A 139,291-nucleotide genomic window follows, 5' to 3' on the forward strand; every position below is an offset into this window, starting at 1 on the left:
AAGACCATCTGAGATAGTCTGGGACAGATCCAAGCTTTCAGCATAAAGGCTTACTGCCAAGCTTGAGAGTGCCTGTGGATGACAAGGTGTTCTAACAAAACAGTCCCAACCTAAACAGAGCTTTTTAAAACACTATGTACTCATTACTGGATTTGGGGTATAAAACCAGCCCCAAAACCAGTGTGAGCTCAAAGCCAGTTCAGAGCTCATCTTCTGTCATCTAGTCAACCAACAAAACCAGTTCTTTAGTAGAGAAACCCAAGTGGATGCACCTGCTTTATCACCTTCCCCCCAAGACCATCTCTTATATTTTCATCAGGTTTATTACCCTGTGGTTACCTGAACTATTTTGATCTCATTTCCTGTGGTTAGTTCTGGTGATGGGAGTGTGGAGTTCATTGCTCTTCAGCTACCCTCTGTAGCCTGTTCCTGAGATTTTTCCTTCACATACCTTTTGGCCTGATTTTAGCAGAAACATCAGACTGAGAGCTTCAGCTGCCCATTTCTAATATATCCTGTGTACAATAGGAAAGAGCACTTTTGGTCTGTGTTGTACAAGGTGGCCACACAGCTTCAGGAGCCAAGCTTCTCTTCAGATGCAAGATAACATGCATAAGTAACAGGAGAGTTTTGCTATTGGCAAATAAGGTCATTCAATACATTTCTTGTAGTGAGGCAAACCCAGGATACTATGATCCTGGCCTCAGAGGGCTCCCAGGTGGTGACACTTGCCTTTCCTCTTAAGGAAGGTCTCCACAGAGCATCCGCCTCACAATAGCACACGTACCCAGACAGGGGTTCCACCTACTGCTGATTCCACAGAGATTATCATCTCCCTCTAGCAAGATTTGAGCAGTCTGGAAGGAAAATCTTAAGTAGAACATTTAAAACACTGAAATAAATGGGACTGCTCAAAGCACTGTACTGCTCAGAAGGTGTCAGGAGCTAAATTATTCCAGAAGCACTGAACCATATGCTGTCAGAAGCCATCCAGCACTGGCAGAGAGAAGATGGACAAAGCAGCCTGGTAGATCCCTTCTTTCCATCCTAGCATCTATAATTTCTCTGTTAACGACTTGTAATTGTGTCCTACATGTCAGGATACATTTTGATTCCTTGCTTGATAAAGCACTAAGGCCAGTAAGATCATTCAATTAACTACATAGTCCAATACCTCCCCAGCGCCAAAACCTCCCATCCTAAATCGGCCAGGATTGTCTTTCCGTACCTCTGCAAGGGCCCAAGGGGGAAGGGAGCAGAGCAGCGAGAAACATTCATTCCTCTCATTTAAAAATGTAAAACACATTCAAGACTGCGTGTAATAGTGTTGTAAATCTTATTTCCATAAAGTACCTCCAGGGCTAATTCATGAGACATTAATCATATTCCAGCTTCTCCCAGCTGTTAACTCATCTGCAGGGTTTTTAATAAAAGATTTTGTGTGCATTTTCAAGAGGCAAAATCATGCCAACAAGGGCTGGTCTACTTGGAGCAGCGACTTCCCTGGTCTGGAACAAAGGCCAATTTAGAAGCTCCCAAGCCCCTGCCCAGCAGGTTTCACTCCCCAACTGAGCCCTCCCCAGCTCCAACCGGGGTTACCTCACCCTCCATTCAATGACGCCCTATGGTGATGAGGTTTGGCTAAGGGACAGGCAGTAATATATTTCCAGGTCACTTCCTTCAAGTGCAATCTGATTTATTCCCAGCCAGTTCATTGGCATTGTTCAGTGGCAGAACCCTTAATTATTCGTTTAAATCTCATTTAAAATTCCAAGCACTGCTTCCCTCCTCACTTCAGCCTCCCTCTAGCCTCCTAGAATTATAATCTGATTTGTAGATAAACACACTGTTTCCTTTTATCTCACCTGTCTGAGAGTTCTTCTTTCCAGGAAAGGCCTCATTTCATCTTTGTGTCATGTTGGGGAAGCTCTCAGGGACATGGGCTCTGCTGTCTTGGGGACCAGGGAACACCATTGTCCCCAGTTGAGGAATGCCACAGCACATCCAGAGAGATGGGATACACCTCTTTAAAATGCTGCACATACAAATCTCCCTTGGCAAGACAGCAGGTGACTCTAAGTTGCTGCAGCAGGATGACCAAGCATTGGTGTGCTGCATTACAATGTCTGTTCAAAGTCTTCCTCCACTAACATCCACCCCAGCCCACTGCCCCACCTGCATCTGCTCACTCATCCCATGGGCCTCACCAAGCCCTTTTCTCATTTTGCTCCTTGCAAAAGCAACCTCTCAGACTGACAGGCTTGAACATCCCCATTCAACCTGCATGTTTTCCCTCCAGGTGAGCCTGTGATAGCAGGGGAGAGACATGGCCTCATATTACCAGGTAGATAGCAGGTCTGCCTTCAGCCCCTTCTTTCTCAAGCTCCTTTTCCATATGCAAAGCCATATTTGGGAGGATTGCATTGTCTAACTCCATCCTCTAAATCAGCTTGCTGGCTAATCCTGTTTTAAGTGTACTTCACATTCAAGAAAACGTCACTGTGGTTGCAGAAGCCTCTTTCTTGCTCCATTTAATTACACAGAATAATGTTAAAACCAGCCTCAAACTACAGGAGCCCAGTTGCCAAAGGGAAAGTGGCAGAGGCTTCCCAAAACCAGTTTCCTCTCCACTGTGAAGGCCATAAAAATTAAAAGTCAGAAGCCACCTGCATTCATCTAAAAGTGAGAAATCTGGGCATTTTCCCAATATCAGGACAGGTAGTTTGCAGTAGCAGCACTCACCCAAGGTAGTATTCCCACCTGATAACTCAATTTTTTGAGTTACTTAACTACTTAAAAAAAAAAGCAGACATTTTTAAAATGAAAAATGTCACTTCACACTGAAGTGTCCAGGTGTTTAGATCTGTTGTTTTCCAAGGGAAGTATTTCAACTTTTTCTTTCCTTTTCTCAGCTGAAGTTAAACAAATTTGCCTCAATTCTTCAAGCTGTGTCTTTAGAAAAAGGAATTACTGGTGTTACAAAATCTAGGAAAATGTTTCTTTCTTTGAAAAAAAGGACATGGGTAATAGCCAAATTAATGATAGATGGGACTGCATTAGATTTAAACAGAGCCACAGTGAGGGCAGTGACATATGTTAGTTTTTACTGGAGGAGAAAAGGTGTAGAAGTTTAAGAGTAGTTGTTGATAGGCAAATAAATCCTCCATATTTCAGCTTGTGCAGCTTTCTCTGTAGTTTTTTCCTTAAAGACCAGCTTCAACCTCATACTCTTAAAATAAGCAGTTGTGGTGTCAGTACCCTCCAATGATCCCAGATGTGGAATGGGACTAGCAGCTATTCCCAGCTTCCCTCACATCTGCTTTGCCAACTTGAAGGACTCCAATGGCTAGTTTAAGGCTAACACGAGGCCTTCAGCTGGTCACAAAATCCTGACATCTCCCAGCACTGGGTGAACTGTCAGCCAGCTGCAACACAAGTGGCGCAAAGGCAATCAACACCTGGACAGGCCACTGAACCAAGACATGGTACTGGCACATGTTGCAAAGCTGCACCCAGGCTGGCTACTGCTGTACAGCAGAGGCAAGCAACCAGAATTTGCACAATGAGCAAACAAACCAGGGGATGTCTAACCTCACCAGTAAGTCATTCAAGTGTGTGTGCGAACAACGTAAAAAAATACCTGAGCAAATCTGAGTCAAAATGCTGACTGCTGCTCCATTTTGGGTAAGAAGAGACAGTCCATGCTCCAAACCTTTTGTCTACTGACATCTACAAAGCTTATCTCCCCAAGGTCAGCACTGGCACAAATAAATACCCCTGGGACTGCACCCTTGTTTCCTTCTCTGTCTGCCCCTATTTCCTCAGAAGAGCTGGCACCGTCTCTCTCTTCCCTTCTCTTTATCTGTGCTTCTTCCTTTCTGAGAGCCTTCCTTCAGAGGTGACAGTCCAATACTGTAGCTATTCCAGATATGCCACTCTCCAAAGAAAGAGGAACATTTTTCTGTGATTAGGAGCCTCTCTCCTACTAATCCACTGCCCACCGTGCTGCAGGCCTCAGTCTTCCCTCCTGATGCATCTCAGCTTAATCTTTAACACCATAAAACAGTGTTCCATTCCAGGAATACCTCATTACAGGCAGAAAAATTCAAGAGCATGCTAATCTAGCATCCTGACCGTATCACAGCTAAAATATGGTCTTGTAAGTGATACAGCCAGGAAAACAAACAAACAAACAACAAAAAAAACACAACAAAACCAACACACATCCCCCCACGCCATGATTCCTTTTCTCACCTTTATTTTGCTTTCATTCCTAAAAGATGATGGTTTTGTTCTAGTATTTCTGTAGGTTCTCCACTTTTTCCACTGTCCCACACAGCTTTTACTGTGAGAAAACAGACTCTCCACATCATTACCAGACAACCTTATTCACGCTCTCAATTTTTTTTTCTGCATTTCACCTTGAAAAGTACTATTCATATCACTGCTGTTACCTGTGTATTGCTTTTGAATAGGAAAAAAGCCAATACCAAGTGCTGTTAAACCTATGTGGTATCAGCAGTTATCTTCACATTTTCCACTGCATGGAGTGTCTGTACTTCTCTTTTCCCAGCCACCACTGAAGAACCAACCCTCCCTCCAAAAATTCCCAGCCTATCAGACATTTGGCAGCTAGCAATAATTATTCTGGAGTCCCATGGCTGCAGCTGAGCAGAACCACCATGAGTTCTGTAAGCAGCTTAATTTGGTCATCTTGGATAATCTATCTGCTTTCTTACTGTTATATAGTTTAGATTGATTTTACTATTATTTTCAGCTCCACAGGAAAGAAAATTGGTAAATAACTTTTTTTTTTCCCTAAAATTGTGACAATTATTAACTGCCAACAGACCATCAGACAATCAAACTGCCACCAGCAGAGATCACTCTGTAGGAGGGTAAAGACCACAGGCTCCATAGGCACTCTCAGACCAGGCTCAGGCAGAGTTAGTAGTCAGTGAACACAGCAAAAATCAGCCAGGCCCTCCACTTCTGGCCCCACACAACCACAGACATCCCTTTTTCCTATGTGAAAAGAGACATTATAGACCCATAAGGCTGCTGCATGTCCTTGCACCTCTGGAAAGGTGCAGGCACACAAGACATACCTCTGAGCCTGACCTTCCCCTACAGAGCTCAAAACCTGCCTGATCAAATCCTGTAGCCAGGCATGCAGCAAGCTGCCTGACAACTGCTCCACTTGCAGTTCACCTGTTGGTACTGCCCTGCATCCCCTTACTAACACATCCCTGAGCACCATGGGGGAAAATTAAAACCACCCACAGCTCTAAGCTCCAGACCTAAGATATATCCAAAGCGAGCTTCTATGTTCCCCAAGCCACTCCTTTGCCTTTTCTTTTCTGATTTTTCTTGCTGCTCCTCTTCCTAACCACCTACATAATAACGCAAGAAAATCTTTAGCAGCAGCTCCACATCTTCAGACCCCTGTCTTCACAGCAGACCACCCTGCTTCACACAGCCCCTAGCCAGTAATACAACACAGCGCACCCCAATGCTTACCTAAAAGTTTACATCAAAAAACTACTTTCTACTCCACCACCACCTCAACCCTCCTCCTAAAGCAGCCTTCTCCTGCTGGGCTTTGCCCTTTTTAGCTCTAACTCAGTACAGCTGTAGCAGGCAGGGCTGACTGAGCCGGGATTGTGAACAGGGCAGCTCTGTTGTATGTGAACACCAGTTCTTCTGAGAGGAGGTACTCACTCATGGAGGGTGGGCGATCAAATACCACCTCATTTTCTCCTCCAAATTTAAGATTTCAGGAAAACAGGGAGAAATATACCACCTGTTTAAAAAGCATTGTTCATTTAGCAGTGGGGCTTGATCCTCCTCTGCAAAGTATCTGCAGGTATCATAAACAAGCTCCTACCACTGCTTGCTCCCAGGTTTAAAAACATTTGGGGACTCAGACATAGATCTCTGAGCAAGATCCTCCTCCTTACAGTTCCTAATTCATGACATATCAAAGCTATCTATCTGCCACCTCCGATCCTTAAGAAGCAATCCATCCTCCATTTCACTCCAGCCAATCTGGCCATTTCATGGCTCAGAACAACACATATCACTTAGTGTTGCAATCTGCAACACAGCTGCACGAAGGACAGCACTCTTCATTTCCCAGAAGATTATATTAAGTCTTTAACCAGGCCAAATACTTTAAATAAACACTTGAAGACATGTTAACATTCTGGGAAAGCATCAACACAGATGGATTGATAGATGCAGTAGATTAGTTTGGGTACAATGTGATCCAACATGATCATATATTTCACTTGGGATACTGTGTTCAGCTCTGGGTCTCCCAACATAAGAATGACATAGACCTGTTGGAGAGAGTCCAGAGGCGTCCACAAGGATGATCAGGGGCTGGAACACCTCTCCTGTGAGGACAGGCTGAGAGAGTTGGGGTTTTCAGCCTGGAGAAGAGAAGGCTCTGAAGAGACCTTACAGCATCCTTCTAAGTACTTAAAGGGGGCTACAGGCAAGATGAGGAGGGACTCTTTATCAGGGAGTGTAGTGATAGGACAAGCAGTAATGGTTTTAAACTGAAAGAGGGTACGTTTAGATTAAATATAAGGAATAAATTCTTCCCTGTGAGGGTGGTGAGATACTGGCACAGGGTGCCCAGAGAAGTGACAGCTACCCCCTCCCTGAAAGTGTTCAAGGCCAGGTTGGACAGGGCTTTGAGCAACCTGGGCTAGTGGAAGGTTTTGGGGGATGGAACTAGGCATGGGATTGGAACTAGATGATCTTTAAGGTCTCTTTCAACCTAAACCATTCTATGATTCTATGATACTCAAGTGATTCAAGCAAGGGAACCACATGCAATGCACTGCTTAAAGAAAAATAATATTTTCTTGTCAAGAGCATCAAGATGTTATGACACTAACTCTCACACTGCATACACTTCCCATACAAATATGCCTCGCTATCATCCATGACAACGTGGCTGCAAGTCCCTCAGTGTTTCTCTAAGTGAGCATAGAGGCATACATAGGGCAAATTTTGTTCCAACACGCCTTGGATTACTCCAGGGGAGACTCTAGTGGAGCATTTCCAGTGCAGCCAGTGCAGGACTGACAGCACAACCAGTTTTGTCCATGGAGAGATTTGGAGATCAGGCAGGGAGAAGAAACAGCAAATACCGTGATTTAATTTTATGCTTAGGCAGGACTTCACATCTCTTTCTCAGCTCCACATAATAGGCTACCCTTTTCCTAAATATTTATTTGAAAACAGTTCCTGAGTTTATCCTGGGAGCTGGAAAGAGAAACTCTGAGGTTTGTGTATCTAGAAAAGCTGCCTGTGCTACACCAGCCCAGCTCTCTCTGAAGGTAGCATCTGTCTCCCCAGGCAGGCTTTTGAAGAGCTGTCATACCATGAAGCCTAACATCCAGCTCATGTGCCTTGTTCTGGGATGCCAGCCTTTCACCCTTCATACTCGGTTTCATTTTGCTGTCAGAACAAGGAAAGCCACTGCAAAAATGGCAGCAGTTGCAGTTACTAGGGTCTGGGATGGTGTAACCTCCATGCCAAGGTGACAGTGCCAATGGCATGGTGGCAGCCAAGTGACCACTGATGACCTTAGTCTGTTTCTTCGTGGCATAAGGGTCATGTCCTGGCTAAGGACTGACTGAAGGCAGACACTGACACCTCAATTTACCTCCTTCCCAGACATTTCATCAAGCCTTCCTCTTATTGAGTGGTTCCTGGAGTGTTTTGTGGGGAAGGGTGGGACTTGCTTCACCCAAATGCCCGTGTGGCTTTGCCCAGCTGGAGCACTGTCAGCATCCTTGCTCTTCCCTTGATACCATGTATTTTTTGTAGCACTTATCTTTCTTGAGAAAATGACTAATATACATGATGATCAGACAGTCTGATAAAGGAAAAATTACACATATTACAACAGAAAGGGAAATGAAAGATTTTTTTCAGGCCTCTGTGTGCACTAATAGGCTTTAGTTGCCTGGACCAGACTCATCTGGGTCCCCCACCCATCACCGATGGGTCTAAGAGCTCTACTCAAGCTTTGACAGTTTCTAGTTTTATCTTCAACTACTCCTGACTAAACTGCTTCATGGGCAAGATCTTCCCTTGCCTGATGGTGACCATGGGTTCACCAGAACCTCGTACTGTCACCACTCTGCCTTGTTCAATGTGGTGAGGTTTCACCCTGGCTGGTGAGGGTACTGCTGGCACTGTGGTCACCCTCTGCCCCCAGCTTGGGTTTCATTTTCTTGGCTTTCCTTTCCTTCTAGATTTCATGGGTAGACAAGATGGGAAAGGGAGGATGGAAGGAGAAAACCTTGTCCCCATGCTCAGACTGTCACTGGATAAACAGCAAAGCTCAGCCAGGATGTGATGTTTGCAGCAGGCAAATCTAGAAATTAAAGAAATAAGTCACCTGGTAGGTGGGGAATACGATGAACCACACTTTCTACTATCCTGTGCGTAGCCCTTTTACTGACCTTGAAAAGATGGAGGGAATAAGACTACACAGCTCATATGCTTGATTGTGAGCGTATGATTAGTTTGTGGAAAGATACATTTCCAGAATACAGCTCAGATCTGGTGAAAGCTTCTGGCAAACTCCTACCGCTTTCAATAGCATGCATGTAGAAATCCAAGAACACCAGGCACTCTGTTGATGTAATTTGATGGATTTGTCAAACACATTTTTGCAATTTTTCCATGTTTTTATGTGGTGCAGAATCACGAGCTTTTCCTGCCTTTGATACAGCTTAAATGACTTGAATTGCTTATAATGGAAAGCTGACCTTTTGCATGCTGGTGCTGTACCACATCGTGTTGAGGCAGGGAGTTTGGAGGCAGCATGTGCCAAGGTTAGGAAGAGAGCAGCATTTTGCCACGGTGGGACTGTACTATGTGTATGAGTCTTGACTTGGGAAAGTGGGAGGCGAGATGTACTGATGGTATTGCTGGCTTTGGGAGGGTGGGAGCATGTCCCTGGGATCAGCAGAGATCCCTTGCACTGGGTTTGCAGGGTGGCACCAAGAAAAGTGTTCCCACCCCTTGGCAGATGGTACGGGGCCCATGCAAAGCACAGCAGGGAGGAAAGGTCTCCTGGGTGATGGGGGCAGGCCATGGCAAGGAGATGGCTGCCTGCGCACTGTAAGGGATAAATGTGCCTTGCTCTGCCAGGTGGTGTGGCCTCAGAGTCTGAAGAGAGCGTAAGTGTCCCAGAAGATATGGGGAAAGAAGTGTCAGATCTTGCTAATTGTACCGTGTGCAAGAGAAGGGAGAGCAGCCATGCTCTGCAAGATATAAATGCTCCTGCGAAGTCAGATGCATGTTGGGTCGGGAGATGTATTTGCAGTTCCATAGGTGAGGTGCTGGTCCCCTGGGTCCATTAGGTAGGGCCCTTCACAGCCCAGCCCTGTCCCTAGCCCTCTCCATCCCTGCTGGCAAGGGTCGCCCCGCACAGAGCAGGTCCTCAGCATAACTTGGGGTCAGATCTCTCTTGCAGGGGATTCCTTCCACTTTCTGCCTCTTCCTTTGGAGCATGCAAGGTCTCCCTGGTTACTGCTATATTTGAAGACTTGGTTGAAGAAACTCACTTTCTCAGACATCCTTCACAAGAGTCCCTCTTGGAGAAATTTAAACTTTTTTTTCCTTAAGTAAGGCTTTGGCTGACAGCAGCTGCTCCACTGTCAGAGATGACGAGTGGAGTGTGGAGCTGAACATGAAGGAGGAGCAGAAGGAACAGTAATGGAGGGCAGCAGCATTGCAGTGGCTTGTTAGTTTTGGCATCAGCCAAACTGGAAACAGGGACATGTGGGAAGCAAGGTCAGGGGAAAGTGAACAGCAGAGAAGCTGCTGAACATCTCAGCCAAGACTTCATACTGTTGCTCAGCACTAGGGCCACTGGTGCTGTTGTGAGGATATTTCAAGCTGTTATTAGTTCTTGATTCTTGCAAGCCTGACTGCAGCAATGGATACAGGGTGGGAGCAGGATTTCTCCAAGACATGAGTCAGAGCCTTTGACAGCTGCCTTCAGAAGTTGTTGGTGGGTGGTGCTGGGGTCCCCCATTCTTGTGACTGAGGTCAAAGCCTGATTGAGCTCCTTTATGGGTCATAACTAAGACCATCTATATTGTACTGCATCTTTTGTCCTCACAGATTTAACAAGGATGTATAGGCTGATGGGGCATGAAATTATGGTCTCAGCCAAGCCTACAGTCCATTTGGACAAAACAATGCTCTGCCTTCTTGTCAGCGAACAAATATGGAATCCATACTCACCACACAAGCAGACCCTGTGAACTACAGAGAGATGTTGCCTGTGTTCACATGGACAGGAACTGTTAACTGGGGACAGAGAGTGGCACTCAGGAAGACAGAATAGCATTGTGCTGGAGACTCCTTCCCCATCACATACACACCCTCCTGGTTGGTCCCAGTCAGAGACCATCTGTGGCCTTGCTAATGCTCAGTGGAAAGCAGAAGAGGTGGAGGAGTCGTGGATGCTCCCTGGATGGCAGCACAGGCGTTGGGGGCTGTAGGAGCTCATACATGCTTGTTTCCAAGACTAACCCTGACTCTTGGACTCAGTGCAAAGAGCCTCAGACATCAGGTACATTAACAAGTAGGCTTTAATGGTCCTCAGCAGGCAACCTTGGCCCTGCCAGGCTTCCCACAGCACAGTTGGGAAGATCAAAGCTGTCATGTGCAAGTGCCAACCTGACTGATGGTGACACAGGGGAAAAAATACGATTAAGCAGGAGGGAGAAGGCTCTACCCAGGTCTTCCCTGACAGCGGTGGGAGTTTGGAGAGCAGCTGGTGTTGATCTGATGTCCTGTCCTGGATTGGGAAGGACGAGGAGCAGGTAGGGGAAAAACTGGTCCCCAGCCCAGTTTCACACAGTGCTATGTGGGAGTAACTCAGCTCCTGGCACTGCAGTTTTCAGCCCTTCCCTCTGCTCTGAGTGCCTGGGGACAGTCTCTCCTCCTCCCCCAGGACCCCTGTAATTTGTAGTGGCACCGTAGTGCACACTGGGCTCGGGTCTTTTCAAACCCCTCACCAGGGGTTTGACTTTGTAACAGAGACTTATAATGAATTAATTATGCACTATTAGCATCCATTATTCATTCCTATTATGTGTACATACATGTGTGATGCTGAATAATAAGAGAATTATGCCAAACAATTAAATGGCCCTCCACTGAGGAACAGACTTGAGAGGAGGGAGTGTATCACGAACAGAGGGGGTTTAGTGAGGACTGACATCAAACTAGATGGAGGAAGGAGGCAAACAGACCATGCATTAGGAAGGCCAGGGCAGAAGGCAAGAAACTGGAAGAGACCTATGAATTACAGGTGGTTGAACAGACTATTTTCATGCAAGTGTTTGAACCTAAAGCAATCAGAGGAAATTTGGGTCAACTGTTAAGGCAAAACAAAATAGGACCATAAAGATCATTAAAGTCAAGCCTAAGTGGTTACTTCAAAAGGAAGAGAAAAATTTCTTTTATTGTCTAGTTTGGTTTTTAATGTTAGGCTAAACAAATTTTGCATCAGTTTTGAAATTTTAAAAAAGACCATTTCAAAACGTCTCTGTCCGATGGCAAAACTAAAATGCATCAACATGTCCTCCATGCTTTTGGCTGAAACTGTTTGTGGAATTTGACCCAAATTTGCACACAGGTTGGGTCTACCTCAAAAAGTAAATTTTTCAGCAATTTGTCATGTTTGTATTGATTATTCATGGCATGGTGGGGAGGGGAGAGGAAGGAATCACTCAGTGCTTGTAAGAGAAAAGCAGATCAACCAGCATGGCTCAGAGTTGCAGTTTGTGTGCAGAACACCAGAGCTGCAGCAAAGCCAGGGAGGGAAAGTTCAGGTTTTCAGAATCCATCTCAACTGATGAAGGTAATTACAAGTGCACATTCTGGATTTCTTCTTCCGGGAATTCTCTTCTTTAATAAACGCATTCTAACAAATTGATCACAGCCTCTCTGGTACTCAGCACATATCAAAGCCATTTTTAAGACTGAAGAGAACAATTTGGGTGAAAAATAGGAACCAGTGCCAGATTTTGTGGAGACCTAAATCTACCTCAGCTGTAAGACAATTGAATTAACTTGCTCTCTTCACATGCCCACTACTTAATATGTTCATGGACATCTGCTTCTGGGCTTTGGTCAGAGCTGAAATCAGAATCCAAAAGCCTTGGGAGAAGCAGGGACCAGCGGTACTCACCCATGGTGTTCCCTGTAGGCTGCACACAAGCTGGGGAGCCCCCGGCAAGCTCAGATGATTAACACACTGCAGTCACCTACCCAATGCAGCTTGGGGATATCTTGTCTCTGTACTGTTCTGGGCTGACTTCCATAGGCTGAGCCCAGCAGGACAAAGACATTCATGTAAACTTTCTGGAGGGGTTTGGGTAGGCAATGGCTTGGTTGGGTCTAGATTACTTCTCCTGATCCTTTCCAGTTCTTTTTTCCATATTCTCAGTGAAGTGTTTGTACCAGCATAATTCTAACAAAATAACTAGACAAAGAGTAACTTTTCACATTAGTATCCAACAGGCTGAAGACCTTGTTTCCTAAACCAATATAATTAAACCAGCTCCAAAAAGAAAATCAACAACTGCCTAGGTGAGCTTTAAACCTAGGCTTCTAAGTGCATTTCATTAGACCTATGCAAATGCTGTGAGGATGCCCTAATTTCCTATTGCAATTTAGTCTGAGCCCATGAGGAAAACATTTAACATCTCTGACTCCAAAATAAGCATTTCTTAACCCAAACCAAGAGCACCCAGACTGGCATTGTTCACATGAATCAGCTACCAGTTCAGATAACTGGTGCAGGCAGAACCTGAGCTATGTGGAGATGGTTAACTACCCACACAGAGAGCAATGACCCATTCAGCTGTTTCATGTGGCTCATGTTCTTGCAGAAGTCCAGGTTGTCAGCTGTTTACAGGAAGCAGAAATACAGGGATAGGGCTTATCCTGGACTGTTTTCCTGCTGTCCAGTTTAAACAGCACCTAATCTGACATGGGCTTCCATTTCTGCTCTGTAAGTAAAGCTGGAGGGTGAGAAAATGATTTGCTTTCCTCAAGGAGGCTGGGAAGGAGCAGCTGAGGTTTACATTAAGATTAACACATCTTGAGGGAGAGAGAGATCCAAGGTTCAGAATGGGGCATTTCTCTGCTGTGACTATAGCTGGGTTTTATCATAGTCAGGTCCTGTGGGGAGTTACAACTCACTTTTCCCCAAGATGCAGGAGCTTTTATACAGCTGCTGAAATTCCCAGAGTGATGAGGGCTGAATCAGAGATCCCCATCCTCCCTTTTCTGTTCCTTGTGCTCTCTCAAACCTTCATCTCTCATATACCCTTTTCTACTTAGGAGAGGCTTTGTCTGCACAGAAGAAGTTGCATCAGTTTTACGTAACGTGGAGTTGAAGCCAAGACAGGCACCTGCACAAACCCTCTTCTTGGCACCCTTTGTGCAAGCTTTCAGTGCCAAAAGCACCTCCTGCTTCTCAACGACAGCGTTGCCAGTCTCAGGGCTTCATAGCCAGCCCCAAGAAAGGTAATGGCCACTCTGTATCTCTCCTTTGCACTCCTACCTCCCTTGGTCAGACAGGCTCAGGTACTGTCCAGCCCCATTTCCTTTCAGGCTCAGGAGAAGGGTACCAGGAGCATCCCCCAGTGTCCTCTAAAACAATGCCACTGGCTTTGCAAGGGGCCGTGCAAGCTCCCATCACGGCCACACCTGTGACACTATGTTAACAGCTAGAGAGGGATGTGGAGAGCAAAGGCAAAAGCCGGCCGCCAGCACCACGTGCCTGTTGCTGGCAGGATCTCAGCACCGCAGGCAGATGCCCACAGAGCAGGGGCCTGGGGAGCAGCGTGCACCCAGCAGCTGGCGGTGGCTTACCAGCAAGATGCTTCTTGGGGCACCCCACTGAGAGACCAGGCCTTTGTGAGAACAGCAGCAGCATTCTGCAGGCCTGGGACTGCAGAAACGAGCTGCTGGCAGGCTGCTCGTGCCCAAAGGGACTTTGCAAAGAGCTGGGTGGGTGGCTGACAGCCTGGGAAAGGAGCCATTCAAAAGCAGAGGGAAATAATTTTTCCACTTCAGGTGTGGTTTTGGTGTTTCATATGCATGTTTTCAGCCTAAATGAGGATGAAAACTTCAGATGGAAAAATGAGTTCTAAAATTGACTAAATAAGCACATTTGAGCTGCTGAAACATTGTCCTTCTAATTTTTGTGTTTCATTTCCCTGTTGATATTTTAAATGCCATCTATTTTGAGCTATGAGTGGATATAAATTTATGGAAAAAAAGATTGACCTTTTTGTTTAGAGCATGTTTATATGGGGTTTTTTTGAAATATTTTGTAAATTTATAATTTATTGGGACCTTTCGTCTCCCACATATACTTTTGGCTTTACAGAATCATTCTTCAATTACTAAAAAAGAAAAGATTTCATCACAACACTCACAACCCCTCTCTGGCTTCCTTCAAGGACTACGTAAGGCAAGGCCATGACTACATTCATACACTCAAGGGACCCTATATCTAGACTCCCAGAGGAAATTAAAAAGTTGGAGGCCTGTGAATGAGGCTCATCCTCAGTTAGTTCAAAAGCGCTTGGTGAGGTAAGGTTAAATTCCAGCTTCATAATAAAAAGTGAAGGAGGGAAGACATAATTTGCTCTGTGGGTTTTACCCAGTGGCAGGGATCAAAGGTAAAAGCAAAGCCATGAATGGGTTAAAAGCAAAGCTCCCAAATCCAGGAAAGCCCAGATTTGGCTTAGAATAACAAAGGAGAAAGCTGCTGGAAGACCAGCCAACACATTTGCTCCAGGGAACCAGTCTACTTTTTCCTTATTGCCCACCTGAAGCTACACAAGAAGCATTAGGGCAGCACCAAGAAACCATGAAACAAACCCAAAACATTCTTGGTGTTGCATAAATGTGAAGGAGATAGACTGCCTTGCTCCAAAAGGCTTGCAGCTGCACATCACCCACTCTGCAGTGGCCACTGCTGTGCTGGGCTGCCCTCTTGGGAACACTGCATCCCCCCCGAACATGGTGGCAGTCATCTCCCACTCCTTGTGGGGACAGCAGGAGCAGGGCAGGCACCACGAGCTGGGCCACAATGGTGTTTGGGGAGAAAAGGCCTTTTCTGCTTTGCACAACAGTGCCCAGCCTTAGCGCTTGGTGCCTGCAGCAAGCTGGGGGACTGGGAGCTTTTTGCTGTGTATCTCTAGAGATGCTGTATGGCCATTGCTCTGGTGCCTTTCCTCGCTATTTTCCTCATGCCCTCTTCTCATACTCCCTCCTCTGTGTCCTTGCCACCACCTTGCTACCAGTCCTCCCCTGCCCACCAGCACCCCTTACCTCCCCAGCACCAAGGGATGGGGCTCAGCAGATTGAGGAGGAACACTTTCCAGAGAAACTCCACGAGACATGCATGGCTCACACCTCTGGTGAGGGTGAGCATGCAGGACACTCAGCTATGCCATTTGCCCTCTGTCCTTGCTGAACTTTTCATTTTTGGCTGGGGAGAGTGGTCAGGGGGGAATTTCATTTTGCTGCTTTAAACATGTGCAGGCTCATCTGCAATGAGAACATTGCTGTGGTCATTAAAAGCAAACAGATCACGCTGACTCCCAGCACCAACACCACCACAGAGGGAGGAGGTGAGAGCAAGCTGCCCTCCAGAGAGACTATGACTTTCCTGAGGTGGGGACAACTGACATTTTTGAACCGAGGTGAAGACACTCTCCAGACCAGCCTCCAAATAAGGAGCCCAACCATTCCCTGGAGAATGTGGGAAAGGCCAAACCATCTATCCCCAGGACATAAATAATCAGTGCAAGATCCTCAACTGGAATAAAAGCATATTATTCCCTTGGCTTCCCATTACCAGTACTGTTTCATCAGTTTTTCACAAGCCAAAGCCACACTGACCCTGGAGCTGGTGGGCTCTTCTGCACCCAGAGCTTGGCTCACAACCTCATGGCTTATCCTCTCAGAGGATATGTTATGTCTGAGGTAAAACAAGGTTGAACTGTGGTACGGTAAGGCCCCAGATTATCAGTGTGTTAGCAAAAAAGCACCCGCATCATGCAAGATCAAGCAAGAAAGGTCAAATCTATTACATCAACTTCTATTTTGGCTGAAAATATATTCGTTTTTAGCATTGAAAAAAAGTTTCTCCTGAGGTTAGTATTTTTGTGGCATTTATGGGAAAGGCAGACCACCGCTGTCTTGCTTTTCAGGAATATTTTTGGATTTGTTAAGGCTCCGGGGGTGTCCAAAGCTAAAAATACTATTTGGGTTTTGGCTGCCAAAAATAAATCAAAACCAAATCCCCGAACAGAATCACATTAGGAGTGATTTAAAGGTTAATTTAAAGAGTCCCTACAAGATGGATTATTAAGTTTGTGTTAGGTCAGCCTGGCCTGGATCTTGGTACGGGTCTGGAAAGGTGCAAATCTCTCTCCTCTCTGCAGGTATGCTCCCTTGCCCTGGTGCCCACCAGATCTGAGAGCCATCCATCACTGGGCTAGAGCAGCAGTGATAGCAAATAATAAAATAACTGTCAAAAATTTTGGTGCCCCACAGGTCCTGAAGCTGCTGCTCCCCCAGGGCGCCTGTCAGCACTGGCATTTGAGAGCGAGATGAGCACATGGAGAGGGAGCTGGGGGTAGGGAGGGAAGAGACACAACAGTGCAGATGAGCCACAGAAGCCATGGTGGGACATCACAAGTTCCCCCGAACAATCTGGTACACTCAGAGAAACTCATTATGATGAATTCCAAGTCCTGATTTTACATCTTTTAAACTATCATAGTAAGGAAAAAGGTTAGACTATTTTTTGTTTGTTTGTTCATTTTCTTAAGTGTCATCTCGGATTAGAGCTGACACCAGAAGGATAAGCACTGAATCCTGGGCTAAATATTTCATTTCCACAGATGCTGACATCAAGTTGGTTAAAAGAAACTCGTTTGCACTGTTTCTCTCTTTTTTTTTTTTTTTTTTTTTTTTTTCCTGTGTTTGCAGGCTTTTGCTTGATTTAATTATTTTTTTTTTACACAACCTTCTGCTAAATTTAGGGGTGGACAAGGGAAAAAACAATTGAACTCAAAAAAATCGACTTGAAACTGGAACGAGGCACATTACAAGAAAAAAGAAAAAAGCTGAAGAAGTAAAACCACATTAACTTCGCCTTTCTTACAATTTTCATGTGCTCAGCTGATCTGCCTCATGCAAAGTTCAAGGAAGGTTTTGTCCTAATTCATGGCAAAGAGGAGATTTTTCTCAGGGATCACCAGAGATGGGGTTCAAATTTAGGCAGAAGGGACTGCAGCCATGGCCAGGTAGGCCTTTCAGATTGCTGTTTCCCATGCCATGACAGGCATCACTGATGTCAGGGAACCCACCTGGGACACACTTGGCTTTAACAATCCCAAGATGTGCTCTTCTGTGGCACTGCGCCTCAGACACACAGGTAACATTGCTTCTGGCACAGTCAGCAAAGGGCGGCTAAAGAAAGAAACGATACTGAGGAGCCACAGCTTCCTTTTCTTATATTTCAGAGAATCACTACAAAACTTCACAAGGGAAATTATGTTTATGCTTCAATGCAGTGAGCAAAAGCATCCCATTTCCCTCCTTTGCCATTCAGGCTAAATTCACTTCTCCCTGACACTGGTATCTTTAGAATACATACACTGTACTTATTCTGGGTTTCCACAATGGCATCTGGGAGCAGAACATGAGCTTTATTTATTTATTAAGGCTATATGGGTTTGAGATTCGTTGTTGCAGGAGGAAACTTCCTTAAAATTTTTTATGCTCAGTTGTGGAGGATTCAGTGCTACATCCAGAGGAACAGAGCCAATTAGCAGAGACAGGGCTGCAGCTGTCTGCACATTGCAATCCTCCTGTGCTTCTGCTGATAGCACCAGCTTCCAGGAGATCTGACCAGGGTCTTTCCTGGCTGAGGAGCCTTTGACGTCGGCACTGATGCCAAGGCAAGGGAGACACAGATGGATTAAAATAGCACAGCTATTATCAGTTTCACTCAAAATTCTGGCTCAATTTAAATTAATTTATGAGGAGAACAAGAAAAGTGACTTTTTCTTTGACTGGCTGTTCTCCCTCCTGGCTCCAGAAGCATCTCCAGTGTCAGGAACAGTAGAGTCCAAGGCCTCACAAAAGAGGCACCATTTGTCTCCTTGGGATAATCCCAAATTATTTCCAAATACAACCAAGTGCTGGTGGCTCAAGCTGCCTGTCCCACTGGACAGCAGGGAGATACAAGAGGCCAACCCCATCCTACTTCCCCAATTACTTTCGAGGTAAGGAACCAGCCCAAACAAGGAGAAGCCCCGTGGATCTGCTGTGGTCAGAAGATATTCTCGGAGCCAGAAAGCGGAGTTCCAGTTTCCCCTTCATTTTGGGGCAACACACACACAGGTCATGCACGCACACCAGAGCCCGCCCAGGGGAGCCTCACGCACACAGCCATCCCCTGCCGCAGCTGACGCTCAGCTCAGGATTTGGGGTGGTGAGCTCCTCTATCTCATGTGTGAGGCAAGCTCTGCCTGTGGGGAGACAGGGAGAAGCATGGGCAACGGAGGAGCACAAACCATCATAGACAACAGCCTGTGGGTTCACAGTACCGCCGCTCTAACAGCTACATGCTTCCTCAATTGCCTCCCTCTCTTCTCTCCCTCCACAACTCTGTTTCTGCCCTGCTCAACCTCCAGATCAGAAGATATTTTCCTTTCCCTTTTCTCCTTTTCCAGTGGTAATTCTTGCTGAATTAATGAAAAAATGATAAACGTTTCACACACAGATGTCCATCTCCAGAGACCACTGGAGAGAGAGCAGGAGCGACATCACTGGGTACTCTGTGACAGAGCCCCCCAGACCCGTCCTCCCCTTCCCCGGGGCCGCTCTGCTGATGTGCTTCACTGGGCATGAGAAGGGCTTGTTAGGAACAGAGGACCCCCCCAGGCCCTGGCCATGGCACAGGCAACACAGCCCCAGTACAACCCTCGCTCACTCTCCTCTGCAGGTCTCTGAGGAGGTATTCATGTCCTCTCAACCTTTTCAGAGCCACCCCTAGTTTCCAGATGGAGATGGACAGTTCCTGCTCAGCCACCCCAGCCCCGCAGCACAGACAGCCTGCCCAGGGAAGGGGAATTTAAGATGGAGAGCTTGGATTTTTATTTAACTTGTTGAGCACTGCAGCTACCTCCCAGTAAGGAGACACCAAGCATGTGAAGTGCTTGCTCGCTCTAGAGCCTCTCATGAAGTTTGTAGAGGACTGCTGTAACCCTCCTCTGAGGAGGGGCTCTCTATGACTGTTTGCCCTCCCGAGTAGCTGGTGGAGCAGCCTGCGACTCACTGCATCCCTGGCTCTTGCTCTGCCAGTCCTCGCTGTGCTCTGCAAACCCCTTGTCTCTGATATGATGGTTATCAGAGCTCTTGCTAGCTCTGCTCCCTGCTGTGCTGGAGTCATCTTGTTGGATTTCAGGTGTACTCTGGGCCTCAGCGCTCCATCAAAAAGGAGGGGGAAACATATCACCATGTCAAGGGGCTGTGACGGGCACATGCAGAAGGCTACCAAGGAACATTCAGCTGCCTAGGAGATTAATTCATCAGACAGCAGTGATTTTGTCCAGCTCCCCATGAATGCTGGCCACAGATCTCTGCAAAGCAGAGCTAACAATGGAAATTTTGTGTGGGAATAGTTGCATTTGCCCATAATGGCACTCGACACTATTCTTTTTGTGATGCCAGTGCCTCAATGCCCCTGAATCCTGACCCCACCACAGAGCTGGTCCCTGCTGGGTGCTTAAGTGTGACCCAAAGTAGAGCTGGCATCAGGAGCAGAAGTGCACTGGTTGGACTTGTGGACTGTCCCTGTCACCAACTGTAGTGACACTACGTTCAAGACTTCCCCTGACACCACTTGTACAAGAAGTAGTCTTGTACAAGAGGATGGGGGTTGCAGTCAGTTCATCACACATCATTTCTACTGCTCATTCCTCCTCAGGGGAGGGCTCCTCACACTCTTCCCCTGCTCCAGAATGGGGTCCATCTCATGAGAGACAGTCCTCCACAAACTTCTCTGACATGAGTCCTTTTCATGGGCTGCAGCTTTCCGTGAGCCGACCTGTCATGGGTCCCTCCCACGTGTTGCAATACTCCCAGCGCCAAACTACAACAGCGGGGGCTTCTCACAGAGTAGAGACCTGGCCTTCATAATCACCTGCCCTGGTATGGGGTCCTCTACAGGCTGCAGGTCAGCATCTGCTCCACTGGTGACCTTCATGAGTGGTAGGAGAACAGTCTGCCCTCTCACCAGGGGCTGCAGGGGAGTCTCTGCTCCAGCACACCTCTCCCTCTGCCACTGCTCTCCTCCTCCTTTCTTCCACTGACCTTGGTGTTTTCAGAGGTGTCTCCCTCACAACTCCAACTCCTCATCCCAGGTTCCCCTTCTTAAACACATTCTCACAGAGGTGCAGCCACCATTCCTAATTGCCTTGGCCCTGGCCAGAGGTGGGTCTGACTTGGAGCCGGGGGAGCTTGGAGAAGATTCTCACAGGCGCCACTGCTGTAGCCTCCTCCCTCACTACCAAAAAACCTGCCACACACACAGACCCAACACACCATCTCATTCAATTAAATCCTAGAGCTGTTGGATGAAAGCTTAAAAGTAACCAGGGGAGAGAAAAGCAGGATTATTGCATCCCTTTGGAAAAATTTGTTCCCTGTGCAGGGAAAGCCCTGTGCTTTCTTCCCTCCCCAGCTTTAGAGGAATTGCCCACACAGTTTTGATTTGGTATTTCCCACCTCTCTCCCTCATTTAAAATCCTTGGGCTTGCCACACCTTCTGCACTGGAAACAAAGCCTTAAAATAAATTAGAGGAGAAAAGGAAAAGAAAGAACACTGATCCCCCAATTAGCATGGAGCACTTAAGCAGTCAGATCTTTGCATTTGAATTGTAATCACTCCAAACACAGAAAGCTGAAGCAACAAACCTCACAGCTAATTCAGCTGATTAAGTCACTCCCCACCCCAGCACTTCTGTATGTTTCTGGTTTAATTTCTTGGCCTCTGGGCACAGCCCACTGACAAAGGCAGTGCTTTATTTTTTCTGTCCTCCACCCAAATCCATTTGCTTCACTGAATCCTATTTCAGAGTCAGGTCTGCACACCCAAGCTCTTTCCCCTGGTCTGGACCATGCCCTTGGGTTCTGTGGTGGCAGGGTCATGCCCAGCACTGAAGGCTGGTGGGGTGGGGTAAGGAGCAGGTACAAGCAAGACAAGAGCCAACACAGAGTTGACAACAGCCCAGAATAACTCAGGTGGGAAGGGAGCTCTGCAGATCTCTGGTCTAACCCCTGACTAAAGCAGGACCACCTTTGAAGTTAACTTACATCCTCAGGTTTGTCCAGTCACATAACGAGTATCTCCAAGTACAGAGAATCCACAGCCTACCTGGGCCTGTGTTTTGATGACTGACTTCCCTATGATTTTTTTTTCCTTTTATCTAATAGAATTTCCTCTGTTGTAATTCTGCCTCTCATCCTATTACTGTGAAAATTAATTAGGACCAAGTTAAATCAGAAAGGAAAGGGAGTACACAGACCCAAAAAGAGCTCTCAATCCTCTGTGAAAAGCAGAGTGCACAGCACAGCCTCAGCTTTGAGCACAGCAGACACAAACCAAGCTGCAAATTCAGACTTCCTGGTAATTTAGCTCCAAATCAAGATGTGCGTAGCTACATACACCAATAGTTCTGACTCTCAAGAAGCAGCTTCTCCCTAGTCTTCCCCAAAAGGGGCTCCTTTTTCCACTATTCAGGATAGATAATGTTGGATCTTCTGAGATGGTCAGTCCACTCTTCCCACCCACTACACAACACAGTGTCACCAGTTGCCTCTTTAACCACAGGGACTCTATCTGAACCTGATGTGCTCTCCTTCCAGCCACAGACACATAAGGTAAAATCAGAACGGAGAGCAAAACTGATGGTGTTTGTCACCAGTTGAGTCAACAGCACCAAAGCAACACTGTGTATGAAAGAACGTTCAGCAGGGGATAGCATATATACAGGGCAGTGCAGAAGGGGATATGTGAAAAGGAACCCAAGACTAGAGCTGCACACAGTGGGTCAGACTCTTTGCATTATTGTCCCTGCATCAGGCCCTAAAGATGCCAGGGGACATCACATATCAGAGCAGGATCAAAGTTTGAACCTTTAATTGTGAGACTTGCAGTTCTTTTTGAAGGTCCTGACTGAGAAAGCTGGGACAGACATCAAGAAGAAAAAGAATTAAGAAAACTGTGTGAGATTAATACAGAACCGTGTAACACAATATTAAAGAAGACAGTAGATAAGTAGATTGGAGGTGTAAATCTGATGTGACATTACATGGGAAACTCCCTTTGAAGTGGAATCTGAAGGGCAGAATGACTGGGACCCCACTGCTTCATGACAAGTTGTTGTTCTGGGGGTAACCATGGGTTTACTCAGAAGGAGCTGGTTTTTGAAGGACCCAGAGGCCTGAAGGTTTGCATGACCTTTCTGGTCCCCATTATTCCTTTTGCTTCAGCACAGGAGCCAGAATGAAATGTCAAGTTGGTCTTTTGAGTTTGAAAGCAATGAGGTGCTGCAACTGTTGCACAGAGCTCACAGAAGGGTTTTCTTTGTTTATTGTTGCTTTGTAAATTAGTTCTTTTAATCAAAGTGTTCTTTACCTAAGAGCAATTCTTGGAAGCAAAAGTGTAAGTAGATGTGAGGGCTCATCTCTCCTCTAGCTCACATCCCTCTCAGGTCCTGCAGCTGAGTACGGAGCGGGTAGTGCACCAACGAACAAGAGAGAAGCAGATTGCTGGTTATCACCACTCCATAGGACAAGGGATGCACTGCGCCACTTCAGCTCTGCCACTTCCGATTCAGTGTTCAATCACACTCAGGATTAGGTCTTGCATAGCCAAACATGCAGTGCAAAGACATCCCTTTTCTCTAGAAGGGATGGCTTGGACTCTTTATTGTTTAGTATGTTGTGTTCAAGACTATTAAAGCCCAAAACTATAGACAATGCTGAACTTTCATTTCCTCCTGTAAGTAGGGCTGTGCTCACACAAACATACTATTTTTTGTTAGTCAAAGTAAAAAAGCAATTCTCACAGAAGGGTGGAGGATGAAGTGTGTATGGCTTTACACTGAATCAGACATTTCATACAGAAGGCTTAATTCTTTTTTTAGCCCCAGAGGAAGAAAAGAAATGAAGAAACTAAGTAGTCTCACAGAACTGGGGCAGGAAGAAAAATCCTGATCCCAATGTAGGCTCAGCAGTTACAGTCAGGATGTGGGCAGACTCAGCTCCCTCCTCTGCCCACAGGGGTGTGAAGCAGCAGGTCCCGTATCTCCGTATCTCTCGGGTGAGGAGGGCATACCAGGCTGCTCCACCCCTCCCATTTTACATGAATAACAAAATGTTCACTGTCACAGGAGGTAGAGGCCATGGACTGCATCCCCAGAGCATGGTCTCCAGCAGCAGGTGGAAAGAGTGCTTGATCTTGAGCCTAAGAAAAGATTGGGAAATGGTAGGACGCAGGCAAGCTCACTACCTGCTCTGCTATTCCATTACCTGCCTTTAAGGCCTTTTATGGTTGTGTGTTCAGGGAAAATCCTCACCTGTGGGAATATCGTGAGATTGCCCAATGCACCACATGGAAAGGTCCTGACCAAAGGAGCTTGGTGACCAAGGAGAAAAGTATCTGCATACCTCCCCCCTCCTCCGTGGAGTGAGGGACTTGGAAGGGTAAATCCCAAGATACTCAGGAAAAGACCATATTTACTGCCCATATTTCTCACTCCACAGACCAGCAAGTCATGCAGGCTTCCACCATGCACACTACGAGGTAACAATATCCAGGAGACAACTTCTCAAGCTTTTCTGCAAAGGTCTCCAAAAAGAGAGGTACTTTGTGTGCAAAGAACTGAGGAACAACTCAGACACATGGCAATATTGATCCCTCATCCCCCAATTAGACAGGAGGACAGGTCTCCCTTGTGAGCACGGCTGGGGCAAGGAAATCAGGCATCCTTTGGCAATCAAAGGGAGCCTGCTCTGTTTAATTTAGTCTCTCTCAGTCACCTTGTTCCCTCTTGCTACATACTTACAGAAAGAAATAATTTAATTAATCAGCCTTAAAGGAGAAATACAAACCTCATGTAGGTAATGGATTTTAACACTAGCTGTGATTCTAGGGACAGAAACACATATCAATTACTGGAGCTCACCATTCATTCATCTACATTATCAAATGCATTCGCCTGCTGTTCCAGGCCCTGACCACCCAGGTGCAATGCCTGCAGGAGTTACACATGGCATTTAACAACATCCACTGCCTTCACATTTTCCAACACTTCATGAGCAAAAAGACAACAGTTCTCAACAGTTTCAATATCAAGAAACACCCTGTGCAAATCTGAATTCTGAAGTACTGGACACCATGGAGGACAATTAACACACCCCAAGAAGTCCCTTACACACTTCAAGATCTCCTTAGAGAACTTCTGAGACTCTATCCCTTCTCCTAGAGCTCAGGACTTTTTGCATCCCAGCCTCAGAAGGCAGGGCTTTCATAAGATGTGTTTTAGTTGTCTCAGATTTTACCTTTTTAAATTGAGGAGTTGTCCCAGCAGTCCTGTTACCAAATACTACTAGATCTTCTGTGACCATGGGAAACAGCAACAACAGAGCTATTCCGTGAATTGTGACAAGGGCAATCACAGTCCCACGGTATCGAAGGAGAACAGGGCTGGCAATGAGATCAGTTGACAGCCCCATAGTTGGGAAACAAATGTGAGGTAAAGAGAAAAATCAAACCCCACCACCAAGCTGGGACAAAGCTGAGGACAGATCCACCAACAGCATAGCTCACACCAGGACTAGAGCCCAGGTTAGGCTGTTCAGGCTAATTAAAGCCTGTTAGTGCAGGCAGGGCCCTGACACAGGGTAGCAAACAGCATGACTCAGGTGTGCATCCCTTGCAGGTACCTGGTTTGCTTTAGCAGGCTCTCCTGCCAGCCCCCAGCACACAGCCTGCTGTGAAAGGAGGCCCTGCACATTCTGCAGCTCACTGGGGTAGCGCAGCAGCTTCGAATACCTGCCAAGGACAGAGAGAAAAGCTACCCTTCTTACTTGCTCTTTTTGGCTGTAATGTCCCCTATGGTGGGAATGAAGGTGTGTGTTGGTAAAAAGCAGAGCACAATAATGAGTTGCATGGCTTAGAACCTACAGCTGAAATGGGGAGATGTAGGGGTAGGTTCACAAGAAGCTTCCACACCCCAGAGACACAAAAGAGAGCAAAGGCAAATTTCCATGGGCAAACTTGGTGTGTGTGTGAGTACGCCACGATATTGTGAAATTCACAGCACATTAAACAAAACAAAGCTATTCAATCTGCAAAGGGATTCTGTCCTCTGTGACCTGGTTAGCTTCACTGGTACAGCCGCAGTCTTACTCCTCATTTCTTTCATTTCCAAGTATGACTGATAATTATACATGTCCTTCTTTGTTTCATTCATACTCCCAGGAGCCTTTCTCCTCTCTCATTTTTATTTCTGCTCTGTGTCTTGCCTTTCTACAATGAATCCTGGCTCTTCCATTTGCCTTCTGGCTGAAACACTTAACCAGCTGAGGTTTCCCCCTCCTAAGATTTTCCTCTCCTCCTGGAAAGCTTACAGAAGTGCTGAGTGTGCATTCTCTGTCCCTCCCAGGAAGATGTGTGGAGCAGGTAGGGTTGCTGTCCTGGGACTGTGGGGTACTCTTAGGTTAATTTGTGAAATTAACTTCAGACTCAGCAGCTGCTGCGACTGCGAGTACTTCATGGGGGAAGGAAAATGCTGATGGTAACAGCTGCCTCTATGATTTATGAGCCATATAGGAACATCTAGCAAGCTCCAGAGAGCTGCATATGGAAGGGGATTTTCCTGAGAATAACCTTCTTTAAGAAAAGGCACTAGGCACACATTTAAGGGGAAATTGCCAAAGACTCCCTCAGCAGTGAGCAGTTTCATCTTACTTTTGCCTGTCTACACATCAACCTGCTCCCTGCCATAAGGAATGATGACAGTGTGGTGATCTGATGACACTTTTAGGGAAAGGATCCTCTTTGTGAAACACTGTCCACTCACCTCTAAAGTCTGTGAAGAAGATGGTTTTTACTATCCGAATACCTCAACACGACTTTGTCTGGGAACTTTGAGCAGTGGCAAGTAAGTCAATATGCATGCAAGTATGTAGAATGATGAGAAGCTGGATGAAACATCCTCTTCTGTCTTATCCTTCTTGATACGCTTATGTGCGCAACCTTTTCATACAATTAGGGTGACCCAAGTTGCGCAACAGCTTCTGCCAATGCAGCACTCACATTGTCATAATAGGTTGTAGGAGTTTCTCCATAAGTTGCACAGCAGATACCTTGTCCTGCCTCCAAGGACAATGCAATGCTTTCCCCTACTGCAGCTGGACAATTCTACCAGTAAATAATGTCAGCTGATTGGGATGACAGTCCTATCTCCTCTTTCTGAGCCATCACTGGAGGGGTAGCAAGCTCTTCTCTGCATCAGGAATCCTTGTAAATGCCCCATCAAGATCACAAATGCTCTCTGACCACTGTGCTCCAGCGGTTAGGGTACTGCACCAGGGCAGATGGAGACCTGAACTGTACATTTCTGTTTTTCTTGTTTATAACATTCTTAGGTCCTCCCTCTTGCTCTGCTTAAATACCTCCTGGGGCACTATGTGCTCCTGTAGTGTGAATCATCATTGTTCTTTTATAACATGAAGCCAGGTGGAAACGTTAGCCAACAAAAATGTAAAAATGAGCAGTCATGTACTTCTATGCCACCCTTGCTTCCACTGCAAAAATTATGGGGGTTTTATTTGTCCAGCAAAGCTGATCAGAAGCATTGCTGCTAGAGAGTCCAAGATGAGAAAGTTAAATTCTTCTGGGGGAGTAGGGGGGTGGGTGGTGGGTGAGGAGTGTACACATATATGTGTGCTGCAAGGGAAGGGAGCTCAAGAGATTTTGGACTGGGTACAGAAATACTGTTAGACACAAATATTCAATCATCATTAGTTATTTGCTTATTCGCTTCTACAAAATCTTGATTTTGACTTGAAATTTAGTACCTGATTAATAATTATTTAATGGCAGATTTATTTAATTTTTCTTCTGATAACAGGCTCCAGCAGTCACATTTATGAAAGCTTGTCTCCATGACAGAAACTTACTTTTTGTTTTTAAATGCAAACACAACCCTGGATGTATTCCCATGAATCGAAGAACATGTTGTTGTTTTTTTGAAGAAGGACTTAGAAGTAGGCTCATGATTAATTCACCAAATTAAATTAAACCACTTGGCAACTCTGATTTAAAGTTGGCTCATTTTCACCCATCTGACTTCAAAATGGCAGAATGGATTTTGCTCAAACTTTAGGTATAAAAAAAAAAAAAAAGAGCTTGCTTTTGGGAAAATGAATAGAAACTACAAATAGACATATGAAATAATAATAGTATTTGTGTATCCTCCTTGGTCATCCAATGTTAAGCAGAAGAAACAGCTTGCCAGCAGCTCTGCCTGCAGGTGCATGGCAGGGGAGGGATGACTTTGTCAGATGACAGTGATGTCCAGGTGCAGAACCAAGCAGTGGCTCCTGCTCCAGAAAGAGTGTGACTGGTGGTGCTCAGCAGAGTGCTGACTTTCCACCCCTCTGCTAAAAAGAGGCTCCATCTATACCTGCAGCACCCTCCTTTAAACTCAGTGTTTTAACTAACTGGGCAGCAGCTTCTATTGTGATCTTCACAACTCCCTGAGGAGGGTGCATCTCCGCATAGCAACTGAAAGATGAATCCAGTTGAAAATGTGCTCATCATTCACCAATAAACCCACAGAGTGAAAGAATATACAGTGTGAGGACGTGGGTGGGTGAGGATGGATCTACCCTGTGGGACTGGGTACATGGTAGATGGGCCATCTCAAAACAGTATCGCTGTGAGCTCTGTAACATGTCACCAAAATGTTGGCTTTTTCTACATGAGGAAAGTTCTTTCCTGAGAGTTTGTACAGCAGAGATTTTAGACATGGAGCAAGAAGAACACAGCCTTGTATCTGACATATCTGTTGACACTGCTTCTTATCTCAATGACTTATATTTTCTAATTGGTCTTGCATGTTTACCTACTAAAGCTGAACTCCTCTGCTGTCACATGAGTGCAAGTACAGGGGAAAGGGAAGGGTTGATCTTTTTTTGCATATAGTGGATACAGGCTGAAGTCAAACTCTTCCTTGACACAGTATAATGAGCTTTAGGAAGCTCTTTTAAATCCTGATTTAGGACCTGACCTGTAAATATACAACATAAATGGAAGTGATATTAAACACAGAGGCTACAGAGGTGAATTTTCAGTTCTAAAACTGAGATGATCATACAAATCCACTGTCCATAACAGCTGGCATAAATCACATTTTTAACCAGGAAGTTCTCTGGAGACTATTTTTCCAGCTACAGACCTTGCTATCATAATTTGAGCCTTCATTACTGACAGGCCAGACTCTTGCACTGTGCTTAGTATGATGTCAAAATTTACATGATGCTTGTCAGCAATATCTATTGCTGGGTTGTTTGAAACCAAGCACGCTAGCTATCTGGTGGTTTGTAAGAAACAGGTTTTACAGTTCATTTTTTTTGGCCAAGTAGCCAAACACCTCAAACCTACCTGTTTTGGAGGTAATAGATCCTCAGTTTCATGAAGAAGAAGCCTTCATCCCTTCAGCAGACATGTCCTGGAATGCTGAGTTACTTTTGCCTTGTGTTTGCAGCAGCCTGCCCAAACAGACGCTGCAGTCGTGGAAAAGCTCTGGCTTCGTGCTTAGCCCTTTCTGTGTAAGGAATGGAGTGACAGAGCTGGCTGTTGGAAGGGAATGCGGGCTATCTCCAGGCTGTTTGTGACTGAACAGCTCTGGGGGAAAAAGTCCATGAGCAGGAATCAAGGTTGAATCCTCTGGCTGATAGTGCATTTCCCACAGGCTGGTGAGAACACATGGAACAGTTAATATTTAAACTGTTGACACAGTGCCCGATTTAGACAGCTGCTTCAGCATCACCCTCATTTGGAGAAGTGTATTGTCTGGGGGAAAGCTGCATGATCTAAACAGTGAGCACAAAATGTCTAGGCTCCCTCAAACCACGTGTTTGGGCTGTAGCTGAGTCGGCTCAGTTACTTTTACTCTCCAGTCAGTGACTTACAAGGGCTTTTCAGCACAGGGTCTGTTAGATGAGACTTCACAAGACAACTAGCTGGAAGATGTTTGTTGTTAGTTTGGTTTTTTTTTTTCCTTAAAAAATCTGAATTTTTTCAAAAACTGTGAAAAAAAAGTGAAATCATAGTGAGTCAAATGAAATGCTTTTCAGCTGCCTTGAAATAAAATACTTTATTTCATTTAAGTTTTAATATTCATTTTGCTCTCTATTTTTCTGAATTTCTCTCCTGCCTCTGCCTGCCTTAAATTAGTCAATGAAAATTGTGTTGATACAGGTCAAAACATAATTTATTCTTGGACACAAAATTCTTCAAAGATATATCAACAAAAAATGAAGCCTTTTTGACACTGAAGATTTCACATGCATTAAAGACATTAGTTTGAAATTTCCAAAACAACTCTTTTTTTTTTAGAATCTCTGTTCTTTTTCAGATTTAAGAGGCTATGTGTTCACTTTAATGCATGATAGATGGCAGAGCAATGCACTAAACTCTGCCTTCTTGTTACCTTCCAAACTTTTGGAGGTTGATCTGCAGTGGTACTTCCTGCAAATAGTTAGGAGGGAGTGTATTGATATTCTTGCACACTGCTATACAAACTGCTCTCAAGGAGTTTTTCTTCTTTACAACAGTGATAAAATTTCCAGAACAAACCAATCTGAACATGCTATTAATGTTTTTACAAACTATGCATATCACTTTGGATATTACTACTGTGTAACTTAAATGCCCAAGCCACTGAAAATTCAGAGGGCTTTTGAAAATGTGGACCTCTATCTTTATTTGGATATTCAATAAGTTTACTAGCACCATTAATGATAACAATATCCTTGCTGTTATTAACAAAAAAATCTTTTCAGTATCCCCTAAAAGAGGTGGGCAGGTATTGAATTTAATGGGGTGTTTGTTGCTGCAAACAGTGTAGATTTACTGTATCTGGGTTTCCAGGGTGTTTGGGTATATAGTGGTGCTGCTTACTAAGGATATGGATTAATACAGCAAAATTGCTGAAATGATAATCTAGACAAAATATTCTTCATAAGAGGACAGAGGGTAGCAACCTTGGGCACATGTGAACCCTGAAGATTGTCTATGGATGTGAAGCAGTTATTAGCGTCTTGTCCCAAACTATGACTGGGACAAATCATTAAAGCTTTTTCCCCATTGCAGTATGAGATCTTGCCGTGGAAACTCAGGGGACAATAGATTAAACAGAAGAGAACAGGAAGGTAAGGTGAGGGCTAAAATATCACTTTAAATTAAATTAGATGGCAAGATGAGGAGTTTTTCCAGCAGCTAAACATAAACACAGTTATCTCTTTAATAAAATGAAGGCAGGAGGAACAAGAGCACCACAGAAGCTCTCTGGAGTGGCAGGTTAGCAGGAACTGTAACTCACCATCACAGCTTGAAAAGATTTCTGTTGTCTTGCTCTCCTCTGCTCTATTCTCTCATTATTTGAGCATAGACGTAGCAGACACTATCCACTTGCTAATTCTCTGCTAAATCTACTAAATAATTGGGTCTTACTGTTTCTTTTCAGGGGCAAAGCCTGTTTAGTTTTCAGCTATGATTTTGGTGAGGCTGAGACCCCCAAGAGTCTGGACATCTAAGAGTGAGGACTGGACATCTAGCTCACATGTTAGATCTCAAAAAGCTTCAGCTTTAAGCAAATCTGGGGTCAGTGGGAAGGAAGTCCAAGAGGAAAGGGCAGCAATTTTCCCATTTTCCTGCCTGACCGTGGGGGAGACATCATCTCTCTGCTTCAGGGATGCAAGGATGGTCCTGTCTGTGGCAAGCAAATGTCCGGCATCTCACCAGTGTCCCTGCACTACTCACTTTTCCTGCACTTTTAATCCTTAGATGTATGCTTACTGCGTAAATCCACAGAGGTGTGGAGCAGACCAAACTGTGAAGAACACAGCCTGGATGGAGCATGGACACCCAGTGCTGCTGCAGCAAAGAACTTTGGGGTGATAATATCACTTTGCACCACAAGAAAGTGGGGATTCAAAGCTGGATCCCTCCTTTTACCTGTGGTCACAGCAGACTATGCATCCCACCTCCGTAACAGCATCCGCCCATGTCCCCACAGCCCCTCGCTGAATGATGCTGACATGCTGCAGCACCCCAGCTGCTCGACACTCATCCACTCTGCAATGGCTGTCCAGACAGCCTTATCTGAACATCCACAAAACTCCTAGATGACCTCAGAAGGCCAAGACTTTCAAACTTTTAAGAAGAAATTCGGGAGCTTAAGACTCAGTCTATTAACATGAAATACCTCAGTGTGTTACTCTAAGTGCATCATTTCTGAGAATGGTCCTGTTTAATCCACTTCTGGTTAGCATGGTAAAGTGTAGAAGTGCTCGAGTACTTTATTTGCTTGTGGAAATAGGACTCAAGAGCCTTTGAAAACGTAATCTCTGATCTTTGTTCCTCAAAGTTAGGGTAAGTGACTCACCTTACAGTGGAAAAATAAGACTGAGGATTTATTCTAATTTTCCCCTCTGCTATAGGCAGTGTCACAGAGTTTGTGTGTATCCCAGGTCTTGGTTAAACCCAGCAGAACACTTGGACATGCAGAAAACTTTGCTTAAGTCTTAGCAAAGTCCTTTGGACACAATTTTCAAATGGCACCACTATAGTTACGTTTAAAATTAAGGACAAGTTTGAGTCCTCTGGAAGGTAATGTTAATTTGCTTTTCAGAGACCAGTAATACAGATTTGGCCTAGAGACAGTGCCTTGAAAATGGAAACCTGTAAGAACATTCAAACGAGCAGAGAAAAAGTTGACTGTTTCTCCTTTACAGGCTGTATTTTATAAGTTGCTTTTGTTCTGGGTAGGAAAAAAAAAGCAAACCCAAAAGCCCAAGAAAGATTCCTAACCAATTAATAATTAACAGCGTTCAAGTACATTTATGTCCATGTACAGCATTTGTTAAAAAAGAAATATTTTTGTGTTTTAACACCTTTTTTCAAAGAAAAAAAAAGAAAAAATAAAAGAGAATAAATTAATGTACACATTACATTGTTTTGGCACTGGTATGGACCATTTTTAAAAACATTTGTTGTTGGTATTTATAATGGTTTGTACAAAACTGTAAACTATTTTCAAGTTTGTTTTTACTTTTGTTCATCATCACCTTTCAAAAACTGTCACTGCAGAAACAAAAATACCCCAAACAAAACCCCCCCAAAAAATCAAGACAACTCTCCTTGCCCCTTCCCTCCCTTCCCCTGCCCATTCTCCCTAAAAGAAGATGAAGGAGACAGTTTTTGAAAGCACCCAGCAGTAATTGGTGAGCTCACCCTTCCTGGGAGCCTCCTGTGGCACCAGGCGTGGGCTCTGGAACCTCTCCGACTGACACAGGACGGCTCTGAGAGCAGAAAGTGCCACCCACCAATCACACCTTCCCACCTCTAGAGTAGACAAAGATGGCTCTTTAAGTAATTTTATTTTATTTCTTTGTTGTTTATCCCTTTTTTTTCTTTTTCCCCCTTTTTTTTTTTTACAAAAATTTCTACATCTAAATCACTTTGCTAGAAACATTATTTTTCTTTCCTTTTTTTTTTTTTTTTTTACATTAGTTAAAGCAGAATCTGCTTTTGTGAAAAAAGACAAGGACCGAGGTCTTATTTCATGCAGAAAATGCAAATTAAAGATCATAAAAATGGGTGGTTTGTTCTGTTGGGGTTTTTTGTTTGTTTTTTTTCGTTTTTTTTTTTTTTTTTTTTTTTTTTTTTTTTTTTTGTAACGCTGTACAGGATGCAACGCAGCCACTCAGAGTATGTTAAGATGGTTCACAGCAGTCCCTTTGAGAGTATACATTGACATTGATCTCCCTGTCCTGTTGTCATTGTTGTTCAGTTACTTGTTTGACTGAATTTCAGGCCACATGAGATGTCCCCAGTTAGAGAAGACGTTGCTGCTTCTTCATCATTGAGAGGAAGATAGATGGGTGCAGTTTGAGAGGGTGATACATTGGCATAAATGGTCTAGATTTTCCTTGGAAGGATGCCCTGGCCTTAGACGTCTAATCTTGTTTGCTTTCATACCTCTTGTCATAACATCCCTGTAGTGAGCACATCATGAGAGGGCATTTGTCCTTCAGAAACAGGATTCTCTTCTGAAAGGGGATGTGATTTCACACAAAGACACAATATTATGACATGCCAGACAATGGAAAGAAAAAATACCACAGACCGGACAATGGTCCTGCCACCAGGGTCATTTGTACTTGTCAGCGGATGGGATGTTTCTGGGTAACTCCTGAGGCTTTCCTTTATTCTCGGTTTTTCCATTTTCTTCTCCAGCACCAAGCTATTAATCTTTTAATATATTAGAAACTCTTCTCTACTGAACCTTTCTAGGAGTTTGCTTACTAAGAAACTTCCCTTTTGGCCTACCAAGTACATTGGTTCCAACCCAGTGAGGCTGTCAGATCCAGGCATGATTTTAAGCAGATGCACAGTCGTCAGGTCTGCGCCTGTGCTCAGACTTGAGCAAGGGATGGGGCTTTGCTGGACTGGACACTGTGTAGGTTTAATCCCACTGTGTTTCTCTGCTTTGACCATCCCCTTCTTTCTCAGAGCAATTGAAATGGGACAAGGAAAGGTTGGGGCAACCTCGCCTCCCTTGCTAACCTTTTTCTTCATCATCACATAGCCTTGGCAGGGGATGAAACTCAGGGATTTCTGCCCATTTGCTGCCTGTGAGACTCTCTTCTCTCTGACTCCAAATTCATGGGGCACAAGGCTGATGAGATCTCTAATAACAGCTGAGAAGATGCACTAGAAAAAGATATATTCCTGTTCAAAACACCCCTGATGGGTCTCCAGATGTCCCTGAGACAGGTAGCACAGCTGTCCCCAGAACGTCAGGTCCTGTGGGCCACTGTTTCTGGAGAAACAAGTTTAAGCATCACCAGCTATGCCAGCGCCATCTCTCTCACAAGGTGTGCCTCCTCTTTGGCCTCCCACCTGACATGTCATAATATTGTACAACAGCCACTGCTGCACTGAGGAGTTACCTGGTTGCCTCCTGCACTCACCACCGAGACTGTCTGATCTTGCTGGGAACGGCCATTGCCTCCACAAGGCTTGGTGCTGCAGCAGCACAGGCTCCATGGCCCCGGGCACAGCCAGGGGATGGTGATGAGAAAGAAGAGACCAACCAAATGCACTGTCCCCTACGGGTAAAGATAAAGAAGACTTGTTCAAGAACTGAGCGAGGTTGAGCAAGTCTGTCCCAGTGTGGGGCAGTCCATCTGTCAGCAAAGAGGCAGTGCCAGTTCCTTTCTCTGCAGAGAAGAGTTGAGATCAGCCAGAGAGAAATGCCTCTGCTAACCTGAGACAGGGTGTTCCTGATGCTGAAAAACAGGCCACTGCCCCTTGTCTGAGTCCTCAAGAGGCACTGGCATCACAACAAAGGCAATCACATTTTCCTTCCCTGCTGGGCTGGCTCCTCCCAGCCTGTTGGTCCCCAAGCCCTCCCCACCAGACTCAGCAGTGTCAGGGCTAGATGGGAGCCACATGAAGGCATACCCAGTGAAGCACACTGTGGTCAAAGATGCCCAGAGGAGTGGAAAAGTGAGAGAAAAGATCTTTGACCCTCCTGCCTGAACACTCTGTCCACTGGATGCCCAGCCAGGTCCCCAAATAAGACCTGTACCCAGCATCTAACTGAGTATGGCAATTAACCCTGAAGCTGCTCCATATCATTCAGCTGGCATAGCACTGAGAACTGGGAGACATTAGCTTTTACAGAAGGCAAACCAATACTTTTTTACTGTTTAAAACACATACTGGAGGAGAAATTACCATCCTCTTAAAAAAAAAAAAGTGTTACTCACCACTGTGCTATCTCATTCTTTCTGGGGGAAAAGTCTACCAGTATAAATGCCAAGATCAGCCTGTGGAAATGATAAAACGTGCATCTCTGTATCATAAATGGGTCTACCACCTCTCATCTCCCCACTTTGTCATACAGATACTGAATACTACTCTGTAAATGATTTCTGCCTGTGTCACTGGCAAGTTCTGGCTATCTAAGATGGGAGCAGGGAGCCCGCAGCATGGAGCTGAGAATGAGAGGTTTAGGGTGGTTTGGGTCCAGTCTCTAGGGGGGGATTATGACAGCATAAGCTTCTTGGAGCAAGGGACTACATTTATTCCAGGATTTGCTAGTCTAGAGCACAATGGGGTGCAGGAGCTCATACTCACAGAACTCCTCTTTGGTTTGTCTCTGCAAAAGACCTGTCCTTGCTTACCCAGCAGTCCTGCTTGGCTTGCTTATCAGCAGAAATGGCTGAGTCAGGGATGTGTGGTTGCACCATACTGATGCACTCTAGCTGGAGTGGCAGCTGCAGTGGAGAGAAGCCTTACTGCTGAAGAATGGTCTTTCCTAAGAAGACTAAGACTTCCCTCTGGTCTGCCTTCCATGTAAAGTTCTTTTCTGTTTAGTCTCTCTGCAGTAACACAAACAAATCAACATTCATTGGCCCAGCTGTAGAAAGAAGCCACACTTGTGGCCCATGGAGGCAAGACTGTCTGCTTCTCCAAAGCACTATATATAAGATAAGACAGACAGGCAATTTCTCATAATGCCTTTTACTCTTGACATTCCTCCCCATTCAGAGAAAAATCAATAGTAACACAGAGGGTTACCCATATGTCTCAGACTCACTACCATCATCATCCCTAGCTTTCCCCATCACTCATCTCTGCTAACTGGAAGCTGCATGGAAACGAGGTGTCCCTCAGTCTAAATTCAATCAGTGCCCTACACTTGAGCCCACTCATTTGTACTTCTGTACTTCTGCTGAAGAATTTGTCTCTGCAAGGCCAGTGGCCACTAAAACAGATAACTAAGCTTAACACAAGGTCCCTGCTTTGTTTGCACTCTATTCCAAACCCATCATTCACAAACAGCCATGAACCCACAGGCAAGGTTCTACTGAATTGCAAAGGGTCTTAAGATAACTCTTTTCACATGGAGGGATTTCTTTTTACCTCTTCTGAGCAGCCGAGTATTTCCTAGCACTTGTCACCCTAGACTAAGTCACATGGCGGAAAGCAGCAGCAGCAACAAAATCTTCTCAGAGAAAGTTCAGGCTCCTACTGCCTTCACTGCATCTGCATTACTTCATTTATGCAAGTGATAGCTGATATCATCCTCACCCCATTCACTACCTCCCAAGATACAGTAAGGCATAGTGCAGGTTGGGTCTCCAGGAAGAGAATATGTGCACAACCGATTAGAGTCTAATACACAGCCTCCTCCCATTGGCCTCAGAGATGGTGGGATCAAACACCGTAAAGTTATTTACATACCATCACTTCCACCTCTACTGCCCACCTCTCCTTTACTGCGCTTGGAGGTGAATCAGTGAGCCAGCCCTAAGGTCACCATCCTGGCGGCGGGCTGTGCCTCCAACCTCTGTGGGAAAAGTCTGGGGAAATGCGTTATAGTATCAGCCTATAGGACAGTGCTTCTTTATTACACTTGTCACCTTTCAGCTGTTCTTTACTTCTGAATGTACAGAACCATTTTTATTTGGTTTACATCAAGACATTAGAAATCAAACATTTTTTTTTTCCAAAAAAAAGAACAAAACCAAACAAAAAACCAAATGAAAAATAAAACCCAAGCCCCAACACTATATACATCTCCTCCCCAGTCGCCACTCCCTTCCCTCCCTCCCTCCCACCCTTCCTCCCTCCCTCCCAGCATCTGTGTTAGGTCCTGCTTCCAACACATAGTTTTCACATTTCTCACCCAACCCATGCCCCCAACCCAATTTCCATGTCTACTGTAAAGACATCCCACCCTGCTTGGTAAGTCCAGTCTCATCTCCAAGAAAGCATTTGGTAACACAAATGGTGTTTCTTGCCCAGTTGGCTCTGATCTCTGACACCAGGGTAGAGCTCAGCTGTTGCCCCAGCTTGGCACAGCAGTCTCTCCCCTGAGCATCCCAGCCTAGCTCCTGCAACATTGTCCAGATGCAAATGATTGTCCCTGCCTAAAGGGACTGAGCTCATACTGATGGCAGTGCACCAGGAGTCTCCCTCTATTTTCTCCATTCCTGACCTCACCATCTCCCAGAGACCGGGATCTCTGCTTGCTGGGGACTGCTGCCATGGCTGGGTTTCCTTGAGTGCTGCCTGCAGCTGCACCCAGCCTGTCTGACTCAGTGGAGGTCCCCAGTTTTCAGTGCTCTAGTCCCTTCAAACCTACTGTATTGCACATATACTTTCACTACTCCTCTTCTATTTGCTCTGCTTCTGAAGTGACAGCGCTCTCTCACCAACAACCTTTTCCTTATCCCATCCTCTCCATTAGGATTTCAGTAACCACCTTCCCTAAAGTCACCATCCTTTGGTCTGCAGCTCCAGATGCTTCTCTTCTGCCTGATAACAGCTCAGAGATTTAAAACCCTTTCTCCTCCCCACAAGAAAGAAAACAAAACCAACTCCCTCCACCATCCCTTATCTCCTTCTGCCAGAGCCTTTGGAGCAGATCTGGTCAAATGGACTGGCCGGATCATTTCCCCGCATGGCTCTGTTTCTGGGAAGTGGATGTGCTGTCCATTGGACAGAGGAAGTGCCAAGCCTTGGCAGGTTCCCTACTTATTTGCAAGACATAAGCTGCTGGCGTGGTGTCAGATGTGCATGCAAGAAAGCTGGATGCCAGTTAAGACCTACAGTCCTGTTTGTTTCATGCACTGTGAACTTATCCTATATACACTACGGGCTGATTTATGCTTGAAGACATGAATATAAATGTATACATTTTCCTTTTCCCTTAGTAACCAAAGCTTTACTTTCACCCATGGAATAGCAGGGATTTGCTATCAGGGCTTTTATTTTCCTCTTTTTCTCATTCTCTTTTCAGTTCTTAATACTCAAGGTGAAGGGGAGGATGGAAGGGGGACAGGGAGGATTACAGTCCCAAGGTCCTAGTTCCTAAAGGTCCCTGAGTGACAGCACTATACAGTATCAGAAAATGAAGCGATAGAGTTGCATTGGCCATGTATATCCTGAGAGAGATTTCATTTCTATTTCTCCTCTTCCTTCTTCTCCTCCACATACCTACCTTAGGCTGTTATGCACGGGAAAGGTGCAAAACGTTCTCCCCCAGCCCAGCTCCCTCAGGCATCCTGGAATATTCCTCATGCTCATGTTACAGAATTTGCTAAAAAACACAACCCAGCAAGCTGCAATCCTGCCCCAAGCTGCAAACAAACCAAGCTCCAAGCAGAATTGCCTCCTGCACCACTGCAGTGGAAGTCAGAAGAAATTGCACTTTGGAGCTCCACTCACACTCACTCCTCTCCCTTTCCCCACTGCTCTCCCTTTCTGAAGAAAAGGTGGACACAACAGCAGGCACACAAGCTGCAGTGTGGAAATCCCCTCCTCCTTTCCAATAACACAAGCTTTCTACCCACTACATGAGAGGTTCATGCCTTGACTCTCGTCATGCTTGTGATGGCTTGAAACCTCTGAGCCTTGAGTATGATTAAAACGACTTTTTTTCTCCATCTCCTTTCTGGACTGCTGGACCTCAAAACGAGACGTGGGTTTGTTGCCTTTCTTAGGGGTGGACACAGACAGCTACAGGATGGGGGTGCAGGGGAAATGGAGGTGCCACCTCAGTTCTGGAGGAGGGCATTTCTAAAGGTCTTCAGCATTCTTCCCTTATGCCTGTGTGGGAACAAATTTTCTATTACTCATCCAATTCACAGGACACTCAATTGTTCTCTAGCATTCTGCCCCATCACCAGAAATTATAAGGCAGTTCCTGAACTGTGAGAAGTCCTGACCGCACATTCTTTGGCAAAGATTATTGTGTAGGACCAAATAGTTCAGATGTCTGGATATACTAAGACTTACTCGATGAAGTAAAACTGACCTAGTAATACCAGGTCAGAAACATTCAGAGAGAAACTAGGATGACTCCTGACAAGAAAGAGAACCCAGCCAACAGAGAACCAAGGCAATGTCAAAGGAGTCTGGCTCCTGGTCCCAGCAGGTGAAGAAATCAGCTGAGCAGTGCATTTTCCCTGGAAAGATTTTGGATTGTTGCTATGAAATTCTCATCTCAATCTCCAATTGAAGCCTCAAATATTAAACACAGCCCTCCCGTGCCTGTTCTCCAGCTGATGGAAGCCCTGGGCTGTACCTGCAGGGCACTGGATGGGGTCACTCAGGATCTCACTCTGCGTGGGGCTCAGCGCCCAAGCCGCAAAGAGTATAGGTCGGTTTTGCATCATCTGTGTGCTGCTGCCCTTGTTGGTCTTTGGGACCAGCCAAGAGAGCTCTCAGGTGCCTAACTCCTACCATACATTCGTCAGGCTTTTATTACAGCTATCAAATTACTGGAGCTCTTGAGTCATGTCCTCAGCTTCATAATTTCTTACCACATGGACATTTATTTTCCCTCCAATTCTAATAGGCTTCTTATAACTACTTCTTTTTTTCCCTCCTGCAATTCTGACCACCTTTTACACTGCAATCACAAATATAAAGGGTAAGTGTTTAGGTATTTTACTTAATTATCAATCAGCTGGTTAGACTCCCCTTAAAAACTGAACCTGCTGATAGGCAGGCTCCATCTGGGAACTGCAGTCATGTGACATGCATATACCCACCTACATTATATTGCTGATGTCATAAAACACAACTTTATGACTTCCATTAAAACATTTAAAAATCATTACTAAATAGAATCCCACTAGAAAGTGTAACTTTCGCCACTGGCCAAGCTTTAACTTCCTGCATATCAGGTAGACAAAACCACCCAATCCAGCCCTGGCCCTATCAATCCAGCTCCATTCACTCTTCAGACTCTTATTCCTATATAGATCCATCTAGACCGCAAACTGTAATAATATTGGAAAAACCCATTTTCAACAATGTCACTCCTGAATGTGGAAACCAGAAAGAGACTGTTCTGCAGGGCAGCTGGGAATCTAAGTCTGATTTAACAATTGTGCTAAAACCTTGGTGAGTCCAGGGAGGCCTGGACCGAATGTGTGAATGCATGAACAAGAGTGAGGGAGACAGAGATTGGGGGTGATTGAGAAGAATGGATACTCTACTTTTATGCTTAGGATTCTGTTAGTAGAGAATGCATAAGACACATTACTGATACAAAAATAACAATACTTATTACTCTGATGAGCCCTGATCCTGCTTCATCCAAGTCAAGGCAAATCTTTCCATGACTTCAGTGTTACTAGATCAGATCTATAGTGATTCACATTTTTATAGCACTGTACAGACATAAATAGTGAATGAAAAGATGTGCATTAGATGCATCTGTCATCTGAAAAGCAGGAGTTTCCCTGGTCTCAGAGGATCACTCTGCTCTCCCAAGTAATGGGAATCAAGGAAAAACGAAGAGAATGCTAACAGGAAAATAAAGGGATTATTGGATTCAAGGCAGTGTGTGTGTGTGTCTGGCATGTAAAAACCTCCATCAGGTAAGAGCAGGCTTCTCGTTACTCCAGGAATGGCAGAATGACCCTAGGGTTAAAGTTTTGCACTTGTGAATTTATTATTTTCATGGCTTTTATTAATATTATAAGGGAGATTATCAATCATCAGTGATTGCCAAAGTGGCCAATAATTCAGTGATTTTCCTGAAAGTCACTGGCTCCCTTGGAAAGAGTTGACCTTGCTGCCCAAGGCCAGGTTCCCCTTCTGTACCTTTATGAGTGCCTGTGGATGGAAGCTGCTACAGACTTAGGGGCTTCCACATGCACTGACAAGCTCAGCATTTTCATTGCAAACTTCACCCTGCCCAGTCTTTGAAGACCATCGTCTTCCAGCAGGATGGTGCTCCATGGAATTCTACTGCATTCTTAGTCATATCTTCTGCAAGAAGGGACACAGGGTACTTTTCTTTACACTCTGCATATATTAACAGACATAAAGCAAGGCCTGACAGAAGCAGTACAGGTCAGAGGGTGCCAGCCCACCATTTGCTTCTGAACTTCTTAGGAAAGGCATAGCTATCATTTCTGGATTTTTTTTTTGTCCTGAAATACAACAAAGTTAAATGACATCCACCCTTTCCTGTACCTTGCTGTAGGCTATGGTCACTCAGTGGGATGGAGAGTGAAGTCCCTTGTCTGGCACAAGGAACAGGTAGAGGGGGGAGAAGGGTTGAGTTTTCAGAATCCTGCAACTACTTTTCTCCCCAAACTCAGTAAGAAAGATGCAGGGTAGGAATGATTAGGAACAACCCCTCCTTTCAGGACTGAATCAGCTTAGTCTACTAGAGATCAGATGCCAGCAGTGAGCAGCAGCACTGTCCCATTGCTGATCCCCTAAGCCCTCTCTTTCCTCAGCAAGCATATATTTGCACAATCTACCTACCCAGCAATGTCTCTGTAATGCAAGCTGAGACTCCAACCTCCAACCTCACAAAGTTGCGATGAGCAAACCAAACCCCGCTATTCCCTCCAAAACACTGCCGGTTAAATGTCATCTGTGTTCTCTTTCTACAAAAGACATTACAAAACCCCCCTCCCGAGCTCCCCTCCCCAGAAAACATGCTTGCACACACTCACATCCGTATCTACATACATGCACACATTCACACACACAGATGCATCGCGCACACACACATACACATTCATACAGGAAAAACAGCTTGCAAACTCCTGAAGGTGGAAAAAGGCAACTTGCAAATGTGCCTTTGATTTTGATAAGCTCCCTCCTTCCCCCCTCCCATAACCCCACATTGCCCCTTCCCTCCCAAATAATTGCTTTGTCCTCCCCCCTTCCCAGCTCTTCCAAAATAAATATTATTTTTATTTGTTAGTTTAAAAGATTCTTTTAGGCTTGTAAGCAAGAGAAAGGGAGAAAAAGAAAAGAGAAATCTCATAGCATGAGAATGAAACCCCACCATCTCATGAATCCATGATAGAATAAACATGAAAGTGTTAAGAACAGTGACAGAAGAAAGATTAAAAAAATATAATAATACTGAGAAGAGAAAGATGAAATTCAGTAGTGAAATGAAAGTGAGGATAGCACAATAGTGAGCACAGCCAAAGATAACCTATCACCCCCACCAGTTTTTGACTCAATTTCTTTAAATCTCCCGCCCCCCCCTTTTTTTGAAGTTTTCTTGATTTTTTTGTGTTTTTTTTTTTGTTGTTGTTTTTTTCCTGTAAGTTTTCCTTTTTTTTTTTCTTTCTGTTTTTGGTGGGTTTTTTGTTTGTTTATGTTTTTGGTTTTTTTTTACAATGGTTTAAGTCCTTCAACAGGAAACCAAAATCAAGACAAACACATCCCTCCCTGAAATCAAACCCCCTCCCGTATAACCTTCTCTCCCTTACCCGGCCCCACACTCCATGGTTCTACATGTGCTGAAAAGAGAAGAGTAAGCTTAGAATAAATCTAATGAATCAACGGAATAAATGATAATGATAGTAAAGAGTAAAACCCAAACCCAAAAGACCACAACACTCCTGTGTTGTCATTGTCTGAGTGTCTGTCCCTATCTCTCTTGGAGGCTGCAGGCATCAATTTACATAGTACAACCAGTAAACAAGGTTGAAGAATCCAAAGGTGATTGGAAAAATGATTCGTGACCACTTGTCAATGGTGCTGACGTCTGTCAGGTCTGGGATTTTGAGCTTCAGCTTAGATGACCGCCGGCGGAGACGGCAGTTGGCACGGTTGCGGGCTGCGGCATGGTGGGTCAGCGGGACATGGCGGTCCAGGGTTGGGTGGTGACCAAATCCATCCCGAGAGGCCAGCTGCTTGCGGAACTGGATTCCTGAGCCTTCAAAGGACATGACAGAGTTTCGAGAGTCGCCAACGCTGCTCATCATGTCCGTGGCCAGCAGCTCGTTGTTCATCTCCAGAGTGCTGAGGAGGATGTTACCATAAGGGTCAACCTAAAACAGGGAAGACAGAGAGAAAGGTAGTGGGGATGTCCTGTGCACAACACGCACAGTGCCACACTATCAGGGATTATTTTGAACTGTTTTCTGTGTAACAATATGACTGTTTGGGTCATTTGTGAACTCTGAACCTGGATTTCTGCATTTGAAAGTGTTGTCCACTGATGCTGGAGTTGAAGGACTAGCCACATGTGCTTGAAGCAAATTTTTGAGTGGGTTATTGTGATTCTGCTAACACAGTTGGACCAAAAGCCACAGGGATACTTTTGGATGCACCTGCCCTGTGTAAGAGGATGGTAATGGTAAGACTGGCTTAAGGATGATGACAAAATGATGAAGGAGAAAAAAACCCCAGTAATCACCACAGAGGGGAACTGGAGTTCATCTCTCGTGATGAGGAGAAGGGCGGCTCCACAGCTCACCCAGGACTGAGTGAACAGTGGAGTCTGAATTCTCCTGCCACAATGAAAGAAGGGGACAAACCTGCTCTCTCACCCTCTTCTCCTCATAACGGTGGCGCTCATTGTTGGCCTTGCTAATCCGTTCACTCTGTTTCTTTTGCTGCCGGGGGCCTCTTCCAAAGAATATGTAGTTGACAAAAGCATACTCCAGGAGCGCCAGGAACACAAAGACGAAGCAGCCCATGAGATAAACATCAATAGCCTTGACGTAAGGGATCTTGGGGAGAGTCTCCCGTAGATGAGTGTTGATGGTAGTCATTGTAAGCACCGTGGTGACCCCTGTAAGGAGAGGGTAGGTGCTCTGTTACCAAGGTGGGATGGTTTCCTGAAATGCCACTCTCAGCCTCCCCACCCTTCCTCCCAGATGGACAACTTCAAGAGGGATGGGAGCAGTGCAGCTGGGAAGAAAATTGCCATTATTCTAGGCCCAGCTGCCCAGTACAAATTGCTGCAGAAAATAAACCAGCTGCCAACAGTGGGAAAAAACGTCAAAGCTGAGTATCATCAGGCTGATGGGGATCAACAACCTCTGGACCTTGGTTCTTGAAGTCCTCCCTGATCCTTCTTCCTTCCCTCAGTGTAGTAGGAAACATTCAGTTTTGCTCTCAGTCTCTCAACCTCTTCTCCTCCCTTTTTTTCCACTTCATGAACTCATCAGGCTTCCCTGTGCACTAATAGATACTTTAATATCCTTGACATGAATTTACAGTCTGCTCTGTCTTTCCAATGCCATGAATAGGAGAAAGAGTGAAGAGATTCATGCAAACCTCGTATCCTGGGCTGCATCAAGAGACATGTGGCCAGCAGGTCGAGAGACATGATTCTCCCCCTCTACTCTACTTTAGTCTTGTGAGACCCTACCTGGAGTACTGTGTCCAGCTCTGGGGCCCTCTATATAAGGAGGACATGGGCCTGCCGAGCTGGTCCAGAGGAGGCCACAGGGATGATCAGGGGGCTGGAGCACCTCCCCTGGAGGACAGGCTGAGAGAGTTGGGGTTGTTCAGCCTGGAGAAGAGAAGGCTCTGGGGAGACCTTATAGTGTCCTTCCAGTACTTAAAGGGGACTAGGGGAAAGCTGGGGAGGGACTCTTTATCAGGGAGTGTATGGATAGGATGAAGGGTAATGGTTTTAAACTGAAAGAGGGAAGATTTAGATTAGATACAAGGAAGAAATTCTTCACTGTGAGGATGGTGAGACAGTGGAAGAAGTTGTCCAGAGAAGCAGTGGCTGCCCCCTCCCTGGAAGGGTTCAAGGCCAGGTTGGATGGGAATTTGAGCAACCTGGTCTAGTGGAAGGTGTCCCTGCCCATGGCAGGGGGTTGGAACTAGGTCATCTTTAAGGTCCCTTCCAACCCAAACCGTTCTCTGATTCTATGATTCCCTCTTCATGGTGTTCTCTTTTTTTTTTTTGCCTGCCTCTGGCTTCTGTCTACATCTTTGACCCCATCAATTCCCACCTTCTTCTCACCAGTTTACCACTCACTACTTCAACTGTCACCTCCCATGGTTCTCACACTCTCCTTTTTAGTCCTACTCTTATTTCCCGCATCTGAAACAAACATTTCTTGGTCTCACTGAACACTTTTTTCCCCATCTACTCAGTCTCCAAGAGCACAATGATTACTCTTACAGCTTCAGTCCTCTTCTTCAGTTTCTTCTCAGACTCTTCCCTCCTCTGTACTGTCAGAGTAGCCTCACTGATCTGTCTCTTTAGCAGTCTTTAGCCAGCTTCAAAAAGATGGCAATGAGTCTTCACGCTTCCTTTGGGGGCAGTAACTTCTTCTTCAACCTAGTCTTCTTTTCCTGTTTCTCTAGCTCTGCTGTCCTGTTTTTCTTACTACCTTGCTAATCATCTTTTCTTCTAATGTCCCTCCTCCTCATCTCTCTGTTGGTAGCCCTCTTAGTCTCCATGATCTGGATTTGCTCTTCTGGTTTCAGCCCTACCTCTACAATGATGGCTCTCAAACCTCGCTGTGCATCCTGGACCTCTGTTTCTCCTGTTTCCCCTTCACCCTCATCATGACTTTAGTGTCACTCCTCATAAAAGACTTAAAGAAATAAGTCTTCAGTTCATAAAAAAGTAAACAGAAGGGAGATATATTTATATACATACAATATATTATATTGTCTATATTTAGACAATAGTCTAAATATCTAGAAATCTAGGGAAAAGAAAGGGGAAATAGAATGATCTCCATGTCTCCATTAAGAACTGGACAGATTGCAATGGAGACTTAGGACAGAGGCAAATAAGAGCTTTTTGACTGTACGAGCAGGTAAATCTGGAGATAAGGTGCCCAGAGGAGTCTGTGGAGTCTCCTTCTTTGGAGCTTTTTAAGGACAAGTTAGATAGAGAGCTGTCAGGAGTAGTTTAAGGAGACCTGTTCCAGTTTAGATGCACAATGTTTTCCTTCTGTCTTCTCCTTTGAATCCAGATGTCAGCAGAAATTCAACAGTTGTGTATCTCATGTCCACCCTTCTGCTTGTACTTTCGCTATGACAGCAATGTCTGCCATGGTCTCTTTTTCTTCCTTCACTGATTATACTCTTGCCAATGCAACTTACCTTTTTAATTGATTATGTTCTTCTTGTTTTAGCCCTGTCTCCCTACTCCAGTCTCTCCAAGCAAGTACAGCCAAATCATCTATTTTATATACAAACCACACCTCCACTGAGTCTTCTCAAACTCCATCTTCTCCTAGAGCTAATTTAAGCCTCCAAAATTTTCTGTAAGACCCAGCCTCTACCTGTGCTCCATTGCCTCTGAGCCTTTTGCCACTCACAGATGAAATCTTTCTCCTTCATCAGCTCTCCTATTTCCTCTGAACTTTCTATCATGTTGCACAGCCCCATTCTTATATGCCAGCCATCCCCCCTTTCTCCTGTTCCTTCTTCAAAATCCTCATCTGCAATCCACCCCCACTTCCCTTCTGCTGCTTAAAAGACCTCATTTTTTATCTCTTATAGGAAAACATTCCTATTTAGGGAAGCATATGCTTAAGAAGAATTTGGACTTTAACTACTGTCCCACATTTGCCATGGTTATGAAGGTCTTCCGCTACAAAAAATGTCTGTATGGGGCCTAAACTATCATGAAAATGTGTAATGCCACTTCCTTTATTTTTTTAATCTTTTAGGCATTCACTCACCATTCTTACTACTCTTTGGCCACTCACCCTCAGCATTTGTCATCCAACTAACTGGCCCTGGCACACCTGTTGAGCATGAGGTGCCCAGATTTTTCCACTTAAGAAAACAAGTACAAACCAGAGTGAAAGAACTAGTGGGCTCATGACACATCAGAGTCTCACATGTCTAAGAAGCTGTGATCATTTATGATTTTGTTATAGCGTTTAAACTTGCACCCACAGAAATTTATGGTAGAACTTTTACTGATTCAAATAATACAGACTCAAGCTTGGAAAGTACTGATACTTCTAAACAAAAGAAGTAGCTCTTCTGGATGAAAATTTGAAGTTTGCTCTCAGAAAAAAATGTCCTTCATTTGGGATGACAAGTTTGACTGACCTATGTGGCTTGTTTAGCTGCTACCTCATAAGGAGGTATTTTTTTCTTACAGTTGTCCTAGCTGATGTCCCTCAAAAAACCACTTTATTCAACATATAATGAAAAAGTACATACCCAGTGCCACTCGTGCAGCAGAAGCATCATAATTGATCCAGAAGGAGACCCAGGACAGGATGGTTATGAGAATAGATGGCATGTAAGTCTGCAGGATGAAGTAACCAATGTTCCTCTTAATCCGGAAACTCAAGGATAAGCGCAGATATGAACCTGTCAATGAGATATTAAAAGGACATGTATCTTGAGAGGAGGGCAAGGCTGTATTTATGGTAAGAGCTTAGGTTAGGAACTGAAATTTTATTTGGAAAATGTCCTCAAGAGGCAGGGATAATAAGAAATCTCTTTTTTAATTAATTTAGTTTTGCAGACTTAGTTTTTGGAAGGGGGCTCTTCAGAGTCTGCTCAGTTGGCTCAGAATGTTAAGAAGAAAGGTAACTCTACATAAGTTACATTATTATATCAGACATCATGGGAGAATGTTCTGTGCCGAAATTGCTATTATAGTAAGTGTCAATTTGAAACAGGCTTACACAGGAGACTTTAACCCTATATCTGGATGCAATGAGATGATTTTCTAATGTTTCATGTACTAGCTTTTCCTCCAAACAGCAATGAAGATCTGAATTGTAATTTTCCCATGTTGTTCTAAAAATGGGTTATGGTCAGACTGGGCAAATTCATATACAAATAAAGTACTGTTAGTTAATCTGTTGGTCTTTTTTTTTTTTTTTTTTTAACAAGTTGTTGCAACTTTCTCCCAATCTTTCAACAAACCTAATGGAGATAGTGACAAAAATAAGTACTTTTACAGTCCTTCCACTGGAGCAGGGTCATTTTAACAGGGACAAAGCAAGGCCTCTCTCACTGCTGTGAAACAAATTCCAAGTCATTCCTCCTTCCCACCTCCATTCCTTAGGCAACACAGCAGCCTGAAACATGAGTGTAATCTTGAGTTGTCAGCTAAAGTAACAAGAGAGCAACAGTCTTTAATGATGAAGGAGGTAGACTGGGAAAAAGGAGGTTATGTTCTTTCACCATTATGTGCCATTTGCATAGCTTGAACAAAATATTTCACATGTCTTTTTTTGAAGGTCTTACCTATTTAGACTGCAAGCTTCTTTTGGAGAAATACTGCCTGTTGTGGGCCTCTAGATTACCATTGCATTGTGACCCTGCTCCCAGTGTGCCCCTGAGGCACTATTGTAACAACATCACCATCTGCCACCACTGCTGATAGACTCAGGCTGTGATTTCATGGCATTTCAAAAATTGTCCTATTTAACAAGTGTGTGGCACGCTGTTTTGGCAGTGAACTCCATGTCAGATCAAAGTGAAGACAGCAACCAAAATCCAAACCCCTCCAACTTTGCATCTGGCAGTATCTGAATCATCCAAGGTATTCTCTCCACTTCTTTTTGTTGCTGTGTACAGATGGGTTTGCATCATTTCATAGACTGCTTGCTTTTCAACTGACATATTCTTCTGCTTACTATTGCACCTACATTAGCTTTGAGAGCCGATTGCAAACCACATCAAAATAAGGCAAAGGCTGAGAACCTTCTAAAGAGTTTCTGATTTGAGCTCAGCTGGTGTTTTGACTAAGAAATGAAAACAACTGCAGCAAAAAAAAAAAATGATCCCATAAGTCTCTGAAGAGAAGCAGAAAAAAAAAAAAAGTCAAACTTGGTGGGCACAGAAGATGCCTCTTTTCCAAAGGAACAGGACCCTAAGTTGAAGCCTAGATCCTAAGTTAGTGTCTCAGCATCTGAATCAGAAGAACAACCACATTGACGTTGATCAGCAGAAGGTTTGCACATTCCATCGCATCCTTTCAACAGAGACTCACCGGTGGTGAAGACCACTTCCCTGCTGACCAGCCTCTGCTCGATAATGGTGAACTGGGGCAGTTCTAGCACCTCCATCCCTGTGACAGCAGAATCATTTCCTTGCCAGAAGAAGACAATGTCATCAACCGTGTAACCATCTGCAGCGATGAAGAAGCACAGAGAGATAACTAAGCTGACAAGCTGGAGCAGATGACACCCCCATTTTCATTAAGGTGATCTGGAAGACGATCCAAAGGAAAGCCCACACCATCAGGCAGCAAGCATAGCCCCTCCCTGCTGACGTACTTTTCTTCTTCAGCTTAACTTGGCAATACAGTCCCCGGGAGAAGAAGAAAATATTGGTCAGAACTCCCACTTCTGGCTAGAATTCAGGAGAAAAAGGTGAGAAGTGACCCACCAAACCTTGACTTGCACTACATAATCTCTATGGCTGACACGACAGGGACTTGTGCATCAGAAGCCTCCATCAAATACACCAAACACACATTTTACTTTTTAAAAACTGCCTCCTTTTACCAGAAGGGGGAGACCACACAATACATTCTGGTGAGGACCAGGTAAACAGAGCATCTAAGTATTAAAAATTGTCAGAAAGATTTACAACAGCAGTTGAAAAGAAATTTGAACATCAGAGCATCATCCTCTTCTCAGTGCTCTCAGCCAAAATTTGGAGCCAGGAAGCAGACAGTCTCTGAGATCAGGGGCTGCTTCTACCAAGTGCTGGATGAAAAGAGCAGTAATGGGAGAAGAGAGGAAGGGGAGCCAGGCTGCTAACAAATACTCATCCCTTACATTTCAGGGTAATGGATTTGTTAACTCAGCCAAGGGTACAGCCTCTTACTTTAACCCCAGACCATACATGCCAGACAGGGCTGCACGGACTGGAAATGCTGAGGAGCCCAAAGCCACCGTCCCAGGAGAAAGACTCCCCAGACGCTCTGGACTCATGGGAAATGAGGCCCAGGGGGCAGAATCATGCACCTCCCCTCCCATCAGTGTCATATTCACAGCCCTGCCCGTGGCCCTTCTGGGCCAGGAATCATCTCCACCTGAGAATGAATGCCACTTGTGTCAAGCTGGGTTTTGAAGCACTGTGGCTGTTGCTGCACAAGGGGTGGTCTCTTATTCTATGTAAAGTGCAGAGCTGCATGAGAGCACCTCCATGTGCAGAGAAGCAGTAAGATATGTACAGACTTTGATATGGCATGGTGCAAGGCTTCCTTTAGAGCATGAACTTCACCTATGCCCACAGACAGCTTTTATTCACAACCTGCACTGCAGCACAACAGCCTGCCTTATCCACAAGCCCTTGCAGCAGAAAAGCAGTTGGCTAGCAATACCCAGCAAGGCTAACATCCACCAAGGAGAGCTGCCATCAAAACCAGAACCAGTGTATTAGTGGGATCAGGGGAAAGAAGAGCTGTTGAATGTACCATGGAGGAGAAATTCTTCTACGGAGCCTTAGAGGTGAAGGGTTACTCCAGATCAGAGCTGAACCTTTGAGGATGGTGTCATCCTGCAGCTCCTTAGAGGACAAAGAGCTGAGCAACCTGGTCTGATCTCATAGCTGACCCTGCTTTGAGCTGTGGGCTGGACTAGAGACACCCTAAGGTCTCTTTTCAAACTGAATTATTTGATGACTGTGTAGTCTCCAAGCCCACATCCTGCACTCTCAGTCATTACTGTGCTTATTCATGGGTGCTAAAAAATAATAACAATCTTCCAAATGCCATGCCAGATCTGCTTCTGATGTAAGTCAGCTAAGCCAGGGCTCCACCTCCTCCCCCCATGGATGCTCCTGCTCCCATGGCAGTGGGTGGTAAAGCACCCACATCCACTAGCCCACGGAGATCCAGGACCCTTAGGTTATCATCTCATTGGCTGCAGACACTGCAATGTCACACTGCTGCACTGCCTTGAGTACCCCAGCTTTGTGCACAGGAACTGGTGTTTGCATCTGGCTGCAACATCTCTCCCGGAGAGCTGAGACCTAGTGTGGAAAACAGCAAGAAACGCCCAAGTCCCCTACTACTCCTGGTGCTTGATTCCAGTGGCTCAAATACTCTTTCAGCTAAAAACGTTGTATGTGATTTGACATTTGAATTTACCTGGCTCAGATTTTCAGACTCTGGTGGTTGTTCTGAATTTTTTTAGGAGGTTATCAAGCCCTTTCACCCAGCTTTCCCCCTCTGCAGAAGTGCACCCAGACTACAAACATGTCGCCTCTCCACCTCCGTTGCAGTAAACAAACCAGATTGAGCTATTGAGGTTTCTCACTGCAAAACATCTGCTCTAGCCCTTGAACCACTTTTTAACATCTTTTCCCAACTTCCATTCTGAATTTTGGAAACCAAATATAGACAGAGTCCCTTTTCTGGTTTCACCAGTGACATATTCAGAGACCAATCGATTCCCTGCTCTGACTCACAGCTCCCCTGGTTTATATAATCAAAGCTCGCTCCAGGCCTTTTTGTCAGAGCCCTGCTACGAAACCTCCATCAGTGGTGCTTGGGGCTGCCATCCCTCCGTCGTGTCCCCCGGTCAATACCCGTGTGGGTACGAGTCCCTCAGTCTGGCAGCCTGGCCTGCGCTCCCACACCCAGGCACAGACCTCTGCATTTAGCTGTATTCAAATGCATTCTGGATGTATTCAAATTGGGAGGTATTCAAATGTGCAGCAAGCAAGCCACGCAGACTGCTATCTTCATCATCCACAAATTTAACAGCAGTGACTTCAAATTTACTTCCTGATCAGCAATGAAAATGTCAAATTACTGTAACTAATTTTAGGAGATCTCTCAGTTAACCAGCTCTATTCCATTTATTCTATGACCCGGTGGTATTGGGTACGAATTTCTGTATTTTTTATTTATTATGGCATTATGCAATACGAAATCAAACATGTTTTTCAGGAAGCCATTTTTAAAAGTGATTCTAAAGGGAACTGTTGTTCAGCCTAAAAATAAACACTTCACTTTGATTTCTCACTTTAAATGGAAAACCAAATTTCCATTTTACTTTTTAAAAGTAAAAGAACTTTCACAAAGACAAGTAATTTCAACCTGAAATATCATAAAGTATTGATACAATGCCTTAAAACATCAGATTAACAGCCTGTTTGCTTCCTGCCTCATCAGGTTTTTGTTGAATTCTGGCACACAGCTAGTCAAGGGTATATGCAGTAAGGGCTTTTTTTTGGGATGGAGGGATGGAATCAGCAGACAGTGCCAGCACTGGTTTATCTCCTGCAGGTAAGTGCCTTGAGCTGCTCTGGGAAAGGAGACTCCAGCTGCCTGCTGCTGCTTTACAAAGCCAGCACCCCTGCACCACAAATGGGCTATACTGGTACTTTATTTTGTTTTTTGTTTTTTGTTTTTTTTTTTATATACTTTGATTTTTAAGTCTGCCATAAAAGGACTATTATTCCAGAGTTGTGTGGACTTGGAAGCAAACAAAATGGAGCCCTGCAGATTTCAAATGTGCAAGTGTGTAAAAGACAAAAGCTCTGAGGATGTAAACGATTGAATCTCTTCATCTCTGCGTGGATCTTAGAAATATTGTAAGGAAACGTAGCTTCAACTAACAAATTGGCTTGACATATCCCATTAAGAACAAAATCGCAACATGGGGAACTGTGGGTAATTCTCTGCCTTCTGTTTTCTTGGTTGTACCGTAAACTATTCTCGAAATGCTAAGGAGTGCCAGAAATGACATGTCATTAGTGCCTCCAGCAGGACCTAATTTACATCCCATTACCCACCACGTTAAGCGCTGCGATGGCTGCGCATCCCGAGCCACCCGAGTGGTGAGCGGGAAGGGGGCTCCCAGGCGCAGGCAGGGCTGGTAGGGCGGCACAGCGCCTTCCGACTATGGATGCTGTGGGACCTCTTTTATGAAAAAAGCAATTCTCTGATAATCACCACTGAAGCTGCATCATCATTACTGTGAGATCTGCTGCTCTGGACCGCTCCTGTGGGGATACTGCGGTGCATTTTTATGAGGGAGAGCTGGACCTCCTCCGCCAGCGCGGCCAGGAGAGGCTTTCCATAGGAGTCAAGGGAAGATCCAGGCAGGAGTGGACTGTGGGAGGGCTCAGGTCTTACCTCCCACACAGAGTGGGATCAACCACGAGCGAGGGCACGCTCCCAGGGCTTTCTTAGGGCTAAGGGAGGCTTCCACCACCCTCATGAGAGTGATTTGAATGCCCAGCCTGCTGCTAGAGCTCCATTTTTCTGGGTATTTTACCCATGAGATCCCCTCAGGATGGAATTTGGATGAGGGAGCCTGGTCCTGCCCAAGGGACATCCTCCAGGAGGGGTGGCCTGTAACACCCCTGGGAGGAATCCCATGAGTGGGAAGCTGTGACTGGGAAGGCACAAGGCATACGCACAGCTCTCAATCTCCAGTGTGCAGTTCTGCTGGTCCAGGGGATACCTCCGCAGGTCCATCATGCAAGCAGCCGTGGTGGTGATCCTGAAAGGGGAAGGGAAAAAAAAAAAAAAAATCAGTTGTGTGTTTTTCTTGGGGAAGAAAAAAAAAAAAAAAAAAAAAAAAAGAGAGAAAAAAAAGAGGAGAAATGAAAGGCAGACGTGAAAGCCAGGCAGCATTTGGGGCCACTGTTTCCCTGGAAACCAGGGAGATCCATAGTGAGAGGTGTGCGGGGCGGGGGGCTGGATGCAGCTCACCCTCAACTGCACGGCTTAAACTCTTCGTGACTCACGTCAGCAAGGCACTATCTCTATTAACAGGGTGGGGAGGGATTTGTGTTTCTCCTCTGTCTCTCCCTTGAGAAAGACAAAGAAACTGGGAGCAGGCAGAGCTACGGACAGAGGGGGAAGAGGAGAAGCATGTCAGTTTGTAAGAGGGAGACAGCTGACACGCGTCTGTAAAACAGAAGACGTATTGATTAAATTGCCCAGCAATGACATATGGAGAAGAATAGCTGACCACATTATCACCCCTTTTCCCTCCTGAGTTGCCTCAATGACCCTACTTGGAGCCCTTCACTTACCCATACCCCCTCCATTGCACACACTTTGGCACTGCCAAGTCCAAAAGCTTGGACCCCACTGACAGGGCCACCCCATTCCTGCGGGCTCGTGGCTCTGATAACAGAGTCACTCTTGTGTAATTGATGGCATGATCAAGGTTCATGAAAGACATCGGGTGGGTGGGGGAGTTGTGTAGCCCTCCAAAAAATAAACATGGGGAGAGAATGACTTTGGTGGGTATCAGAGCACAGGGAGGGTGCGGAGCCTCACGGTGCCCACAGTGGGGTTTGCATGAGGGTGCAAGGAGAGTTTGTGTGTGTTACCTGTTGTACATGAAGGAGCATCACTCCCTGGGATGGGGAATTGGGGGGTAGGATAGATGAGAGAAAAGGGCATAAAAGACAGACAAAGCAAATCAACAGCTAACTCACCAGCCACACTGCCCTGGAGTTAACAGGCTGCCCCTATTTATCAAATGTACTGATCCCCTCACCCTTTAATGCAGTTTTCTTTCTGTGCAATGTATGTGTGCAGAGTACTGAAGAGTGGGGAGAGATTGGTGCATTCCTCCTCTCTTTATTTCAATTAACCATCTGGAAGACATTAATCAAGCTACATATTTTTTACTATGTAGGCATAACCAGTGAACTGTTAACAAGAAAGCTTTATCTTCTGAGCCTGTGGCCTGGGAGAGAGAAAAGAGAGGAAAAAAAGAAAAGAAAGAAAGCAGAGAGGATGAGATGGTGAACCAGCAAAAAAGAAGGAAAAAAAAAATAAAAAGAAAAACATCAATGATAGAAAAAGAGACCAGAAAGGGGGAGAGAATGGGTGAAGCTGGACAGAAAATTTGAAAGAGGGGGGAGAAGACAGTGGAGCAAGCACCTGAGGGAGAGGGTTGCCCCAGCAGGAGTATCAGGGCGGGGGCTGTAGCAGGGCAGGCGAGCAGCCCGCAGAGCTGCTGGCTCTTTAAGAAATCTCGTGTGCTAAATTTATCTCTCTGCTGTCTGTGAAGACTGTTTGTAGGAGATGAAGCCTTGAGGAGAGCCTTTGCCACTGCCTGCCGTGCTATAAATAGATCCGAAGAGACAGAGGGAATTTATATATATCCTCACTGGGTCTAGATACAACACTGCAACTGTCCTCTCTCTGAACAGGGGGCCCAAGTGAGCTCTTAACCCTTTTATCTGTAATGCGGTTGGGGTGGAGAAGAAAGCTCAGAGGGGGAGAAGGATAACAGGACAGGAGCCACTTAAAAATTGCCACCATGTCTTTGGGATTGCATGTATTGCTTTTATAGCCTCCCAGTTTGGCATCTCTAGGAGGGCTGCTGGAAACACAATACTGCTCCCACCTCAATCCTCCTGGACCAGGGTAGCTGAGCACCGGAGGCTGGGTTGGAGGAGCAGATCTGAGGCACACCTGGGGGGAGCTGCACTTTTCCAGGAAAGCCCAAAGTGGCAGGTGCAGAGTCCATCCTGGCCAGGCGCTGAGACCAGAGAGTCATGCATGGGTATGACTCACCTCCCTATGCTGCACACCGCATATACGGTATATATTATATGGCACCCATGGAAAATATCAGTTACAAATGCATTTTCCTGTTTTCCCTAAAGTGAGAGATGCAAAAAAATGTATTAAATGCATTGTTTCCACCCCATTTGTGGGACCCTGTGAGCTAAAACCTTTCCACAGTGTCCATCCCAAAATTGCAGCCTGGCTGGCTAACTTGGCCACACAAAGGACATTCAGGGGAAGCCTTTTCTGGTTCAAGAGGGACCCTCTCACCTCTCAACAGGATTTGCTTATCACCTGCAGTGCTGGTTGGAAATGCAGAGCACGACACAGTGAGCTATGGCTACCACACTCCATGCACCAAATCCTGCTCACACTAACAGCTGGCGTAAATCCAGAGCCACTCCAATGATTTTTGCAAGATCACACCAATTTATATCATCTGAGATTTACATCAGGGCAGGATTTAGCCCTGTTGATTCAAAAAAAAAATAAAAAAAAAAAAAAAAAAAAGTAAAAAACCAAACCAAACCAAAAGACAAAAACAAAAACAAAAACATAAAAAAGAGAACCTCATGACAGGTAGGACAGAAAGGAGAAAAATAAGATTAAGAAGGTATCTGTCCTCAAAAGCCAGATAATTTCTCTTTCCCTCCAATTAAAGGGCAGGTGTATCCACAACATATAGTTCAGTGCTCTCCAGAGATACACTATTCAGCTGCAGGTCCCAAACTCCTCGTGATCTGCCCATGTAACACTGCTCAGGCAAGTGATAACTGGGACCATGTAGGGTGAAGGTTTTGTTCTGTTTTCAGAGCAGAGGTAGCATAGCAGCACGCAGTTGTCCTGGGCTGTAGCTACCTGCTCATCTGGAGAATTTCAGCTGCGGTGCCATACCCATGGTGAGGTGTGCCTGGCAAGCCCAGGGACACCAGCACCACAGGATCACCTGGATGTGGGGCTCCTGCAACATGACAAGATGCGAGGGGCAGCTGGCCTAGGGCACCATGTTCAGCTCAGATCCTGCCTCTGGCTTTCCTGAACCCCTGATAAACCAGCCCTACTTGGGAAAAAGCTAGTGGTATCTCACAGAGGAAGGGGGGTGTTTCATTCTTTAGACTTCAGATGTCAAAAAGCATCCTGGACATGCTTGAAGCCCATGGGTGACCGACAGCATCACAGCCCTGACATTGCTTTGTACAGCACCTGCCACTGTTGGTGAAATATCCTGTGGCCTCTGTGACTGACCCAACATTTGCTTGGTCCTAGAGAGGCCGACAAGAAATTTCACTAGCACCTTTGGTGGATGTGTACTATAGGCAGGTGGGGCTCATAAGGGGATGAGAGGCTCCACTATCCTCTCACAGCCAAAGGGGAATGGGAGCAAAACTCAGGCACCCCAGTGACTTTGTGCCATCTCTGGTCCAGGAGGCCACAGGACCCACCTCTGCTTCATGCTTTGATAGATATAAATGTATTATCTTGATACACTCCGAACTACTGTGTTAAGAGATGTGTTTGTTAGGGACACAGAAGACAGCATGCGGAGTAATGGATGGAGAGATAGATGGAGGGGATTGACACTAAAGAGGTCCAGGGTGTCTCAACAGTGTTAACAGGCAATAAAGGTGGAAGGAAAGTAACAGATGGAAAAATTAAGAGAGGATCAAGGAGTGATGATGGCATGAGCACTGACGGAGGAGGCAGGAGTGGAGATGAGAGACAGGAGAGCAGATAGTGCAGGACCATCAGAGTAAGGGAACAGAGGAGAGGGATCAGGGGAAGCAAGGGGTAAGGCAGCCTGGGGAAGGAATGCTGGAGGGGTAAGGCAGCCTGGGGAAGGAATGCTGGAGAGGAACGAAAGGTTAAAAGACAGAAAGCAGAGGAGGATGGGATACTCAATCTGTGAGAAAGGAGATGAGGAGTCAGAGAACAAACCATCACCCTGTAAACAGCTCTAGACAGAGCATACTGCCTCCAGGAGATGCAACCAAAGTGAAAGGGAGCAGGGAGCACGGGGGCCGGAGGGAACACCAGGGAAGGATGCCACCTTCCCCATGGCGTTAGCAAGAGGCACTGGCACTGGGCCAGGCTGCATCTTCTCCCTCCCCCTCCACCTCTCCTGCTCCTCTAGCCACCTCCCTCCCCTTTCAAATTCAAAAATTTGTGTGGTGTGAAATTTTATCCCCTTTGACGGTGATTCACAGAGACACTGCCCATCGGAGGGGAGAGGCTCACTTGATCTTTGCATGATGCGCTTAGTGAAGCAGTTCCACTCCCTCCAGCTGCTGAGCCTGGCCACCACCACCTTCCCCCATCTCCAGCTCCCCTGTCCTCACTCAATCTCTGCCCACTCCCTGTGCCTCCGGGTCAGCCCCTTCACATTCCACAACCTTTACACCTCCTTCCCCACAAAAAAAGACTTTCATGCCCTTGTCCTGTTTCTCCTGAGGTCTGTAGGAAGTCATGCTGTCAAGCAGCCAGGTTTTCACTGCCCTGCTACTCTGCTGCACAGCTGGCAGGCAGACATAGTTCATCTGGGGGGAGACAGGGTTGTGGAGAAACTACCATACATCTCAAAAGTGAAAAAAAAAAAAGTGAAAAAAGGGACATGCATTCATGAGATGTCAAGCAGCTCTGTCAGGCTGTGGGCTGATGGAGATCCCCCTTCTCTGCCAGCATCCAGCGGATCCAAGCAGAAACTGAACTAGCATGGATACCTCACTCTGGAAAGCATCCTTCAGCCTCAGAAGAGGTAGAGACCATCTCTAGAAAAACAGCCACAAAGCTCTAAGTCACACAGGGTGAGTGCTAGGTCTCTATTTGTTACAAAGAGGAAAGCTCTGCCCATCTGAAGCTTGTATTGACAAAGCAGATGCTGGCACAGAAAGAGTAATGCAACCTCATGCTGCTGGCCCTCCACCACTGCCTGCTCTTCAAGCTGAACCCAGCAGCAGCAGAGGACTGTGCCACCACAGCTGCAGCTCAAAAGGGAATGCTCAAGTTTCTGCAAACCATCAGTCCTCCACAAATATTTCAGTTCTCTGACACAAACACCACCAGCCATTTCATTCCATCTTTGCATCCTCCTCATTGTTGTTTACTTATTAATGGCTTCTTCTGTCTTATTTAGAAAGGTTATATAAGTTCACAGACATAGATCAACATAGAGCTCCAGCCTGCCATAAAAACTTTCTGTGGTTGAATGCCTTCTTTCCTTCTCCTCCTTATCCTGTTGCTGGCCACCTCTGAGGCAGCTGCCCTTTCGCCTCCTGCCACAGTCAGATCTCCCTCTACAAAACTTCACCTCTGAAGGCCCTCAGCCACCCATTCATCCTCTAGATCACCTCCAGTGTGTGGGGAGAACCAAATTCACCAGCTACAAGCATAAGGGGTAAAAAATGGCTTCCCCAAAATACCATCTGGTTTCAAAAGGAGCAAGTCCAGACTATCTAAGGAGGACTGGGTGGGAGAGAAGGCTATTACCTTTGAGGGGTTTCTAAAGCAAGTGGGGACCCTTTCCCCTGAAGCTCATCCTTACAAAATAAAATACTGTGCTGTCTGCATTATAAATGTGTATATACCAGCAAACTAAATATGTCTGGCACTGGTCTCTGGAGGCAATGTCAATTGGTATGGAATAGCCTTTGCCTACACTTAAATTCTTACCCTCCAGAAAAAGGGTCTGGCTGAATACAAAATGCCTATTGAGAATGGTCACCAGCCTCTGCTGTGCTCTAACTGGGAAATACCCCAGACATTGTTCATGGACAGAGACCAAACCTGGGAAATAAACTGACTATGCAGGTCCCTGGTGTCCAGTGCCCAGGAATGTTCCCCAACACCTCTGTCTTCAAAAGGATGCTGCCTAAAATTCAGTATGGATAAGAATAGGAGTATAGCACAAACACTCTCACCATTGCTTTCATAATTCAAGGGGAGACAGAGCCAGCAGTTCAGGCCTTTACCCTACTTTGCAGCTATGGATTAAGTGTCATTATGCACAGACTAACGCAAACATTCTCACAGCAAAAGAGACACTTTTTTTTAAGTTGCTGGTTGCAACATTTTGTATTTCAGATCTCCCAAGAAGCTGAAAATGCTTCTGTTCCCCTGGTACTGACTCCCAAATCTCACAACAGTTTGCAGCAATAAGAGAATGGATGGAAGCAGCTCAGGTTTCACAGGACTTGTGCAGGCTCACCCCACAGGGCAAGTTAGACTCGTAAGGGAATTCTGATGACTAAGAGTAGAGGCAAAATTGCTGATTTGCTGAACATGGGATAAAAAAACAAAATTGAATTTTTACTCTGTACATCTCAAAGTCAGTCATAAAAACATGCTGGCAAATGTCACCTTCTGCCTGGCAATGAGCACAAACTTCGAAGGGCCTGGAGGGATTTATAAACCCATGGTGAGTTTTGCCATTCTTTTAACACAGTCTGATCTTTGCAATCTCCTGGAGGTCATGTTAGAACCAAGAGCAAGGCAAGGATATGGAATATTTTCCCCTTGTGTCCATTTGCCTAAAATTGACTCCATAAGCCTTGGCACAATCCTGCTAAGGTCACTCTGTTTCCAAAAGCATCTGTGCTTGCATAGGCATCCTTTGATGAATAACAGTGTGCACTGCACTCAGATGAGGGAGAAAAAAAATCTCTTCTAAACTAGTACTCAGGGTACCAGTCATCTAAATCAAGCATTTTTCTACCCTGGGAGAGTACAAAGCAGAGTTGCCTTGGCTGAAAGGTTATGCTTTTCTGCCTCTTTATTCCAAATACACTGTGTGCCTGGCAAATTGTCAAATGGATTGGGGGACAAGACCCAAGTGGAATATGTTTAAAAAGAGATTCATTTGTTATGATTGCTTCAGACAAGAGTGACCAGCACTTAATGGAGCAGGAGGTCTCTTCCTTCAACAACATCTGGCTGGGATGAAGTTGAATTAATAAACCAGGAACCCATAACTTGAACCTGTAGGATTTGGCAAAGAATAGATAGGGTCCGGGGATGGGCTTAGATTGGTGGCTGGGACAGGATAAGCAGGAAGACTAAGAGGTATTTTGACAGCGTGAGCTGGGGGTTCAGGGCATGCAAACTGTTTCAGTGATCTGTGAGGAGACAATAGGAATCAGCTGTTTGCGGATACTCCTTGACCTCTATTTTTGCTAATGAACAAGTCAGACTTATAGGAAATGAAGCTCAGGCAGTGATTCCAGCCAGGTCCTGGTGATGCTTGCCTCTGTTCTTGAAAAATTAAGAATGGAGAAGCAGCTCTGTCTTCCTGCTTTATCCTGTTCTAGTGAGCTCCAATTTCTTCCACAGCTTCTAAGATTATTCTGAAATTCCATATTATTAAACTTCCTTCCAGTGTTTCCAGCTAAGTCCCTCATCCCAAACCTAGGAGAAAAAAATGCAAAGGGGATCTGTCCTTAAACTCAGCTGCGGAGCTGAGCTCCTAATTAAATTCTCATTTGCCCTCACCCACCTAACAAACTCTCCTCCCACCCCCACATCTTTGTGCTAAGGAGCTGGCCCAAAGCAGAGCTCTGTGGTGAGAGCACTACAAGGCTGTAGGACTAGCTCCAAGGGGCCGGCTGGATGGACATAAGCTCAACTCTTTGCATCCAAATTGTCAAAGGAGAGACTTCTGTTGCCTTTACCTAACCTGCGGACAGAGCAGGCAGAACTACTAGAGATAGGGTAGAGCCTGAATCATCCCTCACATTTCCACAGAAACCTCTCTCAGGCAGGGAAGAGGAAGGAAAATTGTGGATTTCTTCCCTTATGGCCTGTGAGATGGGAGGAGAAAATTGCTCAGTGATCTCAGTACAGAAAAAACTCCTCAGTTCTAATCCATCAGGCCACCTTCTCTGCAGAAAATCAAATAACCCCCATGGAGAGAACAAGGAAAAGGCTGCAAACAGCAGGCTTCAAGGGAGACAGGATCAGGGGAAACCTTTCTATCAGCTGGAGAACACAATAACCCCAGGCTGTGACCTGGCAGATGTAATACAGACAGGGCTGGGTTCTGATCAAGATGCAGGTTGGAGATGGGAGCTATGAAGAAGTCCCCAAGATGAGCTCCAGCTGTGGGGAGCATGCAGGGCAGCCTTGGAGGCACTGCACACCAGGGTGGCATGACGGGATCTAGCAGTGTACTCGGTGTTGGATGAGAAAGTGGGCTTGACATACATCTGTTAACCTGCATTGCTTCCCTATGTAAGGTGAGCTAGAAGTGGTGCTCTAGCTGCTGCCCTGCCCAGGAACAAGGTCTGGTCCACAAGTGGGTCAGCAGTAGCTTGCTGCAATGCAAGGGCTGACATCCCTCAGGAGCTGCTACCTTGCAGGGAGCAGCTGACTGATGGGAACTTACCCTATGAAAAGCAGAAATTAAGTGCTGCCAAAGCAGATATGCCCAGCTTCTCCAGTTTAAAACTGCAAATTTGGAGTTGTTTCAAGTATGACAATTCTCTCCCACTTGCTTTAAGCACTGATTAGGCATTTACACTGATGAGGATAGCAGGGGTCTGCTTCCCCAGAACACTCACCGGGCTGAGAGCTCCCCCATGCCTTGGCAACTTTGCATGCATCCAAACTGCCTCATCCCTAAAACACATCTCATTGCAGTGACTATCATGGACAGGAATAAAAAAACCCCACAACACACATGCACATGCTCCCCACCACCACTACCACCTTCGCAGGAGGAGATCCCTCATTCTCTCTGCACAGGATTTAATCTCCGTCATCAAATTCCTCTGCAGTTTTTCAGCTGCTCAGTTTACATTGCCTGGGCTCCTTGCCAGCCAGGCATTGCATCTCGCTTGCTGTCCACCCGGCTTCGCGCCTGCTTCCCAGCATCCCAGCCCACCCTCTCCCCCTGCGAGCTCAGGGATGCAGTCTGGGCTCCTCAAAGCACCTGTTTTGCTGGAATCTGGTTTTGTCCCTAATTAGACTGAAATCAAATAGCTTCAAGACTTCCCTGAAGGATGTTTTAAAGCTAGTTTCAAATATGATTTCAAATTAACATATGAGAATTTCAGCAGTTACATTTGTTTCTATTTTTAGGTCTCTGAAAACTGATAGCAAAATACTGATGACATCAGCATTTGACAAGTGTCAACTTGTTTCACTACCAAATGGATGCTACATGGTCTAGAAGAGGAAATAAAAATCTGACTGTAATGTATAGCTCGTATATGTAACAATGTAAAGCTTATTGAAGGTCCAGAGAAAGCCTTTGATGATTCTTCTATGCTACTCAGATGTCAGCAGTGGTAGTAAAGCAGCTTGAAATAGTGAGGGAAATATTGACATAAGTGAAAAATTCTCTATATAAAACTAAGAATGAAACATCAACATTCTCTGAAATGCTTTTTCTTAAATGAAAAATTTCTCCCTAATTTTTTGTTTAAAATTTGATGAAACCAATGCAATTTCTGACAAAAAAGCCATTAGGAGGAAAAATATATTGAATTCAACCAGTGCTATCCAGCTCGTCCTCACTATTTTATCTGCCTCCCTCCACTACCCAATAGCTGATTGCTTTGTCTTTGTGGGTATCTCCCTTAAGCTTCCCTTCATATTGCAGACTTTCCACATCATTTTAGCGCTTTCCTGATGTGTGGCACCAGTGACCAGCTCTCCTATGCTTCACAGGCACTTTTAATTCCTGCCAGGTGTCTGGGGGCCAGGCGAGTTCAAGCACCATCATGCCAGGTTACACCTAAAAACCCTGTCAGCTCTGCCGGTTTGCACCTTCCCATCCTGCTTTGTGTTTGCAGAGATAAGAGTGCCCTCTGGGCTGGATCTGGGCTCCAGGCCCCTGTTTGGCCTTCTGGGGTTTATGCCATCTGCTAACTTGTTGGGGAAGGGGTTAGGGAACTCCAGTCCTGGCTCCAGCCCCCCAGCAGCCCAGCATCGCCGCTCCGGCACAGCCCACTGCTGTTTATGCATTCCTTCTGTTGGAGACCTGGCAACCTGCTTTTAATTTGAGCCCAGTGGGAATTAATTTTGGAGTAAGCTTTTGTATCAAATACTTTCCTAAGATGTAGCTATATTACATCTGCTGCACTCCCTTCATCCATTATTTTGCTAATTCTACCAAAAACAAGCATATGCTTTTCTGACACACAACTTTCACAATCGAGCAGAGCAGCGGAATAAAGAGCTTCATTCACTCATACAAACAAGTTATCTGAAGCCTGATCGTGTTCTCACTGAAGTCAGAAACAAAATACCCATTGACTTCTGTGTGAGCTGACTTAGACCTTGGGATCTGATCCAGCGCTTGAGCCTGATCCTGCTGGTTGCTCGAACACTTGCTGAAGGCAGGGGCCTGCCAGGGTGTCATCCTCCCTGGTCTCTGACATCAGAGACTGCTGGAAAGAAAAATGACTGTTGTGCCACAAATAGCATGATTGAGTCACTTTGCTACAGGATCAGTTCAAAGAGGGGGGAAGTGACTGGCAAGAAGGTAGCAGGAAAAGAAGTGGAGCTGTGGTACCTTTACTCGGGGAAAAACAAACAGGTAAATAAAGGAAAAGGAACAGGTGTTGCCTCCTTTGGCCTTCTTCCACCAGGGCAACTCCATTTTATGAATCCTTCTGAAAAATGCAGGAAAATACAAGAACAGGCTTCAAAATACAGGGAGGACCTGTATTTTTCTTGCTCCTTGTTTGTAGGACAAGCATTGGTGCATTTTTACAAGGATAAAGGGAACACAGGTGAATATTCAATGACTGTTTTCTTACTTGCTTATACCTGCTATGCACGTGGCTATGTATTTTTGAATAGGATCACAGTTATTTGCACCTGCAAAACTGGACCTAGTACTTCTGTGGTCAGCAAAATCACAGGTGCAGGAGCCAGTACAGAAAGCAGTCCTAAAGAAATCACTGTCCATACCACTACGAATAAATCTAGAGGGACTTCAGGCATTCAGGGCACCTGGCTTGTCCCCCAAAGCCCCAGTGGTTTCTGGATAGTAAAAGCCAGGCATCCTGACCTGAGATAGAGTTCGGGAACAGGAGCTGCAGTTGCTCAGTGCTTGGTTTTTGCAATTGCCATTTTCTCCAGGGGCAAGAGAGCAGCTTCCAGGAAAACCAGCCAAAAGTTAAAACAACACAGGCAGCTCTTACTATGGCCCTGGATATAACAGGGGCAAACAGCTGTCCTCGTCTTTCATTTGGCCTGGATGCAATTTTCCTCATCTCACCTGCTTACACAGGTCATGCAAGGGAGCTGAGCACCCCTCCCCATGCTTCTGGGCCCCATGGGAGGGGAAGGAAAGGGACAGTGCACAAGGTGTTTGTAGTGTCACAGCCTGAGCCAGCTCAAGTGCAAACCCTCCAAGGACTTCCACTGCCTGTCACCTGTGCTGCAGGGTTCACACTGCTCATTAGCTGAGATGACTAAATGGCAGCTGGTAAAAATATACTAGCATTTCTTCTTTTGCTGTGCAGGTGTGTGCAAAGATTTCCCACCAGCCTGGGGGAGGCAGTTCTACACTCAGGTAGGCTGGCTCAGCAGCAAAGAGCAGCCTGAGCTTAACAGCACTGTTTGCCCCCTCCTTCCCAACAGGCTGAATTTATGCTTCTACCTACCCCAAGTCAAAGCATCTTCTCGCCTTGGAGTAATCAGCTTTCAGTGGGAAGGCTGCAGCCTTTCTGGTGGGCCAGTAAAGCTGGCTCAGGGCTCCCTGGCAGTATCAACTGAACAACATCACCAGCCCAAGGTAGAGAGATGGATGTACCTGTCCTGGGAAGGGAGAGGCAGAACTGGGACAGAGTCACAAAGTTGGGCTTGTTGCACCTTTTGCTGTGTCTGGGCCTGGAACAAGAGGCATCCACTAATTGGAAGGAAAAAATAGTACATACATCATGCCACATACCACAGCCTGTCCCTCAGCACCAGCAGCGACTGCTGCTCTTTTGGCTTCCCAGGGCTCTGCCACAGGGAAAGCACAGGGCACAGCCACCTTGCTGTCCTGGCAGGATGATGCCCTAGGCAGCCTCTTTTCTATGCCTACATCCACCCCTACCCTCCCCAAAACAACCCTGCTACTTAAAGAGGAGGAAAAAAAAATCATAACAAGTCAGACTTTGCCACAAAACACGAAGCAGCAGAGGAGCTGATACTGTAAATGGGAAGGGTGGGTGTACCCTCTTTGAAGGAGAAAGGTCTTTCCTCCCCCCTTTGCTGCACTGGGACGTAAGCCCAGAGCTGCTATCGTAATCATTTGTGAATGTGGAGGCAGGTCTAAAAAGCCAGCTGTGAGTTTTGGTAGTCAAAAAGGAAAAAAAAAAAAAAGCCTAGGAGAAAAGCACAAAGCAGACAAATACAGGGTTGGGAAAATCATTGCCTAGATTTCAGCTACAGCATCCAAAACCTGCACTCCTACCTGTAGCTGCAAGCTCCCCTTTTAGTCCTCTGCCTCCTCCATTCAACTTTCTTACCTAACCCTGGCATCTCCACATACCCAGATAATACAGTAAGGCCAACCTTTGCCATCTCTACCACACACAAGAACAGCACTTTCAAAGACCGTGAACTTGATTACCTTAATTTAGTCCGACACCACTAAAAGCCTGCTTTCTGAGGACCATTCCCCTACTAGATATCAACTTTCAAACTTCAATCAATCTTCTGAACTGATCTGGTAAAGAGACGTATTTCTAACTGTACAAAAACATGCCTCCTATCTCATACTCAAAAATTACTAAAGTGATTTGACTCAAATGCTACAGAAATTCAGCCTTAGATACAAGAGTAACATAGGCCAAACTTGCAGAAAATTATAAGCAACTGAAAATGAGTGTTTCAAATGGAAGTGTTATGCAACATGAATGACAGTGACCTGAAATGCTCAGAGCAGACTACTCCCATCTCCAACATTTGTCTATAGCAGCACAGGAAGCTTTGAAGGCCTGAAGGAAACAACCGTTTCCAGCTTGGAGAAACAACAGATACTTAAAACCATGCAACTGTTGAGTATCTTTTGGGCTTTTGGGTCCTTGCCTTACCAGAATATCTTTGGAAATGGGGGAAGTTTAGATGAAATGTCATTCTTGACTGCAACCAACCACAATTCCCCTTTGACTTACCTCAGGCCATACAGGACAGTTCCATCAGGATGGAGCCGAATCATGCGATTCTTCACCGTCACCCCATGCAGAAAGGACTTCTTGTCATTCAGGAAATAGGTGTCAGGCAGCCACAACTGGTCAGCCACCCGGTTGTCCAGGGTCAGGTTGAGAGGAAGATCGTTATATGCCAGGCGTTTGTCCCTCCAGCTCTGCTGGAAGTACATGGTGATGGTGTAGTCCTGGGAGAGAAACATGCAAATATCAGCTTGTCTCCAGGGTAGGGAGGTAACTCAGTCCCTTCACTGCTGATGCTGCTGAGACCTTTGGTGGGTCTCCAAATTTCTTGGCACCCAAATGTTTGTGACTGCAACTTCACCAGCTTGGGGGACTGTGCTTTGTTCTGGGAAAATGGAAATAAGCTTGAGCTTTGTAGGGGACAAAATGACAATACATGACTCCAATCAAACAAAACTGCCTCTCTCTCATGTTGTCCCAGCCTGCTTAGAGTTTGTCTGCAAAACTAGTAGAGGTTAGGACTACAACAGTAGTAAAGAATGTCAACCAACAGTGGACTACAACTACACCACACCACAGACTTCAAGGATTGATCTCCCAGTTAAGTCACGTAAAGGTATCCAGACACAATGCAGTCACATTCAGCCACTGCTTGTTACCACACAGTTGGTAAAAGCCAATTTTATTTTGAGCAGAAACTCAGGAGATTCCCAAGGGCACACAGAGAATCTCACCTCGAGGCCAAGGTTTCAAAGCCAACCCAGGCCAGCCGTGACAAGCTATTAGCACACGCCTTGTTATATGAGCTAAGTTGGGAGTTCATTGCAATTCTCAGGAAGGGACATATGTGGAAGAAATCTGTCACCAGCGGAGCATGATCCACTGGTAAAGGGGCAGTTCATTAACCATTCCCAGCTAGCACAACATCATACATATCTCCTGCTCCTCTCCTGTTCAATAGTAAAAAGATGGCACTTAAAACTATTGCTAAGACAAGAATTTTATAGAGGACAGGGAGAGCTGTTTGGTGGCCCACAGCTGTAGCTCTGCAGAAACCGTACTAGTTGCTGAACAGTAGCAGCACATCCAGGGGAGATCTAGAGCCCCCAGATGAGCTTGTTCAGAGGCACAGTGTTGTGGCACCATACTAGAAGAACAGTTATTTCTTCTCAAGTAAACAAGTAGTACAGGAAGGGGTCTTGTACACATCAGTGACAGAAAACATTCTCACAACAGGTCTTAAATAGGCTAGCAGCCAAGATTTTGAGGGGTAAAACAGCTAGCATCTAGCATTAAAATAACAGGATGTTGATTAGAAAGTGGGCACAAGTCTTGCTGACAGTGGCCTTTCAGAAGACAGTGATTTTTCACAAGTCCTTAAATAAAAAGCATTTTTGCAAATGCATGCAAATGATGTAGAACAGGTGGGGACAGAGATGCATTGTCTGTTCCCAAGCAGATACCTACAGTGCCACAGGAATCCCTCTGACCACACAGATTTGCATGATGGGCATTTTTGCTCTGCAAATTCCAGCTCTGTGCAAGGGGCTGGTGAGGACCTTGCTCATGCACTAACATCTGGGCTGAGCACAGAGGCATCCTGCCTGCCTGTCTTCTCCCACTGACTTCACTTGAAGCTAGGTTTGATTAACACCTCTGAAAACAAGCTCAAATAATCCCACATTATGGGTATGCCAGCTTTCGGGTATCTAACCATGATTCAGAAATCTAGACCCACATGCATATCTGAAAGGTCACAGAGTAAATCTGTGGTGTAGACTGGATACAAAAGCTATATCTGTCACTTTCTGTGTTATACTGAAAAGAACAAAAACACAGTGACAGCTTTCTGGCCAAGAAACTGTTTTGCTTTGCTTTTTAAAGGACTGCTAAACTCCTGCCTCAGAAGCCTCACAGTCCATCTCTCAGGGGCACAAACATTTTCATTTTGGTCAAGACCTTGCAAAGGAAAATGTTCTCCCTAGTACCCCTCCCAAGGTGTTTGGACCTGCATTGCAGTGAGAGCACAGAGGAGCAGAGTGCCTCAGCTCCTGGAGCCTCTTACCCTCCTTGGCAACAGACTCTTCCCCCGCCTGTGGGAAACTCGGCTACAGAGGCATCATTTCCATTCTACCCTTTTGAGAACTCCACCATCACATCTTGGCAAGGTGCTTCACTGACCTACATTTTCCTAATCCTTGACAGAGCCCTGTAACACCTCACCCCTAACCAGGCTCCTGCCTGCCTTCCAGCACCAGCAGACAAGAGGTGGCACTGATCTCCAGAAGACAAAAAGGGCAAGCTGCTTTCAAAGTGAACAGTTGTTAGCACCTAAGAGATCCAACTTCTAAAGCACCAAAGAGATACACCTAAACACATCTTCTGTATTTTCAGGATTGATGGGAACAAACTCAGAAGGGTGCAAAAATAAAAACCTACACCCTAACCATCAGGCTGAGAATATTCTTCAGGTACAGAGATATTTCTGGGAAGAACAGCCAGCCCAGCCCTGGGCTGAGCTTTGTTCTCCAATCTTTCTGAGCTTCTTGGCACAATAGGTTCCTTTGGACAGCATCATGGAAGTCTGGAGAACTTGATAATAATGGTTCATCTAGTGCCTGAGGTTTCCCTCAGCCCTCCTCTCTGATGATTCCTGTGCTCCACTTCTCATTCTCCTGCTCTCCCTTACCCCATTACACTGTTGAGCAGCGGGTAGGATTTCTGGGCAGAAGGAAAAGAGCAGGACAAGTGTCCACCCCACAGAGGCCAGTCCTCCCTGGAAGAACTGGTGCCACTTACATACTGATAGGCACAGCACCAAGCTATGGGGAAGAGGGATGCCCTGCCTCTGGGCACCTCAGAGAGGGCAGGACACAGACCAGAGGTATAGAGAAAACACTGATATGGCCCACCACAGCAAGTGAGAGGGACCAATACTTAGGAGGGAAAGCGATGAGCTTGCCTTCCCCTTTATACCCCATCGTCTGGTCAGGCAATTATGAAGTACCCACATGGCACCCCAGCATCACCACCTGGCCAGGCTCCAGAGCTGATGGGAACTTAATCATAGCCTTCCTTTCAGAGACATATAAAATAATGACCAAGGATGACATTGCTCTGCAGAAGCAGAATGGCCCAGATGGAGTCAATGCATGCAGTGGTTCATAAGTTCAGGAATCAGAAGTAATGAGCCTGGTTTTCTTCCAAGTCTTGAACAACAATCCCTTTTTTTGTAGAGTTTTAGCTATCATTGGGCTAATACAAAGCTCTCCCAAACCTCCCAGTAACCAGTGACATTCACAAGCCTACTGATGCTACAGATATCACAAACTGTGTTTGCCAGCATCACCAGCAGATAGAAAGTTGGCCCATTTACCAGGCTCAGTGAAGAGCTTCAAAACCAAATACACCTGGAACCCATGCACCCCTCCAGCTCCTCATTGAAGCACTTTAGCGGGACCACACATTCAAATTCCCTGCTGCCTGTGGCAGGGATAAGTGAGGGGGCTTTCCCTGTGCATGCATTCCCAGTAAACAGCTTTGTCCACTGCTGCTGCTGGGGGAGCAAGCAGTCAGTAGGCAAACATAACTTTCCAATTGCCTCTAAACTAGCAGCCTAGACCATCTCCACACTGTAACAGTGCAGCTCCAGTAGCAACAAAAATGCTTCAAAATTTCCTGTTATGGATTCCACTGAGTCTTTCTGGATGACCATAAAACGCTCAGGCAGGGCCAGAGTCTGGCCAAGGCCAGTCACTGCTGTGGCAAGGATGGGAAAGCTTTGTCGAGAGCTCCCAGTCACTGCCAGGTACACGTACTGCACTGGAGAGCAAAGGCAGGGACCACACTGGAGGGAGCACGCATACGCCAGGCCACCCTGGGCAACATCTGGCTTCGTCTGGTGGCTACGGGGGGAGGAGAGGCAAACGTGGAGGATGGAAGAAACCACTCCTCATCAGAAGCTCTATGCTGGTTGCACTACAAAGGCCTTTGTTCAGTGTGAACTTAGATTTCAGTTTTTAGAAAACAGTCTGGGACAAGGGAAAGGGGGCTTCCTGCAGGGTGGACATGACCAGAAGTTACATGCCTCCACCTGGTCCCCTGTTTTCCACCCCCAGTAAAAGCAAGCTTTCCAAAGACACCTGAAAACTCTCTAGCTAGGCTTTGCTACTGTGGCTTAACTGGCTGTGTCAGCCCGTACCTACCGTGACCAGCATCCTACTGCGGAAAGCTGAAACGCTGTAGTCAACAGTGCTGGCAAAGGGAAAGCCTGTTTTCAGACCCAGATGAGCCCTGCCAAGTCTCACAGACCCACAAATCACATGTCCCTTATGCCAAAAGAATTGATGTGTTTCAAAACACACTGTTCCTCTCTCCTCCATCTCTGCTAGCCCATAGGTGGCCAGACCCCTTGGTTTGCCCCAGAAGTCCAGTACTCAGTAGCTCACAAGCTGCACAGCTCCAGTGCTGCTTCTAGCCCTTTTATTTACCACAGTACTCCTGCGCTGCCCTCCCTACTTTGCAAGGCAGACCTCATGGCCCAGCTGTGCGTGGGACCACACTCAGCACTACAGCTCCCCTCCAGCCCCTCACAAAGCCGAGACGGCACCTGAGCCTGCTGGAGAGCTGCTCAGCATGACCGTCCCCATGGGACCCTCCCTTCACATGCCTCCATTCGCTCTGCTCTGCTGAGCAGCTCCTTACAAGCTGTCAGTCCCAGCCCCACTTGCCTCCCCCGCTCCCAGGTTTTGCAAAGGCTTTGCTCTCTTTCTGTCTCCTCCTTCTTGCTGAGTGACGCACTCAAAACGGAGGTGAGAGCAACATGTGGAGCTGGCAGACACTGATGTTGCAGAGGTGCCTCCCTGTGAGGAGGGAGGACAGCTCACTTAGAGGCCCAAAAAATCCCCAGAGAAGGGAAAAGAGCTTACTTGGAGGCCTCATGTGCTGAAATTATAGTGCATCCTACAAGCTATTGAGGACAGGGTTGCTAGCATCTCTCTCCAGACAAGAGAATACTGATAATTACAGCCTTTCCTGAAACTCAGCAGACACCCCAAACCAAAGATGATGTAAGAGGACTGAACAGTCAAAGGCTGAAATGCTGACACGAAAGGGTCATGGATGAAGAAAGGTATTTTCTGCAGAACTCCAGAGGCAACAGATTTGGTCAAGCATGCACAGGGATTCTCCAGATCCTCGAAAACATGGTAGATAAGTCTAAGGGAACAGCAGCTGAGGCACAACAAGAAGGGAAATAAACTGGCACCATTGCACAACAAAAAGGGAAATAAACTGGCACCATTAGTATGAATTCAAGAATAAATTTCCCACTAGCTTATATTCCAAACACCTTTATTAGCATCTACCATACAAGCCCCGTCCCTTCACCTCTGTCTCACAGAGCCCCTTTGGGAATGCAATGCTCACTTATCCTTGGAAAGCAAACCTGGACTCACCCTGGACCCTTCACCACTTGTGTTGGCTCTGTGCAGTCTGGGAGCAGAAATGAGCCCAATGACAAAGGAGACCAAAGCTTCCTCCTGGAGCAGAAGTGTCCCAGGAGGAAGATGCCAGGTCTGAGCCTAACGAGAAGGCAAAGTTTAAGGGGGCCAAGTCGGTAAGAGGACATGTGGGTCCAGGAAAGAGGACTAATAGAGGAGAGTGAGTCATTCCTGGTGCTGTGAGCACAGGTCGGTTGCCACTGAAGCACTGACAAACCAGAGGGCAGGAGGAAGATGGAGTGCTTGGGTGTAGCAGGTACTATCTGAAGCCACCACAACCTAAGTGAGGACATGGGCATGCGGCCAGTTGCTTGTGGGTCAGCCACGTGTGTTGAGTAGTATGCAGGGATTCGCCCAGACCAAGGGACACAACACTACAGGGAGTTAGTTCAGGGTGGGAACATGAACTTCCTTGTCTACAGATCAGAGAACAGCAAGGGGTCTAGCATGACCAGTTAAGGCACCTCAGTAACAAGGGCAGCACTCTGCAGAGAGCAGCTTCGGTCTAACTGGAAAGCCACCTAAGGCACTCCTCTGCATGCAGTGACACACTGTTAGAGTCCCTAGCTTCAAGGATGCCCTTTTGGAGGATAGCATCGTGTGTCCCTTTCTTCTCACTGCAGTGACATAAGGGGTCCAAAATTAAGGAGCACCTCTTCTGCAGAAAGAGCTGTGCTACTCCTGTGCAGTCTCATGTCAGCGTGCAGAACCCAAGCACAGTGTATGTCCCAAGAGGTATTCTTACAAGTGTGCTTGTGCTGATTTTGGAGACACAGCTGTACCGTGTCAGACCAAAAGTCTTTCTACATTAGTATCCTGTCTTCAATAACAGTAGAGAGAATAGCAGGGAGGAATATAAGCGAAACAGGGTCTCTGTTGTGATACTTAATTCTACAGCTATTTGAGGATTAAGAATCTCCTGAGTCAGAGCAGGAACCTTCTTAATTGAAGATACTCAGTTTCTCTTCTCAAAGTTTGTCTTATCTCTCAGAATTTTCAGCCTTTGGCAACAGCAATCTTGTGGTAGCAAGTTCCACAGTTCAGCTTTTCACTGTATTTACATCACTTTAAACCAAGTACAAATTAGTCTTACTCTTTCTGACTCCCTGTAGTACTTGCATTTAGTTAGTAAATAACCATAACTCTATGCTACCCAAGCTTACAAGGTCCCACACTCTTTTAAATAGCTAAGGGTAACTGAGCAGAACACAAATAACTACATGCACTCTCAAAAGTAGTAGAAAGGCTCTGACAGAGGCAGGAAGCAGCAAGGCGGGGGAGAACTGTTGTACAGGTTAAACACAGAACAGAGTGTATGATGACAGTATTGGACGTTCTGCAATGGGTTGCTGCACAAGAACAGACTGAAGGCAAGGTAATGGAAATAACTTTCCACATAGCCTGTGGAATTTGCTGTTACAAAAGCATGAAGTCAGGAGCTTAACGGTATTTTGAAAGCTCTAGTCATCAATGTGGAAAATACAGTCCAAGTCATAAAAAGAAGGGACTAACAGGAAAGAATAGCTCAAGGACACAGAACCTCCTGATACAAGGCAGAAGCTCCACCTTCCAACAAAAAGTCAACAGAAGCATCCCTCCCAGGCAGGCTGCTTCATAAACCCTCAGCACAGGTCCTGGGAGACGTGGATCATTGGCTGCTTGGGTCAGGTCATATTCCTTTGTGCTGTGACCTATAGAGTCCCTAGTATTAAACTTGTCCAGAGGCAGAAGTGTGCATGCTCATTGGGAGCTACACTAGACTCAGAAGCCAGGATTAGAAATGGAAGGAATAATCTATGTGAAAGGGTCAAATCTTTGCTCAGAATACAGTATTTCTGGCAACATGGATGTCTCCTGTGCCTAGTCCATTTTTGTGGATGACAAATGACTCTGATACCTTTTGGAGTGGCTTTGAAAGTGAAGGTGACTATTCCAAGCTGCTAGTGGATGTGTTTCACCAAGCACTTGTAAGGTGCTGAAAGAAATAACTTCTCTGCAGGGGCAAGTGCACACTGCTGTTCTGCTACTGCATGACTTTGGACATGAGGGATAAAGAAGGTTTTGCAGCTTGCCTCTAGCACTAGCTGTGCCAGTTGACTTTTCCCCCCTCCCATTTCCCCTCTACCCTGACTTTGATAAAGCACCTCCTTTTGGAGAAGAGACCAAATAAAAGTCCTTCCCCATATAAGCAAATGACATATGGTCTCCTTGTCCAAGATCACAAAAGAACATTAGGAAAGCCAAGATGCTCCATAAAGAGGGAGAAAAATGGAACATCTGACTTAGTGAAAACCAGGCTGCCACTGCCAGAGACTAATGAACAGTTTGCTGGCTTCAAATTCTTTGATGATTAAACACCATCTCCTGTTCCCATCATTCTTGGGAAAGAAATTAAAGGACAAAGTAGTCCTCAAGTATGTTTCATTTTAAGGAGGGGGTAGGGGAAATAAGAGGAATTATTTTTAAGGGGAGGAGGCAAGATGTGCCTGCAATCAGCTGAAAAGAATTGGACCAGCGTAAAAGGTACCAGAGAATACATGAAGGACGGAACAAGATGGCTGTGGTTCTACCTTAGCAAGCTTGTTTAAGAAAACTACTTTGTCCTCATAAGGGATTGTCCATTTTGATGCATATAAAACAATGGGTCCCAGACCTTAATGAGCACCCGTTAATCTGACATAAGTAAATATCTGATAGCAGTCTTTCCACCCCTAAGACAGCACAAAGTCTCTTCAGACTCTCACTTTGTTTAAGGCAGGAGCCGGCAGCCCTTGCATTTACTGTACTTTTCCTGGGGAGAGTTTTCTGCCAAAATGCTGCTTTTTAATTTCTCTTTTGGTGCAACCCAGTGTCCAGTTTACAAGTCTGAAGTTTTGTATGACAATACTTAAAGAGACAACTATTTTAAATACTGCCCTTCTCCCTATGTTTCATCTTAGGAGGTGAGAAAGCCACAACCTCTTTTCAGCTCCCTTATTTTTGAATAACCAGATGCCAGAACTGACTTGGGGATGAGGAAGAGCATCTTTCACCTGCAATCTCTATGCCAGTAATGCAAGGGGACAGGAATGGTTGACTTCTAGGATATGCTCTATGCCTTTCTGTGCTGCAGGTCTTTGTGCTCTTGAACTCATTTTCTTTAGGACCTGAGAAGTATTTTGCATGGAGATGTTCCACTCACTAATGTGATCTACTTTTCTAGTAATTTGCATGTGTTTAATTGCTGAATGAATGTCCAGAAACTGGGACAGGTATCAGCTATATCCTCAGCAACTAGAGGTGTGCAAGTAAAGTGTCACTTTGTTGTCCTATTTTCTCTCCTGACATGCCCTATCCCTGCAGCACCTGGATTGGTGCTGGTCCTGCAGGTATAAGACAGAGGACATACCTAGATGGGTCCTAAGCCAAAAGAGCACTGATCTGCCCATGACGAGGCTTACAGACTTCTGAGCCTGTGTATCAATGCCCTACCTGAGCAGGAGGCAGCACCACATGTTATCTGCTTAACAACCCCAGTCATGCTGGAAGCAGAGGTCAAGAGGAGAAAGCCAGAACTGATGGGCACAGGGATGAGTATCACCTGCTCTGTGAGCACATGCAAAACAGCAACCTTGTTCAGTGTTACAGGCAGCAATCCCAAAATCACCACCTGCAGCATGACATCTTCCTCAGGCAAGCTCTTAGAAAACAATGTCAGGCAGTTTCTATTCTTAAGCCATAAAATCTGTGAGCTACTGCATACTATTTCTGCTGGTCTGGTCTCCTCACTGAGTTCCCCATGAATGAGCAGCTGAGCAAAACCCGGAGCCTATTCAACCCCAAAAGCAGGACTGTTTGACATTCCCATTTCTGAATCAACAACTACCTTTCACTCCAAACCTCATCATAACTTGAGAAATTGTCTTTCCCAGACAGGAACCACTTAATGAGAAATGATCAAACACGGTTTTCGTTCCTATACCTTCCCAGCACAGAAGGGCATGCTTTGTCCAGACAAGCAAGGCCATACATTCAGTTCAGAAGAAGGTGAAGCATGAATTTGACCAGTTTTCAGTCAGAAAGTCAAAGGGATGGTACTTACACTACCTCTTCATCCTAGATGTACTGGGAACTGGTAAGAACCCATTGTAGTACCAGGAGAGCTAAAAACAGATAAGATGCTCACTTAAACAAGGAAGGAGCTCAGTCAGCAAGTCCCCAGCTGAATAATTTCTTCCAGGAAAATGGCAAGTTAGAGGGGTGACTGGCTTGAGGTAGTGCAGAGAGGGCAGCAAGCTGACCCTGCCCCTCCATGAGAAGTACAGTGTATGTTTTCCCAAACAAAGTCTATCCCAGTAATGGCTTAGGTCCCAAACAGTACAGGTAACATGGGTTCTTCCCTTGCCTGGAGATCCTTAAAGCCTTATGGGTTACATCTGCGTTCTGCCAGTGCATCAGATGTCTCCAAAGGGCTTCATCAAGCCTTCCCAAATCCCTTCTCTCTCTCACCATATTTACTTAAGGCAAAGTCTTAACTTAGCCCCTTTTGTTGATTCTCTTAACCTCTTTCTAGGTATGCACAAGGTCACCCATTACCACAGTGTGAGACACACAAGCATTAATGCACTATCTCTGTGGAGTCTCAGAGAAGTGTTATGATCATACACTGCGTAGCTGGGAAAGGGAGGCCAAGGGCATGCTTATATTACAACAAGCTTTCTGGTTTGAAGTACTTGGTAACTTGAAACAGATTATGCTGCCATAGGCTTCTGCTGACCCATGACAGGAAAACATGGTGCTTTCAGAAACACCATCTTTAAAGTTCTATTGTTTGCCTGCACTGATCTAGTATGCTACACAACTGCCTTCTGCACACCTACAAGCCATGGTACAGTGCTGGTGCCTGTATCCCACCTCTTCTCCTTTCTCCCACCTAGCTTCTCCCAACTCATCTTTTCCTGCTTTCCTAGCACTACCCTTTCTGCTTTACAGCATGTTGCCAGTGTCCTCCTGCACATATAGGCATATCTAATATACAGCCATTAAAACTCAAAAATGTTTTAAATAATCACTTTGTATTTAATTAAACATGCAACAACTAGCTTATTAGAGTAAATTAAATTTGAGTAAGACGTTTGAACAGTGACTAGTGAAGATAGTGGTTTCTAAAGCCCTCAGAAAGATGGAGAAGAAAACTGGATTATGCCAGGGGAAAGGTGATGCTGGGAGACCAGTGATGATCCCTAAAACTTTTCAAAGGGGCTTCACAGCCTCTGCATGTATTCTCAGATAATGTTCACCTTGTAGTGACTTTCTTACCTCTTGCTTGCTGAGATGCTCGCTTCAAGTGGTTAAAACTCAATAGGCTTTCTAGCAGGAGCAACCTGGTAATGGAAGAATTCCTCCAAAACATTCCCCAAACTCTTCACTTGTCTACCTTTTTTATATTTAAATTAAACATCTTTTTCACCTTGTCAAGAGTTTTACTAGACACCAATCCAGTGAGACTCTACCCCAAGCAGGAGAGGTTTTGAAGCCCTCCACATAGACACTGACTAGTAAAGACCACAGGAAAAAAAAAAGGCTGGAGAAATGTGGAATTAAAGCAGCTCTGGGGCTTAGTAGCCCATTGGAATTAGGCATTCTAGAAAACACCTCTGGGTATCAATTTCAGCTCGCTAACTGTGTAGGAAACTCTGGGCACTTTCATCTATGCCTCATTTTCTCTTATCTGTAAAAATAAGACGCTGTTGCTAACTTGACTCCATGATGCAGTTTGGGATCCCCAAATCTCTAGGCAAGTGTTAAGTGTGTAATGAACAGAAATTACTTTTTCTCCCTAAGGAAAAACATTCAATAGAGCTTGTAACTCCCTCTGGTAGTCAAGACCACCAATGCAGTTTGGGGCTGCATAGGTAGGGAATCATGTTATGAATGAAGCAACATTACTACTTTATATGCCAGAATAAGATGCTGTATATACAGCTCGAAGCACTGAAACCACAAGACTCTCTGCAACAATATCGAGGCACACAGTGCTTTAAGGACACTGCTTTAACTTAGAGAAGGAAGGCTTGATATTCCAGGTTCCAAAAACTGCCACAAAGATGTCATTTCCCAGGAAGTAGCCAGAGAAAAACAAATCCTTTAAGTGATTTAGGACAACTAACATGTCCTGGGTGGAACAATCACCTCAACTAGGCTGGCACAGATTGGCTTGACCAAAAGGTTAGAATGGTGTTTATTTCTTGTAGAATGCAAAATTTAGTCACTTAGGAAGGATAAGTGGGAGTAAACAGCTAAGATGGTGAAATATAGAAGAACAGAATGTATTTCTGGCAATAGGGTTCTGTTAGGTTAAGGGTGATCTCCTAAGGGTAGAGGATAGCAGCCCTGTGGTTTGAAAAACAAGGCCTACTTTTCAACAAGCCCAAGTAAGCTTGATGAAAACTATTACGCTTGAAAGCCCTAAGACTCCTGCACACAAAGACTCAGTTCTATATCTGGGGTGACTGCTTCTACATATGAATATTCTGCATAGCTGTATCTGTGGTCCCTAAGCTGACAAACTCAGTAGTATTGAATTATCTTTAGAGAAAAGGGCTAGCAATCAGCTGTCTCAACTGTGGTATGAACAGAGCACTGTACAGTCATGCTGTGACAGCCAAAAAGTACAGGAGTAGCAACAGATCTGTTCTAGGAAACAATTTCTACTGTCAAGGGTACTGACCAGACAGTGTACCATCATGGATTTAGTTACCTCTGCCTCCATCCATGGGTTAGTCTGCCCTTGTTTATGCCAGGGTGAAGCCAAGGGAACCAGTCCAGGCTGACATCAGCAGCAGAGCACACAATACAGACCATACTATCATTCTTCCACTTTAGCAATCCAAGTCTTGGCTGTGGGATCATAAACCTGATGGACGGGTGCAGTGCAGTTAACTGACAGTAGCATTCAAAATGCAGCTGTACGAAACACTCCTGATTCTGATGAATAAGTCAAGCTTATTACAGGATGCATGAAGAAAAAGGAGTTTTCAGCAGGCTGTGGAGGTCCACAAGCAAGCAGACTTTGAGTTCACAGCCAACTGGATGGCAGAGAACAAGCTGCAGTCTCTGTCCATGCTGAGTGAGTGCTCTCTGCAGTACCAGAACCAACAGTCCTGGAGCCAAGGAGCTCTATTTGCAGAGCTAGCTGAAAGTTATTGGCAGGGAGCCCATGCGAGCTCGGTAAATAAAGTATCCAGATAATAAAAATACCCAAAGGCACTGTTTAATTTTTCTGAGGGTTCTGATACAGCCAGTAATATTGAGAGGGAACAGAAATCTTGCAGACAGGAACAGGAGCACAGGGCAAAGCCACCCTTCCAGAAGAGTGGAACACAAGACACCTGGTAGGTCTGATGGCTCACAGCCTGTACAGCTAAATATCTGACTCTCATTTAGGGGAGGAACAGCCGAAAAGCAAGAGGGTTTGTGTTCAGGAACTAGACTGGGACTCAGGAAAACTAGGCTTGGACAGGATCTTGTGTATTGTAAAACCTCAAGTCCCCTTGAACCTTAGCTGCAAACTCTTGATGGATAAAAGGGTCAATACTTTGTGTATCTGTGACCTAGGAATGCATCAAAGGGGATGGACAGGGAGATGAAAGCCACAGGCTGCCTTACCCTCCTGTGGGATGCTGTGATAGCAGGTTGCTGCAGTGGAAAAGGAAGAAGAAATTCAGCATATAAACAGAGAGTATGCTTTGGGTTTGCTTTTATCTTCACTAGAGCCTCAGATGGGAGCCCAGTGCACCCTACAAAGAGGGCATACTCCAGCCTGGTGTCCCACTGCACCCTGGCACAGATAGGAGGCAGCCAGCTGTGCACACCTTGCAAGCAGTGATGTGGAAGGGGCCAGTGGATCTTGCTTTTTACTCCCTCTGTCATTTTTTCTGACTAGAGCTGGCCTGAGACTCTGCTTGTGTCAGGGCATCAGGAACTACCCACATTTCATCTCACATGCATGCATACGCTTCTTCCCCAAAATGATCCCTCTTGTCTGACTAGAGGACCTTTCTGAATCTCCAAACAGCTCAGCAGATCTTCTTCCTTTTACCATCCCTTTTCCTTGAATGTTCATTTTTCTCTGTAGCCTAGCAACTCAGCACAGACTCAGAATATTAACAACTCCTGTCCCCACACACGATCTTCTCCAGAGGCCTGAAAAATGTGATAGCAGAAAGGCTGAGAGGGGTAGGAGCAAGCACAAGAGACGTAGGGATCATGCAGGGAGCCTCTATACCAGCATTCAGAAACAGCAAAGCTATTCAGCTGTCGTATCTGCCACCTTCACTTAACATGTACATAACATATAGAGCTATATATAGCCCCATTTATTTACATATTCAAATAGCAACACGACACGCACGCGCTTGTATTTGGATCTAGGTTCTATATTGAGGTACTGGCACTCTTGTGCACATACATTCTCTATTGCTTGATGCTTTAAATGTATACATGGCAGGATGTCAGAAGGTCAGATTCTCAAGATCTAATTTTGTTTTCAATCAAACCAGATGAAGCTTTCACTTGTGGGAAGACACTTCAGCATTCTGCAGTAATCCTCTTCAATGCTGCAGCATTGCTATTGAAACAGGTGGCAGTTTGGAACATTGCTCTCAAATGCAGACAGCTTTTTAATATATATATAAATATATATAAAGGCTGTGGGAGTTATTCCTGTGTAAAAACATGAATAAAAACTTAAGCAGGAAAAAAAAAAAAAAAAAAAAAAAAAAAGACATTTTTATCCTGGGCAAAGTTTTCTGCAGTAGCAGATCTAACTACTATAGGAATGCTGGGTGCAAGCTGAAGTGGTTCATACCACCACCATACAACACTGACATGTTCAGATCTAAAGATAACTTGGCTGCTACAGGAACAGATGGAGCACTGCAATACATAGCACTGTTCAGCTGAAAGCATGCTGCAAACTGTACAGCCACAGACTCCCATCCTCTCTAGCATGAATTCTCTCCTGCCATGGGGTGGAGTCACCTATGAAATGCAGAGTGAATTTAGCCTCTTCAGTGAGAGCATGGACATGTTCTCATTTGGGAAAGTGCCTAGTGAGCAAAACATGTGAACTCTGGTTCTCAATACTGGAGCAGGGTTGACTCAGCCCTCATGAGGCTTGAACTTGTGATACTGGAGGACTTGCAGAGCTGCTCCTTAGGGATAACAGCATCATGGAAAGATGCACAGGGGGGAATAATTTGCAACAAGCATTGCCACCACATTTTATTTGTGCTGCAAAACCCAAGGTCTAGGCTAGGAATCAGCCAGTCTACCCAACAGCTTTCCCATAACAAATTATTTCCACTTAGCAGATAAAGAGCTTTCTGCAAATTCTCCCATTAAGATATCACATGAATGCTACAAGATCCCTAGGAAGAAACAAGCATGGTAGAATAGAAAGCCTTGGGGACAGAGAGTCATTCTCTAGTCCAGCAGTTCACAGTCTTTCTTCAAGGGAGAAGGTTTCCACAGTTCACCATCTACTGATCTATGTACATGGCAAAATCATGTATTTCACCCCCAAAAAATATTTCATTCAAGGACAAGATTAATGTTCAAAATATCAGAGTCCTTCAGCACAAGCATAGGAGAACCTCCTTATAGGGGAAGCAATAAAGCTGTCCCTTTCCACATGAGGACCCCTCCAGGCAGTACAGTGGCATGGACATGGCAGGACGGCTGCTCTCTGTTACACATGCACTGGGTCCTTCTATCTCAGAAGGAATTCCTGGTGCTTTGTGCAGATCCTAGCTTTCAGCTGGCCACAGCATTTGAAGAGACTGTATGGTGATCTTTGGGTTGTTACTTAGCAACTTGACTCTAAGATGGAGTGAATATACTGGGCTGTCTGCAGTCAAGCAACATCAGGACCAAAGGCATAGGGAGAATTTTGTTATGGGAATGGGATAATCTGCAAAATATTATGGAAGACATAATATTTTCCCCTTCTACAAGTTGTCATAAATGTAGTAAATATTGACATATGAGTCATACTGATCTATTTTATAGTTTTTTAAGCTGGGACAGCCTCTTTGCAACCAATTTCAGAACTAATGAATGGGGAGTACTTCAGGCCCCTTCACAGTTAAAAACAAAGTTTGCTTTATTCTTAACTATTTTGTGAAAGAACCCTACCCTCTTGTGGAAGGACAATCCCTGTCTTTCAGGCAGAAAGTGGACCACTGCTTGTTTAAACTTGAAGATCCACTCCCTGCTACCATCACACTGCAGAGCACCCCTGAGGCCAGATGCTTTACTTGTCCTAACACACTACCTTAGTCCAAGGGATCTTTCAGCACAATCAGTGGGATTTCTGTTAAAGATAAACATAATGTGGTGTGAGCAGATATCCACATCTGATTCTTGAATTTTCAGACTTGTATCAGTGCTGGTAAAAGTCACCCTGAGCCTCAGCAGTCACGGGAAGTCACCACTGCAAGGATAGACAAAGTAACCTCAAATCTAGCAATGGCAGGTAATATTGGACCCTGACATCTGCTTTGCTGCAAAGATGTTTCTAGGAGCTCAGTAGATTTCTCCTTTTATCCTCAACCTAGATGTACCCAGTTGTACCTCCTGCCTGCAAAGGAGATCAGCTCAAAGCTGCCATGTCTAGAGTGGTTTAGAGGTTACTCTCCAACCTGCTACAACCAGTTCTTCCTTCTCCAAACATCCCTCTAGCAGGAGGAAAATACTGTTGCTTTTCTTCAGTTAACCAAGTGATTCTGTGTTTATGCACAAGGTACTTACTACTGCTGGAGAAGCAGAGACGTGGAAGGCCACGTAACTGATGGCAGTGGGCACAGGACGCTGCACACAACAACTGTGCAGGACTGACCTTTGCATCCCCTGGTAACTCTCCCCTTCGGGGAAATGCTGTTTCATGTGTACAGAACTGCCACCATTTGATTTCACAAGCAAACAGCCATCCAATGCACTGCAGCCCTGCACACCAGGACTTGAAGTGACAATAGCTGTGTGACCTAAGCTGTACTGAAGCAGTCATTGGCAGAGGAAGGCATAGACACTTGCCAGCTCTGAAGAAACCTTCCATCTCAGCTGCAAGTTTGCAATACCTTAGTTTAAATTACAACATACAGAAGCTACTAGCATGTGAAGAAAAAAAAAAAAGCGTATAGGCCCTACTTCTCCATGCCAGCAGAGCCTGGGGATATCTCACCCTAAGCCAGAGCTGTATCATTCTCCTCATGCCACACTGGTAGGTTCTGGCCCTTCTCCATCACCGAGGCCCCACACCATCCTCTGCTATCTGCAGCACTACCATCCCAGGAGCCTACAGCAATCCAACAGGGCTACAGACCCTACAGTACCATTACAGCACACCATCAGTAGCTCAGTACCAAAGCTGCCTCTTAGTTTTATCAAATTTTGACAGTCTTCAATATTGAGCAGCCTTAAATACCAAGATGTAATGTATACACACACACTCAATTTAGATACCACAGTGTCACATTGCTGGAAATACCCTAGGCTATAAGGAAACATTTACAGCACTGGAGTGTCATGTCATACTTGTATCTCATAGCATATAACTCCAGAATCCTCTGACTGTAAGATTTAAATGCTTTAACCTTTGCTTTTTTAAAACCTTTGGATTCCCAGGGACATAGAATAGACTGACTGGGAAATATCTGTATGTCATTTCTCCATTGAAAAGAGATGGCAACAGAACACTTTCATTTAAGAAGAAGAAAAATGCTGATATATTTGAAGACAATATATAGTAGTATAAGGTACAGTATAATAGTAGAAATCTCTTCTTAAAAATCTTAGTTCTTAAAGCTCAATACATCTACACCAATGGGAAATCCTTTTCAGGGGCATATTATAGCCAAGTTGTTTCTGTCCATTACTGCAGGTCTGCTGAGGGTCCTCAAAGGCTACTGCCAAAGCTGCCTCAGCCCCCAGGAAACCAGGGTTTTGCATGCATACTTTGATCATCAGAACAGTTCAAGAATGGTTTGGACATCATGCATCCAGATCAGCAATCCCACATATATAAACATTTTCCTGCCTTTCTCTTCCCCTTTCCTGAAAGACCCCAAAGGTCAAGAGCTCAAGCCAGGAGAATGTACAGCCTAAGAGGCTGCTGTGCTGTGTACCAAAGAAAGCCTCTTGTGTGGAGCCTAGCCATCCACACTTCATTCTTTCATCAACTATGCCCAGAATACAGCAGAGTCAAGCACATATATTACTGTGCATGTGTTACACTGAAATTGAGATTCAGCTAGTCAGTGCATACTCATATTCCAGGGAAAACAGAACTGTAAAGCCTGATCAGGACGGATTCCACTACAAAAGCTATTACAAGTGTGTCTAATAGATGGAAAATTTGCTGTCATTAGAAGAGTGATGCTCCACTGATGATGGCATAACAGCTTGTAGGATGAACTGTCCTGATCAAGAACATCCTTACACACAACCTTATCCACTTTATTTTGTGTTAAAAGCCAATTTAAAACCCTTGCATCTCATTGCTGTCTTGGGACATGCTTTACATCTCTCTTGAACAGGGAAAACTTCTTTGCCAAACAAGACATGAAGCTTCCTTCCATAACCCCCAAGAGATGAGGTGCAGTGTGGTGGTGCGAGCGCAGTCACTCCAACAAAAGCAGTGTGGCAACAGGTGATACAGGAGTAGGGAGCAGGAGGCAATGAAGTGAAATATCAAGGTCAGCTTTGCCAAGCATCCTGCACCAATCTCTAACCTATCTGCACTGTAGACTGTCCCCCAGCAAAAGGTATTTTGCCAGTCCCACAGGAATCATTCCTTTAACACATATATTCCTGCAAACGTTTCTATTTGGAAGCCTTGTTTCTTACACTAGTCCTCTACAACAATCCTCCTGTAACTTTTCAACTTGTCACCAGGTTTATAAAACTTTAAAGCTAGTGCTATAACAAACTGAAACAATGTTATTGCAGATATAGGAGAGCATCTTGGGATGAATAAATTATAGGAGCCACAAAGAAATCACAACTATAACGGCTGGATGCTCTGAGCTGTCTATGGTGTGCAGATACACAGGAGGGAGCAGGTTTAGGACTGCACAGATCATAGGGCAGGAAAATTGAAGCGTTATGAAGGGTAACCATCTCTTATTTCAAATGCATACAAAACTTCTGGTTGTTTTCCTTATTGAAATAGTTCATTAATGTTTTAAGGGAGTCTCAACTGTCTGGTACTAGAAAAATATGTCCCCAAAGATTACCTAGAGAGAGAGGAGGCTGCAGTTGGAAACATTAGCCTCTAGTCCCACTATGCAGCAAGTACAATATAAACTGAACAGGCCAGTCCTCAGCTAGGACATGCAGGAATGGGGGAAGATGTCCAGCTCCTTCTGAAGCCATTGGTACTGGATAACACCAGAATTGGATCCAAAGGAAGTTGGTTGAACCAGACCATGAAGTTGATCATGACTTTGGGCAGCAAGGACAGAAAACCACATGCTGCTTCAGCTGCAGTGCCTTCAGCTCCACACTGCCAGTACTCTTCATTCTCCTCAGTCAGAAGTACTGCTAGACTCCTCAGTAACTTGGGGACCATACTAAAAGGTCTGAACATAGCACTGTCCAAGTTCCACTATACACCAACAAGCATCTATAAATATCTGCACGTTCTTCCATGCTTACTGCAATTCAATCACCTGTAGCAAAATGGCATTTACCAGATAACTTATTCAGCCTGTTTCCTTTAAGGAGAACTAGGAGATACCATCCTTCCATTCTTTGCAGATCATCTGAGCTACTGAACGTCATTATGAAGATGTTCCTCCTTTCAGCCTGTCTTTAAATCCCCAACTTGCAAATTCGTACAGGATATGAAAAGACTCCAGCTAGGCCTTTCATCTTCACGGATCAGCACTTCCCAGAGGGTCTGCCAGTCAAATGTGCCCCCCCCAATACCTATTTGGCTTGGCCTCTGGCATCTTTTCCCAGGCATTTCAATTGATGTCACTGATCTTGGCTCAGAAAATAATCTTTCTAATCACTGACAAGAACAGAGACTGCAGCTCAGCATTGCTTAGCAGGGCTAAGAGGAGTACACAGTAATAAAGCATTACTCTAGCAAGTGAGCTTGAAAATGCGGCTGACCACACACAGGCAGCAGCTGCAGTGAACAAGAAAGTGCCATTTTTTTAAAATAAGGACTGTAATTTTGGTCCCTTCTTACAAAGGGATATCATTACAAATCCAGCACTGTACCTATGAATGTCCTGCATCCTGGCATGAGTCCATCTTCTGAGCTGTACCATGGCACAGTATCTGGGCATGGCCCTCAAGGAGATGGAGCTGCATCGACTTTGTACAGCAAGGTACCAGGAGACACATAGCACGTACAGGCAGCTGCAAATCATTTTGTATATCAGAGCATCTGGGAACTTCCAGTATAAAGACATAACTGTGTTGCCTTTGCAGAGAGCCTTGAAACCTTCAGGATTGAATGTCACCACATCATCATTTTGGGAATACAGTTCCCACGGGAGTGAAGGCAAGGAGTGCCCCTTAGATCATGGGTGGATCTGTATTTCTCCACAGCACCACATTCAGCTGGACTCCTGGGAAAACAACTTTTTGAATCATGCAATAGCTAGTCACTGACGGCACTTGTTCCCTGCCATGACACCGCCAGCAGACGCCAAGAGAACCAGGGAAAGACATGGGAGTACTGGGGGCTCTCCTCAGCCTGCCCAGCCTCAGCACCAGGGCCATTGTTCCCAAAAGGATGTCTGAGAATTAATTAATTATCCTACAAGGGGCAGTAAGTAATAACACTCCTAGTGGAACAATAGAAGCTATTTGGTTTCCATGACAACCCAGCTTCACTTGTGTGCCTTTAATTTATTCATTGCACAGTTCCTCTCCCAATCACACGATGCCAAAAATGCCTTGTTTTTCTTGCCCATATCCATGTCCAGAGCACGGGTAAGACACAGCCCTTTTCCCAGGGCATCCATCACACAGGAGAATGATGCACATAAAATCTCTTCAGCCTGGAAACTTGTATTACATGAGAACTCTTCTGTTCCCTAAATGTTTGTTCTTTAAGATGATTCTGATTTTTTTAAAACCCGTTTTGAAGCTGTCTCACCATGGTGCTTATAGATCTTGATCTTAAGTAGGTTCTCACATACAGCCACTTTGTCCCCCATTCCCCCCTGCCAACATATGTAGGAAGGATGGGCAGGAGATTATGCTTGTCAAGTCAAACGGGTAGCCAGGAGGGATAATGAAAAGACCAGAAGTGATATGCCTTCATAATATCAACAGGAATATGGCATGGACAGTGCCTGGTGCCCAACCTGATTACAGCCATGCCACAACCATCAAAACACTCAATGTCTACCAGTAGTGTTGCTCAAATTCTGCAAGATCCAGAGCAGCATGTGGATGAAGGTCTGAAACCTGCTCTCCCATACACCCCACAGAGGTATTACTGTTGCTGTGTCTCCCCAGCCATCCTACGGCAGAGGGAAGCTCAGTGGAAGGGGGGAGAGCATCACATTCACATGGCAAGGGTTGAAAAGTGTTGCTAAGAGAATGGCTACTAGCCTAGGACACAGAATGCCTGGCCACAGCTGCTCCAAACAGGTGTATGACAAAGCACTTGATCAGCTTTTATAGTCCATGGACACATCTTCAGCAGAAGGTTCATCCTGAACCAGCCTCTGTAGTGCTCAGCTATCTTCTCAGATCTATAGAGAAAGATCAGGGCAGTTACAGGTAAGCTGGGAATCAAATCCCTCACTCGCAGTTATGTCTGTGCAAGATGGGATCTTAAGCTACAGGTCCGAACTCTAAATTGTTCATGCTGGCTCTAGTAAGGAGGGTGACAGCTGGTTTATCACATAGGAAAATTCAGGTCCAAGTTGAGACCGGGGGAGGACATGACTCAAAGTTGAGCTCTGCCCCGACAGGCAAGATAGATGGAACTAGGTTAAGCCATCTGGCTCTTCTAAGTTGAACCTAACCTCAAGTACAGCTATCCAATGCAATAGGGACACAGGCCTGTACCTGAATTTCCAACTGTACACTGTCTCATGTCACTGTTACTAGACTGAGGTGTAACATACCATGCAGATAATTATGGTAATGGTGGGATGACAGCAAAGAGTCTGCAAAAGAAACTGTTCCATATGAACCTGAAGGTTCATTGTTGGCCCTTCACCCTGAGTCATATCAACATATGCATTCAGGATTTTCAAGCTGTTTGGAAACCAGAATGACAAGTCAGATTGTTTCACCTCTGCTCCTCCCCACCATGCAACAGCAGAATAGTTGGTGGGCCAGAGAAACAGGGCAAAAGAGTTTAGAAACAGATAACTAGGACAGGAGCATTGGGATACCAAGATTTTAATTGACTTGAACAGCAGGAGCTCTATAGCTGAGGATTCTCCTACATGTGTCAGGAACTGAGGAACAGAACAGCTGCTGCCAGGAGGTCTCCAGCAGCCTTCCACTCCACAGCCTCTTGAAAAGGAGAGGAGTTTGGAAGAAAAGTCTCTGGGCAGGAGGGAGGAAAGCAAGGTTAGACAAAGATCAGCTCAATCCATGTCCTCTGCTGGGTGTTAAGGGCTTCTGAGAGACAGATAGCACAATCCTGGATGTGTACCCAAACCATGACCAATACAATCAACAAATTTCACCCCAAACAATTGCTATGCAAGCAAATACATTTTTTTCTTCTCAATGGTATGAAAAGCTTGTCTATCAATGCCACTCAAAACTGTATCTCTAGTAGATGCCTCCCTTTCCAGTACAGATCTCAAAATAAATGCCAAATTACCACCAGCAAACACATTTTTCAACTTGGCAAGCACAGGCTGACTGTAAAGCCACCACTGCCTTTGTGTCAACCAAAAAAATACAATTCGCATCTACTCTTTTAAGGCATAAACATTAATGGCTCGAAGAGGTGGCTGTGCAATCAGCACAGAAGTATAACAGATGAGAATCTACTCTGGATAAGATGCCAGCAGAGATCCTCCCATCCACATATTCACAGATAACACCAGGGGTACTTTGGTGTGCTGGTATAGACAGTCACTAACCCTACTAGAACTAGCTCACATTAGGAAGTTAACTACAGTCTTTCAACATGTTCAACCACATCACCAGTTCCACAAGCAGGGGTAGGTGTGTACCACAGAGATCCCACATGCCAGTCCTGTCTTGCAAGTGTTGTTTTGGTGAGTTCAGGATTGTTTTAGCCTGGGGTTGGGCTCAGGCTGTGGGGACAGATGACAGGCAGTCCCGGTGACACAGGCAAAGCAGAGGGTGGAAGAAGCAAGGCTCAGACTGAAACCAGTATGCTGAAAAAGAAATCTGGGAAAAAAACCTCATTTCCTATGGCACAGTGAAGGATTTGGTTTTCTTTTTCATCCCATGGAGAAATCATCCGTGAGATTTTTATGTTTTAGTGAGGAAGAATTCTGTCTTCAATCAGAGATCCCATCACCCCTAAGAATTCTGTGTCCAAAGCAGCAGAAAAAAATACTTCTTCAATACCAGACAAATGTTACTCTTTCTCCAACAACTTCCCAGCTGCAGAGAAGATCTACAGTAAGAGGTGAAGGAAGCAGGGGTGTGACTACCATTTTTTTCAGAAGTGTACCCTGAGATCTCAGCTGGCTCCACAGAGCCATTGTCTTGGAAGCACATCTCAACCAGAAAATGGAAGAACAACTTATTAGGCATTTTTTTTTTTTCCAAACTTACCATGTTGACTTCAGAGATCTGGTCAATGCTGGAAATATGGATGCTCATTCCCACTGTGACAGGGTTACCTGAAACAAAAATGGACTAAGTTAGGACCATATTCAAGTCCTCCTCCCTCATCTGCTATTAAAGAACTGCCTAGAAATGCATGGATATGATTTGAAGCAGCCTCACATTCCCCGGGTATCAAGGATTTCTATGTCACATGTGCTGAAGTGACTAGAGAAGAGTAAATTCCTCTAACTCCCAGCCTTACAGACTCACCCCTAGGAGTAGTGCAGCCTAAGCTTGATTCTTTAATTCCTGGAAGTTAATTACCCCCTAGTTATACATTTATTTCTGGTTATTCCAAATAATGCCTTCAGAGGCCATCAGTAGGCTCCCAATGGGCTTGCGTAAGGTGTTACCAGTTGACCATACAAAGAATATAGCAATCAAGCCCATACAACACATGGGCAGAAAAGTTACTCCAGCTCACTCCTCCATCACTCTGTCAGCTCTGAGTGCTCAGTTGAAAACCCCAAGTGAATTTTAATACCCAAGATACCAAACCAGTACAGGAATCAGATCTGTGATGTGAGAAACCATTTGTATAGTGACTTTTCAGAGCAGAGCAGTGCTTGGATCAGAGAAGAGATTCCCCATTTTACCATGGGCATCAGGGCACCTGTCACCCCACTTCCTCTTGTTTGCAGGCACAGAGCTGTGGTAGACATCTGTGCACAGGTTTGCTGGGAAATTCAGATATTCCCTTACCCAGTAACCAAGATACCCTCACACCACAGTAGGTGCCACTGACTGCAGTAGGCAAGATGAGCTTGTGAAGAGACACCACACAAGGGCAGTCACAATCTGACCTATTGCTCTCTCTTGCCCAAGTGCAGCAAGAACTGTATTACCACTTCTCACAAACCTGTAGAGCCAGGGCAAAACCCAGCTGTTTCAGCCAATTCTCCTAGATGTGCAGGCATCACAGATAGATCCAAACTCATACCCAGTTCTACCTAAGTCCCTCTGACTAGCAGCTCCCATAGATAGGCAACAGGACAGCCCCTTCAGTGGGATTTAGACCCTTAAAGCAACTTGCAGAGTTACACATCCACTACCAAAACCAGAATAAACCTCCTGTGGCTTGAGATGGGGTTTCTGAGTGTTACCCCTCTCCTGTCATTCCCACAGCCCCAAAGTTAGAGCACAAACACAATCCTACCACTAACAAAGCCCCTCTTCTCACACAGGCAAGGTAGAAAATGATTCCTTGCAATGCAGTACTAGAAAGGGAATGGCAAGCAGTTACGCCACTCAAGGTATTAACTCTTCCATGGACTCATTAGTAGATCTAAGTGCTGAAATATTTACAAATAATAATGAAATGGCTTAGAAAGTAATTAGGAGATTGGGGGAGAGGGGAGAACCACACAACTGGAAATGAAGTGATTTTTTAATTATGTGTTACCAGAAGTAGGGAAGTAGTGTCATTAGGGCAGCCTTGTGATTGGGTGTACTGTTAACCAAGACCCTCTGCTGCAAATTAAGCAGCATTATCCTTTAATGGAATATGAACAACACTGAAAACATCAGAATCAACAACTGTAATTAGGCCCTGCTATGCAAATCTCCTTAAAGAGGCAGTGCTCTTCTCCAGCACTCCTGGCTCACTATCAGGGGTGCCAGAGGCAGGAGTGCCTAGGAGACCTTGTAGAGCCTCTGAAAATCCCTACATGGGCACACTCCTAGACACATCTTTGCTGTACTGCTATATTCATCTTTCACAAGGGAACCAGGTGGGTCACTCCAGGGAGAGCGAATTGTCCTGTATCAACCCTTGCACCAGAGGCTGACAGTTTCACAGGAAAGCTTTTAAGGAAGCCTTATTTTGGTAGCTTGTCTTTTTTTCTGAAATCAGGGCCTTGTGGTAGAAGCCATAACAGGAGGGGGAAGTCACTGCTGTCCTGAGGATCTTACAGGCTAATTGGTTACAGAAGGGAAGATGGGGCCATGCACAGGGCTGCAGCAGAGCTGGGGAGAAGCCAGCTCCTGACTCCTGAGCCTTTCTGCCATTCAGTGTCACCACCAGTACTTGTATCACTATGGTTAGGTGTCCCATCCTTCCGTATCGCAAAAAGTGGTTCTTCCCCCCCTACCCCTGCTGTGTAAGAGACCCACTGAAACCATCAGGCTGGGTAGTTATAGCATGGGAGCACTGACAGTGGTGATATACAAATATTTGTCAAATACAGTCTATTCAATCTAATCTATCTGTCTAGACATTTGTGCCGTGTTCATCACCATGGTATCTGAGTGCCTGAGGTCATGCAGTGACTCAGTGTCAGAGCCATGGATAAGATCCAGACCTCCTGACTCCCAGATCCAAGATGAACTCTGGAGTGGACATCAGCCATGCTGCTCCCCACCAGCCTGGGCTCAGCTGCACCCAGCTCCCACACAGTCAGCAATGTTCCTCTGCTACTCTGGGCACTGCCAAGGCCTCTATACCCCATCTAACATGGCAAGTGGGAGGCACCACTGCATGCTTGCAACCCCTGGGGTGTGTGCCCATCAACCCACAGGCAGAAGCACATGATTGTCATACAAACACTCCAAAGATAAAGGTATTAAAAGTCCTGTCTTTACTGGACGTACTCTTAGTTTGACCACAGAGAAGCCATTTCACCTTCTCCATCGCTGTTGTGAAGACTGGCTCACAGTCTCCTCAGGACAGGGATGCAGGAGCATGTGCACAGCCAAGAGAAAATGCATGCCATATCTCTAACTGCAGCCCAACAGAAAACTAGACCGGCTGGTGTCCAACATTCAGGCTGTAAGTAGTGCACAAAATAAACAAAGGACATCAATTCTGCCAATGTTAATAGCTTCAGGCAAGAGGGATACAAAAGTAGGGTATTTAAAATATGGGATAACATCATCTGTAAATTTGTCCAAAAAGGCAGAACTCTGATTTTGTGGATCTGAGACAAGGCAAAAGAAGAAACCTGATATTAACAGTCCATGTTTTTATTCTGTGCCTTGCCAATGGGTACAGAAAACTAGACCTTCTCCCCTTAAAGAAAAAGCTTGTGCCTAGAAAAGATTTGTAGGCAAGATCACAAGTGAGGGAGTGTGAGAAATTCTGCCACTTTCACCAGAGAACGGCACCCTCACACGTCCCCATTTCTCACCACCACTGGAGAAGTCACCAACATTTTGTCCTGAAAGTAGTTTGATGCCTGTGAAAAATGTACTTGGGAAGCTGGAATGGAAGCAGACAAAGAGTTATAATAAAACCTGTCCTTTTTCTGCAAGTGATACTTGTCAAATATAAAAACAGTCAAGGTAGAGAACAAGTTGTGCTAATCTGCAATATTTTCCCAGCAACCAGTTATTACTTTCATATTTTATTTTATAATGCTTAAAAACCCTAGAACCTACAGTCATGTTCTTACAGAATTAATTTCTATGGCATGACTGCAGAAGAAAGGTCATGTTTCCAAGCCGGTGTCTGCCTTCACTAACTGCCAGAGGTGATGGCAGCCTGGATTAGGACATATCTTCCAGATCTCAGCCTGATACCTCAGCTGCAGAGAGCAGAAAAGACAATAGCACAAAATTCAGTGCAACAGGCCTTCAGACAGTGCATACTTACTCGGGCAACTGCTCTGTACTAAGATCCAAGCTGCCCTTTCTTCACTCCTACCCAAGAAATTTAGACTAGAGCAAACTTGGGCTTCTCTGTCATCAGATCGCCAACTGCAACACAGACACAGCCAAAAAGACTCAGAAACAGTGGGCAGATAAAGAGCTTGCTTTATCATCCACTGTATCCACACCATTTTTATGAACTACAGCCAATGCTTTGAGGAGTCTGGTTCACACGTTTCTGACCACGTGAACTTGGCAGTGCCGGCAGAGCCAAGGCTTGTGGTTGCTAAGAGACAGGCATCAGCCTCAAACCTACCCTTTAGCCTAAACTACAGGGACAAAAGCACAAACAGGGATGTTGGGAGGTTGCACAGTTCCTTTCATGGAAGCAGACCAGAGTTTCTTTAAACCACCAGTGTCAGAAATTCAACAGCTCCCCTGGAACAATCTCTTCCTGCATTCCACTGCACTGAAGGCTTTTCTTAAATATCCAAACTAAACCTCTGCAGTGTAAATGCAGTTCTGTCTCATCATTTACCCCCAATAATAGTGAAAGAATAAATCAGTCATCCCTCCTTAACAACAGCTTTTATATACTAAAAAACCATGACATTCCTCTCCCTCCCCCACCAATACTGTCTTGTCTAGATTAAATGTACCTGATTTCTACAACCTCTCCTCAGAGGTCATGTTTTCTAAAGATTTGACAATTAGTGTTGCTCTCCACTGACCTTTTGCCAATTTGTCTACATCTCTATTTTAAAGCATGGTCCAGAAACCAGCCACTGAAGCAAAGATGACATGTCACCAGTACAGAGAAAAGAAAAAGCAACCTCCCATGTACAGCATTCTCATAAAACCACAGAAGCCTCTCCAAACCCACTGTACCCATCCTGGGAGCTGCTCACTGTGTAGGAGGCTAGAGATGTTAAAGGGGCAGCCTAGCTCTTGCCATGAGGGTGCATCTCACATCCAGGAAGAGAGAGTACAGAGATTATTTAAGATAAAGATATTCAAGGTCTAGAGATAAAGATTATTCAAGACAGCTTAGTGCGTGAGCCTGCCTGTGGCACCATCAGTCTCTGATATCCCTGCAGCAGCAGAAAGTTGCTTTAAGGTCTTCTGCTGAGTATACAAAGTCAACCAGAGACAATTAGAAGCTTCAGCCCCTAAACCTACATATAGAACATGTCTGTGCCTTATCCTGCAACAGTATATACCCACAGGCATAAGATTCCATCCATGCAAAACCCTGCTCCTCATCCTCAGCTCTCCAGAAGCCGGAGGACAGCAGTAGCACTAGAGCACAGAAACAGCAAGTCCCAGACAAGGTTGCCCTGCACTGGCTGGAAGAACAGTTCCTGTGAATTCAGGGTGATACAGGCAGGCATGAAGAGGGCAGGGTTTGCTGATATATGTAGCTACAGGACTGCAGTGCCTAACTTGCATTTTCCATGACACCCACACCAAACAGGATCAGCAGTTTGGGTATTCTCAGGCTTGCCAAAGGCATGACCAGCACACAGACTTTTATTTCACTCCCAGGACTTTTTCATTCAGTCTTATCCCCACTTTCCTGAACAAGAGAACAGTTCAGTATCTACTTGTGCTTTCTGCAGAAAATGGTTTGCCTAAAGCCGCTGCCTCCGCTTTGTTCAGAGCACTGAACCTCAGGGCACCCTAGCTTTATGTTTACAGCTTAAACCCACGACCCACGTCACTGCTACGTGCAGTGATGAGTTGGTTATACAAGGGCTGACAGACATGGTTAATTAGGAGGCAAGAGCTCCCAGGTAATCAGAGGTGCAGGAGGCGACACACTTAGCATGAGGCTTGTTGCTAGCTGAGGAGCTGCTGCCTGGATGCAACCATACAATCTCTTAAGAGTCTTGGTCCCTCCCAAAATAGAATAATTTTCCCTAGAATAATTTTCAGCTGATGGACTAATTAGTCCTGGGTCATAGTTTTTTAAACCCACCCAAAAGATAACTCAGAGGCCAGTCTACTGTCAGGACACTCAAATTCTCTGTGGAGGAGTCTATACCTACCCCCCAGGGCAAGGAGAATGGAAATGCTCCTGGGTTTTCACCATATAGAGGAATTGTAAAAGAAGTTCACAAATTTCTTTCTGCGTAATAGATCTCAGTACTGAGGCTCCGCTACAGCAGTTAATAGGAGAATGTCTAAAAGATGTCATGCCAGCAGGCTACACAAGCCAAATCATAAAGAAGTTTCCCGACACTAATTTTCCCATTCCCTTAATTTTTTTAAGCTTAGGTACAGCATCAAGTACAGACTCAGTAAGTGTTAAGATCACTTGAGGAGCAAGAAAAGTTGACCATGTACCATGAAAGCATAAATTTTTTGGGAACCACTTTCATCCAGCATCTCTGATTTACAGTGACATCTAAAAGTCCTGAGTTCAGCAGGGTCTCTTAAGAACCTACTTAAACTTTTCCAGCAAAATCTAGGTTTAAATACCCATCAAACACTCTCCAACCCTTTTTCCACTTGGTTTTTCACTCTTATTTCCATGACCTCTTCGCCACCCGCAGCCAGTGCTTTGCACTAAGCTTGCCAGGCTCAGCACAACTGCCAGGAACATCAAACATATGCAGAGGCTGATATCAAAGCTCTCCCCCTACTCTTAGCAGGTCACTCCATGACATCTGTTGGATTTAAAATAGCAAAGCATACCATGGCATTATGCTTTTGGCCACTGTTATACATTACCAGAAAGGATGGTCTCACGGCAAATTAGCAAATACGACGTTGCCTTCTTGTCTGTGGGGGAACAGGGAGTACGAGGGACCTGCTGCTGCTACGAAATCTCTTCCACATGAAGCAAGCATGGTATTTTGGAGCCAAAAGACAGGGCCCTGGTCTTTAGAATATCTGGGGCTGTCAATGCCTGCTGCTTTCTCCTGGATTCATTGTTCTGCAGGGGCAGGTGGGGTAGCTACCACCACTAATTCTCATGGAGATTGAAGCTAGTGTCCCAAGTAGGTCTGGCAGAAAACAGTTTCTTCTGCCTGACAGGTTTCCTGCATTTTGCCATACTTCTTTAGGGAGTGCTTGGCATTCTTTAAGACTCTGAGCCTGCACACAGAACAAGATTGTGTCTAACCTTGCTAGGCTTTCCATCCATCCATCCATCCATCCATCCATCCATCCATCCATCCATCCACATCAGACCAGACACAGTGTCACACTGCACAAGGAGGCTAATGAGGATTTCCAGCCTGTACCATTCTGCTCTCCTGGCAGCCTGGCTTTTCACCTCATCCAGTCAGATGACTGAGTTTGTACTATTCATTCAAGAAGGAGGAATACTAGGGACTTCCCAAGAGAAATTAAAAGTTAGAGCAAGATCTCACCAAGATGGTGGTATCATCGAAAGCACACATTTGATGAAACATCTAAGGGAGGGTGCAACCATAGCAAAGCTCTTGAGCAGACTTTTGGAACATCAAAACACTGAACAAATAAAGGGCTTCAGTAAGAGACAGACTTTCCTCCAAGCAAGCAATAAGGCCAATTCTTCAGTAAGGAGCCAGGAAAGAGCACTTGCAGAACAGGCAGAACTGACCACTCAAGTACTGCTATCCTGTGATGCTCTTTGCAAACACACAGGTTAACCTTGATAATGGCAGCCACATTTCTAGCACGTTGTCAAATGATGCTGTCCCTGTAGATTTGAATAGATACAGAGCATTTTCTCAAGCAAGCTGTGCCTGCTTGTGAGCCAGTGCTGAGGGATCCTTTTGGAGGAACAATGCTTTCTTGATGCAGATGTAGCACTCGTTCTTTGACTATTCTAGGGAAAGCAGAGAGCTAAGGAGTGCAATCTGTGAGGCACAGTGGATTACCTAATCTATCTCATGGGTATTTTTAATGGATTAGTAGGTATTAGAGCGGGATATTGCAAATATCCCATGGAAATTTGGAAGTGAGAGAGAACAATCAACTGGCTGCAAAAACAGTGTAAAGGTTGTCCCAGAGGTATTGAAGGATTACAGAGGAGGCTAAATCAAGGTTGATTTTAAAAGATGTTGGTAGACAGCTACCCAAGCTGAATAAAAACAAGGTCTCAAATGTAAAGGCTTAAAAATGGAAGAATAGAGTAGACACCAACCCTGACAGCATCTGTACTACTAGTGGTCTCAGTTCAGCAAAACACCTGTACACACACACACACTGGGCTTTCAGCACTGAAAAAAATCACTGACTACTCAGAATGCCATCTGTTCTTAGGAGAGGCCTAGGTCAATATTCAGGAGACAGATTTTTTTAAAGCTGTTTTATTCTCAGTGATGAAGATATTCTTCCAAAGCCTTCTGTATGCATATCTCTTGCCTGGGTGATGCATACTTGGTAAGGTTACAGCAAGGTGATGGGAAAATATGTTCCCAGGTTTGTCAAACTGCATATTTGCTCTCATTTACAGACACACAGCTACTTCACCTTACCAAACTTGATCATCATCAGCCTGGCATCACCAGTGGGTCTGAAGCAATCGACTTTAAGTGTAACTTTACCAAGAACACCAATTCCCAACTACCATCCATCCCTTGAAGTAGGCAACACCCAGCTCAGACCACAACCAGTTTAATTTGCAGGGCTGCCACAGCCATCTATTTCTTTGTCAGAGCAAGGTGACTGCAGAAGGCAGATCCAGATCTCACCATCAGGAGATGAAGACAATGCCCAAACCTCCTGGTGCACTGTGCTGCTAGAGCAAGACTGGTCACCTGCCCTCCCCTTCCAGGGACGTTCCTCCCCACGTCCTCCAGGGCACCCATGCAGACCAGCTCTGTGGCTTTGCAGTCTGCAGGGCACATACTTTGTGTTTTACTTTTATATCACTCTGCAGAACTGGGCACTATGAAACACTGCATTTCCCTGTGGTTACACTGAACTAACCCTGGGAAAAGCAGAGACACTGAGCATCCTAGATCCCTTCAGCTCTTACTTGCCACCAAGAGTAGTAGCAGGAGGACAACAGGGCTTCCCGAGCAAACATATATTGTAGACTGACAGCAGATCAACACAAGCCAGGAATTTTTTTTCCCCAGCAGCAACGTGAAGCATCAGACCTACGCTGATCAGCCACCCCCATGTTTCACCACCTGAGAAGATTTTCCTCCTACCTCTGTCAGGATGCTGGCAAGCAAGTACATCTCTGCTGTGGGCCCTGCCAGTGTAGCCATGGGGCACAGTTCTACCTGCCTGGTGGGGAAGCTATGGGGGACTTGGGAGTAGCCCAGTCCTTTTGCTTTTACTCAGGCCCTCAGAGCTCACATTTGCTCCATCTCCTCACAGCCAGCCTAGGCACTTGTTTGCAGTCTCACAACTACTGTTGCCCCAGCTTGGAAGCCTTTGGCACCCTGATGCTCCTATTTCCTAGCCCACCACCTGCTACCCTGCTTTTTAAGACAGCACATCTTCAGAAAGGATTGCACAGACACTGACTATTTTGAACCCCATAGATAAATGTGCAAAAGGGAGCAGGGTATTTAATCACATACCTATAGCTTTCCGTCAGAGCACACTCAGCACAGGCAGCTTCCCCCTCTTGCCTCAACTCCAGCACCGCAGGTTAGTCTCAGAACAGATCCACTCCCAGAATTCCCTCACAGCCTAGAAAACACTCTTTACAACCCAAAATGCTGAATTCCTGCACCAGCTTCAATGCTATAAGGTCCACAAATACACATGGATTTTTAAGCAGCATTAGGACTGAACTCCTAGTGCTGGGACACACATAACACCATAGCACTCCTTGCAGAAACCCACGAGGTAAGAGTACAGCAAACCACCTGAGGAAACCACAGCACCGTCCTCCTACCCACAGCCAAACAGTTCCCTGGGCCCGGGGTGGTGCTATATGTGGGACACCCCATCCCAGCACTCGCTGGGGACTGACACAGGATTCGACCAACCGCCCTCCACAGGACCCTCCACCCCCATCAGATGGGGCTGGCAGCATGGCACACAGGTGGGGCCATTTAGCAATTTTTCCTGCATAGCAGCTGGCAGCTGTGAAAATTTCTCCTGTGTTGCCCACCAGTCTGTCTCACTTCTCATCTACCCACTCAGGGTATAAAGGTCCTGACCCACCTTTTCAGTGCTGGGCTTTTCTGGCACTTTGTCAATAGGTGTTTGCTATGCAAAGGAGTCTCTCTCTTATGTGCACTAGAAATATCCCCTAAACAACTGCAGAGCTGGCCTGTACTTGATTATGTGACCTGTCTGGGAAAACATTCTCACACATTACCAAATCCTGAGCCATCTAATCCCCTTAGCTGAAAATGAGCTGAACCAAATTAATTTAAATGGGTTAACACAAGCTTCTCTGATCATATCAAATCCATTACTCTGTCTTGGAAGTATTTGTAACAACAACAAAATATCTGGACTTGTCATTTTTATCAAAGTGACAACAAGAAGGTGTTTTCCTTTTTTTCTCCCTGTTTTCAATTTTTAATGAGTGAGTCACACCTCCTCATCACTGTTTACAGACTCTTGTCTTTAAAGGATACCACAGCATCTAACTCCTGGATTGAATCCAGACGGACATGCGCAGCATGCAGGGAAAAATAAAAGGAAACAAGATGGCCAGGTCAGGACATGCCAAACTTGTACAACTACTGAAATCAGGACTGGTACATCCAGGAGCAGCAGGGGACAACCCCGCTCTGGTCCCCTTGCCATACCTCCATGAGATGATTTTTTGACAGTGTTGGATATGGTCTTTCATCCCACAATACAGTGTAAAGTCGGTGGCTGTGTTTTCCAAGGAAGAGAAGGCCACTCCTTTCCTGTTACTTCTGTCAAGTCCTTTGTGAAGATATAGCCTTTCTCTGGTGCCCACCTTATCCTTCCTGATAAAGCCTGCTATTAGGGCTTTTGTTAATGTTGACTTCAGATACCTCCCACCACCACCTTCCCATACTGCACACCTGGTCCTTTCCTTACCCAATGAAGGGCACGTGGCCCTATGACTCAGCTCAGAGGCAGAGCTTGGGGGTCACACAGTGCCCAAGGCTTATGCTCTGTGACAGTAAGGACAATTTACAGTTTAAGTATTGAAAAAAAGGAGTGAGTCAAGCCTGAAAATATCATGACATTCACATTAAAACCATGAGTCTGAGTTAGAAATCATGAGAAGCAAAGCACACACACAAACAATCCTCCCCCTTTCCAAATGTTATATATGGGATGGTATGTTTTCATTTCCCAGTTTCGGAATCTCTTGGATGTGCCTTGTTCGGCCTGTTCTGCTTATCCTCCACAGTCTCAAGATGGAGAAAATCTTGCAAGATTCAGTGATGAGTGAGAATTGCAAAAGTTTTGTAGGAAAAAAAATTCAAGTTTGTAAGTTGGTCATTTTTGAAAGATTGACCCCTGTGCTGGTGTTTCCATCATTTCAGTAATGATTGATTTGCAAAAGTGTCCTAGAAATTCAGCAGGACAAAAGCTACCAGGGTACCTTTTACCCCAGCACTTCTTATTAAGAGATAAAACTAACTGCCAGTTGTTCACCAAAATAATTGCTTTCACTCAGGATGCATGGATGAGCGAATCTTGCAGAGCTTTTACATATATATTCATCTCCAGCAATTCATCAACATAATAATCACGCATTATTAACTTGAGTACTCATCAATTTTTTTTCTCCAGCTTCAAATACTAGCAAGGAGCTAGCGTGCAATTGGGAAGAAAAACATGTAGGGGAACTTGTGATGAATGTTCTATTTTTGCTATGAAAGGAGGATAAGAAGAAAAATTCAGCTCATATCCTACCTTCTCCCTCACTTCCAAAAAATTCCTACCAAGATGATGCCCTTCCCCAGAACCCAGCAGGCTGGGCTTTCCTGCAGACCTTTTCCCAGATGGAGGAGGTTTCCTTCTTCAGGTGACAATGTGCCACCAGTGAGCTCCCACCCATAACCTGGATGGCCTCCTCTCCTGGTGGGACAACCTCTGAGATTTGCATGCAGAGCTTTAACACCTGCAGTGGGCAGCTCCCTTCTTCATGCCTTCCCTACTGAACTGCCTGGTGCAGCCCCTGAACCTGGCCTTTCCCGTGGCTCAAGTTTCTCCCCATCTGGAGGAGTCATCTGCTGCAGTATCACTAACACAAAGATCCTTAAAGAAAGAAGACTGAGGTGGATTGTCTCGCTGTGGCCAGTGTGTAAGAGAAGAGCAAGAATAACACCAGGCAGCTGCCTGGTAGCTGTGGACATGTGGAAAGATCTCCTGATCAGAAAACCCATCCTGGTTCTGCGGTGCAGTTGCTGTTATGACCTGTGGAAGAGGAAGGGGCAGTCTGGTGTTCTCACATCTCAGCTGACTGACAAGCCTTGGTTCCAAATGCAAGCACAGGATGATAAACTGTCATAGGAACCAAGTAAGGCATACTACTTCTGGGTCATTGCTTTTGGTAGGGATTGGTCTGCATGGTAGATAAAAGCCTATCACAGCTCTTAGTGGCTGAAATGACCCTGTGGGATCAGAGAGCAGAGTCTCACACGGGGACAGGGAAGGCTCTGGTGTCCCTTCTTGCTGACAGCCTGTGGTGAGTTTCATTTCAGAAGCACAAGAAGAGCAAATGTTGGAACTAGGGCAATAGCCAGGACACCTTTCCCACTTTTTTCTACTGTGTATGATATGATCACAGTGAATATATTATCTGCCATGTATAATTTTTTGAATTATTCAGCCAATGATCAAATTTTCAAAATTTCAGCTATTCTAAAAAGGACAATGAGGAATGCCCTCTTGCTCCATGCACCAGAAGGGGAACTATTTGTGAACAAAATTAACACTTACTGCATGTGAGAGCCTTTCCTATGGCTTCCTATACCCCTTCCATTTCTCTGCAGTAAGAAGTGGGCCCACCTGCCTGTTCCCTTTGGGAATTTCACAGGCTACTGCAGTCAAAGGGAAGGTCATGGTTTGGTGACCAAGCAGTGGACCAGAGCACTGAAGGTACTCAGGTCTGTTCTCATGAATAAAGAGCAATAGCAGGAAGCAGGACTTCCCAGTGCTATTCCTCATGCAGCCACAGGTTTCCTGTGTCATCCTCAACAAGTTGCCCCTCTTGGTGTCCCCTGGATGTAAAATGGACCTAGGGTGGCCCATCATCCCACACGTAGTGGGGAAGATTGTTAGTCAGTGTTTGTACAGCACAGGAGCCTTGCTGTTATCTGTCACACAGAGCCCGTAATACTACCTGAGAGCAAATTATATTCATGCATAATCAAAACCACATCCAGCTCAGCCCTGATTTGAGAATCCTTTTTGGCTGGTGATGATGTCCAGAGCAGAGAGAGCACAGCTTGATTTCCAGAGCCCAGGCTGAGCTGGCAGAGCTGGCAGGTAGAAATATCTTGTTTTGACTGGTAAACTGAGCAAGTTTGACATGGAAACCACTGAGGGAGAATAAATATGGAACAACAAGATGTAATTTTTACAGAGGCTCTTTTCCAACTATAACTGTACTCGGAGGCATCCCAGACTTGAACTAAGAGTTCCTGAGGTCTGGGGAGGGAAATTCAAGCCATGGTGAGTTTGATTGAGGCTCACTCCTGTCACAAGAACAGACATCTATAAGTGCACAATTACTTAACGGCACTATTCCTGAAGGACTGTAAAGAACAGGAACAACAGGAAAGGGAGGGGGGAAAGATCAGAGAAGAAAAAGAGTTTTTAGCTCTGACACAGAACCAAGGTTAAATGCCAAAATCAGAAGAATAGTCTATAGGAACTGCATGATCAGTGTTCCCCAAACCAGCCTGAAATTCATACCCTGCTCAAAGTAAACAGAGGCAATCCTACAGCCTGGGAAGAAGGGCTGACTGAGAAGAACTCTGTTTCTTTCCATTTAATGGGAACAGGATCAGACACTGGATCTCCAGAATGCCTGTTTATTTGGCCAATCTGTTCATGCTATAGGACTCCAACATCCAACATTTCTCTTTCTTACATATGTGATATGAATTCCTTTAATGGGCTTTATGCCATCATTAAGCGTATAATTTGTCTTGTCCATGTTTCTAGTCATGTTTTAACAAGTGCATGATATTTCACATGAAATATCAAGATATAAATAGACACTTAGCAAACCCCACCAAGGGCTATCTGCAAGAATGGATCTTACAGACTTCCGCACCAAATGCTGTCACTACCGCTGAAGAAACATCTTACATCAGTTCAGCTTGACACTTTAGTAGCCTCCAACTTTTTTTTTCTTTGAACCAGACATAGGTGAGAAAAGTGACATGCACACACAGCCTGTCTTCCATGTAGCAGTAAAACTACAGTGTATTCTTTGGCTTTTATATTTCTTGCTATGTGGGTTAAAAATATTATTCTGCCTATCTGGGATATTGGGACTCTTGGAAATTAACAATGCAGATATGTAAAGCTGCTCTGATGAACAGCTCTAGGTCTGTGGGAATATATTTTGAGTAATCAAAAGAACTTGCACTAATGGGTTTTACACTCTTTTTACATTTTGCTTTCAGTGGTAGTCCCTCAAAGACAAGTTTACTGGCAGGAATAATCTCAGAAATAGTGAGTGTTATGTAGATGTCAATCAAGGACAAAGATGGGTCCAGGTGAGATGGCAAACATCCTCCAGACTGGTTATAAACTACAGTCTGCTTTTAAACAGTTAATTAATTAAGAACTATTAGAATTATTCCACTAATTAGAGTAATTCGAATGCATCGTATTTGATCATAAAAAAATCTATGACTAAGAAAAGTCACAACATTCATGGAATAAATGCTTTGTTAAAATGGTCTTTCCTTTAGAGAGATATCTCAGAGCCCCTCACTAGCCACAGTGCACGACTATGGACTAGCTCCAGCAGCGCTGGAAAGCGGCTGTCAGGGGTTGAGCAGAGCTGCAGGGAAAGACTGCACCAGCCAAGGGTGAAACGGAAGGAGGAGGGCAACTGAATGCAATTATCCAACACGGGCTTTGGCACAAACGTGAGAATCAACATCTCCTCCAGTTCCTGTGAAAGTGTACTGGCTTAATGGATGACTGCAAGACTTTATGTCCTCCACTGGATAGCAAATCCAGAAAACAATGCTTGCTGCTACCAAGCACAGCTCTAGGGCAGGCACACAGATTGCTCAGGAACCCAAGTCCAATTTGACTCTGGGTACTGGGACTCAGGGGAATTCATCTTCATTACTGTCTTCATTGTGCCACCCAAAACTCCCTCCGCTGGCCTGTGTCAGAGCTTTCTGTCTCTGAAGGAGGATAGTAAGGATCTTGTGGGGCCACAGATAAATGCACAAATATGTTTGACATACAGCAAGAAGTTCTCAAGCTCTATCACACTGGAGAAAGAGACCAGTTTAATACTCTAAAATATTATTGCACTCAAAAAAAATGCATGAGAAAACAAAATGGATGAAAGTTCTGTGGAAGGATGCCCACTGCTGAACGGATGTTACAGAGCCAGCTCTTAATTAAACAGTCCACAGTATCCTTGTTCATTCCTCTTCCTTGTTTGATAGAAGATGGATTTGTTCTGAGGATGACACCAGATTATATGCCAGAGGATAGTGCTGACAGTGGGGTCCCTGCCTGATTTACTGAAGAAGCTGGTAACCATACAGTGAGTGAGGGCGAGGTCTCCAGGAAAGGAAAGATGTTTGTGTAGCTAAATCCTGTTCTCCAGGACTGGGTGTGTCACAGGAGTTCCTACGTGCTCCTTCCTATGCAAATCACCTAAGACTCACAGGTTTTCATGAACTCTGCATGTCTCTTGGAGCACTGGGGCTGAGCACTCATGGCTGTGGTTGAAAGCAATAGGAGCTGTGCTTCACATGTGCAGTATGCTGACTACATTGCTGCTAAGTATTCTGGAAAATCAGGTATTTTGGCTGGGCACCCCACAGCAGGGGATACCTTTGACTCCTCGGAGGGGAGGTGTGCTTGGCAACAGTTATAAAAACAATTAATTCTGTGTTGTGAGCAGGTCTGAATACCGAGCAGTGAAGAAAGCATGAGTCCAAGATGGTCTTTGCCTGCTCAGTCTCAGGCTTTGCATCAGACATGCATTTCACTCCAGTCTGGGTCAACCTGTCCTAATCGCCTGCTGTGACCACCTCAGCTAGTCCCCACTGTCATGCTCCCAGTCTGTCCCACTCCTGAATGAAGGGAACAGGAAAGATTAGCTCCATGTGTAAACAGCATCTCTTGTATGCTCTGTAGATGTGTTCAGGAGGAAGCGACTGTTGGACCTTGCCTCCTGATGCAACCTCAGAATGGCACCAAATATAGATTCAGATAGAAACCCCAGTTCTGGATTTTCTGAAGTCCTGAGTGTCTGACTTTACAGCCTCAAAGTCCCTTTCCCAGCATGTATTTCCTATAAAAAGAGCAAAGTGAAAAAAATAGAAATTCCATCATGTGGCAATGTGTTAACATCCACATATGTCCCAAGAAGGACTGGATCCTTTCACTTCCTGCCACTTCAGTTAATGAAATAAGACACAACAGCAGGAGGTTGTCATCTTCCTTCTGGATTAGCCCTAGAGAGGATGTGACCCATGGTTTGGAGCCAGGAGTCACGTAAATGGGGAAGGAAGTGAGGACTGCACAGCTGCAGCCAGTTTTACTGATCAAGAACATCCTTTTCTTAACAGCCTTTCCTTAGGAAGGACAGTGGAACTACTGGCAGCTCTGCTGGCATATCCACCTTTTTTTTGGCCCTGGGTGACACTGGGGTTTGCAGACTTCTCCAGACAGCTCCTGCCTCTCCTTCCTCAAATTACTCCTTTCCCTAATCTGATCCACGTTCACCCCTCTGCTTTCAAATCCAGAGCTGCTCCTGTGCCCTGCTGGGCTATCAGGAAGGAAGGGTGGTATTTCCCACTGTAGTAAGGCTTTCTGAAGTGCAGCATTTCAGGTTAACCCTGTGTCCAGCTGTGGGCAATTTTTCCTGCAGACAGTGAAGGAGATGGCCCTGGTGGGAGGAGCACCTTCTAGCTAAGTCTCAATTCCTTGCCCCAAAGCATGCAAGAGTTGGCTCAAGGCACCTCAGAAGTGTAGAAAAAATTGAATCTGGCTTCTCTGAGATTTAAATATTTTTGCCACTGAAGAGGAGGGGAAGAGAGCTGGAGAGCTGAGGACTAAGCCCTAGAAAGGCAGGTTTGCTGCTCCTGCTGCCCCTGGGACAGGCAGTCCAAGACCAGCACCCAGCCACATACTGGGCTGCCCTCTTCCCAGCCCCACTCCCTGGCCCTCCTGCAGGATCCCCATCCCTCTGGGATGCTGCACTGGCAACAGAGGAGGTGGGGACACAGTGCTTGTGCCAGCCAGGTCACTGCTGGCCCTGGGCACCCATTTGCTACGCATGCACCTGGACCAGTCCTGCTGGAGGTGCTTCCAGTTTTACCCCCCAACATTTTAGGAGAGGAAAAAAATGCAGCACATATGTGCCTTGGCTTGTTCTCAGAAATTTCTGAATCATTTTGCCTAGAACTCCCCCCCTCCCCTTCAAAAAGTCAAAGCAAGTGAGCTGCATGGAAAAAACACAACCACTGTGGCTGAACCTTATACGCAGTGGAAAACAGAGACATTTTCAGGAAGCCTGCAATACCATCAGGCTTGACTATGTAAGAAACCAAATTCCCATTCCTTCCAGTACAGGGCCACTAAGACCAGCTGTTTCCCATCCACACAGGGCTGGTGGGCCAGGGCTCAGGCCCCCCTCCACCTCCTGCCGCATTTGTGCCAGCCAACGCAGCCACTCAGCCTGCCAGCCCCGCCAGTTTCAGAGCCCTGAACCACTGACGATGCTTCACTGCAACACTTTATGCATCAGCAATCATTTATTTTTACAATTCTGGGTTTCAAGTGATGCTGTTACACAGGGAAGGGCTGAGGATTTCATCCCTAGGTCCACTGAATTTGGAGTGGCCTTTGAAGAAAAAATGTTGGGGAACAAGCAGGACATGGGGGCAGGCTGGGTCCCCAAGAGGGTGCAGATGTGATGGAGCAGAGAGGGACTGAGGGCAGGAGGGGCAGGGGAGAGAAAGCAGGGAGGCCAAGATACTGCAACTAAGGATGGGTTTGGGTGTCAAAGGACAGGGGTAAGACTGGATGAGGGTGACGAGAGCTGGGAGGCCAGGTGCATGCTGCAGAGCAGATGAGGAGCAGGATGCAGGCTTATTTCAATCTAAGACCCCCTAAGTGCTAATTCTCCTTAGGGAAGTTTGAATTAAAAATGGGGCAAGGAAAGCTGCTGGACCCACAGGCTTGAAAACATAGGATTTACTGTGTAATCCTGAGGGCTTCCTGGTCATTCCTTTTTCACCAGGCATTTTCAGACACTGTGTACACCCAGGAGAAACATTAGGAACCCTGCACTCTAGGTGGGCTGGGACAATGAGCAAAGAATGCCCTCACCTTGCTTTTGGCTAACAAGATCTGTAAATGATGCTGGGAAACCAACCATAAAGGGTCCCCTTTCCATCCACTCCTGGGAAGCAGAGTCACCTGCCTGAAACTTTCGCAAAGTTTGGGGCTGGAAATGTTGCACTAACAGAGCAGCTGAGTCACTGAGCTCAGGTGGGATCCTCCTGCCACTCCTCCATTGCCTTCCCTACCCTGGGGCAATACAGTCTTCATTTGTTTTCTTTGCTTTCTTTTTTTTTTTTTTTTTTTTTTTTTTTGTTTCTCCTATGGAACTAATGCTTCTGAAAGTGAGTGCCTAAGAGCACTTACAAGAACCAGGGTGCTGCTCTGAAAGCTCCCTCTCTCCCCTACCTGTGGACCTGCAATGCTTCCCAGACCTGATCTACAGCATCCCTTGCTCATCCAGTCCTAAATGCCTGTAATATACCCACAGAACATTGCCGCCCTTACTGTCCATCCCCCAAGCCAGGGCCAGATGGATGACACCCTCTTGCAGTTTGATCTCCCTGTGAGATACACTGCCTTGCTCCCCAGAGCTGAGCAGGGTCCCCAGCATACCCTGTCAAAACACCTTGCCCTGCATCATTGCTGATTTTGCAGTACCAGATCTCCCTCTTAAGCAGACCAAGAGCCCTGGCTGGATCTTCCCACCCTCCAAATATCTCCTCCAAGGCTGTTCCAGATCCCCACCACAGTCCTGGCCAAACACCTTAGATCTGCTCTGCAATGACCCCCTGCCCTTTCAGTCCCAGGTGATGTCCTTGCTGAGAGCCCATGAATATTGAGTCCATGTGGTTGCTCCATGTCTCACCCTGCCTCTGTCCCACATCTCGCCAACATGGTGTGTTACTCTAGGGCTTGGGGCACTGTCCAGGGGTCCCCAGGCTGGAAGGGTTTATCACCTGTGCCCCAAGGACTGATATACCTGCTGGCTCTTCAACATCAGCCCCTCCACTTCATCTGACAGTGCTTGACCCCCTTGGGCTGCCCCCACTGAGCCAGGATGGCTTTCTGGAGGAGTTGCTCCCAGATTTTTCCATCACCTCTGCATGACTCCAACTTTCCCCCTTTCTCCCATGTGTCCCCCATTCAGCCCAGCTCCCCAGATGAGCACATCACACTCATTGCCACAGCACCACCCCTGAGAGCTGACCTGCTCATCGGCCTAATGGGTTTCCAAGGGGGTGGGGGAGAGGGGAGGAGAGCAAGTGGCTGATGTTTCTCAGCCACTCAGCTCGGCCCAAAGCTAACGAGGCATCTCAAAATTAAAAAGTGAACTGCAATCCCCAGCAGGCCTGTCCTCCTTTTGGCATTAGTCGGAGTTCTCTTTCTTTCTCAAAAAAAGAGGACTGTGGAGCTGTGAGTTGCATTTGGAGCTGTTGAAGCACCACATTACGGGGATTGGGGGGGTGCTGGAATGAGAAGGGCAGCCTCGGGCTGCTGTGCTGTGGAAGCACTGGTTCTCTTAGAAAGGTTGTGAGGTGCATAGTCTGCCTTGGCATAGCAAGGAGCACAAATGGTACATGGGAACAGACTCTTCCACCTCTACATCCAGAGGTCCCCAGCTCCCTCCTGCTCTGTGGGAAGCAACTGTGGGTACCTGGGGAGGCAAGCCAGGATGCGGAGGTGGTAGGTACCCTGCCTGCAGGGGTGGGTGGGTGGGGACAGGGCAGGGATGATTGCCATCAGGCACTGGTGTGGGGGCAGGATGGAAAGAAGGAAACAACACTCCAGTAGGATGAAGATATGGGGAAAGAAAGCAGGAAAAGAGGAGAGAAGGGAGGAAGGTAGGGCAGTGTGGTTCATCACTTCTGTGGGTTGTGTTTCTCATGTGTGATTCTGTCTGGGAAGGACCTTTCCCTGACCACACCTCCGGGGTGCCCAGCACCATCTGCTCTGACATTCCTGCCCCCAGTGCCCTCATCCTTGAGCTGCAGAGGGCCAAGGGATCTGTCTTGTAGAGGTGTTCTCTGGAACAGCTCACACTGGCTCACAGGCAACTGAGTGGTATCTGCTTTTCTCCAGTCCCCTCCATGCCTCCTGCAGGCTGTCCAGCCAGGCCCCGCTGCCAGCCCTGAAACAGCCCCATGCCATTCTTCCAGAGCACACGCCTCCAAGCAGGACCTGCCACCCCTCCAAGATGCTGTCTTGGCCATTCACAGCTCACTTTGACTGGTCTTCCCGGGGCAAGAGCACAAGTGGGTGAAGAGTGATTGCCTTACCCAGCAGAGATCGCTTACACCCATTTTGCACAGCAGAAAGGCAGCCGAGGGGTGGTGGGATGGTCCAGGTGGAGCATGAGGGGGGCTGTGGGACAGTGCCCAGGAGAACAGCCCCGTCCGCAGGGTGCTGACACTGGGATTCAGTCCAGTCGCACGCATCCCTGAGAAATAGTAGGTCTGCATGCACACAGGTTCTAGGGCTTTGCTCAAAGCATGCCTTTGCCAACTGCACACAATTTATTGGGGGAACTTCGCCATCTCCACAGCAGGGCTGTGGAAGAACTAGAAGCCACAAAGGGTTAGGTGCATCCTGGAGTGATCCCAGAATTTATCCTATAGGATCTGGCCAAAATCTCAGAGAACTGGTGAGCTCTGGGGACAGCAGCGAAGCAAGGAAACTTCCACCCCTTTCCCCTGGGCTTGTAATGCTAATGACCTCCAGCTTTCAGACTCACCTTTCAGCCCACCCTTCCCTTAACTGTAAACGCTGCAGGAGCATTTTTGTCCAGATAAGCTTATCCTCACGGGTAGGGGTTCAGACATGCTAAGAGTTAGGGCATCCCTGCACACTGAGCACCAAAGGCACAATCACTGGTGCTACCAGCCAGGACTTTGTACTCACAAGCAAAGGGAAGGACAAGAAAGGGTGAAGGGCAACAGTGAGATGAGTGCAGGGAAGAGGGACACCATTGTCTTTCCATTTCTCTGCTTGAGTGAGGGAAAATGCAGTTTATACTTTGGTAATTCAAAGTAAAATGAAATAAAATGCAATGGTTGCCCAAAAACATTCATTTTACAGTCAGCAAGGATGCAGTGCCTGCCGAGTCCAGCCCGTGCACCACACAGACCTGGCAGGGTCAGCAGCATCGCCTGCACCGAGCCCTGTGCTGCCTTGCCCAAGCTGAAGGAAGGGGTGGACGGCTGAGTGCCCTGGGAACCTGGCATCAGAGCACACAGGCTGTGAAATGGAGCTGGGCTGCTGGACCTCCAGCCCCATGGCTGCCCATTGCACCCCTCTGCTCTGTGCCTCTGCAGAGCCAGATCACCTACTGTTTTACTGTATCATAATCATCTCAGTGGCTTCCAAGATGGTTTTCTTGCAGTTTTTATGTCACCTCTGCAGTTCTCCCCCTCTTAAAATGTGACTGAACCAATTCCTGTGATTCGGGCTGGTCAGCTAATAGGGAGATTTCATGTTTCCTGGACAGAGCTTTTAAATCAAATCCAGCCATATCCCATGTTTAAAAAAAGAGAAGGGAGAGGGAGAACCCCTGTTTCCTTGCAGACTGCTGCAAGTGCCTCAGAAGTGTTTCCCCACTGGACTGAAATAACCTCCCAGATGCCCCTGAGCACTATGGAGGAATAAGCATCTCCCCCCAGGGGAGCAGCAGCACTTGATGGTGCCACCTGAAAGCCCTTGCTCCACCCTGGGGTAGAGCGTGGTGGCGAGAGTGGTGGGGACAGTGTGCATGGAGAGGGAAAACAGTCTCTGCTGAAGAGTAAGGGGTGATGAGTGGATGAGGGCAGGTTTGGGTGAGGTGCAGGGAAACCAGAGGTTTCAGGGAGACACAGGTTCGTTCACGGGGTCATGGGAAACTGGAATACACTGAAGTGACTTCAAAACCTGAACCACCCCCATCTTCAAGGAACTCTGGATCAGGCTCTTTGAGAGAAACCTCTTCAGTTGTATCACCATGGAATTGCCCCTGGCATCTCTCCCCTCTGAGAGCACAAGCACAAATCTGCTCCCCAGCAGTCATCTGGAGAAGGACATCTCAATGTGGTTCCTGTCCTCCTGCAGGCTGAAGATCCCCCAATCCCACACATCTCCTCATGAGAAAGAAATAGAATTGCCCCAAAAAGGCTGAAAACAGCCAAGCTTGGCAGGCTGAAGCCAGAAGTCCTCCAAATCCCCCTCCCTCAGCAGTTCTCCACTGCCTGCTCCTCTCCAACAAATGGACCTCAACTGTACCCTGGAGTACAACGGTACCCAAAGATTATTTCGTATTTTATTTCCACCAGGACGACAAAGAGAAAGCCCTTCCCATTCCCCTTTTTGCTCACAGGACACAAGAGAGGAATTGTGGATCCTTCCATCTCCTACTGAATAGCATCCAGGCCACCAGCTGCCCAAGGAATATTCTATCCCATATTGTTGCTGAGGGGGCAGTCTGGCAGACCAACCAACAGCCTTGCCAACAATCACCCCAACCTTCTGCAGGGAAAAGAGCTAAAATATCTGGCATTGGGAACAGAAGTGGAGGATGGATGACCCACTGTCTGCAATGGAGGAAAGTTTGAAGTAGAGGAAAAGCAAAGTATCTCTGTCCCAGTAAAATGTCCCCAGAAACATCAGACCATGGACAACCCAATTGTCTGGAGAAAGGGATGATGGTGCCAGTCACAGGAGAGGAGCCAGTGAGAGAAGGAGGGAAACCAGAAAACAAGAAAGAAATGTGAGGGAAAAGTGAAGAAGGAGATGAGGGCTAGCAAACAGTGTAGAGTAGGAGACATCAGATGGGAGCATTTAACGAAGTCAGTGCTGCAAGCTGCAAGTGGCCCAGCCAACAGCACGGACACCCAACAGCCCCTGTGCTCCGCTCCCCGCGACCAGCCGTCACCATACCTCCAAAGTCAGGCCTGAGGCGGACGTCATAGCCCTTCAGCAGTTTGTCCACAATCTCTTTCACCACAGAAATATTCCCAGTGGATGGGCTGAAAGACAAAAGAAGAGAGTCCTTGTCATCCCATGTGCCACGGGCCACATGGGGGGGGTCCTGGCCAGGCAGCACCTTTGCAGCATCCCTTGTGCCCCATGGCACCAAAGCTCCTGTGTGTGTTACAGACACCCCAGCCACAGGCAGAGCCTCCCTGTTTCCTTTCTCACTCATATTTTCTGTCCCTGACACATCTCTCAGCCCCCAGTCTGCACACGAGCCCCACAGGGCTGCCATGGGCCCTAAGCCATCCTGAGGGGTGGCACAGGAGTCTCAGCAGGTACTTTGTCTCCTCTTCTATGGCTCACCCCAACTCCTGGGTACCCAAAACTCTGTCCCCCTGCACTCCTGCCTGGTGTGTGCCCACATCTCAGTGGTCCCACCGGGCTGGCGCATCCCTCAACATAGGCACCGCTCACCACTCACACTCTTTCCCTGGCCCCTGACCCACGCACTCGGAATGCACCCTGCCTGTGGGTGGGTGGGTGCACACACACACAGGCAGTCAGAAATTGTCCTTCTTGTTCCACCAAGGGATGCACAGGGTGGCTGCAGCCTTCCTCTTGCAGGTCTCACTCCCCTTCCCCTGCCACACCGGGTATTTGCTTCTGGTCTCACATCTCACTGCATGGACTTGTCACGCACTGAGGTCCCCACTACACAAGTCCCTCCCCAGCAGGTGCCCCACACTGTCACACACACCAGTGCAGCCTCTGCTTCTCAGTGCACCCAGGTATTTCTTCATATTATTGAAGTAAAGGGAAAAACAATGCTCCTTTTGTTCTATGGCCTCAACATACAGCTGATCTTTGGCATGTAAAAATTCATTTTCTGTCACTCAGCATCACCATCTCTTCTTAGCAACGCAAATCAAGAGACAGAGACGGGAAGGAGAGTCCATCTTCCCCTCTGTGTGCCAGAGCAGTGATCCTTTCCCTCCCAATCCTCTGACTTGTACGCAGAGGGGGGAAAGCCATCCTCCCTAACACAGATAATGCTCCTCCAGCCATTTCAGCAAGAAGGGAGCTCCCTCTAAAAACAGACCAAGAGCCAAAGCAAAACTGAAGGTGGGAAACCAGAAAGCAGAGGATGCTAAAAATATTGAACCTATTCAGTGCTGTGGGGTATATAGGTTTTCTGCCTGAATACCCAGCCTTTGTGCCACCCTTGTCCCCTGCTTTGCATGAGAATAGAGACCCTGTTGGTGACAACTGCTGCTCTTTGCAGTCACCCACCACAACAGCATGTCTCCCTGTCAACACCACCTCCCACATCCATCCAAGTCAAGCTGGAAAGCTGCACCATAGCACTAGCTCTGCCAGCTAGCCCCGTGCCTCACTGGACACCGGGGTTTGCGCTGACATCCCCATGTGTCTGCATACACACACCCCCCCACACACAGACATGCATGCTCTCCTGACTGTACCGAGGATGTACGGACTCCCTGCTTTTTCACACAGACATGCAGACACATGAAAACACTGGAGCCCAAGGGTACAGCTGTGAAACGTGCACAGACATGTGTGCACATGTGTGTGACCCCATCCGAGCCTGTGTGGAGGTGACTGTGGGTGCAGATCTTTCTCCATCGGGTTATAAAAAGGCACTGGGCTGCGAACACGATTTATGTGGGAGCACAGAGACAGGCATTTGTGGGTACCTGCGACTGGGTTCCCATGTGCCCAGACTCTCTGTACAGGTGTGGGTGGAGGCATGTGGGACCACCAGGGAGTCTGGGCATGCGTTAAGGCTCTGGATGCAAAGGCTGTGTATGTGCAGGGATTTATCAACCAAATAGGGATGTGCAAATGTGAGACAGCACACTTGCCAGGCCCAGCTTTGGTGCATGGACAAACTGTTCAGGACTAGTGCTTGGGGAGGAAGAGTCTGAACTGCATCCTGAGCATGCACCTTAGAGGGGTACAGCTCTTCATTGCATTGCTTTAATCACTGTGAAAAGGACAGAGAGGTGTGCACAGGTGGACATTTTCATAACATCATGTCTAGGCTTACAAGGTCCACTTGCACCTGTGGATTTCTATGCAGGTATGTGAGGTTTTGTAACAAGCTTATGTCTATATGCTCACTGTGGACTTACAGTGTGCACCAGCATTTGCTCATCTCTAGACAGTTATTCCTAGGTACATATATTTCCACATTCATAATCTAGACATGTATTTCTCAAGGGATTTAGACACTTCTGTTTAGCTTCACACAGGACATAAACTCGAAAGCAGTGTTACCTCCTTAATATAGGCAAGGAAATTGAGGCAGATAATGTAGCCAATGTGCCAGGGGCCCTGCAGAAAGAGGCAGACTGGGAAGAGGGGCTCTTTCCTCATCAGCTACAAATTGGCCTAGTGAGGCCATAAACTGGCATCATTACTAAGGGCAAAAACTGGCACCATTATTAAGGGCAAGGTCTCTTGCCTCTCAGTGCTCCTTTTGATCCAAAAAGTCACGTCCCTCCTGCTGAACAGGCAAGTTGTGCATTTGCCCAGCTGTGGGTGAGCAGCTGCATGTAAGTGCTATTCCTGGCAAATATGGGTCTGCATCTGCTTAGGGAGCACGTACATCCAGCCTGTGAACTGAATTTTTGAATACCGTGTCCCTGCCTCTGTGTGGGTGTGTATGTGCTTTGCATATACATGTACACTTGCAGCCAAACATCTACATATATGCACACCGTGCTGCTGGCTGGGATGTGTGGGAGTAGCTGAAGGCATGTGCACATGGTAGAGTGTTTTGCCTCCAAGGTGTGCACGGATATACATGCAGACAATAAGTGAATATCAGTCCTGAACATAAGCACATATGGGGACATGCAGGGACACATGTGAGCAAAGGCTTTTGACATGGGCATTGCTTTTTGCACATTTGCTTGGACACTGCCTCTAAGCATGCCTGTGTCTGTATCCATACACAGTGGAACCATGCATGAGTGGCGTGGGTAAGGTGGGCGCGAATCTGCGCATGTGCATGTTTATAACTATGGGAACATAAATCTTTGTATATACAGATCTGCAAGCCTATGCAAGGGACCTGCATGTGTGTGTCCGGAACGTGCTGCTGGGTGTGCATGGCTGAACAAGGAAACGCCACAGCTCCCCCCGGCCCCAGCAGCCTCACGCACCCCTTCAGCACAGAGGTACAAACCCACCTGCCCGCATGTGTGAGAAGGGAGGGTGAGGAGGATTAGACAGCGCTACTCCTGGGTGTGAAGGCAGTGGATAAACGCCTATGACAGAGCAAACAGGTGTGCTCTGTACACCTTGTGCGGGCTGGATGGGTGCCTGCACCTCTGCCCGCTCGGATCCCCCGGAGCGCTCAGGGCTTACACCGGGAACAGCCGCAGCTTGGGCACACGGGGTGTTGGTGCATTTACAGGGCTACACGCAGAGCAGGTACAGCCTGCCGTCCTCTGGAGGTGTGTTGCGATACACATGTGTGTGCACCCCAACGGGCTTCGATGAACACACACACGCCGGGCTGTACCTGAACGGATCGCATCCACAGATGATTACGTTGCGTGCCCTAAATCTGCGTGGCGGCACAGACGTGGGCATTGCCTCCTGTGCACCGCAGAGCCCGGTACACGCACAGCCTGGATGCGAGTGTGGCTGCGTGTGCGCCGTGTGTGTGTGCAGGCACAGGCATGGCCAAGGCAGCCCTGGGACGGCGTGCGTGTGCGCACAGCCCGGTGCCACGCAGTCCGGAGGCTCCTGTGGACACCATGTTCCCCAGCAAAACGCTTCATTTTGCCATTTTTCCCCAGGTCGCACGGGGAGGGGGGGGTGGGGGAAGGAGGGGGGAGGAAGGCGCTGCAAGTGGGCTGCGAGGTGGGCTCAGTCTGCAGAGAGCCTGCTCACATCTCATGTATGAGCATCCCTCCTCCTCCCCCTAAAATGACACGGACTGGGAAATAACAACAGCAGCTGGCAAGGGAAGCAATTTGGGGAAAGAACCCACTCCCCTTTCCCACATACAGATCGATGGAGAAAACCCCAAACAAAACAAACAAGCCCTGTGTCAGCCCCCCTGTCCCTGCAGCCTGGGATCGCAATCCTTACCTTTGCGCACAGCAGGCGAGACAAAGAGCTGCTAAAGCAGAGACAATTCCACTCAGTCTGTCTGCCTGAAATGTCCACATTTCCACAAAGACGAAGGATGAAAAAAAATCTTTGGAGGGGAGGGGAAAGAAGGATGGATCTTCTGAAATCCCCCTCCAAAAAAAGGGGGGGAAGGAAAAAAGAAACCAACCCCCCCCAGTTAATGATTTCCTAGAGAAAAAGAATAATGAAAAAAACTAAAAAATGTGGGGGAAAAATATCCCCCCCCCTCCTTCAGTGCCAGTCAAAGAATTCGTTTCTTCTTCCTTTCAGCATCCTCTCAACAAGAGACATCCTCTGGCAATGGAGAAAATCCCAAGAGAAAAAAAAAATAAAATGCCCCAAAATGGGCTCAGCAAAATGTGAAATCGAATCTCACAGGTACGCAGAAGAAGGAGAAGAAGAAAAAATAAAAAAAAAGAAAAAAAAAAAAAAAAAAAAGAAAAAAAGAACTCAGTGTCCCCTGAGCAGTCCACTTGGATTATTTTTCCTGCTGCTCTTCTGCCATCCGGTTCTGCAGATGTTGCATGGCTCCTGCTACCCACCTTCAGAGAAGAGGAGGAGGAGAAAGAGTGTGTGTGTGTGTGTGTGTGTGTGTGTGTATGTGTGTGTGTGAGGGGGGAGGTGTGAGTTATCTAGCAATAGGATTTTATTCCGGATTTTACCTACTTGCTCCCCCTTCCCTCTTTATTTTCTGAGGGGGAAGGGGAAGCAACCCAACCCCACTGTGCAGTTATTTTATTTTAGGGAAATCTCAGGCTCGTCACTTGGAAGGTTTGGGGCTTTTTCTGAAAGGGTTAAAAAAAGAAAAACAAATGCAACCCAGTAAATAAATAAATACATATATGCATGTGTATAAAATAAATAAATCCCTGTCTGTGGAAAGAGCTGCTCTCCGAGGGAGGACTGGATGTCTCCCTAGTGCTGTTGCCGCAGCTCCTGTGGAGTTTTGCTGCTCATTGCAAAGTCACAAGAGGAGGGGAGGAGAGAGGGAGTTTGTGGATGGGGAGGGGGACTCTCTGGACAAATTGGGATCCTGACGTCATGGCTGACAACATTAACCCCTGCTGGCTTGCAGAAGGGATTTTTTTCTTTCTTTTTTTTTTTTTTTTTTTTTTTTTTTTTTTTTTTCCCAGGGAGCTGGGAGCAGGGGAGAGGATAGGAAAGGTGTTGGCAATTTGGCAAGCAGGGGGGATGCGACTGGACAAGAGTAGCTCAGCTGCAAGCACTGGTGGGTGCTGTGGCTGTCTGAAATAGGGTGATCAGCAAAGGCTGAGCTTCTTCCTTCAGCCAGAGATAAAAAAGTAGGTGATTTACTAAAAGTCTCTCCGTGCCACAGGACAGAGTGGCCCGGTGGCCTCCTCCTGGGGCACTGGGGAAGATCTGAAGCCTCTGCTGGGGCTGAAGATTTCCCCAGGCCAGGGAAGCCCAGCTCAGGAAGGATTCTCAGCTTTCTCTGGAAGGTGCTGTGTTATGGGTAATGGTATAGTTTGTGGGAAAAGGGAGACTGAACTTCTGGAAATGCTGCTGAGGATCAGCTCCTGGTGCCGTGGCTTTGCCTGATGAAATGATAACAGCCATTGACATCTTCACAGTCACAATCTCCTGAGCATCAGCTTCTGATCTTTATCTTAAAAAAGTAATATAATTAAGGAGCTCTACACCTCTGCCTTAGGCATGCAGTAACATATTTCCATGGAGGACTTTTTCCTAGGAAAAAGAAGAGATCCAGCAGCACTTTGAGTGTAGAGCAGAAGCCATGGCTCAAGGAAGAAACATGCAAGCTCTCACACCAGAACCATCCCAGATGCTGTCTCATCTGTACCTGCCTGGTAGCTCAGAGCAGACTCTCTGAGCAGGTAAGTCTCCCCTCCCCTGGTGCTGGCTGACCCCTGTGTGTGGATGGTCCCCAAAGCCCCCCTGGGCCAAGAGGGCAGAGCAGATGTATCACTGCAGCTGGGCAGAACAAGGTCCAAAATGCCTCTGAAGAGGCACAGTGCAATGCACAGTGGCCTCCAGGCAGCACCCTCGTCCTGCCCTTCCCTCCAGGGAGATCTGCCCCAGCCCCAGCTGGACAAATCCTTGGCTCTAGGGTTCATAATGTTCTCTGCCCTCGTGCTTGTCATGGCCCTTTGTGGTTTCCTTATCAGAGGCACACCACAGGTCATGTACTCAGCTCATCTCCTTCTCCCAAAAAGGGGGATGGAAAGTGACCGTTTTGAAGGGTTGCCCTGTTGCAGGCCAGATTGAGCTGTTGTGATGCAGAGACATTAAAGCAAGGAAAAGCTGGGTTGAGTGATGCACTGTCCTGGTGTCTCTGCTCAGGCCATCTCCCCTGCAGCCCTTATCACAGCAGGGAGGTCCTGGGCACAGCCAGCATGCAAAGCTTGTGGGGAAAAGGAGGGCTCCAAGAAGGTTTTGCATCTAGAAGGAGGCTGTGCTAGAACAGGAGGAGGAAAAGTCATCTTATGGGCTGCTGAGGCTGGTGGAAAATGATCTCTGCTTGGTTTAGCACCCAGACCACCCCTGCTCCTCCAGACCTCTGTGAGTTAAGCTCAGAGCAGTGATCTCCCACTGTGTTTTCTCTCAGGCCAAAGCTGATAAGTGGCACTTGTCACATGTCAGCAAATGTGTCTGCACAGAGTAAGGGGCCGGGATGTAGCACACCACCAATGGGCTTTTACTGCAGACCACTTGCTGTGGCCTCCCAGGCTGCAGTTAGATGCAGGGACTCAGCCATGACACCCAGTTATGGCTGGTGCTATTTAGCTGCATCGTAGCCCAAAGCAATTGCTGCCTGTCTGCCCGGGCTCTCGGTGCTGGGCTGACTGCTGTGCCGAGGGTGTATGCCCTCAGGATGTGCCCTAGCTTTGACATGCCCTGATGTCATGAGCAATACATGCTTTGTCAACTCCCCCAGAAACTTGTGGCTCCTCAGTTCCTGTGGCTGAGGGGTACACCTTTGCTAAAGGGCTGTGTGTGGGGAGATGGGCTGAAGCAATAGGGTTTCCCCACGTGCCTGTTGAAGAAGAGGAATCAGCCCAGCAAATCTAGGCTGTGCTTGGTCAGGAGCAACCCCAACTTTAAAAGCAGTTGGTCCCACCATTTCCACAGGGCAGTTTGTCTCCTGTGTGGTCACTTGTGCCCCACCCAGGGTGCCTGGCTCAGCCAGCCATGGCACGGATATGCCAGGGTCCTTTGAGATCTCCCCATGAGCACAGGTACAACAAGGAGTCCCAAGCCTGGGCTGAGCTTCCCTGGTGCCTCTCAGGTGCCGACCATTGTACAGGTATGGTATTTACCTCATTTACTGCTGTTAGTACGCGGGTCTCCTGGCAGCAGTGTCTTTCTGAAGCACTATTATGAATTAAGCTGCTGGGTGACAGCGAGGAGCTCCTGGGGAGATGAGAAACATTTGCCAAGGCTCTGGGCCCCATTTAGCCCCTCTTAGGCCTTTCCACTCCTCCTTTTTCTGGCCACTTAGCACTGCTCTCTCCCACCAGCTATGATTGCATGTTACTGGCAAAAAGGTAAATGGAAAGCAAATGTCAGAGGCATGCATGAAGAGGAAAAATTATGCTCACAAATGGTGACATTTGTGCTTGCAACTTCACCCAGTCGGGAGCAGAAACCGTGTCACATGAATTATCTGACCAGTCAGCCACAACGGGAAACTTTGGAAAGCCGATTGCTTAGCAGTGAATGCATTCAAAGAAGCTGTTGTGTGCTCTTGAATAATCTACCTGAAGCCATATTCAGGAATACAGGACTGCTTTGGAATTAGTCACCCATTTCTGCTGAGTCTCATTGAGGCTGGTGCACATTGATACATGATGATGCTCACTGAGGTTTTTATTTCTTGGACTCTGGAAGATGGGCAACCTTGAGCCCCTCACAGAATCCCAAATGCTGGCTCTCCAGTGAGAGCTCAGTAATGGGTTTTTCTGAAGTTCCTATTCTGAGTCTGAAAAGAGCTGTAAGAGACTGCTGGAGATGACATGCTGTGGCTGTAATCACCCTGAAGAGGCCATGGAGGATTGTGTTCATGGCCATTTGCTGTCCTCCACTATTAAATCATTCATTTTCACTCCTCTCTTACTTGTTGCTCTGCTGTAAGCCCCATACCCTGACCTCCCTTCTTATCCTGTGGCCACTGCTGACTCCAAGTTGCAGTTAGTGTGACAGTGTTGTGCCAAAAGCCTCTATAGATCATGGCTTATGGTCTACAGCCACCAGAGACAGTGTAATTTCCTTTTTTTTTTTTTTTTTCTCCATAGTGTCTAACAGTTGAGTATTTTCTGGGTCTTTAGTTGTGTGCTACCTCCATCTTTGAGTTCATGGCATGGGAGAGAAGGATCAGTGCTGTCCTGAGGGGTTTGCACTAGTAAAGCAGTGAGGCAGTGAATCAGATTGTCTTTACCTTTTAGCAAAAACAGGGAAAGAAAGGGAGGCTGGGCTTTGCCAGCACCAAGGCATGCTTGAGACCTCCTCTCCAAGCATGCAGATGCACTCAGCAAATGGATTCTGGGTATGTATTTCAGTAGAAAGTATCCAACAGTAGGAAATACCATAATTAAAACTAGTGCTAGGAAGCATCCAAAATACAGGTCCACCAGTACCACTTAGCTGTGTCACCTCCTGCTCTGAGGAGATGTCAAGTTTCACCCTCACAGTAGAAAGGAATGAGGAGCTCTTTCCCTTGCCATCACAATTATCACGTAAGTGCTGTTTTTCCCCAAGAGCTTGCCATCAAGGTGGAAAATCTTCCCAGTCCCTTCTTCCTGCTGGCAGGAGGCTGGCTCTTCTGTCAAGCCAACAACTCCCAGCAGAAGATGGTGGTTCTTCTAAAGCAGAAAACGGACAAGCAAAGAGAAAACAAAACAAACCAGGCACTAAACCAGAAGTTTCATAAAAGCCCTGCAGGAAGAGAGAAAATATTCAGTCTTAGAGCCAGCATTCCAGTGTGGAAGGTAGAAAACACCCTGAAAGTAAATGAAGTGTACCTCTTGAGGCGGAAATAGAAAAGGGCAGAGGCAAGGGAAGTTTTCCCACCTAGTATAGCACTCAGTCACTGTCTCCTGCTGCAGCCGCGTCCTGGCCTGAACTCACCAAGCCAGAGAGCCTTTGCAATTCCAGCTCTAGGTTCTGGCAGGGAAGGTTTTCCCTCAAGCTGCCCTGCAGGACAAATGCTCCATCAGCAGTTACAGGGCCACCTAATCATCCTGAGGTGTTGGCAAAAGAAGACCACAAGTTGCTGCCCCTATGTACTGATGGGGCTGACAGCTACCAGCAACTGCTTGGACATCTGGGACTGTCATTTCAGCAACTCTGTGTCCTCTAACTCACAAATCACTCCTAATGTACTAGCCCAGGAGGCCCTCTGCTTGGACACACCATATGCTAGATGTTATATATTCCTGAGGAAATATCCCAAAGATATAGTGCATATACAGGGTTTCTCATCTTTGCTGAGCTAAAAATCCTTCATTACTTTGCAAGATAATGCAAACTTCTCCAGAGTAAGTGGAAAAGCTGAACATTCTTTGGAACTGTGAATGGGTGAATTGGCGAGCAGAGTTTTGCATGCAGTCACGTATCTCTTCTGTGCTCAAATCTCTTTTACTAGAAGATGGAAAGCATGGAGAGAAGGGAGAAAGGATTGTCTGTGGAGATAGGTTCATGCACCAACTCCCATTCCAGCCTGTCTTTTAGCTTATGAGGCTGCAGACATAGTCTAGTTTGGGCTCTTCTTCACTTAAAAAATAGTACGGCCAAGTGAAGGTCCTTTCATTATGTGTGTGCAGAAGCACTGTGATAGCTGTGGTTGTTGAGAAGGTTTAGCTCCTACATCTACAATGAAAGAACATCCCTATGCATGCTGGTCTCCCAGTGCCACAGCCTTCTCCTGCCATGCACAGACAACCTGCAGGGTGACAGTGACACCATGCTGAGCCTGTAGCACAGGGACAACCTGCTCCAGCCGTACCTGAAGGCAGGTGATGGGAAAGGCAGGTGAGTTGGGTCCACAGGGCAGCCTTAGGGCTGACACAACTGCAGAGGAGCTGTGGCACCCTGGGAGGCATGATTTTGTTTCTGCATGAGCATTGAGGGATGTAGAACCTTACTCATCTCATGAATGAATGTATGGCTGTATGTCCCCTGGCTACTGACTGCAGCAGAGATCAGAGCCAACTTCTCTAGTGTCAGCCTGCCTGGCCTTGCTTACTGCAGTGGCATGTCATTGCCTTATCCCTCTTGCACATCTCACCTTGGGGCTGTAAACACAAACTCCTGATCTGTGGCAAAGGCCTGCTCAGTTTTGAGCTTAGTGCATAAAAGGTCCCACGTTTATTTTCTCTTTGCATTTCCACAGTGGTGGTTAGGAGCAGCAGTGATGCCCTTTGGGACTGGCATTTCTGATTGTATTATGACTGGAAGTTTGAAGGGCCTATGGCAAGGAAAAGACCCTTCAGCCCCCGCAGACAGTTAATAAGTGCCAAAAAATGCCTCCCTGCTCATTATTGTTAACGATGAAGATCTGTTCTGACACAGAGTGTGTCTTGGGCCCAGGTCTCCCATGAGGCATCCCCATTGCAGAGGGTGTAGCACCTCTTGCTCTTAGAGATGCTCCTTTATGCCAGCAGAGAAGTCCATTTCTGAGTCAGAGCTCACAGAGATCCAACAAAAAGTGCTGGAAGCAGCCATGAAACAGATTGCAAGGATCTCGGTAAAAAATTCCACTCCTGACCACCACATGGAGGTGTGGATGGTTTCAGCTTCTCTTTCTCCCTCTGTCCCCACAGCTCTCCTGCCCTGAGGAGGGCCAGGGCTCAACACCATCACCCAGAGGGCAAGAGGAGTTGAGAAACACAATTGCTGGTCCCTGTTGGCCACAGGGACAACATGTTCCCAGAGCAGGTGCCACCTGGAGCTGTCTCCTCCCAAAGCCCTGTAACATCTGCCACCTGCAGTGAAGGGCCACAGCAAAGGTGATAAAAGAGATTGTTCCTGCACACCGTGGGGCACCTGTGCTTGATTCTCCCATTAGCCTCAGGGAGGACAAGCCCACATCTCCTGCACCCCAGGCACATAGGAGAGCAAGTCCTTGTCTGTATTTTATCCCATGACTAAGTGCATGTCCTCCACAGGCAATGCTCTGGTGGTTGGAGACAGCTGGGGCTCTCTCCCATGACTTTCCTGCTCAGCAGGGGCTGGTTGGGTCACGGACCTGGGGCTTGCTTGCCAACAGACCCCCCTTGCCCAGGAAAGGCCATGCATAGGGGCTTCTAGGAGTCACCCAGGCAGAGTCACACTCTGGACAATGGCAGGGAAAGTCCTGACATGGCCAGTGATATCGTGGTGGAGGGCAATGTCAAGTGATGATGTTATGGACGGCACACATAGAAGGTGCCTGAGTAAGTACATTGCTGAAGGCAGCATTCCAAAGGCGTGTAAGCTGCAGGGAGGCAAATGCTTGAAGTCCCCAGAAAGTCCCATCTGGGATTTCTACCCTGAGCAGAGCTGAAAGAGAGAAGGTAAAACTGCATTCAGCATTTCCAAGACTGAATGCAGAAGGAACAACCCCACTTCTTTGATCATCATAAATTCCTGTTTTCATTTTTCAGGTGGGAAATTGGGGCAGATACTAGCTTAATTACCTGCCTACAATGATACTAGCTTAATTACCTGCCTACAACACACAATTTCCGTCCTCTAAAACTCCTGCCTCCTTTTTAACTTTTTCTCTTTGTAGAAGACTTTAAAACCCTGGACCTTTGTAAGACAACATTTGAGATTAAAAGGAAAAAAGAAAAGACAGTGAGAAAGAGTTTTCCCCGAGCTGATGGTTTAAATTGAGAGCCAGGAGGTTGTCTGTCCACAGGCAGCTCTGTGAGGGACCAAGAGCCCAGGAAAGTGCAGCCAGAGCAATGCCACACTGCAAGAGCATCTCGGCCCCAAACACAATGGATTGTACAGTTGAAAAGGCAAAGGTTAGTTCTTTGGATCTTTCAGTCACTGGGATATTTCAACTCACTGATGATTTCAGAGAGGTTTTTAATACGTAGTTCTGGTTCAGAATGAAAAGCTGGCACTTCTGGTGATCAGATGTACAAAATACTTCTGTAAGGGAGGAGAGGCAGGTGATATGTCTGTGTCCTGGGGAAGGCTTCAATTTTGTTCTGAGCTACAGAGACCAGGCATGGGTGAATATTTATGTGAGGAGTGCAAAACTAGGTGGTAAAACTCCCTTGGTGTGAGATGGCACCAATCCCCATGACCGTTCCCTCCAAAAAGCCTTACAGTCCTATGTCCCAGTGTCTGCAGAGGATTTAGCACAGGACAGCCCTGTAGGCAGGGCCATGGACACTACAACAGCAGAAAGTCCTGCACCGCAGCACTGTCAGCCTGCAGCTTTCTAGTGTCATGCCATGTTGGGAAGATGCTCTGCTCAGTTGCTTCCCTTGAGCAGACCAGGACCCCATTAAGTGCTGGATCGAGAGGACCCCACTGGTAATGTAAGTGCCCCTTTCCCAGTTGGAAGGTCTCTGACTTCTCAAATTTGGTCCCTCTTAGTTTTAACTGGACACATAAACCATCTAGCAGGCTTATTTCTGTGACAGAGGCAGTATACTGAATACATTTTTTAGTGTGGAAATGCAGGAGGACACATCTGAAATGTGCTTTCTGAAGGCATATGCTGCTTTGGGAAAAGTGTGCTTCCCCCAGGACTCCTCCTGACTGGGATGGGGTACTTGCAATATATTCTCACTCTGAACATGATGCGTGCTGCTCATTAACTCAGCATTTTATGTGAGATAATATTCATGTGTGCTTTCCCGTGGTGTTTAACCACTGAAGTGGTTGCAAGGAGCTTTGGCTGACAGCTCTAAAACAGGTGGCTGAGAGTTGAGTGACTTTTATGACCCGAAAAGGGTGATAATTGTGCCAAAATTTGCTCTCAGGAGTGTTATATGGCTGTCATGAAATGCAATTTGTACATTATAGGATGGAAGACAGCGAGACATGTGTCTTGCTTCTGAAATAGGTCTGACAGTCCATCAGCCTACTGACAAGTAAGCTTGGGTCATACCTCAACTTCTGAAGTAATTTTAGCACTCTGTAGATGTGAAGACAAAACTCCTGTGTAAGTATGCAGAGTACCAAACTAAAGCTTGCAGATCAGCAGTCCTGTGCCAGCTAAAGGTGGGGTATCTGCTACACAAACCCCTGTGGGAGACAAGGATCAGCCTGTGGGGCTGTGCCCGGAGGGAGCCACTGCCTTCAAACAAAACTCAGTGTGGGACTTCCCAAGTGCCAGACTGGCAGATGAGAAGATAAAGGGAGGAGTTGTGTGTTGAGTATGCCTATGCCTTGGAAGAGAAAACTGAGATGGGCTCTGTGCTCCCTCTTACACTGGTAAGAAACTGCCTTCATCTGTACAAGTGTAACAGAAAACAAGCACTGGTCCTGCAGGTTGGCACAAGTCTTGCTGCCCATCCCTTGTGACTGTAGTGTGGGAGGTGGATGTCAAACATGAGCAAGCCACACAGCAGGGGACAAGAAAACCATGGTTGGTCCCAGCAGGAGTTACAGGTGTTTCCTCTCTGTCTTCATCCTACTCTGTCCCAGCTTTCCTGCTTCAGGCAGAGCAGCACCCCAGCCAAGCCAGCAGCCAACAGTGACCACTGGAGACCCCTCATCCTCTCAGACCTGCCAGTCCCCATGCCCGCAAGGTCCTCTTTGGAGGAACTGGAGGAAAATCCCCTGTATATACAGTTTATTTTGGAGCTTGGGAGTGAAATCCATGTGATGCCGTGTTGCCTGGCAACAGGCTGGGAGCACAGGGCAAGTCTTCTCCAGGGCTGTGCTGGAGAGGAGCATCTCCAGCCACGGTTCCTGCATGCGGGTGTGTGCATGTAGCAGAGGGAAGGGGACCATGCTCCAGCAGCAAGGGACATGTCTTGGAGCAAAGGCACAGGCACAAAAATGTGAGCAGAACCAAGAGGGAGCTGAAAGTCTAATTGAGGGTAGGGGAAAAGCAAGAAGTCAAAGAGGGAGAGAGGAGAGAGGAGCACAGGGAAGACATCTGGGCACTCACTGAGCTGCAAGGGTTCATGGCTGTCACCTCCCAGGGACAGTTGCTGTCTCTCTTCAGGTGTGTCCTAGCTTTGACCCAAAGAACTGCAGGAAAATGCAGTTTTCCTCTGAGCATCAGTAGCGTTTGTTCACCTGCAAGGGATTCACATAGTCCCTGCTGCCTTCACAACCCCTGGAGTCCTCAGACAATTTTTAAAGCTGATTGCACTTATTGGGGTTAAGGGAATTTTTCTGAGCAATGAGCATCCATACAAGGCTACACTGGGAATAACGCCACCTTTCAGACAAATCCTTGACAGAATCCCACTCCCGGTTGAACTGTCCCAAGGGGATCACACTCGGGTAAACGGATTAGGCATGGTCAGCACAGAGGGTGTGAGTCTAACCTTCATTTCCTTTAACTGCTTGGGAAAAAAAAAAAAAAAAAAAAAAAAAAAAAAAAAAAAAAGAGGAAAAGAGGAAGGAAAAAAGGAAGCAAGCAAGCAATGGAGGCAGGCAATTGGTTTCCATCAATACTAAATGCTTTTGGTCTTGATAATCCCTCTCAAAGTCACAGGTCTCCACCCACCTCCGTCCTTCCATTTGCATCTACAACAACTTTTGAGGATCCCTTTCACCATGCAGACCAGAGGGGACTCCCTGCCTGGAGCTGAGCTATGGCTCAGGGAGCGGGTAGAGCCAGCCATTGGGGAAGATCCCTGAGAAAGGCCACCGTGCTGACTGAAGTGACACTGGGTCCTTTCCCACCAGGAAATCCCAGGCCTGTTGGTAGGTTGCTTACTCAGCACTGCTGATCCCTTCCCAGGGGATGTCTGTAATCCCCCTCACCTGGAGCACAGCACCACGAGTCCTGGCTGCAGACCTCTGCCCCAGATATCACAAAGAATTTTTTTGGAGTTCTGTTTTGTCCCACACATGAGGTTTCCCCACCTCCTTCTGCTTGCATTCCAGCCAATTTTCAGCACTGAATCAAGCAGGAGGCTGAGAGCACAGACCTCTGCATCAGTCCCCTGACACCAAATAAGACTGCCCCTGCACAGAACACATTGCAAAAAGGACAGCAGCCAGCCCTTTTGCCACCCTCTGGCTTTCCCTTTTGCTTTTTTAGAGTAACCACACTATCTCAAAGTGTCCTCAGGAGGAGGCATTCATCCATGTTGCCTCTGGGACACATAAAACAAGGTATCTTGTTCACACTCAAACAGTAAGATTGCAATAGACTGTAGTTTCTCCATGCTCAGCTCTAGAGTCTTAATAATTAAGATAAACCTTTTAGCTCAGTTCTTTCCATCTTGATGCTTTTCCACTCAGCCTGACTGAAAATGGTGTTGTAACAGGACTTTGACCTGGCAGGAAATCCCAAATCCAGCAGTTGATTTATCCCAATTTGGAAAGATGAACAAAAATACTTTTTCTAAGTACAGCTGCTTCTGGGATGTCAGAATAAAGTTTTGTTTTAGCTGTACCTTTCTTGTCATTTGTAATATGAGGCAATACTAAATTTAAACTGATAAGGACTGCAACACTTATCAGAACAAAGTCTATTACAATCTTCTGTCATGAGCATTGAGGAAAAAAATCAATCTTTTTCTGCAGAACATTTTCATTTTGTACTGTGCTTTCTGAGAAAATTAATCTATTGCTTTCTCTTAAAAATTAAGGTTCAGCACAGTACCTGAGAACATAATGGGAGGCAGCATGCCTTGGGGCTGGTGCTCACAGGTAGAAGCGTCTGTGAAACTAGGATGTGCACTGGTCATACTGAGTTTGCCCGTGTCAGCTGTGCTGCTAACCATGTCTGCCCTTGCCATAGCCTGAGCTTCGTAAGCAAAGTAACCTTTTTTTAAAGAGTGATACCCAGAAAACTTGACAGAAGGGAGGGTTAGAGTGTGTTCCCTTTGCAGGCTGAAGGGGAGCTATGAATCCTTTCTCAGCTCTCCTCGTGCTGGGCTGCTGTCCCTCTAATTCCACTACCTTTTTCTCAGGCAGAAAAGTATTTTCTCAGAGAAGAGATATCTATAATTGAAGCAATAGCTGAAACATCTTATTTTCCACTAGCCAACACCTCCTGCTGCAGCTAGCACCAGCCTAAAGTGAGTGCAAAGACATAACACTTCAGTAGCATGTTACGTTTGCTTTATGCTGGTGCCAGCTGCTGCAGAAGGTAGTAGAAAGTGAGTGGAAGCTAACACAAGGGCTTTTGGAAAGCTGTTGATGTAAATTTAGGCCATATCTCATATGTACTGTGAACTGGGGCATGGATATAGAGCTGCAAGCTTTCTCAGTGCATACCCCTTTTTTCTTCACCAAGGTGCTTCAAATTATTTCCATTCAGGTTCCAAACAGATGTTTTCTGTGCTCACCAAATCCACTGAGGGGAAACGTTTCCAACTAAAGAAAGTACATAGGGAAAATTAACTTTTCTAAGGAAACTGCAGGGAGGCAAGAGAATAAAGCAAGTGGAAAGGGAAGTATAAAGCATTCCTGCAATGTTTCTCGGTACAAAACTCCTGCGGGAGGGAAAGGCAGATTCCTTTATGAATGGGAAATCAGAATGGTCACAATGCTCAGCCTCCTTGTGGGCAGAGGCTTGCAGGGAGCAGTGGCAGCCCAGGTGAGCAGGACCTCTGGTCTGTGCTATCCTGGAACCCAGCACACCCTGGCTGGGTCAATGGTGGGTGCTGACACTGGGGCCTCGCTGGCCTCTGCTCCGCTCCCACAGGCTGCCATTTGATCCTGAACTCCCAGTTCCTGGAAACTTCATCTTTCTATTTGCCTTCTGCAGAGTTTCTGGCCCCCATTTGCAAAACTAAAGGCTATAGGAGGTGACCTGCAGCTAGGCTAAAAAACAGGTACGGTGTGGTTGCACATTTGGCTGATCATGGTTTTCCAAAGCCAGCAGCTAGCCATATTGGGCTTGCAGATATCAGTGATGCATTTTGGTTGGTTGGTTGGTTGTTTTTTTTCTTTAATTAATTAAAAGTAAATCCCACTGCTGCCTTCACCAGAGGCCCCAGTGGAAGTGTACTGCAAAGCCTAAATAACTCACAGCTCAAGCTAAATCCAGATCTTCACACCTTCTTGGGTCCTCTTCAAAGGAGGACACGGCACAACACTACCCACACTGAAGGGAGGTGACCTGTATTTCTGCTATCTCCTTCCTCCAGTCTCTGTTACCCAGAGCAGGGGCCACTTTTCTTCCACAGTTGGAGAGGACAAAGCACTTTGTAGACATAAGAGACAGCCTCCAGAGGCAAGCCCAGGAGCAAAGACAGAGCTGGATGTCTGTGTCCCCAGGGAACCTGCACCTAGGATGCCTCAGCCAGCAACGTCCCATGAGAAGCAGCAGCTTCCCAGCCTGCTTCCCAGCTCACTGTCCCAGCTTCTGGCTGTGAAGTTGTTTTCCAGACCACCAACATAACAATTCTTCCAGCAACGGCTGCCCAGTTCTGCAGAGAAAACTGAACAGACAAATTGGTGATGCCCAGAGATTTAATCATAGAAACACTGCTTGCAAGGAAGCTCTGGAGATCGTCTAATCAAACCTCCCCTCAAGCTTCAAGCCATCCATACCTCATAACCAGCAGGCAAAACAGGGGACACTCCTGATCCAAGGGGATTCTTGTTTTCCCAGTCTCAGGTAAGCGCTGGCTTGCATGCCATTGCTTCCTCTTCCAGCACAAGCCATGTATCCCTATCCCACATTGCCATGCTGCCACTGTTTTTACCCCCCAGGGACAGAAGGAAGGACAGCCTGGTGTGAGTTTGGGACCAGGCAGCAGATCCACTGCTTCCCTGTCCTTGGTGTCAACCAACACCCCGGGGGAAGGCTGTTATCTCCTGGTTGTGGCACTCACATTTACATCCACACCTCTTTGCAATCATCTTCACCCTGGTGGAAAGAAGCAAAGCTCATCAAACTTTCTCTTGTTTCCTGACTAGCCCTGTGGGACATCTCCCTGGGAAGCCAGTGCTTTAAACACGCTCTAAAAGAAACCATGCTGGCACAGGGCTGGGCAGCCTGGCTCTGTGGTGCCTCCACTCCCGGCTCCTGCGGAGGAGGAGAGGAGGGACCAGAAATAAGCAGGCAGTGGCCCTACAGCCTGGCCCGATCCACAGGCTCAATCCAGCCCTGCATGCTCCCCTGCAGCGGCAGCAAGGGCAGGAAGGCGGCCAGGCAATGCGGGGAGTGGAAGAGCTGTTTGCTTTATTATATCTAATTCACAGTGGAAGCACAAGGGTCAGGAGAAGGCTGTTTTTCATGCCAAGATGTCCTGATTAAGTCAAGCACTGATGATGACATCTTAAAGGGGCTGATGAGGTGTAAATCATCTCCCAGCACTGGAAGCTCTGGGGAAAAATTACCAAAAAATGCCCTGTTTAGGGGTCAGCCTCAGCCAGGCACATGCACATCCCTCTGTTGCCAGCCCGCGGCCCCCAGGAAAGCGGAGCGTTCCCTTGCGACACAGGGGATGACAGCCTCTGTTGGCATGGCAACGCGGGATGCTGCAGCGGGGACGGCCGGGCGGGAGTTTGCAATTGGCAAGAACGTGGAAATGTTTGATAGATTTAAAAAATACCAGCCACACACACTGTCCCTCTCTCACTCACTCACTCACTCACTCCACCTTGTGCTGCCGAGTTGAATAACGTTGTTATGGTGGGAGAAAAACAGCATAATCTATACCCCAGCTGTCAGGGAGAGGGAGGAGCAGGGGGCTTAACCACTTTTCTTCTTGATATCCCCCCATTTTCTTCACAACATCTCTCCCTTGGGGGGCAAAGCTAGGTGGTGGGCAGGGATCTGGGTGCAAGCAGGAGACCAGGCTCTGTGCCATGACATCCCCGTGATCACTCTGGACTGCTTTACCCCTCCCCGTTACAGGATGGAGAGGGTAACTCTGAATTACTTTTTTTTTTTTTTTTTAATGGTTCAAGATCCTGGGATTCTCAAGCATTAGGTAATTCTTGTTCACTATTAGAAATCAGGCAGAGTGTTCCCTAAGGAACAAAGAAGCATGAAGAAGTAGAGGGGTTAAAAAAGCAGGTCTGCCTGCATGGCCACACCCTTCACTGCTTCCACACAGGATCTTTGAGGTGCTGGAGAAGACACCAGGACTCCCCACACAAATGGCAACTGCAGCAGTCCCTGTTCCCACCCTGGAGGCGACCTCCCAATCCAAAGGGGTTTGTCCATGCACTTGCATGAGGCAGACATGTGTTACCCTTATTCCCGTAATTTGGGACAGTGTGACACACCACGCAGTTTCAGCTAATGCTGGGCTAAATATTCTGCTAATTTTTGTCCAAATATGTCAAGGGGACATTTCAATCTGGTTCTGGTTTCTTCCTGGCCAGGACTGCAGATTGTTCCAGGTTGCACTTCAGGTCTCTTGGAAGGATTCACTGAGGTTTCCCTCTGGCCTCTGAGCAGCATCCAGCTCTGCAACGGTTCTATGAGACTTTCACTTTACACCAGTGCTTTGTGTGCTGTTCTTTCCCAAACCACAAACAACAGCATAAAGCAAGATGTGATGAGAAGAAAAGTCACCTGTGACACCTAAAACCACCCAACCATCAGGACACCCACCCCTGGAGAGTTTTGCCTTATGCTGTTGCAGCTGTGTCAGAACCCTGAGTGCATCACCAGACCCCAATTGCCCCAGCCAGACCCACCTGGGGTGTCTACTGACACCCACCCATTGGGCCATGACTCCATTTAAGCTCAGGCCCACAGCACTACCCTTTACTTTGGGCTGTGCTGTATTTGTCTCTGTCTCTTAGAGGGTCTGCATAGATATTTTGCAGTCCTGTCTCTGGCTGGTCTCTCGGGAACTGTTGCCCTACCATGTTTAGGTACAGGAGGGGCTGCACCCTAGTTGGTGAGGGCACTGTCTGTGCTGTGGTCACCTTTGGCTCCTGGTTTTCTCCTCGTAGAGCAGCGCTGCTCTTGCTGCTTCCCCAGCACTCAGTGGGAACAGCTCTTTGAGGACCCTTCTGTAGCTCATGTACAAGGAGGAATGCAGATAGCAGGTGTACTCCTGGAAAAAAGGTACCAGTTGAGTCCCCTATACTGCAGTTTCTCTTGCAATGTTTCCCAGTTGGTCAGAGCAGGAGCCAGTTCCTGCTCCTAAACGGCCCTCAAGGTTAATAAGAAGATATTTCCCTTGGGAAGAAGGACAAGAAAAAAGGAGTGTCCCAAGATCACCCAGGAGGTCTATGCCAGAGATCAAAGTTTCATCACTAAAATAAAACTTTAACTTAAGGTAGGGTTTTACGCTGTAATATTTTGCACTCAGATGTGGTTGGACATGATCCTGAATAGGTGGGTATACAGTTATGTCCCTTTTATACATGTGGGAAAAGGCAGAAGGACTGGTCAATGGGAAAGCATGCAGCCCAGATCCCATGTTTCTTGGGCTGCCGTGCTTGCAACTCCTGCACATGCAGGAGCACAACAGCTTTGCAAGACTAGTCGGTGTCTGGTGTCTGCTTCTGTGTGGACAGACAGGATCCTAGTATGGCTGTGGGGTTGACGGGGTGTCTCTGTGCCAGCAGCAGGTGGAGATGTGTTGGCTCTCACCAGGGACTGAGCTTTTGAATCCCTTCCCTGGTGCTCTGCTGGCACAGCAACCTTTCCCGCTGTATTTTGCGGACAGACTGAGCACAAACCCCAGTGGATTTCCTTGAAGACAGCTTGTGTGATTTTGTGTGAGTGCTCAGCCCTGGTGCAGAGCATCCAGCGATGGCAGAGGAAGGAATCCCGCTTTTCTGGAGCGGAGGGGGATGGGGCTGCTGTTTTTCTATACCTCTACCACGTATGCAGGGAAGAGAAATCCACTCCAGTAGCTCGTCATTGCGCCAGGACCAATAGCAGGTGGCAGAGGGAATCCCTTTGCAGGGGGAAGCACTGCTGAGCCCAGCCAGCTCCTGACAGGGATCCTCTACAGAGACCCAGTGAGCAGCATCCTACCTCCCCCCTCCTCCTCTCCAGCGGAGCTTTTCCAGTTTTCACTCTCCTGTTCCTTTGTTTCCCCCAGCACAGCCACCTCCCTCTCCTGCATTTCTACTGCCTCACTCCACACTGCTCTGCAGCTTCCTCTGCTCAAAGTAATTTCTGCTCAGGGAATTCCTCTCCCTCCCTCTCTGCTCTCCTGCAGTATTTCTTCCTGGCCTTTGCCCTAGGAGATGTATTTGAACATTAGCCCAAATATCATTGCTCACCGGTGATCTGTAGCAGACTAGATGACTTTAAAGCTCTCCTGCAAAAACATCTTGTTGCAAAACCAGGGCATTAGAGAGGAAGACTTTGCTCTCCAGGTGGGGTGTTTGATGAGGAATTATTCTAAGCACTGATTATATTAGCAAAATGCTGTGTTCACACAGGGCACTCCCAGCCTGAGCAGGAACAAAGACTGAGTCTGGGAGTAGCAGCCCTAGCACTGCTGCCAGCCTTCAGCAGCAAACTGTGCCCACCTGTATTGCTGTAGGGAGCCCCTGTACCCACCCCACAGACTGCAGTAAAGTCATCTGCAATTAATCACCTGCAGATCACAATCAGCATATATACTGATTGGTAGGGGCTGTGTTTCTGTGCGAGGTCTCACAGGTTAGACTTGGCTCATCCTTGCAGCAGAAATGGGGGGCAGAGTGCTATGGTCCTTGGTGAGGGACCCAATGTCAGCAGTGCAACCAGATGCCCTCAGAGGCAGGGGTCTAAGGCACTGCAGAGCCTGGGATTTTTAGTCCCTGCTCTAATTAGGTACCGTTTCTTGCCTCTGCCTTTTATTTTAGCCTTCCTTCTGCAGTGGGTTGCTGAGTTTTGTGATTCCTCTGCAAAGTGTTGAGGGGACCTGTGCAATTACTGCTCCATAGCAAATGTGTTGGGTTTTGCCCATTGAGCTGGACTTAATACTTGATGAGCCCTAAAGGCAGAAAGGTTTCCAGGGTGCTGTGAGTGCTATAAAGTGTGTGTATATGCTGCAGCTGCTGATCAGAAATTTAGTGAGGTAAGAGAATAAAGCTGGATGTATAACCTTTCTTTAAAAATACTCTAGCAGTCTAACACAAGCTTGTGATGGGGGTAGCTATTTTTAGCAAAATGCTTCAGGTGAGTTGAAACTTCACCCTTTGTTGCCTCTGTCTTGAAAGTGCTTTGAGCCTGAAGAAACAAGGCTAATAAGCCTGTTACTTTTCAGTTCTCCTGGCAGTGTGAGTCTACAGTCTCTTAGATGCTGTTGCAAATTTGGGCATGGTGTTCTAGCTGCAGCCTGCACTGTTCTGTGTTACAGTGCTATGTAATAAAATGAAGTGATATAAACTTATCACAAATGTAAGAAAGCTGGCAAACCCTGTACGTGATCTTTCCTTGAAAATGGGCTGGGATGTTTTAGCAGCTACTCTTCGGGGCTTCTACTGACGATGACCTGGATTAGTTTAACATACTGCAAAGGAAGGTGATGATAAAGCTGTAGCTGACATGAAGATGTGGGATGTGGCAAGGGAGTTAGGAGGATGGTAGCCTTACGCCTTTCGTTGCAGTATGCCCTCACCCATCTAGGATAATGCACAGAGGGGGCTGAGGATGCCATCCATCCAACTGGTCCAGCTGAGGATGACAACTGGGTTGGTAAAGGGCCATGATCTTAAATGCATTGGGTAATACTGAGGATTGTTTGTTTTTTCTCTCAAAGACACTTCCCCTCAGGTAACTGTCAAAGCCAGCTCCCTAGGGAGAGCAGTCCTGTCTAACCCAGTTTTGTACCATGCACTTAATGCAATGAATCTCCTCACTTTTCTCAAAGATCTTCACTTACAACAAGATCCCTTGGCACCCTTTTTAAAAAAGAAGCCTTGCTGACATGCCTTTATTGGGCTGCTCTTAAACCTAGCACAGATAAGAGCTGTTACGCAGTTTGCATTCAGTTAGTAAATATTAATGCTGACTTTCTTAAGGTGAGTGGTGTGTTTGTATGTTCTTGGCAGTTAGCTAGTCTGGTATAAGAAATGGCTTATAGTGACTCAACTTTTGATAAAGGTTTAAGAAGGTTTGAGGCCAGAAGGTGTAATTTGATAAATTGTTCCATCTAAGGTGTCCTGAAGTTTCAGATGGTTAACACTCCTCAGTTGATAAGCCCAATAACTTTAGCTGGATGAAGGCAGTGTAGGTGTTTGGGCTGGGCCAGCTTGTTAGAAGGGGTTATTTTTTGGTTTGTAGACGTCTTGCAAATAGAAGACCCTATGCAACCAGATAGACAAGAAATGCAGTTGCAGGGAATTCAATACTTAATTACTCTTACCATTAAAAATGTTTGGTTTATGACTTTTTCTTGACTAATTTCAAACTCTGATGATCACTTCTGATAGAAGCAAGTCTTGCTTCTCACCTTCTTCCCCCCTCATCCCCCCACCCCATGACTAAATTAACTCGATTTACTACTGAATTCAGAGGGCTTTGCATCTGAAGCTTAATTTTTAATGATGGTGAGTACCTGCAGTCTTCTAACCTGGGTGCAAGGTGTGGGAGTTGCTTAGCTGGGAGAACAGGTCTGTGAGTCATGGGAATATTTGGCATTTTAGCTCTCCTAGCTGGTAGCTGAAAAGAATGTCCTGTGTTGGACCCAAGTCCAAGGAATTACAAATGATTCTGTGGAAGATCTAGGGTGAATGACAAGTAGTCGGTGCTGTCAGTGTGATGTTTATTACAAATGCAAATTATCCTCATTCAAAAATTCTGTCTGGAGCCTAATGGGTCAAGAGCAAAGAGGAGAGGAAACCTGTGGCTAAAGCTCTAACTGGAAGACAAATGTTAACCCTCGAGGCTGCCACAGAGGCAGGTCCTGACCAGTAGCAATCCTGTGTCCTGTTTGTTGTGTCTCAGCTTGAGGCTGCCAGGGAGATGGAAGGTTTCTTGTCCCCTCTTTGCAACATACCTCCTTCATTAAGTTCTGCATTTGCAGGAACCAGTGTTACTTAAACCCAATCAAAAACTTAACAAAAAAGAGAAAGAAGCCGGGCTTGGCTGGTAAGACATTGTGTTGTGATGTTTTCCATGGAATATATATAATGAAGGCAATTTATGCACCTCTATAGTACCTGGTAATGTATATACATATTTAACACAGGAGAAATTGCCTGCTCCACAGGGATTGAGGGCTGTTTGGCAAAGTAAGCACTCTGCCATCAAATGAAGAGATCAGCTATGCTTCCTGGAGTCAGCAAGCCTGTTATATTTAACCCAGCAGTTCTCACACTGGGAGAGTAAGTATGCTCTTTATCTCATTTCTGTGCTGGGTGCCATATTGCATCACAATTGTGACAGAGGTGATACGTTCCCCATTAACACCTTTACATGCTGCTTAGCACATCTGAGGCTCCTGGAAGGTGGGGGAGAGGAGAGGGAGACATAAGCAACTGCAGAGCTTGGAGCCACTGGTCCTGGCTTATAACTAAGTTCTTCCTTCCCTGGCTGACTTTCTGACCTCTTTTCAGCCCTGCACATAGTGGAGCAAGCAAAGAGTTGAGTTCACTCTTGGATGTTACAAATGGGTGAAGAGACTCAGCAAATGGAGGAAGAGGTGCGACATCTCTAAAAAATCTGGAACAGCACTGGAGGCTGAAGTGCTGTTCTGTCCCTTGCCAGGCTTGGCTTTGACCAGAGTGGTCACCATTTTCTCTCAAGCCACCTAGTTCAGACTGGGACTGACCTTGGTAGACCAAGACTGAACCAGAACAAGCTGAGCAGAAAGCTTTGAGCTCTGTGATTGCTCCCATGTCTTTCCTCTCTCCCACCCTCCGGTAGGTGCTGCTCCACGGATGTGGTGCCCCGTGCTTAGCAGGGTTGGGGATAGCACTGTTCTTCTAGGGAGTGTTTGGGCTCTGCTCAGGGGCTGTTTTTCCCAAGAGCAGAAGGACATGAGGGATGTGATGCCTCAGCTTGGAAGAGGGGATTTTCCAGGCCTGGGGCTCAGTGCTGGAGCAGGGAAGGGAGAGCAGTTAAGGCATGGGGCTGATGAATCCCCTTCTCACCCCAGAGGTGAGTTGTCCCCTCAGGCAGGGCTGAGGTGCACTGCTGTAACAGCATAGGCATAGGGGATCTGCTCGTTCTATCTCTGTACCCTGGCAGAAGGTGTAGCACACAAATTCTTCAACTAAAGTTAATCAAGACCCTTTCTCATAGAGAGCCATGGGTGGAGGCTGACGGGAGCAGGAGCGGAGCTGGAGTGTGCAGAGCCTCTGCTGGTGGCTGCTGTGGCTGTTTGAGACACTGAGCAGTGTGGGACAGAGGCTTTGCAGCCCACTCCTCCAGCCCTGGGGGAGGAAGGCCTGACTGTTGCACTATTACTGCTGAACTATTAACTCTGCTTTCCATCCCTGGCAGAGTGCAGGACAGTCCTTGCAGCTACCTCCTGCCCTGTGGAGGGTGAAGGCTTCCCTGTGTCTCCTGTCTGTCCCATGGGCTCTGGCATGGGCAGGTCTGTTTACAGGTATACATGGAGAGCTCAAAATGTTTTACAGGAGCAGGCTTATAGCACCAGTCCATTCAAAAAAAATAGGGAAAACTGAGGCATATTATAGCAGCATGATCAATACGTTGACAAGTCTGACAGTCAAGATTATAGACCTTGCAGGGTTTTCCCATCCTAAGCAGGGTTAGGAGGTTACCTGGAGCAGGGTTGGGAGAATACAAGGGGGTTAAACATGTCACCTCTATAGCAAAGGCAGTATGTGTGTCTACTGAGGCCTAGGAAGGCGTGTATATGCAGATGTGGAAAAGAGGCACGATAGCAGGGTCTGGAAATTACTGTACATAGGCAGCTGGCCAGATGCATGTTGCAAGGGACAGCATGTGTCCTGGCTGATAGAGAATTGCTATCTGAGAAATGGGACTTGGGGCATGGGGTGGAAATAGGGGGAGCACTAGCAGTTTCATTTCAGGTTAATGAAAATATGATTAACAGTTGTAATTAACTGATGAAATGGTGGC

The 139,291-nt window shown here is 46.3% G+C and overlaps 1 protein-coding gene across 2 annotated transcripts; it reads right to left on the reverse strand.

The window, feature by feature from the left end:
* Nucleotides 1–42,167: 42,167 nt before the first annotated feature.
* Nucleotides 42,168–118,140, reverse strand: LOC104361454 (gamma-aminobutyric acid receptor subunit beta-4). 2 transcript variants are annotated; one of them, XM_032996157.2, is made up of 9 exons: nt 117,169–118,140; nt 113,008–113,096; nt 90,073–90,140; nt 66,794–67,014; nt 53,573–53,655; nt 49,182–49,319; nt 47,393–47,545; nt 43,786–44,030; nt 42,168–43,284 (listed from the first exon to the last, which is right to left on the reverse strand). In XM_032996157.2, exons 1-9 carry the CDS (start codon nt 117,246–117,248, stop codon nt 42,907–42,909), a joined length of 1,455 nt encoding a protein of 484 aa, XP_032852048.1. In that variant the 5' UTR covers nt 117,249–118,140; the 3' UTR covers nt 42,168–42,906. The 2 variants fall into 2 exon arrangements, with proteins under 2 accessions (XP_032852048.1, XP_032852047.1); XM_032996156.2 differs by having other exon boundaries at nt 43,774–44,030.
* Nucleotides 118,141–139,291: the final 21,151 nt, after the last annotated feature.

Source organism: Tyto alba, unplaced genomic scaffold (assembly GCF_018691265.1).
Source record: "Tyto alba isolate M040663 unplaced genomic scaffold, T.alba_DEE_v4.0 Super-Scaffold_5, whole genome shotgun sequence".
Classification (NCBI taxonomy): Eukaryota; Metazoa; Chordata; class Aves; order Strigiformes; family Tytonidae; genus Tyto; species Tyto alba.

Bases quoted from the DNA above. Each gene is read 5' to 3' on its own strand.
- LOC104361454 (XM_032996156.2), bottom strand. From the start codon at position 117,248: ATGTGGACATTTCAGGCAGACAGACTGAGTGGAATTGTCTCTGCTTTA. The intron at 113,097-117,168 runs GTAAGGATTGCG...TTTGTCTTTCAG, and splicing joins CTCGCCTGCTGTGCGCAAAG to CCCATCCACTGGGAATATTT. The intron at 43,285-43,773 runs GTTTGTCCCCTT...TCCCTGTTTTAG, and splicing joins AGAAGAGGGTGAGAGAGCAG to GTTGACCCTTATGGTAACAT.